The 134469-nt window shown below is 40.1% G+C and overlaps 2 protein-coding genes across 2 annotated transcripts; both read right to left on the bottom strand.

The window, feature by feature from the left end:
- Window positions 1-30273: 30273 nt before the first annotated feature.
- Window positions 30274-48544, bottom strand: ELAC1 (elaC ribonuclease Z 1). The gene is made up of 4 exons (XM_082667111.1): window positions 48444-48544; window positions 42273-42437; window positions 36418-36885; window positions 30274-34930 (listed from the first exon to the last, which is right to left on the bottom strand). The coding sequence occupies exons 2-4, from the start codon at window positions 42427-42429 to the stop codon at window positions 34464-34466; spliced, it is 1092 nt and encodes a 363-aa protein (XP_082523237.1). The 5' UTR covers window positions 42430-42437; window positions 48444-48544; the 3' UTR covers window positions 30274-34463.
- An 11575-nt stretch (window positions 48545-60119) lies between these two features.
- On the bottom strand, window positions 60120-114296 carry ME2 (malic enzyme 2). The gene is made up of 16 exons (XM_082667532.1): window positions 114085-114296; window positions 100504-100623; window positions 92975-93108; window positions 90262-90411; window positions 87744-87819; window positions 86165-86326; window positions 85753-85856; window positions 83127-83236; window positions 82934-83031; window positions 82525-82638; window positions 79584-79698; window positions 76790-76932; window positions 70981-71083; window positions 64093-64163; window positions 63495-63593; window positions 60120-60938 (listed from the first exon to the last, which is right to left on the bottom strand). The coding sequence occupies exons 2-16, from the start codon at window positions 100609-100611 to the stop codon at window positions 60771-60773; spliced, it is 1755 nt and encodes a 584-aa protein (XP_082523658.1). The 5' UTR covers window positions 100612-100623; window positions 114085-114296; the 3' UTR covers window positions 60120-60770.
- Between the last annotated feature and the right edge of the window lie 20173 nt (window positions 114297-134469).

Raw genomic sequence — 134469 nt, 5'->3', positions numbered from 1 at the left:
TTAAAATTTCAGAAAACACATACTAATTACATATATATTTTTTCACCAACCAGGAAATATTTCTGTTGGGGTCCCACCAAGACTAATTACTGTCGGAAGGCTCTAAAGTCATGTCTTAAGTCTTGTCGCCCAGAAACTGTCTATTCCCCCACCTATGTTTTACACCCAGTTCCCTAATCCCATGCTGTCGTCTCTTTCACAGCTTGGGCTCTTTCTTCTTCTGCACGACAGCCTCTAAAACTGTGTCTTCAAACTGGTGTTCCCTGGGGTTTATGAAGACTTTCCAAGACTAGTTTTAAGGGAATTCATTTCCAGATGCCTCACTGCAATGTGTACTATAGTCTAAAATTGCTCAGCTTGGGACTTCCCTGGCGGTCCAGTGGTTAACACTCCATGCTCCCAATGCAGGGGGCACGGGTTCGATCCCTGGTGGGGGAACTGAGATCCCGCATGCTGCATGTGGGCAAAGATTTAGAAAAAAAAAAAAAATTGCTCAGCTTGAGAAAGCACCTGAAGACACAGCATCCCCCTTTCAAAACTGTTCTACTCCCGCTGTCCAACCAAAGTAAAAACTCTCACCCATTACTAAGGTGCATCGATCCAAGATGTAAAAAACCTCCAGGACAATGCAGAGGAACAAGTCAGAAATTGGTGACTGTGCTGAGAAAGTGAATGACTCAAAGCGAATGGTTATAAGTTATCTTGCAAGTCAGGTGGTTTTCAGTTATTTGCTATCAACAAAATTGAAGGAAAACCTAACTATGTGATTTGATTTTTCGCAGTATACCTTAGAAGGAGTTAAAAGAATTGATAACATTGCTATATCTGAACTTCCATTCCTATCTCTCGCAATTATCTATACACATGCATCTTGTCACCTTTGCCGTACTTTGTTGGCCAGAAGCAAATCACAAGTCCCACCCCCACTCAGGGGAAGGAGACCACACAGGACATGAACACCTAGAGGCAGGATCATATGGGGCCACATTAGAGTCTCTATTTATTTATTCAAAGGACAATTCCTATAAGCTCAACCTCCTCAGAATTTCTTCAGGTTCTGTTGCTTCCTTGTTTAAGGGAAACCTGACTTTCCCCTGGGGCACTGCTTCCCCTCCCCCTCTCAAGTCGTAGGTCCTGTATTTTCAACCATGAGCGTCATAGACTGGGCCTGGAGGTGAGGTAGGCCTCCTGCTTGCTCCTCCACAATACTTCCAGACCATCCCTCTCTCTCCTCCCCATTAACCTGCAGCTTTAAGTCTTGTCATTCAGTATCCCTCATCATTGCTCTCATTTCTCTTCATTTTTTCATCATTTGCTCTTGTCAGTCACTCCAGTACCATTTCAGTCTTAATCCTAAGCGTTTGTAATATATACCTGATAATCATCCCCATTCCCTGCCCTCTCAGTTCCATGACGTCTCCTCCAAGGATCTTGTCCTACCCTAACTCAGCCACTTATTCACTTGGCATAATCACAAGAGCCTCATCAAACTCAATAACTTCTTCACAGTTTCAAACCCCTCACACTCTGAACAGCCCCTCCTATTTCCATATTTCCCTGTAGTACTCGAACTCCAACAACTCTGCAATCTGCTTATCCTCTCTCCCATCCTTATCCAGCTTACACTCCTGGTCAGTCATTACAATCACTCCCTGGCACACCACACCTTCAACCCCCTTTCCTCTTCCCCCTTTGCCGTTACTGGGCAAAACCACAATCCTGATTCAAGCCAGCTCTCCATCTACTTCACATCAGCCCCCGTACATCTGAATGTGGCTAAAGAAAAACACAATCACGCTGGCTAGTTTCACTTTAATTTCATCACCTGGAACTTCAAGTGGGTCCTTAGTGCTGCCCAGGAATTCTACTTCCCTCCTCCATTCTTCTGGATGTCGTACCTCTCTGTCCTCCAACCTGTACCTCCTTCCCTCTCATCCTTGTTTTTGATTCATAACCTTGTTTCCTATTCCAGTGAGAAAGTTGAAGCAACGACACGAAAACTTACGCAGAATCTCGCCATCTCATCTACCCATACCCACATACCAGCATCTGTAACCTCTTCTCCACCTTCCCTTCCATTACGTAGGTGAATTTTCCATGCTGCCAGCTAAAGCCAGTCCCTCTGCTAAGGCAATAGACCCCAATATCATCTTGCTTAATCAAGGGTGTCACCATCACTCCACCAATTATCCTCCCTCCTCTATCTTATCAATGTTTCCCTCTCTACTGGGTGATTCCCATAAACTTTTATAAGCAGCTGTTATTTCTCCAGTCCTACGAAATCTTCTCTTTGACCCACTTCCACTGGCAGTAACTGCCCCATTTCTCTGCTTCCTTTGCAATGAAACTCCTAAAAGAGTTTTCTGTGCTGTCTCTAGTTCTTCTCCCATTCTAGAGCAACAAAATACATAACATATGATACATTTAATATAAAGTTGAAAAACATGCCAAATATGATGTATATGTTAAGACTACATACATAGGTAATAGGATCATAACAACACACATGAGATTACATATGTGGCATATTTTAGGTCTTCAGCTGAGAGGGTCTCCCGCCCTCTCTTAAACCCACTCCATTCATGCTTTCATCCTTATCACTTTGTCAAAACTGTTCTTGTCAAGGTCAACAATGAACTTCACATTGGCTAAGTCCAATGACCTATTCTCAATTATCATCTTAAATTGACCTCTTTGTAACAACTGATACAGCTAACCACTTGATTCACCTTTTTTTTAACTACACCCTCTTAGTTTTCTTCCTCATCACTTCATCAGATCCCTCATTCCCTTACTTCTTTCTTCTTTGTTGATTCCATCTCTTCTCCCAGACCTTGTAATGACTCAGGGCTCATTCCTTGGATTTCTTCTCTTTTCTATCTCTACTCACCTTTCACTGGTGATCTAATCAGGCCTCCTGACTTTCAGTACCATCTAAGATACATGAGATCATCATATATGATGACAACTCCCAAATTTATATCTTCAGCTCAGACCTCTCATTTAAATTCCAGATTATGATACCCAGCAGCCTACTGCACATCTCCTCCCTCAAATCTGTTCAGCCCAACAACCTCCCTGTCTCAGTTGATGAGAAGTCCACCCTTCAAGTTGCTCAGATCAAAAGCCCTGGAGTCATGCTGGACTTCCCTCTTTCTTATACATCCCATGTCTAGTCCAGAGTCAGAATATTCCTCACCACCTCCACTGCTTCCCCTGGTCTGTTCCACCATCATCTCATGCTTGGGTTAGTCTTCTAGAAGCTCTCCCTGCTTTCATGCTTGCCCCTTAGGGTCTATTCTCAACATAACGGCCAGAGTGATCCTCCTAAAATACAAGTCAGATCATATCATTCCTCTGCTTAAATCCCTGCAATGGCTCCTCATTTCACTCAGAGTAAAAGTCTGTATCCGTAACATAGTCTCCAGGGTTCTATGAGATCTACACCGTCACCACACTTCGGATCATTACCTCTCTAATTGCATCTCCTGTTACTCTTCTCTTGGACGACTCTGCTGTAGACTTACTGACCTCCTAGCTGACCCTAGAAGACACCAGCCAGGTTCCCAAGGTAGGACCTTTGCATTAGCTGTTTCCTCTGCCTGGAACACACGTTTCCCCAGATATCTGCATTGCTAATTCCTTCATTTACTTTAGTCAAATGTCATCTTCTCAGTGAGGCCCACCCTGACCTTTTTGAAATCACAACCTATTCTGAACCCTCATTCTACACCCCAGATCACCCTTACCCTGCTCTGTCTTTTCCCATAGCTCTTATCTTCTAACATACTGTCTTATTTACTTATGTGTTATGCTTAGTGCTTATTGTCTGTCATCTCCCCCTAGAATGAAAGCTCCACAAGAGCAGGGATTTATCTGTAGTGTTTACTAAGTTATCCCAAGTGCCTAGAGTTCCTATTGACATATAGGAGGTGCTCAATAAATATTTGTTGAATGAATGAACAAGGTGTTTCATGCTTCTATCCATACAAGTGGAAATGAGAAATAGAGTTGACTCTGAACCCTATTTTATTCTGGCAAAAATATTCTACACTTTAATGGTTGATCAAAATTCATAGTATGTAATTTAGATAAATTAGATATTCAAAATTGAACCAAAAGAATAACAAAATTATATTGGTAATACAATTGAGATAAATGTTTTAAACTTAGAGACTCAAAGTTATTTTTATTTTTATAGGGAAATAAAATAGGCTGATCAATAAAAGACTTTCCAGCCTAAAATATTACATTAAAATGTTCCGGGGCAAGTGGAATGGAAATATAAGGTAAAGAGATAAAGAATGATGTTAAACTTCTTTTAAAGAAATGCTTTTTATGTATTTTTTAAATGGATGATAGATGCATCGTGATATTTAGATTCCCTTGGATACACTTAAAGAATGATGTAACAATCTTATTTTTAAATGCCAGTACCTATAATATGCCAAAAATAACAAACTTTGCCATTATTTAAACTTAAGATGAAACATTTTACATATGACCTTTAAAAATACAAGAAGAAACATAGTTTGTCAAATTTCTTTTAGGAGGTAAGCAAGAAATTTTGAAGACCACAGCCCCCAAAGGATCTAAGCTACCACCTTTCTTGAGACCTCCCTGGGTGAAACGTCTCAATTCCCAGATCCATCTCAGTCCTGGGCAGGCAAAGGCTTGAAAGCTTTCTTTCCCTTTTGTTTTCTTTGATGGCTCCACCTCCTGTGAACTGGAGCTTCCCTAGGGTGAGGAGAATACAGAGTTTTAACCTTTTCATCCCAGAGATGGAGACCGAGAGCTCTCACCTCCTGTACTGCCCACCTAGGAAGGAATAGAATAATATGCAGTATTCTTGTGGAAATGACATAGCAATTAACAGCTCCAGGCAAGAGGTAGTACATGATCATTTTGGGGTTAACCCAGTGTTTTGGGTTTTTTTTTTACAATTATCCAAGTTGCCTTTGAAGATCACTTAACATTGATTAACCTGAACACTGTGTTTCCCACATTCCTAAAAGCACTATAGTAAACTCTGTCATCTCCTCTGGCTTAAAGTGTAGGAAGTTATGCTTGAGGCTGACTGTTGTGCATTTGACTATCAGGTGATTTGTTGTTTTAGCTTTAGAGGCGGCCAAAGCCAGGCTTGATGAGGAAGGGAGAAGATGGGTGGAGCCAAGGCTCCAGTTCCTTGCTTGCTTTTGCTCTTTCTTTCTTTTCCTTTCTTTTCTTTTCTTTTCTCTCTCTCTTTCTTTTCTTTCGCTTTCTTTTCTTTCTCCCCTTCCTTCCTTCTTTCCTTCCTTCCTTCTTTCCTTCCTTCCTTCCTTCCTTCCCTCCCCCTCCCCCTCCCCCTCCCCCTCCCCCTCCCCCTCCCTCCCCTCCCCTCCCCTCCCTCCCCTCCCCCCTCCCCCTCCCCTTCCCCCTCCCCTCCCCCCTCCCCCTCCCCCTCCCTCCCCCTCCCCTCCCTCCCCCTCCCCTCCCTCCTCCCTCCCCCCTCCCTCCCCCCTCCTCCCTCCCCCCTCCCTCCCCCTCCTCCCTCCCCCCTCCCTCCTCCCTCCCTCCCTCCCTCCCTCCCTTCCTTCCTTCCTTCCTTCCTTCCTTCCTTCTCCACCGTAATAGCTAGATCCAGCAAGGGCCACAAGGGCAGCTGTGGACAGATTCCTGAGGGGGGAAAGGGGTGAAAGCAGGAAGGAAGGAATCAGGTGGGAGGGGAAGGGAAATCCTGGCCCACCTTTGTCTGGTGGCAGTCCTCTAAGTATTAACAGAGGCTGGGAGGCAGCTGAAAGTGAGGGACAGGAGCAATGCGAGCCGTCTTTGTCAGTCCTAACCGTTCATGCGATGAACGTTTTATTCAATATCTACCAGGTACTGAGTTCTAAGGGCTTCTGAGATAAATCTACTATAGCACATGCCCTTGAGTACCTCCCAGTCAAGTGGGGGAAGAGTGAAGTGTTAGTAGACAATTCTGGTGATGTGGGGATGGAATATGTGAGAGAAAAGAGAAAGAGCAACCCCATCTTGCCTGCGGGAGTTCAGAAATCTTCACAAGACAGTGACATTTGAGCTAGATCTTGAGATAAAGCAGGAGTTTGCCAGTAGAAAGGGATTGAGCGGGGAATTTCAAGGCAGAGAAAACAGCCTAGAGATGTGGAAGTGGTTGGTGTGTTTGTAAATGATTTAAAGAAATTTCAATATGTAGCCACAGATATATTTGGCCATATACAAAACAAAACATAATATACTACTTATAAGAGGTTACTTACTGTGGCATTGTTTGCCGTAACAGGCTGTTGGGAATAACTCAAATGCTTACCAAAAGGAGGCTGGATAAATAAATTATGGTACATCCATACGAAGGAACACTATATAACTGTCAGAGTAAAGTTTTCTGCTGTACCTGTATGGAAAGATCTCCAAGGTTTACTGCCAAATGACAAAGCAAGGCCCAGGACAATGTGTATATTATGCTATCTTTTCTGTTAAAAAGGAGAAAAAGTAATGTGTATTTATGACAGCTGTGGTTGTGTGGAATGGAGTGGGAAGTGGGCAGATGGGGGATGGGTGGGAGGAAAGTTTTCACTGTACACTTTCTTTTGTTTTTGAACCATGTGAATGTATTCCCTATTCAAAAAATTAAATTGAAACTTGTTTGCAACTTGAAATTGAAAGCGACTGGAACATATCTTCTTCTTCCTCTCCTATAAGACTCAGTGATCCTCTAGGACCCCTGATGTTTTTCAAGGTTGAGCACCCTTCCTTTCTGCTCCCAGACTAGACTGTGAGTTCCCTGAGGACAGAGGTTCTCTTCTCTCACTCCCTCCAGAGTGCCTAACACTGGGCCTTGCATGGAATGTTAGAATATTTGTTGAGTGAATGCACGGAGGGGAGAGGTGGGAGATGAGGCTGGGAAGATAGATTCGGGGCCAGCCTATGAAGGAAGACATGTTGATGAGTTGAACAATGGAAGACAGGTATGTTTGGGGTTTTTTTTTTTACAGTTTTATTGAGGTATAATTTTACATTTACAAACTTTTTTAGGTAGAGAGATGAATTTGGGTAAATGCATACATCGTATAACCTCCACCACAATCCAGTTTTAGAACACTTTCATCACTCCAAAATGTTCCCTTCTGTCCCTCTGCAGTCAGTCCTCACCTCCGTACTCCAGACCCCAGGTAACCACTGACATGCCTCCTGTTGCTAAGGTTTTGGTTTTTCTAGAATCTCATATAAATGAAATCTTAGAGTATGCAGATTTTTGTATCTGGATTCTTTCACTCAGTTGTTTTGGAGATCCAAAATGTTACTGTGTGTATCAGTAGTTAGTTCCTTTTTACTGTTCAGTAGTATTATATTGTATGTATATGCAAATCCATAGAAACAGAAAGTAGATTAGTGGGTGTCTGCGGATAGGAGAGAGGGGAATTGGGAAATATATGGTTTCTTTTTGGGGTGATGGAAATGTTCTGGCATTAGATGGTGCTGATGGTTGTACAAAATTGTGACTGTACTAAAAGACACAGAATTGTACACTTTAAAATATTAAAACTCATAGAAACAGAGAGTAAAGTGGTGGTTGACAGGGGCTGGGGGGCAGGGGAAGTAGGGAGATGTTGGACAAAAGTACCAGTTTCTAATTATAAGATGAATAAGTTCTGGGGACCTAATAGTATATGCTGACTATTGTTAACAATACTGTATTGTATACTTAAAAGTTGCTAAGAGAGTAGATCTTACATGTTCTCACCACAGAAGAAAAAACAATGTAATTATGTGAGGTGATAGATTTATTAACCTTATAATGGTAATCATTTTGTGATATATACATGTATCAAATCATCACTTTGTACACTTGAAACTTAAATGATGTTATATATCAATTATATCTCAATAAATGGGGGGGAAAATAAAATGGTGAATTTTCTTTTTTTTTTGGCTTGTGGGATCTTAGTTCCCCCGCCAGGGATTGAACCCGGGGTCCCAGCAGTGGAAGCGCTGAATCCTAACCACTGGACAGCCAGGGAATTTCCAAAATGGTGAATTTTATGTTACATAAATTTAGGTAAGCATCACTGTCATGTTTACTAAGCAAATAGTCCTTGGAGGCAGACTGACTTGGTTCAGGTCCCCATTTCACTCCTTACATTGGACAAATTATTCCAAGCCTCAGTTTCTTCATCTGTGAAACGGGGGTAAAAAGACAGCCTTTGTCACAGAGCTGTAGGGAGGACTTAATGAGATAATGCATGTAAAGCACTTAGCATGGTACCAACAAGCTCCTAATCAGTAATAGCTACTTTTTAATCCACCCACACCTGTCCTGTCTCAAGTCTCAATCTACAGGTGGTTAAACTGAACCATCAGGAGATTTAAAAAACTTGTCCCCATGTTGAGGGACATTCTATAAGAGTGGGCCTCTCACTGTTGTGGCCTCTCCCGTTGCGGAGCACAGGCTCTGGACACGCAGGCTCAGCGGCCATGGCTCACGGGCCCAGCCGCTCCGCGGCATGTGGGATCTTCCGGGACCGGGGCATGAACCCGTGTCCCCTGCATCGGCAGGCGGGCTCTCAACCACTGCGCCACCAGGGAAGCCCGAGAACTGATCTTTATTTTTTCAAAAATGTCAATATCATGACAGACTAGAGAATGGTTCTAGATTGAAGGAGACTCAATAGACATGACAACTATACGCGTGATTCTGAATTGGGTGTGGGGAAAAAAATGCTATCGAGGACATTATTGGGACAATTGACAAAATTGTAATATGGGCAACAGAATCAATGTTAGATTTCCTGATTTTGATGACTGTAGTGTGTAGGGCCAGGACTAGGTGTGGCAAGCAAGACTCCTAGTGTGCAAAATTCAAGGAAGCCCCCCTTGGGATCACTCACTCCCAGGCCTTGCTCGCCTCCCCCTGGATCTGGCCCTGGTGTTGTGATGATGTAAGAGAATGTCCTTGTTCTTAGGAAGTACACACTGAAGTATTAAGGGGGAAGGCATACCAGTGTATGCAACTAACCCTCCAAGAGTTCAGAAACATTAATAATATTTATATAGGTAGAGAGAGAAAATATTAAAGCATATGTGGCAAAATGTTAACATTATAATTGGTGAATAGGGATAAAGGTATACAGAAGTTCTTTGTACTATTCTTGCAAGTTTTCTGTAAGTTGAATTTTTTAAGTCACTTGCCCATGTGATAAAGTTCCTTTAGCAGCAGAGCTGGAATTTGAACTCTGTAGGCTCCAGCCCACCACACACTGTACTGTATGGAGCTGCCCGGTGACCCTTATAGTTATAAGCTGAAGCCAGGGCCTTGGAGGGCCTCCTGATCAGGTGCCTTAGGAAGGAGGTGGACCAGGTGCTTTAGAGCAGTGTTTCTCCAACTTTTAACATGCCCACAAATCACTTGGGGATCTTGTTAAAGTGCAGATTCTGATTCAGTGGATCCCAGGTGGGGCTGGAGTGTCTACATTTCTAACAAGTTCACAAATGAGGCCGATACTGCTGCTCCCTGGATCAGAGTTCCAGAGGCAAGGTAGACTCTAGGGCCCAGAACTATAGGGGCTAAAATGCAAATTTTAGGGCTTCCTTGATGGCGCAGTGGTTGAGAGTCCCCCTGCTGATGCAGGGGACACAAGTTTGTGCCGCGGTCCGGGAAGATCCCACATGCCGCGGAGCGGCTGGGCCTGTGAGCCATGGCCGCTGAGCCTGCGCGTCCAGAGCCTGTGCTCCGCAATGGGAGAGGCCACAGCAGTGAGAGGCCTGCGTACCACAAAATAAATAAATAAATAAAATAATAATAAAATAAAATGCAAATTTTATTGGGGAGGGGAATAATGGTAAGGAACATTTAGGAGACAGTCCACAGTTTTGATTCTATGCACTTCAAATGGTTTTCAATCATAAGGTCAGCTTTCTTTTTTCAAACATCCTTTCATTCAATGTACATGCAGAGTGAGCCTACTGGATGCCACACTTTAGAGTAAGGAATTGAATGGTGATGAACATTAACTGAAAGGCTTATAATTTATCCAGTCTTTCCCCTTCCCTAGGAGACTCCAAATCAGCCTTAAATCTAGACAGTTTTTAGCCCAACAAGTGAACTTGGCATCTAACAGTCTCACAAAGCATCGAGCTGATCTCCCTGTGCTATGCAGCTGCTTCCCACTAGCTATCTGTTTTACATTCGGTAGTGTATATATGTCCATGCCACTCTCTCACTTCGTCCCAGCTTACCCTTCCCCCTCCCCATGTCCTCAAGTCACAGGCACAAGAGGGAACATTGCAGGCAGGGAGTGCTATAAATGATGATATCATCAAAAGCAAAAACAAACAAACAAAAAAGAGTTGGCATTTGTGCTATGGTATCATTTTAGGGATGTAAGAATTTTATAATGAATATTTGTACAAAGGGATTGTAGCTTTCAGCTCTAAGGGGGAAACTATTACACCTTAACATCACCAACATCTTTTATTTTTGAAGCATTTTTCCTGGGAGACAACCTTGAGGAAAATCATTAGCTTTACCTTGAACCAAAACTACAGTTACTATTTTCTTAGAGATTTGAGGATAATCAAGTGGCACCTTTTAGAGGGGAGGTACTTGAAGGAGAAGAAGGATGCTGTGAGCATCTCAGCAGCACACGCCCCACATCTAACCCTCAGGAAGGAGCCGTGTGAAGGGTAAAGACACCTGGTTCCAAGACTCAGCCCTTCAGTCCCCCTCTTCCAAGAAAAGGAGGCCGGCAGAGCCCTCACCTCTCTGAGGCTCCCAGAACACTTGCCACTGCTCTGAGCGTTTTCTTTCCCTTTTTCCCAGTGGCAGCTGCTGCCTCTCTGCTTTTGCTTCTTCCCCTTTCCTTTGCCTGGCTGACTTTCACTTCCCTGGCACTTCTGCTAAGCTGCACCCAGCTGCTGCCTTTTTTTTTAACATCTTTATTGGAGTATAATTGCTTTACAACGGTGTGTTAGTTTCTGCTGTATCACGAAGTGAATCAGCTATACATATACATATATCCCCGTTTCCCCGTGCTCTGGTGTCTTCCTCCCACCCTCCCTATCCCACCCCTCTAGGGGGTCACAAAGCACCAAGCTGATCTCCCTGTGCTATGCGGCTGCTTCCTACTAGCTATCTATTTTACATTTGGTAGTGTATGTATGTCCATGCCACTCTCTCACTTCATCCCAGCTTCCCCTTCCCCCTCCCATGTCCTCAAGTCCATTCTCTACGTCTGCATCTTTATTCCTGTCCTGCCCCTAGATTCTTCAGAACCTTTTTTTTTTTTTAGATTCCATATATATGTGTTAGCATATGGTATTGATTTTTCACTTTCTGACTTACTTCACTCTGTATGACAGTCTCTAGGCCCATCTACCTCATTACAAATAACTCAATTTTGTTTCCTTTTATGGCTGAGTAATATTGCATTGTATATATGTGCCACATCTTCTTTATCCATTCACCTGTCGATGGACACTTAGGTTGCTTCCATGTCCTGGCTATTGTAAGTAGAGCTACAATGAACATTGTGGTACATGACTCTTTTTGAATTATGGTTTTCTCCAAAATATACAAACAACTTATGCAGCTCAGCTGCTACCTTTTAACTGTCCCCACACTTCCTGCCCTCTGCTCCCTCCCTGCCTATGGCTACCCAGAGCTTGCCGGAGCCTGGCCTGCAAGGTGAACCTGGTGGAGAAGCACTGCAGGATCCAGGGTCTGCTCCTAAGTTGCGAGGGGGCCACAGCCCTTTCTGAGGTGGCGCGAGACTCCTCCATTGCTGGGTACCTGCATATCCATGTACGTATCTTTAATCGCCAAGGAAATGAGAAGGCCCTGGAGGCCACTGGTGATCAGAGCTGTTTCCTCTCTCTCCTTTTCAGGGATGCTGGTTATCAGGTCAGCTCCTACCTGGTTCAACAATAACACCGATCCTCTCTAAAAAAGATGGCCTGGCTCAGAAGCCCCCTCCAGCCTGGATGCCCATCTGCCCTCCCCAGCACATAGATAAATGGCTTTGCAGGGGAGGTTCTGGTCTGAACTTGCCTGAGGCTATGCTGGTTAGTTAGAATGCAGGTCCTAAATCCTATCCTAACCACAGTCCACAAAGTCCCCTGGGATAGGGTTCTTTGTTGGAGGGTTTGACCCAAAGGCCCTGGAAGGCAGGCTCATGCCCTCCTCCCCTACAGCCTGCCCTAACTGCTCCCCCAGGGAGCAAATCAGAACTGATTCTTCAGCAAAGGAAAAAGCCACAGTGGGCAATCACAGGCCAGGCCTAGGGTTTGCCTCCCTCCCTTCCCCACTTTTCCAACTCTCAGTCATCCGTAGGGCCCAACCCTCTGTCTACCAGTGACTCCGTCTCAGCTGATCTCATCCAAAAAACCACAAGCCCCCAACTGGCACCTGACTTCCTACCATCTTGTGTGTTTGCGTTCTCCTTCATTAGGAGACAATAAAATAGCGGTGGGCGTTATGGATGAGCTTTGGAGTCAAGGGACCTGTGTTCAAATCCTTCTCCATCACTGTGTTCCTAGGCAAGTTACTGAATCTTCTCGGCTTTAGTTACTTCATCTGTAAAAATAGGTATCATCATACTTCTTTAACGTTTTTTCCCTGAGAATTAACTGAAAATTCTCTCCAACAAAAATTTATTGTGTCTACTGTTTGCCAGGCACTGCTCTAGATGGGGATGAAGTGGTGTATGAGACAAATTCTTTGTCTTTAAAGCACTTACATTCTACAGACAATAAACGTAGCCAAACAAATAATATAATATTAAATAGTGATTTTTTTTTCAAAAAGATCATAGAGAATGACTAGATTTGGAGAGAGGGTGGAGTAGTATTTTAAATAGGGTGATTAGGGAAGGTTGTCTGAAGAGGTGACATCTGAGCAGACCTGAGGTGTAAAGGAGTGAGCTATGCAAAAATCTGGGGAGAGCAGGTATAAAGATCCTGAAGTAGAAATGAGCCTAGTGTGTTAATGTGACAACAGTAGGATCAGTGCAGATAGGACAGGGTAAGAGAGAGGAGCAAGGATGGAGATAAGATCAAAGAGGTAATACATGTGGGAAAGATTTAGCATGTAGTAAGTGCTCCATAAGTTATTCTTGAAGGGATCTCATTTTCCTAATAAGGCTGTATGCTCTTGAGGGCATTCATATTGAACAAATATTTACTGAGTGCCTACTAGGTGTCAGCTACAGTGCTCCAAGATAGGGATATAATATGAACAAGACAGTCGTGGGAGAGAAAAATAATAAGAAAAGGAGCAGGGTGCAGTGCAGGATTGCAACCGTAGGAGCTGAACTTGGACTCAGGGGCATCCTGATGCTTGCCATGCTCTTATACAGCACTGCTTAGGGAAGTGCCCAGTGAATCATTATTTGAATATTAAGAGATGGAAAAAGAGATACAGGGTAAATATGAACCAAAAGAACTCCATTTAATATTACTCAATATAGACCTTAAAGTAGAAAACATCCTAAGGGACAAAGAGGACTTCATATGCAGTATAGACTGAGAAGCTATAAAGATTATAAAATATATGCACTTAACAATATCACTTCAAAAAAATATAAAGCAACAACTGATAGAAGAATCAACAACCGTAATTGGACATTTAATATAGAGATCTTCCTTAACTTACTGTGGGGTTATATCCTGATAAAAAGTTGAAAACACGTTTAATACACCTAAACTATTGATCATAGCTTAGCCTAGCCTACCTTAAGCAAGCTCAGAACACTTAACATTAGCCAACAGTTGGGTAAAATTATCTAACACAAAGCCTATTTTATATAATAAAGTGTTGAATACTTCATGTAATTTACTGAATACCATACTGAAAGTGAAAAACAAAGTGGTTGTATGGGTACAGAATGGTTGTAAATGTATCAGTTGTTCACCCTGGTGATCTTGTGGCTGACTGGGAACTATGATTCACTGCCACTGCCCAGCATCAGGAGAGAGTATTGTACTGCATGTCGACAGCCCAGGAAAAGATCAAAGTTCAAGATTCAAAGTACAGTTTCTACTGAAATTGTATAGCTTTCCCATCATCGTATATTTGAAAAATCTTAAGCTGAACCATCATAGGTCAGGGACTGTGTGTATTACCTTAGAAACTGATGGATCAAATAGCTTTTTTTAAGAAAGTGAAATATATATATATTTTTTAAAAATAAATTTTATTTATTTATTTATTTTTGGCTGCATTGGGTCTTCGTTGTGGTGCATTGGCTTCTCATTGCGGTGGCTTCTCTTGTTGCGGAGCACTGGCTCTAGGCGCACGGGCTCAGTAGTTGTGGCTTGCGGGTTTTAGAGAGCAGGCTCAGTAGTTGTGGCGCACAGGCTTAGTTGCTCCACAGCATGTGTGATCTTCCCGGACCAGGGCTCGAAACTGTGTCCCCTGCATTGGCAGGTGGATTTTTAACTACTGCACCACCAGGGAAGCCCCTATAAAACATATTTTAATGACTCAATTAGTAAGCTCAGTCTGTTAGAGAGCTTTATACTCAACAAATAAAGAATATATATTCTTTCCAAGAATATATGGAATAGTCTCAAAGATCAGTCATGTACTAGTCGTGCACCTCAATAAATTCCAAAGAGTTAACATCATACAGCCCATGTTCTCTAATGAAGAATGCAATATATTTAGAAATCAATAACAAAAGGATAGCTTAAAATTCCTAAAGATCTGAAAATGCAAAAAATACTATTAAATACCAGAATAAAGATATTAAAATAAGGAAAATTACAAAAAAATGAAACACCACGTGTCAAAGTATATGTAAGGTAGTCCTTAAAAGGGATATATAGTGCCACATGCACTTATTTAACAAACAAGAAATATTGAAACCAAATGAGCTAAGCGTTCAATGCAAAAGCCCATAAAGATAAGGGCAAAAATCAATGATATTTGATGATGGTGGGGGAGAGGAAAGAAAAGCAATAAATATGAATAGCAAAATCAAAAAATAATTTGTTGAAAAGAAGGATAAAGGAAATGAGTATATTGGTGTCATTGAGAACTGAGATTTTGACATGGCAGAAAGGAGATATACATGTAAGATGGATGAGGTTACATACTTCTGAACTTGAATTGAATGTATATGGGGCTTCCCTGGTGGCACAGTGGTTAAGAATCCACCTGCCATTGCAGGGGACACGGGTTCGAGCCCTGGTCCGGGAAGATTCCACATGCTGCAGAGCAACTAAGCCTGTGCACCACAACTACTGAGCCTGCGCTCTAGAGCCTGTGAGCCACAACTACTGAGCCCCTGTGAGCCACAACTACTGAGCCCCCATGCCACAACTACTGAAGCCCGTGTGCCTAGAGTCCGTGCTCCGCAACAAGAGAAGCCACTGCAATGAGAAGCCTGTGCACCGCAATGAAAGAGTAGCCCCGGCTCGCCGCAGCTAGAGAAAGCCCACGCACGGTAACGAAGACCCAACACAGCCAAAAATAAATAAAATAAATTTTAAAAAGAGGCCAAATTCACAAATTTTAAGGGGAAAAAAAATCCATAGATTTGATGAAATCAAAATTAAATATTTCTGTCCTATGGAGGCCATCATAAATGGAACTAACAGACAAGTGGTCAGTTGGGAAAAGTTATTTGTAATGTTCAAAATCAACACAAAATAAATACTTACAATATTCAAAAAAAGTCCTTTAAGATAGCTTTAAGGAAAAGACAGGGAATCTGACAAAACTAAATGAGCATAGGATAGGAAGAGGCAATTCACAGGAGAAACCTGAATTACTAATAAGTCTACTAAGAGATGTTTAACCTCATTAGTAATCAGTGAAATGTAAATCAAAACTAAATACCATTTTACACCTCTCAGATTGGAGAAAAGAAAATCAGATGCCATTAACTGCTGGCAGTGGGTGGGGCAACAGGACGCTTAAGGTGCTCCCAATGGGAGTGTAAGTGACTCCTCCTGGCGTGGTCATTCAGGAGAGCCCTGGGCATTACTGCGTGAGGATAAGGCTGGGTAGCCCTAAACCCCAGCAGTTCCACTCCTGAGCTTATCCTCAAAAGAAACTTAAGGCTGTTGTGAGAATCAAATGAGCTACATTCAGGAATCAAAGATTAGTTTTGCCCCATCCCTTTTTGGCAAACTCTTATTTCCAAGTGGCTCTCAGACTTTTTCACCTGGATGTACGTAATGAAGTTGGCAAAAGGGATCTAGAAAGGGAATACCCTTTCACAAGATGACTGATTGCCAGCACTTGTCAGTCACTTCCTGGTTAACAATCATAGGAGCAACAACACTTTACACCCTTTGGGCACTTAAAAATTTGCTAAGCATTTTTGCACGTGTGATCTCATGTCAGCTATTCAATAATTCTGTGAGGAAGGTGCCATTAACATTTTAAATTAATTTATTAAATTAAAATAAATATTTTTAATTGAAATATAGTTGATTTACAATATTTTGTTAGTTGCAGGTGTACAGCAAAGTGATTCGGTTATGCTTATATATGTATATATCTGTATTCTTTTCCATTACAGTTTATTACAAGATACTGAATATAGGTCCCTGTGCTATACAGTAAATCTTTGTTGTTTACCTTTTTTTTTTTTTTGTGGTACGCAGGCCTCTCACTGTTGTGGCCTCTCCCGTGGCGGAGCACAGGCTCCGGACGCGCAGGCTCAGCGGCCATGGCTCACGGGCCCAGCCGCTCCACGGCACGTGGGATCTTCCCGGACCGGGGCACGAACCCGTGTTCCCTGCATCAGCAGGCGGACTCCCAACCACTGCGCCACCAGGGAAGCCCTGTTTATCTATTTTATATATGGTAGTGTGCATCTGTTAATCCCATACTCCCAATTTATCCCTGCCCCTTCCCCTTTGGTAACCATAAGTTTGTTTTCTATGTCTGTGAGTCTGTTTCTGTTTTATAAATAAGTTCATTTGTACTAATTTTTATATTCCACATATAAGTGATATCATATAATATTTGTCTTTGTCTGACTTCACTTAGTATGATCATCTCTACGTCCATTTGTGTTGCTGCAAATGGCATTATTTCATTATTTTCTATGGCTTAGTAATATTCCACTGTATATATATATATACCACATCTTCTTTATCCATTCATCTGTCAATGGACACTTAGACTGGCTTTTGTAAATAGTGCCTCTATGAACATTGGGGTGCGTGTATCTTTTCGAATTAGAGTTTTCTTCTTTTCCGGATATATGCCCAGGAGTGGGATTGCAGGATCACATGGTAGTTCTATCTTTAGTTTTTTAAGGAACCTTCGTACTGTTCTCCACAGTGGCTGCACCAATCTACATTCCCACCAACAGTGTAGGAGGGTCCCCTTTTCTCCACACCCTCTCCAGCATTTATTTGTAGACTTTTTGATGATGGCCATTAACTCTTTTTTTTTATAGATAAGGAAACAAAGGCTCAGAAGATAAAAATCCAAAGAAGTCTCATAGCTACTACTCAGGATTGTCAGGATTTATATTGGATCAGATGGCTAGGGAGCACAGTGACCTGTTAGGTTATATTAGTTACTACTCTTTTGGTTGCAAATAATAAAACTTTGACAGGAACAACTGAGGGAGGAGAGCCCTAAGGTGATGGGGAAGGCTTTCATTTCTGCCCAAACTACAGCTGCTCTTGTCCTAGCTTTTCCTGATCTGTAACCGCTCACAGCTCCTCCCTACTCTGCCCTCAGCATTGACCACACCAGACCCACCTCCTCAATCTCATCTACCATCATCACTTCCTTCCAAGGCCTCACTTAGCAGAAACCACCACGGATGAAGCCACCACTGCTACTTTAAGGGCATTTGCATTAGCAGGATCTTAAAAAAAAAAAAAAAATCAGGAAAGAGTGATGGGAGGGAAATAAGACAAAGAAAACAAAATGCCTAAAGAAAATATACAAATGGCAAAAATATACTATTGAAAAGAGGCTCAATAGTAATAGTCATCAGTGAAATGCAAATTAAAACTACAGTGAGACACCTCTTTATGCCTACTAGGATAGATAAAATTAAAATGACTTGCCATGCCAAGAGCTAACAAGGGTGTGGAGTGCCTGGAATGCTGGTAGGTGTGTAAAATGGGACAGTCACTTTGGAAAGCAGTTTGGCAGTATCTTAAAAAATTAAATATAGGGCTTCCCTGGTGGCGCAGTGGTTGAGAGTCCACCTGCCGATGCAGGGGACACGGGTTCGTGCCCCGGTCCGGGAGGATCCCACGAGCCCTGGAGCGGCTGGGCCCGTGAGCCATGGCCGCTGAGCCTGTGCGTCCGGGGCCTGTGCTCCGCAACGGGAGGGGCCACAACAGTGAGAGGCCCGCGTACCACAAAAAAAAAAAAAAAAAAAAAAAAAAAATTAAATATACATTTACCATACCCAGAAATTCCACTCTTAGATGTTTATCCCACTGCCCCAAGTTGAAAATATGTCTTCACAAGGACCTGTACACAAATGTTCATAGCATCTTTATTCAAAATAGCCAAAAACTGGAAATAACCCAATGTCCATCCACAGGTGAATGTACAAACAGATTGTGGTAAATTCATTCAATGATCCACTATACAACAATAAAATATCATGAATTATTGGTACATGCCAAAACATGGGGGTTGGGACGCCCAATTTGGGCATCTATATATTATATACAGTTAAATAATTAGTTATTCTACAGTATTTATAGTTTGGAATATTTATGTTGCAGTTCTTATGTTAACTAACCATTCCTTGTGGTGTTTCTCAGCCTTGCCTGATAATAAGAACCTATGAATATTACCTTATATGGCAAAAGGGACTTTTCGGATGTGATTAAATTAGGATATTGAGGTGGAGAGATTATCCTGGATTATCTGGGTGGGCCTTATGTAATCATAATAATCCTGACTAATGAGACACAGGAGGATTTGGAGTCAAAGGGAAAGCAATGTGACGTTGCAACCAGAAGTTGAAGTGGTGCACTTTGAAGATGGAAAATGGAGCCACAAGGCAAGGAATACCACTAGAAAGCCACTATGAGGGGCTTCCCTGGTGGCGCAGTGGTTAAGAATCTGCCTGCCAATGCAGGGCACACGGGTTTGATCCCTGGTCCAGGAAGATCCCACATGCCGCAGAGTAACTAAGCCTGTGTGCCACAACTACTGAGCCTGCGCTCTAGAGCCCGTGAGCCACAACTACTGAGCCCACATGCCACAACTACTGAAGCCCGTGCGCCTAGAGCCTGTGCTCCACAACAAGAGAAGCCACCACAATGAGAAGCCCACACACCGCAACGAAGAGTAGCCCCTGCTCGCCGCAGCTAGAGAAAGCCCACGTGCAGCAACAAAGACCCAACGCAGTCAAAGATAAAAAGGAAAAAAAAAAAAAAGCCTTGTTGTTAGAAAGCCACTAGGAGCTGAAAAAGGCAAGAAATTAATTTTCCCCTCAGAGTCTACTGAAGAAACCAGTCCTTTCCACACTCCGACATTCGTCCATTGAAACTGATTCTGGACTTCTCATCTCCAGAGCTGTAACATAATAAATTTATGTTGCTTTAAGTCACTAAGGATTTTGGTAATTAGTTACAGCAGCAGTAGTAAACTAATACACCTGGGTTATTTGTTAAATGTACAAATTACCATTCTTCTCCCCTGTAAATTCTGATTGCATTGGTCTGAGTGGGAAGCCCAGGAATCTGTTTTCTAACAAAGGTCCAGGTGATTTTTACCTTCAGACAAATTTTGGAACTACTACTATAGTGGATGGTGATAGCCCAGCCAAATTCCTCATCACCAGTTTTCTGGTAACAGACCCCATCTGCTTGCTTTGATTTGCATGTGGAGACATGACCAAGGATTGATGAATCCTGGAACTCACCTGAGTGTTTGAGACTGGTCCATGGGTGGACATATGGCTCACACTGGCCAATCACAATCCTTCTCTGTGAATTTATACATGGAAGCCATGCTTTTTCTTTGTGCTGGGATTGCTGTGCTAGGATGGATCATTGGCCTGCCTTTGCTGGCAACCATCTCTGACTACACGGAGGAAGCCCATCTGCAGTAGGAAAGGGGATAACAAACAGAGGAGAACAGAGTTAAAAGTTAGAAGGAGAGAGAGGGAAAACCCTGATTCCTCTGAGCTCTGGAACCAGTTGCATCTGATGCTGGTACCATCCCTGTTCTTTGGACTTGTAAGAAATCGATAAATTCTGTTATTGTTCAAGCTCATTGAATGGGTATTCAGTCCTCTAAAATATAAAGGCTCCTAACTATCATACTGGGGTGTTATGTGGAATAGATCCCTTACATTGTCTGGCTTTCTCTTCACCCCTTTCTATGTCCAACATCAAATGTTTCATACTTGTCTATGCCAGTTTACACTCATCTGATCAGAATATATATGCTAACCGCATGGAGATTTTAGTCATTCTGTCCCTACCACTCATGCTAACTCCTTTACATCATAAACCAAGTAGAGTCCATCCCCATCAGCTGTATGTTCAGGCTACTTCTCTTTCTACTTCTGATCCTGTTCCCTCCTAACTATTTAGTGACAAGAAATTCTGGGGTGGTGGCTCTCTTCCAGTGAAAACAGACTCTGCAAAACTATGATTGTTTTTATTCAAAGTTCTGTCTACAAAAATATCTTCTGCTGCCACATTATGTGGGGTTTCATAGGCATCTTTAGCTTGAAGTAAGGAGCAAAGAGGTTGAGTACTTGATTGGAAGATTCCCCACCACTATTCAAGTTATTTTTTCAATGATTGTTTTTGATCTTTCAATCCCAAAGTTTCTCGGTTCTAGCAGATGCAGTTAAACACAGTTATCTGCAACATTTTCCTGGTATAAATCTTCATTGCCAAGGGGATGGGCCTATAGCATTACAAACTGGGACTGACCAAAGGAGCCTTTACACACAGACCACCGTTGGTGAGTACCGTCAGGTCCTTCGTACAGTCTGGCTGTAAAACTTGGTGGAAGAATTCCTAACTTTTCCCTCTGCCCGGAGAGTGGAAAAGGACACTGGCTAATAGTCAGAAAACTGAATATAGTCTTGGCTCTGCCATTTATTACCACTTAGTAAACTTAGGCAAGTCAGTTAACACCTCTTGGTTCTAATTTCTTCATCTATAAAATGAGATTCATGATACTCCCCTACCTGCCTACCTTACTGGGTGATTGTAAACATTAAACAAGGTATACAGACATAAGGTATTATTATGCACTAAAACAAATGTAAAGTTTAATAATGGAACCCTACTCCTAGACATCTTTATTTAAACCTGGGATTGTAGAATTGTGACTGTTCTACTTCTAAGATTGAAAAAGTGGATTGCTTCTCATAAATCAATTGATTTAATATCCATACATTATAATGAGTTAGGAATTATGTGGGCTCATATACAGAGTAACATCAAATTTGGAATATCAGGATATTGCCATATGCAAATGGTTGAAGATTCAAAGTATGGATACACATAACAATGTAAATAGATGCTACAAATTTCTGCAACACATGCCTAAAAACAGTCTTCAGCAGATATTTCTAAATTCTGTCTAGATTACAGCTTTTGAACAAAACAAAAGCCCAATGGATTTGGACCAGAGATCTCTAAAATCTCCTCCACCCCACAACTGTCTTTATTTAGTACTAAATTTAGAGCAGATGGAGAAACCAGCAAGCAAGACAATGCCTGCATGTGCTAATAAATTAATACCGCTGAGCCAAACCGGTAGAAAAATCTTGAGTGGGCTCTACATGTTAGCTGAGCTACAAAGAATGCAGGGCTCCCGCTTTTGAGGAGTTTATAGTCTATATAATTTACATATGCTATTGTTTACCAACATTTTTTGAGAACTTACTATATGCCGGGCACTATTCTTAGTGTTTTACTCATATCAACCCATTTAATCCTCCCAACACCGCTGTGAGACAGATACTGTTATAGTATCCAGTTTACAGAGGAAGACACTGAATCTCATAGAAACTAAGTGACCTTGTGCAAGGTCACATGCTACTGACAGAGCTAGGATTTCAAACATCGCACTCTTAGCCACCATGCTAAACTGCTCTTCTAGAAAGACACAGATAGAAAGGAATAAAATGTCCTGTGACTTCACTTCCTATTTACCATGAGGATATGGGCTGGGGGTGCAGAGTGAATTATTTCCTTGAAGAAATGATTTCATATTGAAAAATGATAGGGGTCTCCCTGTCATTCAGTTTATATACATGCATTCATTCAACAGATTTTTTTGAGTGTCTATCTAGGTCAGGCTGCTCTGATGAGATGACATTTGAGCAGAGACCCGAAGGAAATGAGAGGGCGAGCTATGAATGTAGCTGGGGATGGAATGTTTCAAGCTCAGGAAACAGTAAGTAGAAAAGCCCTAAGGTGGGCACACGCTTGGTGTGAGGAACAGCGAGGTGACAGAAAGAGCAGAGGATGATAGGAGATGAGATTGGAGCAGAGTGAGATTTACCACGAAGCCAATGACACTTGCCTGGACCTCTGTTCCTGAGGGGAATTTTGGGAGTCGTGGAGAGTTCTAGATGGGGTGGTGGAGCCAGGCTGCAATCTGGAAGAATCTCTGTGTAAGCACGTCTGATAAATTGCCTAAAGAGATATCAGAAGAAAGGGATCTGAATTAAATTGTTGAGATTTATTTTCTAATTCTAAATTAACATCAATTCTGTAACTAATTTTATATTTGTAGTTTGCATTCTTTTCCTTAGCAAGGACCCACGTTCCTCTTTCCTTTCCCTCCTGTTCACCTATGGTGTAAGCCTCAGGTTTGGCAAAATCTTGGTCCCACCCTAGACCAGGGAGATTGGAGGTGGCAGTGGTTAGGGCTGATCACTTAGGACCTGGTAGAACTTGGTTGGGATTTTGACCTTTACTCTTGAGTGAGACGCAATATTATTGGGGAATTTTGAGCAGAGTAGCGATGTGACCTTAATTATCTTTCTAAGGGATCACTCTGACTGCTGACCTTGAGGTGGACTGTGTAAAGAACTGTACAGTTGAAATACAAGGAGAACCACATATGTCATTTTAAATTGTTTGGTAGGCACATTAAAAAAGTCAAGTGACAGGTGAAATTAATTTTAATAATACATTTTATTTAACCTAATATGTCCAAAATATCATTTCAACACATAATCAATGTAAAAAATGATTGAAATATTTTATATTCTTTTTCTCATATTGTGTGAAATCCAGGGAATATTTTCCACTTATAGTACATCTTGGTTTGGACTAGTCACATTTCAGATGCTTAGTAGCACATGTGGCTAGTGGCCTAAACAGATTCAAAGCAATGTGTCCTGGACCCAACCTTCCTAAACTGGGGGGTTGTAGGTACTCCCTACTCACCCTCTGGGTTGGTGGAGTACTCTAAGGGCAGTTTCCAAACTCCATGGGAGTTAAAGCTGAAGTGAATGATGAGGGAACACCCCGGGCTCAGATCTGAGGTTTGACAATGATAATGTCTAACTTGTATATAGTACTATCGGTTTTAATTGTTTATCTATGTTAAATCATTTAATCTTCATAACAGTTTATTCATGGCAATCCTATTACCATTCCAGATTCACAGATGAAGAAACTAAGGCAAAAGAGAGATGAAATAATTTATTCAAGACCACACTGCAGTTTTACTTCAGAGTCTATGCTCCCATCTACTACGCCAGTGGTCCTCCCGGTAAAATATTTCATCATTCCTGTTCTCCTTTTGATTGTTTTCCATTCTACTTACCTTAATTAATAGTATTCTTATGCTTTTTTTTTTTTTTTTGGCGGTACGCGGGCCTCTCACCGTTGTGGCCTCTGCCGTTGTGGAGCACAGGCTCCGGACGCGCAGGCTCAGTGGCCATGGCTCACGGGCCCAGCCGCTCCGCGGCACGTGGGATCCTCCCGGACCAGGGCACGAACCCGTATCCCCTGCATCGGCAGGCGGACTCTCAACCACTGCGCCACCAGGGAAGCCCTTTTATGCTTTTTTGCATACTTTTATTGATCACTCTATCATATTTTCCTGTAACAAAAATCTGAATATATTGAAACAATTTTTTTATATTTCTTGTGACCAAAAAATTTCTTATGGATTGACTTATTAAAATTATAAGTAGGTATAATTGATCGAAATAACCTAATTACAAGTTACTAATATGAAAAGTTAAATTTTATTGGAAATACATTTTTTTTTTTAATTTATTTTTGGCTGTGTTGGGTCTTCGGTGCTGTGTGTGGGCTTTCTTTTTAGTTGCGGTGAGCGGGGGCTACTCTTCATTGTCGTGCGCGGGCCTCTCGTTGGGGTGGCCTCTCTCGTCTTGGAGCCCCGCCTCTGGGTGCGCGGGCTCTAGAGCACAGGCTCAGTAGTTGTGGCGCATGGGCCTAGCTGCTCTGCAGCATGAACCAGGGCTCAAACCCGTGTCCCCTGCATTGGCAGGCGGATTCCTAACCACTGCACCACCAAGGAAGCCCCGGAAATACATTTCTTAAGTGAGATCAATGAGTCGGTTTTTTTCCTTTTTTTACAATCAGTTCTGTGTCCATTTTTATGGTCAGGCCACTTAAGATGGCTGTTGTACATCCTCTGCTAGATCAGTGCCTGCTTTACCAAAACCCTATGCACGTGACTGACCTTCCTATGTATTTGGTCCAGGCCCCAGCTGGTGATTGTTCTTGTCAAAGGGACAGTGAGGGGCGTGCCCCTCTACTGGTTTCCCTGGTAACTAATGAGTCCACCTGACATTAATTCCCCTATAACTGGTAATCTCCCCTTCCCCCAGAGACGAAGACAGCTACCATGTCCTGACTGCTGGCTGCCACACACGATGGGGTGTCGCTCCAGGACCTTGCTTCAGACGTGTAAGCTCCATCCATTAAACCATTGTCTCTGTTGCTGACTCCGGGCTCTTTTATTGGTCTTGAAGCTGGGCAAGCACAGGCCTTGTAGGCCTGTGGAGTGCAGCCCAAGACCATTGATAAATATTACTTAACACTAAAGCATGACCAGGTTCAGTACCCATACTATCTCTAGTTTTCATTTTTATAGATGTGAGCCCTGAGAATCTTGTTTTATAAGTGAGTAAATGGGGATGAAAATAACTTTGTAATAATAATGTTACTCAAGTTTTCGAACCATGTCCAAATTGTGTACCAAAAATTACGTAGCGATTGGTGATTGCCAGAGGCTGGGGGGACGGGGAAGCAGGGGGTTGTTGTTCAATGGGCATAAATATTCAGTCATGCAAGATGAAAAACTACTTGAGATCCATTGTACAACAATATGTATATAGTTAACAATACTGTAATATACACTTGAAAATTGTTAGGGTAAATTTATATTATTGCAGGTTTTTTGTGGTTTTTTTTAACCACAATTACAGAAAAAAAGAGTCAAGCCTGATCCATCAACTGATGGATAGCTAAACAAAATATGGTATATCCACACAACGGACTACTTATTATTCAGTCATGAAAAGGAATGAAGTTCTGATACATGGACATAAACTTGGATGAACCTTGAAACATTATGCTAAGTGAAAGAAACCAGAAGATCATGTACTGTATGATTCCATTTATATGAAATGTCCAGAATAGGCAAATCCACAGAGACAGAAAGTAAATTGGTGCTTGCCTAGGGCTAGGGGGACGGGAAGCTGAGGGGTGATAGTTAAAGAGTAAGGGGTTTCTTTTCTGGGTGATGAAAATGTTCTAAAATTAATGACAGTGATTGTACAACTCTGTGAATATACTGAAAGTCATTGAAGTGTACACTTGAATAAATTGTGACGTATGTAAATTATATCTCAATAAAACCGTGTTTGAAAATTACATAGTGACTATATTCGTTTTCTATTGTTGCATAACAAAATACCAACAAAATTAGCAGCTTAAAATACCATATATTTATTATCTCACAATTTTGTAGATGAGAAGTCCATTGTGAGGGAGGGGGTTTCTAGTTGTTGACTGAGTTTTCTGCTTAGGGTCTCACAATCCCAAAATTAAGGTGTTAACAGGGGCTGGGCTCTTATGTGGAGGCTCTGGGGAAGCATGTTTCATTCTTGCTTTTGGGAGAATTAAGCTCCTTGCAGCTGTAGGACTGAAGTCCTGTTTTCTAGATTCCACATATATGCATTAATATACAATATTTGTTTTTCTCTTTCTGACTTACTTCACTCTGTATGACAGTCTCTAGGTCCATCTACACCTCTACAAATGACCCAATTTCGTTCCTTTTTATGTCTGAGTAATATTCCATTGTATATATGCACCACATCTTCTTTATCCATTCCTGTCGATGGACATTTAGGTTGCTTCCACGTTATGGCTACTGTAAACAGTGCTGCAGTGAACATTGGGGTGCATGTGTCTTTTTGAATTATGGTTTTCTCTGGGTATATGCCCAGTAGTTTTTGCTAATGTGGTGAATAATATTGATTTTTAAATGTTAAACAAAACTGGCATTCTTCAATAAACTCCCTTTGTCAAATGTCTTATTCTTTTTACATGTCACTGGATTCAATTAGCTAATTATTTTCTTAAGAGTTTTTGTGAGAGAAATTAACCTGTAATTTTCCTGTCTTTTGATGTCCTTAAGTTGTGGCATCAAGGTTACTTAGAAAAAGTAACAGAAAAAGAGGGAACATTTCCTAACTCATTTTCTGTTTCCTGCGTCTGTGTCTGTGGAAGAAAGGTATATTTCTTCCTTAATTGTTTAGAATGATTCACTAGCAAAACCATCTGGGCCTGGAGTTTTGTTTTTTTATAAGAAGGGTTTAATCACAAATTCAGTTTCCTTAATAAATAGAAAAGTGAATAGTCCTATATTTTTTCTTGTGTCAGTTCTAGCAAATTGTGTTTTTTAAGGAAGCTGTTTTAGTAATTTACTTTAAAATTAAAGTTATTTATATCATCTTCTTTTAACTTATTAAAAGATCTGTAGCCATGTCTCATTTTGCATTCCTGATATAAGTATATTGTAAAAATTCCTTTTAATAATCTATCATTGGATCAACTGATGAATGGATAAATAAAATGTGGTATGTCTACACAATAAAATATTATTTGGCCATAAAAAGGATGAAGTAGTGATATAAGCTACAACATCAATTACATCTTGAGAACATTAAGCTAAGTGAAAAAAGCCAGTCACAAAGGACCACATATTATATAATTCAACTTGTATGAAATGTCCAGAATAGACAAATCTATTGAGACAGAAAGTAGATTAGTAGGTAAAAGTAGATTAGTGGTAGAAAGTAGCTTAGGGCCATGGGGTTTGGGAAGAAAGTGAGAGTGACTACCAAAGGGTACAGTTTCTTTTGGGGATAACTGAAAGTTTCTAAAATTGATAGTGGTGATAGTTGCACGACCCCATGAATATATGAAAACCCATTGAATTGTATGGTATGTGAATTATATCTCAATAAAGCAATTAAAATCTATCATTGGACAGATTAGCTACTCCTTGATCTAAACTTGGTTAGATCCTCCTTCAGTTTTATTCAAAGCAACACACTGGAAACTACCCAACTTGAAAAGAATTTGTTACCCAGTCATTCATGTTTTCACCCCAATACCAATAATTCAATTATCCCCTTCTTTGGTATCCTGGAGCATTGTACAATTGACCCAGTAAGACACTTTGCCTATGCTAGTTCTCAGAAAGATTGATTTTAGGAAATATTTCATATGAAAGCATGCCTGTATACCCTTAGAAAAGTTTTTGCATACCTCCAGGGGTACAGATACCCTAGTTTGAAGACCACTTGCAGTAGGCTATACTACCTTTCAGTGTAGGTGTATGGGGGAGAAAATCGATCGCATTCCAGTAGCTACTAGCTGTGTGAAGATGTGTTCCACGCAAGACCCTTTGCAAGCCAGTTAGGAGCAACACTTGGATTGCTGCCCCAGATGCCCCAGACATGGATATGTCTACAAGGTCAACTCCAGTCCAGGATGTTTGATGGAGATATGGTGTCATTCAGACAAGCCTATGATCTGGAAGCCACAACAATGAGGAGAACAACCTAGACAAAATAGCCTTGGTTACATTTCGTGACACTGAACTCAGTGTTGCTTAGCTCTACCTGAGTCTGCCTGAAGAGTTTCTGGCAGTTACAGGGGGATTTATATAGCTGGGAAACTTGATCCTTCGCCTTTCCCCTTTTACTTTTTTGTGGGCGAATTTAATCTTTGTACCTGCTGTGTCTGCTGAGTATGATTAGCATGCTGACATCAGAGCAACAGTGTTTCTCAGCTAGCTTTATTTAGGAGCAGAAATATTCTTTACTTTGGATAAACTTAGGCACCCCCTTCAACTTCCTTATCCTCGATGTGACAGCTTTTTAATCCTTAAAAATATGTCTGTCGGGCTTCCCTGGTGGCGCAGTGGTTGAGTGTCCGCCTGCCGATGCAGGGGACGCAGGTTCGTGCCCCGGTCCGGGAAGATCCCACATGCGACGGAGTGGCTGGGCCCATGAGCCATGGCCGCTGAGCCTGCGCGTCCGGAGCCTGTGCTCTGCAACGGGGAGAGGCCACGACAGTGAGAGGCCCGTGTACTGCAAAAAAAAAAAAAAAGAAAAAAAGTCTGTCGAGGGCACCTAAATATCTGCATCCAGGTGTCAGCTAGAGCCACCCTGTCCTTTAAGGTATACGTGAAATTGGCTCAACCCTCTATATTACCTCCCAATTCCATGGGTTATGTAAAGGTCAGTGCACTCCTTGCCATCTTCTGAAAATTCCTGGGAGAAGGTTCTCGTGGTCACACCTCTGACTCTGCTCCTTCTGAACCATATTAGTTTGGGATTGTCTCATTCTTTCACTCCTGCTGTCCTTTTCCCACCCACGTCAACCCAGTCATGGAATTCAGAACGTGTTCTAGTTTGGTGGTGTGAAGTGTTGAGATCCCCAAATCCTGTGTCCAGCAGACTTCAAAGAAAGTCTACTTTCAAGCAACACAGCCACCATAAAATTGAACATCAGACCTCTGTGTCCTTAAGGTTCTTCCACCGTTTCCCTACCCTGCATGGGGCTCCAGACTCCCACATGGGGCTTGGCCTTCTTCCCTCATTCTTTATACCTTTGTTCTGAGTTTCGTATGCATAGCGAAGGCCAACATCCCACTTTCTCAGGCAGAGAAACTCCTTTTTCCAGCCCTTTCCTGACTCTAGGTTATCTGTCTGCATATCTTAGGACACCAAGCTAAAGCTTTAGAATTAGTATTTATAAAGATTTGCCTCATAAGGGTAGGGATTTTTGCTTTTTTTGCTTTAATCAGGAAAAATCCCTAGGAGGACAAGGTATTGCATCTTATAGAATAACAGGATGGCAAGGAAAATTGAACCAGTCACCACTACTTATTGAATGCCTAATTTGTTCCAGGGGCTGAGCTAGGCACTAGGGCACAAAGGGAAACGAAGTCAGACACAGTTCTGCTCTTGTGAAGCTTACAGTGCTAGTGGGAAAGAGAAACATCAACTGAATATTCACAGGAACAAAATGAAAATACGAAGTGACAGGCAACAGGAATGTGGGGTGCCGGTACTGTTGAGAGTCACATGCGACCTAGTGGGGAAGTCTGGGAAGGCTTCCAGGAGCATGTGACTGCAGAGCTGTGAGCAGAAGGCCCAGCAAGGGTTAACTTGGGGAGAGGAGGAAGAGCGCTCCAGGCTGAGGGAGCAGGGTCCGGGCCCAGGGAGCAGTCCATGCCAAGACTGTGCAACAACAGGAGCCTCTGACAAAGGACTAAAGGCCCACGTGGCTAGGGCCGCACAAACGAGTGGCGCCGTTCAGTAAGGTTAGCTTGGAGGGGAGGGCAAGGCAAGAACGTTAAAATCTGCGCGCTAGGCTCAGATCTGCATTTGAAAAAAATCTCTCTGTGGTATGGAGAATGGATCGGAATGTTAAAAATTCTTGAAAGGAACTGTTAGCTGCCTGGGGCACCCATCTGGAGACACCAACTGACATAATTATTTGGAGCAGGGTCTTATCTATGTTTATGTGTTTTAATGTAACTTTTAAACTAAATGACACACACATACACACATAAGTAGTTCCAAATACCAAATAGTACTAGGGCTCTTAGGCTTATATAAAACCGTCCTCTGCCTGTCCCTCCCCACATCCCTTGCACGTTTCGCTAAGGATCCTCCACTCTTATTCACCCAGTATTTACTGCCGCCTGCCCCTTTTTAAAAAACATAATATGGTTAAAGTACTCTTTATTTTTTACTTCGTACTATGGAAGAAAACAATTTCTCAATCTTACCCCATGTCCCACCACACCCCACCTTAAACTCTATTCTTATCTTGCCAAAGAGTGAACATCACCAGCGTTTCCTTTTTATTCTCCCCATAAAAAAAAAATAACTCTTGACTCATTCAGTACCTAAAAAATCCATCGGTCAGTAAGGACAGAATCAGTACATTTCACCATAAATTTATATCTTTGTGAAGACAAAAGTTACCTTCACTGTTACATCTGTCATGAACATATTTGAAGCAGGAAGGATTTTTACCCCTTTAAGAAAGAACGGTCAGATTTTAAGGTGGCATAAGAATATTCAAGGAAATCACAGTTGAATTATATGTGGTGGTTGAAAGACATAATAAAGTTATTTTCACTAGAAGGCAAAAATAATCTTTATAAGACAAATGTCTTGGAAGAGAAGTGTTAGAAAAGTCATTAATTGATGATATTCAATATCATCTGTCAATGGAGTAGTGAAACAGGCCTCTCATGCTGCTGCGGTTTGAGTTGGAAAACAAGTGGGAGATTCTTACCCAGAGTCCAAAACAGTAAGTCAGATTTGACCTTCAGAGAAATCAATCCTAAGGAAATACGCAGAGATACAAAGATTTATGCCCAGGAATATTCATGATATTATTATTTATAATAATGGAAAACAATCTCAATGCCCCAAAAGTAGGAAAACAGATAAATTATATTACCTCTATAGAATGGAATAATATAAAATCATTAAATTCATGCTTTCAAAGAACAGTTAATACTCTGAGGAAATGTTCATGTTAAATGAGAAAAACAGTTGAGGTCAACCTACATGTAAAAATATGCATGTGTGTAATATACATAGATCTATAAGCATGTTTAAATATACATAAAATATTTATATACACCTCAATTTTTCAAAGTGCATAAATAAAGACAGCTTTTTCTCCTCATGTGTTCTACCACTCATATACTTCAGAATCACCTGGGGGTGGTTTTTTAAAAATGCAGATTCTTGGGTTCCACCCCAGAGCTACTGAATTAGAGTCTTTGGAATCAGAGCCCAAGGATCTCTGGCTACCTATGCACCCTGTCCACCTATGTACTATCTTGAGTTATACTGACTCACATCTCAGTTTGAGGATCACTGGACCAAGGCGGTAGCTCTCTAGATGGTGGAATTATGAGTAATCATCTTCTTTTCTTGAATCTTTAAAAAAAATTAACTACTAAGCATATGCTGCTTTTATGTTTAAAAGTTTATTAAAAGTATATTAATGAGGCATGGGTATTTGAAAACAAAGATGATTTGGGGTGTATTTGGGCAAGTCTAAATACCTTTAGAGAAACAGAAAGTGCATATTTATTTAAAGTAAGCAAGAACCTATGAATTCCTGACAATGGGAAAGTCAGTTTAAGACAAAGAAAATACTATACTCGGTGTAGATATGGAACTTATTACTTCAATAAATTGTCCAGGTAAAAATTATAAATATAATACTTTTCAGAAGTATTAAGAAACAGCATTTCTCAGTGTTCCAAGATGCTCCTTGGCAAAAGAGGATTCAGTGATCAAATACATTTGGGGAACACCACATATTCTAATCCCATCTGGAGTCACATAACCATGAACAAATTACAAGCTCTAGGAAATCCAATTTAAGATTCACTCTTAATTCTAGCTCCACAAATTCTTAGAATGTGTTCTACCATTAAGAACAAATTCTAGGCCAGAAGAGAGTCCAAGAAAGAACTCTCACCATGAACTGATACCCTACACTTAATCCAACATATCAATTCGTTCCACATCATGTTCTCTGAGGGCTTAGCCCACACATACTAATAGAGCCTGATTCTAAGGGCTTGAGCTCAAGTCAGCTCTCAAGGAACGCTCAGGAACAGCAAAATGGAGTGGTAGGCTATAAAATCAGAAACACTTGAAGGAACTGCATATTTACTGATATTTACCTATCAGTCTTCAGCACTTAAGACAGTGAGCTTGAAATTCTGTCTTATATTCATTTATGTACTCCCAACGCAGTGAATGGGGTACCACCAATCAGGCAGCTAAAAATTTTGGACAAATACAGTCATAAAATGGGCTAGGCACAGGTTCTAAACTTTAGGTCATAAATTTTGTGCATGCATGACATCAAGGCCTCATTTCATTCAATAAATATTTCTGAGTGCCTACTACGGGTGGGTATTTCCAAGAATGCAGAGGTGACTAAGATACAATCTTTACCCACAAGAGCTCCAGGCATTAGAGGTACTAGTACTAGCCATTCCCTCTTGTACAGGTTTTGGCACACCACTGGTATCTAATAAATGCTTGTTTGAATTGAGTTCAGAAGTCAAGATACACTTTAGGTCTGGTCACCTTTGGTACTTGGCAGGCCGGGAGCCTAGAGCAGGGCTGAGTCAGACCACTCTGGAGACTGCTTCAGAATGACTGAGATATTGAGTAACTAGACCCATCTTGATTATCATTACTCTAGGGATTCCAGACCCATCCAGGAGTCAATTTTTACTAGAAAAGCCCCAGGACCCAAAGGAGTTTAATAGTATACACCATGACAGTATTTCTGAATAAGTGTACAATAAACTCATAGGTTCTTGAGATGTTAATAGATAGTATACGGTGAAATATGACTCAGAAAGGGGTTCAATAGAGTTGACAGGCCTCTGTACTTTAGGACTTTATGCCCTGAAGCAATGTGCTATGCTCCTTTTATACACTGTCTTATTTAATTTTTTCCCTGTCTTATTTTTCAGTGACAATTTCTCACTGTCTTATTCTTATTTTTCCCATTTTTAGAGATGAGCAGCTCAGAGAGTAAGTCATCTGCTCCAGAGCACACAGGACCATCATGAGGTAAAGAATGGGACTCTGAAATCAGGGCCTTCTGGCACCAAAGACTGGCTGGTGATCCCTGAAGCAGTGCTGTTTTGAATGTACTGATGGGAACCAGAACTCTGCCAGAGGGACACACAGCACACAGGGTTTCCCAGACTGATTTGATGAGGGAAGCCTTTTGACTGAATCAGTACTTGAGACTACCTCTCCATTAACACATTTTGAGAAATACTGTGGGAAAATGAGTCCGAGATACCCCATGAAAGACAGAAGGGAGGTGGAAGGCAACTCATGAAGAAAAGCTATTCTAGAAAGAACATTTACTAAAATTGTGCTCAAAGAATTATTTATTGGAAAGTGTAAACGCAAGTTGGACAGGTATCATTTTTTAACCTCCAGATTCATAAGCTCCAGCTCATAGCTCATTTATGACCAATAATATTGGATAAGATGTTCCAATTCCAACATATTCCCTTAGCTAGCTTTTTAGGATTTGTTGTAGAATTTGACTTACCTCGTAGTTCAGTTCAGTATGTCACTAATTTTTATAAAGTATATTCACAGTGGGAGTATAAGTTTTAACTTGCTGTGTATCTCAACAGGCCTGCAATATGCATTTTGGGACGAGATAATTCTTCACTGTTTAGGACTGACCGAACTTTGTAGGATCTAGCATCCTGGCCCCTACTGACTAAATACCAGTAGTAACCCCTCCTAGTTTTGACAAGAGACATCCCCACAATTTCAAAACTCCATCTAAGGGAGAGTATCACCTCCAACTGAGAACCACAGGTTTAAAGCAAACTGGAAAGTTCAATAAAATAGTAATTGGAGGATAAACACCTAGCCTGACTCTGCACTCAGTATTCAAGCAAAGAATTCAAGACTTAACGTGCCAGCTTCAATCCTTCATATCCAATGTCTCATTACATTTCTCTCTATTCTGTTAATAACATGAACAGATTCAACACAAAATGCCAAAATACCATTTTTAGCCAGGAGGGCCAAGCCCTGCTACTGCTTTGCCAACAACAGCAATAAAGCCGGGCAGAAGCTAAGCCCAGGATTGCATGGCATATTGGCTACCCTCTGAGGCAGCAGCCACAAAACATGTACACCTGAACAGTCTATCATTTTGTCAAGTGTGGACTTGAAGAAGGATTCTGGCTTTATTCTTTTTAAAGTGATCTATTATCACAAAGCTTGCTCCCTTCTCAATGCTGAGTTAGTTCAGCAGTGCAGCTCCATCCTTGTTAGGATTGTTAGGACCCAAATAATTTTAGACCAAAACGACAACGACGACGACAACAACAAACTTGACTGTTCGTTCAGTAACATATTCACAGACACACCAGAATGCATTCAGGAACACTGGCTTCATTTCTTGATTGGAATGCCAATCACCATAAAATCTTCTGCTAGAGTCACTTCTTGGAGATCTAACACTGATTCAGCTTGCTTTTTAAGCTCTAAGATCCCATCTGTTTCTCCTTCTCTGGCCAAGGCAACTGGTTTGTACCTCTGACTGAAGTGAGTCAGAACGAGCCTCTTTGCTTGGCACAGCTTTGCAAATGCTGCTGCCATGTGTGGCGTGCTGTGGCCGTGTTCCTTTGCTTTGTCCATCTGGGTGTCATCCAGGGTTGCTTCATGGATCAACAGGTCTGCTTCAAAGCACAGCTTCACTCCTCCATCATCCACAACCCCAGAACAGTCACCCAAAATGCAGATTTTTCTTCCAGCAATAGGCTTTTTTAAGACATCTTGGGGAGAAATTGTAACTCCATTTTCCAGAACAACAGAAATTCCATTTTTCAGCTTCCCATAGGCAGGACCTGGCGGAACACCTAATGACAGAGGCAGATAACATCACGTCATGGGAATGGCATTTATGACTTGTTAAGAGAGTCTGTTTCAACAGCACAGCAAATAGCAAGTGGAAAAGGCATCCAATTCTTTTCATAATTGTTATAAATATTTTATTACTTGTGGAAAACTGGAATATTTATACATTTTTAAAAGTTCACTGTTGGCTATTGATATTAGCAATGCCCAAGTACTTAAAACATTTCCAAGCACACGTGTCAGATGAGTTTTAAGCTCTTAAGTCCCACTAAAACCTTATTACAGTCAAGATAACAGCCTTGATTCTCTGCTGTGCATGGGAATAACATTATTTGAGAGTGCTGTATTTAATAAGCTCATCTTTGGGTAAAATTAAAGAGCCCATTTAAATGACAAGGTACCAACAAACTAACATAATAAAAAAAAAACTGTTAGAGGGGATTGTCTGGATCACAACATCAAGCAGAATTTCAGGCAGTTATAAATAATCAATCTTCTTTGTAGATAGGGGCAGTTCCATGTTTACCAAACTGGGCTTAAGTCTCATATTAATCGAGAATAACACCTGATCATCACTCTGGGCAACACATACAAACAAACAGAATGTGTTCACTAATTCCAACATAGATCATGTTTAAAGTTTCCCAATACAACAGTATTTTCACAGGTTTTTAGATAATAAAAATACCTTTGGCCTAAGGCACTTTTCCTCATTACTTAGCATTTTGTTTTAGTTGGAAAAGAAAGAAGACATTGCGTAAGTAAAGAAAAGACACACAAAAAAACCATCACCATCACCGTGTTTTCACAGGCTCTGTTGTAGCCATGCCAAGGAAGGTGGTATGCTGGAGGAATGATGTACCCGGACACTGCTTCGGGAGAGGCGCTGAAGAACTCTCACACACGATGGCCTAGCATGGAGGAGGTATGAAGCCTTTGATGGGCCCCAAGCCAATCTTTGGATGCTTGCTTCCGAGCGTGATGAACCCAGGTATGTAAAACTGGTTAAGGCAGTGTTCTAAACACCAAATTAACTTAATCAAGGTTGATTGACTAGGCAAAGTCAATAAAGAAGGAAAACCCAGAAAGCAGTTGGTTGGAGTTGCAAGGTTAAGAACTATGGCAAAAAGTCTCTGGCCAAAGATGTCATTGAAAACATATTTCAAAAACATGACATGAAAAAATAAAAGCCTAGACCTGAGACAACAGGTCCACTCCACCAACCAAGATAGTAAAAGCTGAAGATAAGACAGATCAAGAATGTGCATCTAGGGAGCTGAAGAGAGAATTCAAATAGATACTTGGTTTTCGCTCTGTATAGCATATTTTGGCCTCAAGGATTTCTCTTAATAAACAAACTTTGAGCAAAGGAAGTAAGTAGAGAAAATGTCAGTTTTAGGCCTGGGAGACAAGAAAAGAAGGTTTCTATGACGCTTCTAACTGCTCTGGTTAACAACTCGATTGACGAGAAAGGAAAAAAAACACTTACCAAGATCTTTCAGTTTCTGTGCATTGAGTTTACCTGGGCGTTTCTTCTCCACAACTGAAAATCCAAAGGAGGGTATTCGATGAAAGAGGCGAAATGCTTTCACAACAAACTGTTCATCATCAACCAGGAGGTACGAGTTTTCTTCTGAGTCTAACACGATAGTTCTTCCCTGTCCGTCTTTGGGAGGGTTGTCTGCTTTATTCACGTGTACAGATTCTTTCAGTTCTTCTGTAGGACACTGATCCGCTGTAGGCACCAGCTCATGGACCACATAAGGGAAGACCAACTCCGTGTGAGAAAGTTCCATGGTTTGCCAGATAAAGTCCCGAAGCCCCGCAGGGCCATAGATTTCGATCGGCTGTTTGGTGACCATGGAGCCACTCTGCAGGCTGATTGTGCAGAGGAGGCCAGGAAGGCCAAAGAAATGGTCTCCATGAAGATGCGTGATGAAGATCTTAGTAATTCTCCCTTTTGATTGAGGCAGAGAAATAAATTTGGGAATTTTTCAGAAATAAAACTCATACAAAGCTACTTGAAACATGCATAACAACTTACATAGAAAGCAGTAAAATGAATTTAGAAGTTCTACTTATCACCATAAACTTATTTCTTTATATTCTTCTACATGATTCTAGAAGCAAGAAAGACAGGTATTATTTCACTAGATGGCTTTAATAAGATACAACTTTTTTTCATAAAACATCTTGAAATTACACAGTGTTACAGTTTTAAGAGTACTTTCCTACACATCCTCTTACTGGGGGAAAAAAAAAAAAAAGGATAAAGTGTACCAAAATGATTCACATAAGTTACCAGATAGGCCACAAGTGTTAAAAACATCTGGCAGTTACACTGCCCCCTACTGCTCCCTCTGAGAACAGCAAATATGAACAGTACTTCCAGCATAAAAATGTTCCCCTGGCTCCAACGGACTGGACCAGTGCCTGAATTCAAAATTGCCTTTTAAGGACTCCACACTGGACAGAGATTAACTAACCAAGCCAGAGCCTGCCTGTCTGGGTGAGGCCGAAGAAGGAGAAAAGGGAAGGGGGATGAGGGAGGGAGAGGAAAGGAAGGAGGGAGAAGGAGGGAGGTGGAAAGGGAGTGGGGTGAAGAACCGAGGGGGAGGAAGTGGGCAATAGATGCAGAGTGCAGTTTAGAGGGTAGATCCCCCATGGTGCTATGTAAAGGCATGTGGGCCCCTCCCTTTCTCTCAATCTGAACTAATACAACAGCTTTTCCAGTGCATACTGACTTAGGTTGTAACTTGATTTAGCCATTGGTAAACTGAATTTACTCCTGGTATGTGGCAGGATGCCACATCAACATTTTTCTCAGATGCACCACAAGGCCTTTTAAAAGCAACAATCACAATTAACACATTTTTAGTATAACAGTGGCTTCCAGTCCTAGCTCATGGCCCACCCATTTCAAACATTTGATACCATAAAAGAACAGGAACAGTTTATCGATGCCATAAAAGAACAGGAATAGTTTATTGTGATGGGATTTGTCCTGTGACATCTAGGTAACAGTGTTCTCCAAGCGAGTGTTCCCAGTGTTACTACACCAAGCCAGGCCCCTGTGGCAGAGAATAGACTGGGCAGAGGCTGATCTTGAACCTTGAAAATTGCCAGGAGGCACGCTAGAAGTTTCCTCAACATGCTCCTTTTTGTTTTCTCTTTTTAGTCCTCGTTTTTGCAGTTTTTTGACTTCTGGAACCCTTTCCTTGCCCCCTTCCTGCTGTCTGGGCTGCCAACACGCCCCCAAGTGTGACCTGAGGACTCAAGAGACAAAAGAACTACAACAGTTGTTGAGTCTCACGCTGACCTCAAAACTGCCAAATCAGACTTTCTGGGCCTCTCCCTATCTACTGCAAAACACAGCCAAAACTGAACACCAAAACAATCTGTGAACTCAAAGCAAGTGAGATAAATTAAGTAAGAAAAGGTACTTCCCACAGATATCACAGTTTCAGGGAAACCAAACATTTCATTTTTCAAGAAAGTTGATTTCAGAGGGAGAAGGAATGGCAACCACAATTATCAAAGGTAAGAGGAAGCTATCAAATGAAAAAAGAAAAATGCATGAGTTCCCTTTCACTTAAGATCACGAAAGTTACCAGGGAAAATGTCATCCATATAGGAGTAGAATACTAAGCATCCTCTAAGGGATAATGCAGTGATATTTAGTGCTGTAGGAAAATGTCTGCAATACATCGTTCATACGTAATATTCAGTTGAAAAAAAGCAGGTCACACCAAGTATAGTTTGATTCCATTTATGCAAAATTATACACACACACAAATACACCTACACCATTACCATATCTACATGTATAGAAAATTCACCAAAGAGAGGGGGATTTAGGCTTTTCTTATTTATATTTTTCTGCTTTGTTTGAACTTTTACAACGAGCATGTATACTTATTATAATCATTTTAAAAATTATACTTTTATAATACTTTTTGTAATCATTTTAGAGGAAAAAAAGGCTTAAGCTCACTCTTTAAAATTATGAAAAAAGTAGATATGGCAAACCTACACTTTTTAATCAGATGCTTGCATATTAGGACCAAGGAAACTTGCAAGAAGTATATCTAGAGAAACAGAAAATACTTCCTTATGAAACCCATTACCCCAGGAGGTAGTATAAGCTAAAAGGGCTTCAATGACTCCAATAGCGATAGGTCCATATTGGGTTATTGAGAGAAGCCAAGATGTTTTGAGGGTGATGCATTCCAGGTTGAGACAGGGGCTTTTGAAGTGCTAGAGTGTCTCAGCTAATGTTCTAGGATTACCATATCACTCTCCTCTCTGAAGCCAGAAAAGTTTTTCTTAAGTCAACAAAAATTTTGTAAACTAAAGGTTCCCTTAGATTTTATTTTATTATTATTATTTTTTGCCAAACTTTTATTTTAAAAAGCTCGAGCTTTGTGCATTGTTTAAAAATATATATAAAATAGCTGTAAAATATAAAACACTAGAGAAAGGTATTGTGGCAGATAGAGTTAAGGTGGTACATGGGTACCACCATGGCCCCTGCCTCCTGCTGTTCATATCCTTCTATAATTCCTTCCCCTTGAGTGTGGGTGGGACTGGGGACTTACTCCTAACCAGTAAAATATGGCCCAAGGATGCAATACGATTATGTCATTTACAAGACTCCATCTTGCTGGCAGACTTGCTCTGGAATCTCTCTCCCTTGCTGGCAGGAATCGAGCAAGCTACCCTGAAGCAGAAACCCCCATGACGAGGAACTATAGGAGGCCTCTAGTTGCTGCAGGCAGCCTCAGTCCTACAACCTCAAGGATTTGCTGACAACCTGAGTGAGCACTGAAAACAGATCCTTCCCCTAGTGGAGACTCTGATGAGACCGCAGCCCTGGCCAAGACCTGGATTGCAGCCTAGTGAGACCCTGAAGCAGAGAATCCAGCTAAGCCAGGCCCGAACTCCCTGACCCACAGAAACTATGAGATAATAAATGCAAATAACCCACTAAATTTATAATCTGCTATGCAGCATTACATAACTGATACAGGTACTAAATAAAAAGTGAAGACTTACCCTACACCCAAACCTCTTAACACAACAGTTACTTGTTTCTATTTTAATCACCCTGCCACCTTAACCCCTACTCTCTAAACTGTTAAATATTACAGCCTCCACTCTGGCATGTGGAGGCATGTTCTCGTGAAAGGAACCCCTGTGTGATCCAAGGGAAGTAAAGCATAATACCTGCTCTGACCTCAGGGTTTCAACATACGACAGTATATAATCAGGGTTGAACTGTGTACACCTCAAGGCCACGTGTCCCAAGTGCATTAGTTCCTTCTTCCAACAGCTCTTTTCCTAACTCCCAATCTTGGTCTGGGACATCATCACCTGTAACTTGTAATAATTCTTCACTTCTTCACAGACTAGGAATTTACTCAGTCACCACCTGCTGTTGGCTCTATAAGTATCTCTTTGAGTCTCTCATCTTCATCCTTATCCCTACTTCCTGCTTCAACATCTTCATCTTCTCTCTCTCTCTCAGGTGAATGCCACTGCCTTGGAACTGGTCTCCTGATGCCAATCTCTCTCTCCCAATATATGTGCCATTGGAAAACTGTCCTAAAACACAAATCAGACCATGTCATTGCTCGGCTTAATTTTTTTTTTTTTTCGGCTTAAAATGTTTTAATGATTCTTTGTTGCCAATAGAATAACGTGCAGATACCTTAGAATACCACAGGAGTCCTCATAGTCTGCCCTTACTTACTTCCTTAAGCATTCTTATCTCTCATCTATCCAGCCAAGTACTCAAAATTCTGGATAGCTTAATATTCCCCAAACATGTCATTTCTCTCCTAGAAACTCTTGCTCACTTTGTTGTCTGTTCCTTGAAGGGCCATCCCTACTTCTCTCCGCAGAGAAACTTCTATTCGTCTCTTACAACCCAGCTCAACTGTTACCATCTCTAGGTTGCTTTCCCTGAACACACAGATACAGTTAGTGCCCCCCTCCTTAGTGCTTCAAAAGTAGTTAGAAAACACCTCCATTATTCTTACTTAGCAAATTACACCATGACTGTTTGCATGTCAGTTTTCACCACTAGACCAAGGAATCCTTGGATGATAGAACTATACTTCCTTTAGTCATCAAATGCTAGGTACTGTGATGAGTAGTAGGAATTTCAATAACTACCATTTATCAAGACCTAACAAGTGAGAGGCACTGAACTAAGTGTTGAACATCTTATTCATGCATTAACTGAACAGATATCACTGGGCATCTACTAGGTATGTAAGTGATCACTGAGTTTACTTTATTGTACAGGGAAATAAACAGTGACCACAGAAACAACTATTTAAATAACATAATTTTAGATATTGATGATGCTAAGAAGTCAATAAAAATAGCACAAAATAGTAGAATGCCTGGGGTGAGGAGAAATTACTTAACCCCAGAGGTTCAGCCTTTGAGAAGACAGCATTTGAGCTAAGATTTAACTGATGAGAAGGAGACAACCACACAGAGAAGGGATTATTGTATACAATTCTCACAACACCCCTTCTAAGTCGAGTTTTTAAGCCCATTTGAAAGGTGAGCAAAGTAAAGCTTAATTGGCTGACCTGCTCAGGTAATAAGCCGAGACACCGCTGGGACTGGAACCCTGGTCTGCCTGACTCTGGGCCAAGGCTCTGGTGAACACGGTACTCTTCAGTCTGCCTGGTGCTAAGCTCACTCTGTTCCCTATGGCTGGAATGCCCTTCTTCTCCCCAGCCCAGGGAACCCTTCCTCCTCCTTTAACAACTCACAGGTCACCTTCTCTGAGAATGACCCCAAGTGGAAAAGAACATTTCACTCCCCAGAACATCTACCACCCTTTGTATTCTCTCATGATACTTATACCTATCTCCTGGTGGAAATAAGTATGTTCCTTTGCTTGGGCAGTGTCTATTTAATATGTCTGATGCAACCCACTCCATCCTCCATGCCCTAAGCCTATAGAAATCCTTGCTCTCAACATTTACAGGAAGAATGAAAAGTAAATACATAAATAAGGAAGGAAGGAAAGAAGGAAGGGAGGGAGGGAGGGAGGGAGGAGGGAAGGAAGGAAGGGAGGGAAGAAGGAAGGGAGGAAGGAAGGAAGGGAGGAAGGAAGGAAGGGAGGAAGGAAGGAAGGGAGGAAGAAAGATGGTTTAGTGGGTGTGGCCAGATACCCCAGCGCCTTCCAAGTATTGCCAGGGCTCCAGCACTGAAATGGAGTGCAACTGTCAGGGCTGTTTCTAAGCAAAAGGCCCAAGGAGAGCCAAGAAAGTGAAGCAGAACAAGGGACAGCCTTAATGAGAGAGCTGAATGCACACTGACCTGCTTTAAGTTGGCTTTTCATAAGCTGTGTCTGGGTTCCCTCCCCACAGTCAAAGAGCCAGCACTCGCCTTCACACCGAAGGACCAGAGCAGAGGCACCCCGGGTTGGGGATGGGTATGCTGCGCCTGTCCCCAGAAATGTCACATCCATAGACATCCTCCACCCTGGAACGAGAAGAGCCCTTAGGGATTATTACACATCGCTGCTCAAAATCACCAAAAACAGGTTCTTGTGAGTTTTACTATTACCTATGTTTTGGTTATTAAGAATAGCTTGGATTCCTGTTCTCTAATAGTTTTCCACAGAAATCCGAAGAAAGATTTTAGTAACTCTTAATCAGTTAAAACCACAAATTACCAAACCTTGTATGACTGCTCACACAAACAAAAATAAATGTTGAAAAAGCCAAACCCAGTCAATTAATAACTATAATTGAATTCCAACTATATGACATTCCGGAAAAGGCAAAACTACGGGAATGGTAAAAACACAGTGGTTTGACTCTACAAGGTGGGTACTATATCATCATCCCCATTTTATTTTATTTAATTAATTTATTTATTTTTGCGGTACGCGGGCCTCTCACTGTTGTGGCCTCTCCCGCTGCGGAGCACAGGCTCCCGATGCGCAGGCCCAGCGGCCGTGGCTCACGGGCCCAGCCGCTCCACGGCATGTGGGATCTTCCCAGACCAGGGCACGAACCCATGTCCTCTGCATCGGCAGGCGGACTCTCAACCACTGCACCACCAGGGAAGCCCCATCATCCCCATTTTAGAGATGGGGAGGCTGAGGCACAGAGAGGTAGTGACTTGCCTAGGGTCCCACGGCTAGTAAGTGGCAGAGCTAGGATTGAGACGCCAGGACACTAGCTCCAGGGCAACTCTATCATGTCACCTTCTGTCTTAAGCATTCCTTATGTTGTAGCTTTATTATCCATAACAAAGGTCCAGGTGACACCTTAGTTTCAGATGTCTAGCCTCTAGAATTGTGCAAGAATAAATTTCTGTTGTTAAAAAAAAAGGACAGTGGTTTGGGGGAAGGGAGGGAGGGATGAATAGGTGGAGCACACGGGATTTTTAGGACATGGGATTTAGCACATGGGATTTTTTAGCAAAACTATTCTGTATGATACAGTAAAGACAGACACACGTCATTGTACATTGGTCAAAACCCATAGAATATACAACACAAAGAGTGAATGAACCCTAATGTAAACTTTAGTTAATAATAATGTATCAGGGAACCGGATCCCACATGCATGCCACAACTAAGAGTTCATATGCCACAACTAAGGAGCCCACGAGCTGCAACTAAGGAGCCTGCCTGCCGCAACTTAGACCCAGTGCAACCAAATAAATAAATAAAGTAAATATTTAAAAAAATAATGTATCAATATTGGCTCATCACTACCACACTAATGTAAGATGTTAATATTAGTGGAAATTGGGGGAAGGAGTGGGTATATAAGAACTCTGTACTTTCTGCTTATTAATTTTTTAAAAAAGTCTTTCTAATAAATAAACAACTATAGTGAGATTCTGGGCAAGAGCTGGAATTTAATTATGCTCACTAAGTGATATCTCTGGTGCCCGTGGTGAGCAGCCCTTTCTCTGAAACATCATAAGCCACAGCAATGCTCTACAACACTCTACAGTAATGCTAATATCACACAGTAATGCTGAGTGAATGACTCACTCCCATAATAATAGAGTCCATGAGGGGTTAGCACCTGGGCTTCTGATCTTATAAGTGATCAGCAATAACCTGTTGAGTGTAGATTTCTGCCAACTCCTGAGATCTCTTTTTCCTTTTACTACTTTTGGGCACATCTATCTCTCATATACTTCTGTGATAGGAGATATGCATCAAATAAAATAAGCACAAACTCAAACTTATATATCAATATAACCAATTATAGAGCATCCACATTGATGGCAGGGAAGAAAACAAACATATTAAGTTTAAGAAAAACTACTAAAACAAGAAAATTTGGCAGCAAGCTGGATAAATATATCATCTATAGGGGAAAAAAAATCTATCAAAAACTTTTCTCAGTCCTAGCAATAACCAGATAAAAATAAAAATGAGGAATAAACCCCTCACTCACAAGAGAAAACTAAGTCTTATAAAATAACTAGAAAGTTAATAGGAAAGGAATAGACCCTAAAAGACCCCAAAAGAGATACACATTAGCTTCCCTGATAGGAAGATTTACTATCACAGAAATGTCTATCTTTTCATAATTAACGTATATATATTTAATGTAAATTCTATCAGATTTCCAGTGGGATTTATCTTGGAACAAAAGCAACCCGAAGATCACATGGAAGAAAAAATACATGTCTGAGAATGGGCAAGAAAAGTACACAAAGCATTGAGTAGTGACTTAACTTTTCTAGATATTAACACTTACTACATTAATCAGGCATAAAGCAAACAGAATAATATTGGCACAAAAATAGAGGTGACAGAGAAGGGACAGTCCAGAAATAAACCCAGGTACGTACAGAAATCAATATACAACAAAAGTATAAAAAGGGTGGCTTTTTTAATGAACAACACTGACATAATTGGCTACTTCTGCAGAAGAAAGTAAAGCAAGATTCTTATTTTGCATTGTATATAAAAATACATTCCATATGGTTTAGAAATATAAATGTGAAAGGTCCAAAAAAATATGTTCAAAAAATTAGGAAAATATGTATATAACTTTGGGGATGAGAAAACCCTTACTGACAAGACATGAAACCCAGAAATTTTTTAAAACGACATTTTTACTACATAAAAACTTTCATATATCAAGATTCTTAAAGTCAAAGGACCAAAAAAACACCTGGAGAAAACTGTACTGTATGATAAAGGGTTAATGCCCCTAAGAAATGGTCCAAGTAAATGTATTAACAGGAACAAAAAAACTGATAAAATAGAAAAATAAGCAATGAATATACACAGGAAGTTCATAGCAGAAATCCAAACGGCCAATAAGCATGAAAAGTGCTCAGTCACCCAGTAGTTAGAAGAAATGCAAATTAAAGGAAAAGAGACATTATTTTCCACACATCAGGTGGCAAATATTAATGCTATCCAGTGCTAACCAAGACAAGGGAAAATGGGTACCTGCATTTTACTAGTGGTGTTAGTATGAATTGCTATTATGTTCTGGGAGAGTAATCTGGCAATATATATTACCAATAATAATGATGCTGCTAATAGCAATATACTTTAACCCAGCAATCCCATTTTTGGAAATCGACCTTACAGAAATAAAGGATCTGTGTACAATGATGTTTATTGTGTTACTTTTAAGGTGGCTAAAATTTGGAAACCATCGGAATATATATATACATATATATATATGTATATATATATATATATCTCAATAGGGAAACAACTGAATATTTTATTGTATATTCATATTATGAACTATTTATTCTACAGTTCAGTGAGGTCTGTAACTCTTGTCCTGAAGGGATGACAGTGAGAAAAGTTACAGATGGCTATGGCATAATCTCATTTTTATAACAATGCCCAAACCCCTACATTATACAAGACAGTCTGGTGAGGAAGAATATACACCATATTGCTAATATTGGTTATCTCACAGGTGATTAAAATGATGGTGGTGATAGTGGAGATTATTAACTTTTCTTTTAAATCTTTGAATTGTTTTTGGTTGCAATAAGCAGCATTTCATTTATTTATTTGATTTGAATTTATTTTATATTTAATTTACTTAATATTGATGATTTTTAAGAAATGTGTCATAATGCTGAACATGCTCTTCTAACTACGTATCACCTGATCTCCCTTTCCATTTGGGGATACAGTCACCTCACACAGAGGGTGGGTGGTACATCTCTCCACCCCCCACACAAGCCTTGAGGTTATTGCTAGTGTCCTTTCCATGTGTCACTCCACATTTTCACTTCCAAGATCAAGACTTCCTCTGATAATATTTGCAGAGGCTTTCTTATTGGATTGCAGTTTGCAAGAGGCGGAAGAATATGCAGAATGTAGAAAGTTGAAAATTTAAAGTAATAAATGCAGAAAGTATAATAGAATATAATCACTTGGCATGTGTAACAAATAATAGATCTAAGCCAGTGGTACAGAACCCTGGAGAGTATGAGAGTATTAGAATCACCTAGAGAGCTTTTAAAACGTATCAATGATTGGGCTCCATCCCAGAACAATTAAACAGGAAATTCTGCAAAAGACGTGTGTTTTAGAATTAAAAAAAAAAAAATTCTTCCCCTGTGATTCTAACATGCAGTCAGTTTTGAGAACCACTTAGTGAAAGGCTAATGGAGAACTATAATGGATGGATCGGGCTGACGTGAGCTCACTAGTCAACTAGTCAATCTTTTTAAAAAAAAACTTTTGTTATGAAAAATTTCAAACACAGATTAATATAGTGCACTGTCACATACCCATCACCGAGCTTCAACAATCATCAACTCACGGTCAATCCTGTCATCTTTATCCCTCACCCATCGTCTAAGAATACTTGACAAGTGGTATTATTGGGTACTTCCATTAGGGAGCACATACTGTCTGGCTGTCTCTCTTTTTCTGACATTAACAGCCACTAATGATCATTTCCAGGACCAATTATTTCATTAGGGGTTGCCAAGCTGATATTCTCTCATTCCTTCCGTAGTTATTAGCTGTCATCCTTCAGTAATTCCCTGATCAATTAGTTAGTCACCCTGCAATACAATTTGTACGGAAAAGGTCCAGTGATCAATCTTGACACCACAAAGAGAGACAAGACCTAATCCAACTCCTGATGCGATGTAATATGAAGTACACAGTAATTTAGGAGGTTTTCTTGCCAAAAAGTATAACCTGCATCTGGAAAAGGCTGTTATCTAAATACCAGTTTATTAAAGGACACCACAGGGACAGAAAAAGCAAAATTCAGTATGTAAGAAACATTACAGGACAAACGACTTGGCTTCTTCAACAAATGAAATACAAGGAAAAACAATAATAAAGAGGGAGGAGATGAAGAGATATGAGCCGTCAACCAAGTGTAGCATGTGTAGCTTGTTTGACTCCTGATTTGGACAATGGGAGGAAAAAAAAGAGACAACAGGGGATATGTAAACTTTCACTGGATAGATGGTAACATGAAATTCTTATGAGATTGATGATGGTTTTATATTTAAGGAGTTACTGTGTTCTATAAACATAAACAAGTATTTAATGGATGAAACGGTACATTTAGATTTACTTTAAAATAATCCAGTGGGGGTGAAGGTACCAGATGAAACTGACTGTGAGTTGGTACATTCAGTACATGATTCTATTTTTGTATATACTTCAAAGTTTCCATAATAAAAAGTTGAAAAACAAGCCAAACAACTCTTCCACTAGGTCAGAAGTAATCAGAAGTTAATTTATTTAATCAGTGGTGCATGTTTTGTGACATGCACCATTCTAAGCACTAGGAAATAAGTGACCAAACCAGATTTTGATCCCTGTCTTTTTGGACAAAAAAAAAAAAAAACAAACAAAAAAACCCAGCCGCTTGCTTTTTCATGACTATGAACCACTTTGGAGGAAGTGCACATTCTGGGCGAGAACACAGCACACGATCGATCGCAGAACTGTCACTTGACACTCTGGGCCAGTGGTTCTCAGTCCCGGCTCCATATCACGAACACCTGGTGATTCTGGGGCCTCAGCACTTGGAAGGCTTCCCAGAAGATTCTAAAGTCTGCCGGGTTCAGAACGAGTTTCTAGGCAGGCAGTGCCAACCCTGCCATCACCCAGTGGTGCAGGTAGGGCAGATACTGCCAGCCTCCATTTTAGAGATGAAAAAAGCGTGACCCGCGAGATAGAGTGAGCGGCCAAGGCCGAGCCAGGGCCAGAGGCCAGGTCTCCAACCGTTGGCCAGCCAAGCCTCTCCTCCAATTCAGCATCAGTGTAGCAAAAGGAGGGGTGGGCGTCGGCAGGAGCGCCGGGCAACTGAGGCCCCCGTCTGGGGGTCGGGGTGGACAAGGCGCGTACGCGTCCCCGGCGCTCCCGGGCCTGGGTCCTCTGCTCCGGTCCCGGCCCGCGAGTCCGCAGGAAGCGCGCCCTCAGCCCGCTCGGCGGGCGCGTGGGGTGCCTCAGCGGCGCAGACCCTGGCCCGCCCCCCCTCCGGCGCGCCCTGCCCCACTCACCCACTCCCCGAGACCCGCGGCAAGAGCCGAGGGAGGCGCAGGCCCGCAGCGAGGCCCAGCCGTCCACGGGGACACGACGCGCGCGGGCGGAAGTGCGCCGCCGGCCGTGCCCACGTGAGGCTGCTCTAGGAAGCGCCGGAGGTCCGCGCTCGGTGGTTCCCGCCGGAGTTCAACCGCGCCTGGAGGCTGGGCAGCGGCCCCGGGCATCCGCTCTGTGCTGCAGTGGGACTCCCTCTCCTTCACTCGCCCGCACCAGCGCACTGGGTTCGATGGTGGCGGTAACCCGTGAGGACCAGAGCCCCCAAGGTGAAAAAGTATACGGTTCAGCCTTTTGTTTTCCGTGTAATGTTTTCAAACAAGAGTGTTCTCCCAGATGCTTTGCTCTGGCATATCTTTGTGTAAAGTCTGTTCTTTCGTGGGGATGAATCGTTCTATCTTAATCACTAAATCTGAAAGTGTAAGCTTGCGCTGCCTTAGAATCAGAGTTCATAGCAGCGTTACTATAGATCCTGAGTCTCCGCTCCATTTCACTTTGCTATTCCAGGGATACAGCGGAATGTTTGCTGAAAATCTGAGGCTGCCTATGCTGTGCACGCACGAGCGTCGCAGGTGTGTTCACTTAGTGAACGCACAGCATTGCCTGCTGGACGCGCGAGTGAAGAGCCGGGGCCTAAACTGCATGTAGTAACTACAAACCACGGGGAAAACAGTCATTGATTTAAATCCCAATTTTCAAAATTTCAGGCTTGGGACTTCCCTGGTGGCGCAGTGGTTAAGATTTCCCCTGCCAATGCAGGGGACACGGGTTCGAGACCTGGCCCGGGAGGATCCCACATGCTGAAGAGCAACTAAGCCCATGTGCCACAACTACTGAACCTGCACTCTAGAGCCTACGAGCCACAACTACTGAGCCCACATGCCACAACTACAGAAGCCCGTGCACCTAGAGCCTGTGCTCTGAAACAAGAGAAGCCACCGCAAGGAGAAGCCTGCACACCGCAACGAAGACCCAACGCAGGCAAAAAAAAAAAATAATAATTTTAAAATTTCATGCTCCTATGCAGTGCTAGATGCACTGGTATTTGCTCACATGCTCAAAGTGGTCAAAGTATCCAACAGCTTCATAACAGGAATAGAAGTGCTGTGGATGTGAGGTTTTTAAAACTACCTGGATAGAGGGATCAAAATCCCATCCTCCCCCCACCCCAGCCCCCCGACCCCGACTGCTTTGCTCAATAAACCATTAGATCATTTACTTTTGGGCCTCTTCAAAGCTTTTATTTATTCAAGTATTAATTGAGCTCCGACTTTGTGGATAGTACTATTTTTGGTGCTGAGAGAGTTTTTTTTTTTTTTTTTTTTTTTGCGGTACGCGGGCCTCTCACTGTTGTGGCCTCTCCCGTTGCGGAGCACGGGCTCTGGATGCGCAGGCTCAGCGGCCATGGCTCACGGGCCCAGCCGCTCCGCGGCATGTGGGATCCTCCCGGACCGGGGCACGAACCCACATCCCCTGCATCGGCAGGCGGACTCTCAACCACTGCACCACCAGGGAAGACCGAGAGAGTTTTTTAAGTATGTCATGGCCCCTGGTTTTAGGAGCATACACTGAGGTTGGGAAAAGAGGTATCAGAAAGCCACTAACAATATGAGGGAACAAAAGAGAAGCCAAAAGGAGTGATAAGACGATAGAAATAGGGAGATCACTCAGTTAAGACAGGGTTAGGGAAAACCCTGGCAGTCCAGTGCTTAGGACCCTGCGCTTTCACTGCCAAGGGGTCCCACAAGCTGCGCTAGGTGCCCCCCACCCCCCCCAAAAAAGAAACAGACTTGAACTGGTTCTTGTAGGATGGTCGAGACTTGGATTAGTGTTCTGGAAATGGAAAAATAAGGTGGATTTGTTTGTGTGGGGACTGGTTTAGCAAAGTATTAAAAACTGGACCTTGAACGTTATTTATTCTGACACTTGCCTAGCTAAGAAGTGCTCAGGAAGACACATTCTACAGCTAGGTCTCGATCACAACTCAGCTAGGGCTTCCCCACAGTGGTACCCTCCATAGATCTGCCCACTCCAGAGGTTCCTGGCTGGTTCCTGCCACCCACCACCCATACCCCAATCAAGGTTTCTTACAACTCCTCAGAGGTTCTTATAGCTTTAGAGAACACCGGACAGTGCTTTTTGTTCATTTTTAAAACTTTACATTATGGGAAATTTTTAACATACACAAAAGTTGAGAAAATGTTTAATGAACCATTATGTGTAATCGTCACTCAACTTCAACAGTTAGTAACACCTGGTCCAATTTGTTTCACCTAGAACCCCTGCCCCTCCAAAGGCAACAAAAAACCCTGGATTATTTTCATTTCCAGGCACAGTATCATTTTTTCCATAAACACTTCTAAAAGCATTTAAGGATCTTTTCTTTTTTAAAAAAATTCATCTCTGTATAATGATGGTGGATAGTTCAGTATATAAATATAAAGATAAGGACTTTAAAAAATGCAACCATAATATTATCATACAAAGACAATAATTCCTTAACATCATCAAATATACAGTCACTGTTCAAATTTTCCTGATCATCTCGTAACTTTTTACAGCTCATTTGTTCTAGTCATAAAATCAAAATATAAAGTAAAAGAAATTCAAAGCTCTCTTAAAAAACTTAGCTACAGGGAGATTGGTTCAAGATGGCAGAGTAGAAGGACGGTGCTCTCATTCCCTCTTGAGAGAGCACCGAAATCACAACTAACTGTTGAACAATCATTGACAGGAAGACACTGGAACTCACCAAAAAAGATACCCCACATCCAAAGACAAAGGAGAAGCCACAATGAGATGGTAGGAGGGGCACAATCACAATAAAATCAAATCCCATAACTGCTGGCTGGGTGACTCACAAACTGGAGAACACTTATACCACAGAAGTCCACCCACTGGAGTGAAGGTTCTGAGCCCCACGTCAGGCTTCCCAGCCTGGGGGTCCAGCAATGGGAGGAGGAATTCCTAGAGAATCAGACTTTGAAGGCTCGTTGGATTTGATTGCAGGACTTCGACAGGACTGGGGGAAACAGAGATTCCTCTCCTGGAGGGCACACACAAAGTAGTGTGCACATCGGGACCCAGGGGGAAGGATCAGTGACCCCATAGGAGACTGAACCAGACCTACCTGGTAGTGTTGGAGGGTCTCCTGCAGAGGTGGAGGGGGTGGTGGCTGTGGCTCACCGTGGGGACAAGGACACTGGCAGCAGAAGTTCTGGGAAGTAATCCTTGGAGTGAGCCCTCCCAGAGTCTGTCATTAGCCCCACCAAAGAGCCCAGGTAGGCTCCAGTGTTGGGTTGCCTGAGGCCAAACAACCAACAGGGAGGGAACCCAGCCCCACCCATCAGCAGACAAGCGGATTAAAGTTTTACTGAGCTCTGTCCACCAGAGCAACAGCCAGCTCTACCCACCACCAGTCCCTCCCATCAGGAAACTTGCACAAGCCTCTTAGATAGCCTCATCCACCAGAGGGCAGATAGCAGAAGCAAGAAGAACTACAATCCTGCAGCCTGTGGAACAAAAACCACATTCACAGAAAGACAAGATGAAAAGGCAGAGGGCTAGGTACCAGATGAAGGAACAAGATAAAACCCCAGTAAAACAACTAAATGAAGTGGAGATAGGCAACCTTCCAGAAAAAGAATTCAGAATAATGATAGTGAAGATGATCCAGGACCTCGGAAATAGAATGGAGGCAAAGATCGAGAAGGTGTAACAAAGACCTAGAAGAATTAAAGAACAAACAAACAGAGATGAACAATACAATAACCGAAATGAAAAATACAGTAGAAGGAATCTATAGCAGAATAACTGAAGCAGAAGAATGGAGTAGAATAAAGAAAAAAGAATGAAAAGAAATGAAGACATCCTAAGAGACCTCTGGGACAATATTAAATGCAACAACATTTGCATTACAGGGGTCCCAGAAGGAGAAGAGAGAGAGAAAGGACCCAAGAAAATCTTTGAAGAGATTATAGTCGAAAACTTCCCTAACATGGGAAAGGAAATAGCCACCCAAGTCCAGGAAGCACAGGGATAAACCCACAGAAAACATCATTCTCAATGGTGAAAAACTGAAAGCATTTCCTCTAAGATCAGGAACAAGACAAGGATGTCCACTCTCACCACTATTATTCAACGTAGTTTGGAAGTCCTAGCCACAGCAATCAGAGAAGAAAAAGAAATAAAAGGAATACAAATTGGAAAAGAAGTAAAACTGTCACTGTTTGCAGATGACATGATACTATACATAAAGAATCCTATTCTGTGATTATGTGAGAGAATACCTTTGGTCTTAGGAAATGCACACAGAAGTACTTAGGAATAAAGGGGCATCATGTCTGCAATTTATTCTTAAATCATTCAGCAAATAAATATTTATATAGTGAGAGAGAAAGAGAGAATGACGAAACTAATAGAGCAAAATATAAACAATTGGTGAATCTTGGTAAAGGCGCTTGGGAGTTCTTTGCACTGATCTTGCAACATTTCTATAAGTTTGAAATTATATCTATATTAAAAAATAATAACAATGAAAAGGAGGGAGTGATCAACTGTGACAAATGCTTACGGATCCAGTAAAATTAAAGTAAAAGTGTGACCTTTGAATTTGGCAGTGTGTAGGTTTCTGTGGATGCTGGCTATGAAGGCCTGATTGGAGAGGTTCAAGAGCAAGTGGAAGGAGAAGAATGGAAGTCAGGAAGTATAGAGGAAGTATTGAAGGGTTTTGATTTAAAGAATAGTGACTTGGGGCAATAGCTGGAGGGGGAGAAGGGTCAGGAGTCCTCCGGCCCCAGTCAGCATGACAGTGATCCAATAGAGGGAAAATGGATGATGCAGAGAGAGGAGAATTGATGAGCAAGGCCCTTAAGCAGGTGAGAGGAGATGGTACCTCATGCCCAAGTGGGGGGCTGGTCCTGGCTGACAGGAGTGTGGCCCATTCCTAAGCATGTGGATGCAGATGCAGGTTGGCACTGCCCTCCAGCCAAAAAGCACCAGGAGCACAGCTGTAACTGTGACCAAGTTGGGTTTATCACTCACTGCAGCCGGGGAGAGCGCACACATGGGGAACTCTGGGGTGTCCGTATGAGTGTGTTAGGAAGCATCTATTACAGGATTCGGGGTTTCGTTGGGTAGTTTTGCAGAGGGCCCACGGAAGCCGGGGTTCGCTCTGGATTGGGTGCTGTCAGGAAGCAGGGACACACGTATGACTGATTATCTCGATAAACCTTTTCTATAGGGAATGCAGACTAGAGTGAGGCTAAAACTGTCATTGGTAAAGTATCGTAATCAAGCATATTAGCCAGGATGCGGGGCCGGGGGGAGGGCGCGAGGGAGGTTATTTCTGTGGTTTGGACAATGCTTAAGTTTGTCCGTGTGTAGACGTGATGGTGGAGTAGCCTTGTTTTGGCCTTGATCCATTGTGGTCAGAGCGGCCTTGTCTGATGTCGATGTTCTTGTCTGATGTGAGATGGTTTCCATTCAACAGGAGAGCACCGGCCGAGGCCTAGCTGTGAGTTCCTAGTATCAGGCCAGCTTCTGGAAGTTAGGAGCTGCTGCTTTTCACTTTCTCAAGGTTCCTGGGGAGATGGGGAGAAGGGGAGCTTGAGGACATTCTCTTCTGATCGTCTTATTTGTCTGCGAAATGGGAAGCAAAGCTGTCTTGAGAGCAAGGGTGTGGGAGGACATCAGGGAATCTGACAGCAGGGAAGATATCAGTCACTGGACAGGCAAGTGCCAGGAGCATTGAGGGTGTCTTGAAATTGGTGATTTTGACTGAGCACGACTGGGATGTTCTATAGTCGTGTTGTGCTGCTCAGCCTGTGCTCAGAGGATGTGGAGAATCTAGTTTAAACAGGATCGGAGTTTTGTCAAAACAGGACGCAAGAGCTCTGAATAGTGGCTTTGCCATTTTAAGTAGCTATGTGACCCTAAGAGTTCTGCGCCTCAGACCTTACATCTGTAAAATGGGAAAAATATCAGTACCTAACACCTCATAAGGTTGTTGTGAAGTTTAAATGAGGAAATGGGTATCAGGTACTTAGAACAGTGCCTGGCTTGAAGGAAGTACTCGGTAAGTATGAGCTATTATACCATTTCCCCCTTTATCACAAAATCAACATACAGTTTTCCTGTTTTAGTATTCTAACGTTAGGGTCTTAGAATCTGTATGCGGTAGGGGGAAGAGATGAGAACTCATTCCTTTACTCCTCTGATTAAACAAACTAAGGAGAGAAAGGGAGTAGGGAACCAAACAGAAGGAAATGAAAAAATGGGGAGCACGACTAGCTCCACAGTGAATTTCAGTCTAACAGCATAGTCCCAAGGGATCAAGTATTCTGCAGTGTGCATGTGTTTTAAGATTTAAAATAATACCAAGTTTTACGTAGTAAGGTAGATAGCTAGTGGCACAGGGATATTGGCTCGGTGCTTTGTGACAGCCTGGAGGGGTGGGATAGGGAGGGTGGGAGGGAGGGAGACGCAAGAGGGAAGACATATGGGAACATATGTATATGTATAACTGATTCACTTTGTTATAAAGCAGAAACTAACACACCATTGTAAAGCAATTATACCCCAATAAAGATGTTAAAAAAATAATAATAATACCAAGTTTTAGGAGTGCCCTATATACAGCAGCCTTTAAAAACAAGGTCATACATTTCTGATGCATATGAAAATTTTATTAAGAAAATACACACATCTCGAAGTTTGGGATGAACAGATACACACTACTATATTTAGAAGAGATAACCAACAAGGACCTACTGTATAGCACAGGGAACTATATTAAATACCTTGTAATATCCTATAAGGGCAAAGAATCTGAAAAAGAATATGTGTATATATAAAAACTGAATCATTGTGCTGTACACCTAACACAACATTGTAAATCAACTATACTTCAATTTAAAAAAAGAAAATACACACATCTCAGTAGAATTTATGAGAAGAAATTTATAACAAATGAGAAGAAAACAGTTCACACCATTAGGAAGTTTTTAGACTGACTCCTGGAACCATCTAGAGTAAGTCAATCTGGTAAAATACACTCTACACAAGGCGTTCCCCTTAAACCGGTATTCCCATAAGCTATTACCAGAAGACGGCTTATTCCATTTCTTTATCTTAAATACAAAGGTGAGAAAGGGTAAGCGATGACTTTTGCTACGTGTGGCTTCCTTCAAGTCAATAATGAATGCTTGGGACGTTATCAAAGGAAACACTATCAATTGCAAAATATGGTTTTAATTTCAGTTAAAGGTCATTAGGCAAAGTATAATAAAACATTAGGCAGAAATTTTACTTTGTCAAATATTTAGCTAAAATAGATCTCAGAAATTCCTTATTCCACACATACATTTTTATATTACTACTTTCTGTTATGACCTTTTAGTGGAAGAAGTTATAGATATGGATGTAATACAATAGACATAATTAAAAATATATCTTACAATTCCAATTCATATCGACATTGGTAGGTGTCAAGATACGAAGGGTATAAGCACTATTGAAACTGATTTGCACAGAGTGATAGCAGTTGGTGGTTTTGTGAAGATTAGCAAATCAAAAGATGTTAGTGAGCTGGAATTTTTGGTGTAATTTATCAAATTCAAAACCAAATCTTTTGTTTACATCTAGTACTTAAAATGCTTAAGACTAACAAATTAAATAGGTTTATGTTGTATTTGAATTATAAATGGGAAAAAGTAAAAATCACATGAACTGGTAAAACACGTTAAAAAGGACCTAAGACTAATATCATAATAGGTGAACAATTTTCATCTGAAATAACAATTCCTGAAGATAAGGTATTTAAGATCCAGATAAAATCGCCGGTCACAGAGGCCCTTCTTCCCTGAGAAGGGCTGAGGTGACACACAGCTCTGCCTCTCACCAGCAGAGAACTTGGGCAAATCTTTTAAACCTATCTGAGCATCTGTATCCTTCTCTGTAAAAGAGGCACAGTGACAGAAGGTGGTTGTGAGGATTAAATACGCTGAGGCATGTAAGCTGCTTAGGACAATGCCCGGCAGAGTAGGTGCTATCCATAAAATTTAGTTTATCATCATTTGCTAACTGAACATACCTAACGTGTTGGTGATAATTCAGTGACTATGTAGGAATCAATGATTTGCTAGAACGTACACTTAAAATTAGGAAAATAAAGGGGAACAGTTTTCCTAGAACAAAAAAGGACATACTGAAAATTGGGGAGTATATACCCATAAATTTCCCCTTCGTCTTAAAACTTTTAAAAGTGTGCTGAATGTAGGGGTAATTTCCCAAAGAGCAAAGTGGAAAATAAGTTTTTATTTGGGAAAAACAGGATTGATTAAATAGCCATAGCAAAGAGTCAGTTTACTGGCAAAAAGCTGCTACAGAAATATACAAAGCATCCCAGTCATTTGACTTAATTTGTGTTTTACGTCACTGAACTCTGTACACATTTCCAGACCCTGACTTTTTCTCTTTGAGAGGCACTATTTTCCATATCCAAGTAACGAAAATCATTATTATTTTAAAATCTAATCACTGGTTTATTTGAGAAACTGCTGGCAAGGATTAAGGGAATTATGCAATAAGAGTCCTGTCCTAATTAGGCCCAGATTAATTTATAAAATTTGGAACAAAGCATTGAGCTTTTTGTCCACTTATATTAAAACATCTTGACTTCAGATGAGAGGTAAGTTTTCTGTAGTAAAATTGTCTTGAATATTTTAAATATTAAGTATGTTACTTTATTTAGCTTGTCTGTGGAGGATTTATTTCATTTTAACATCTAGATGTACATGAAAGTACAAATCATAAATCAGTTGAGAGCCAAAGTAGATAATGAATCTCTCTGCCATTTTCTATAAAGTCAGCAATGTACCTGCACCTGTGGAGAGGAATTACGATACTGGTGTTACTTCATTCTTTAGGACAGTCCCTTTAAATGGAATCCCAGTAGAGAGCTTTGAGCTTTATATTAATGTTCTCAAGTATGTATGCGCAACAGAGCTGCTTCCATTTTGGTGAATTCAACCTTGGAGCTGTTCAAAGTTTGAAGAGGTTATTTTTGAGGGGTACTGAATGGGCTTGGGAAAAGCAACAGGAGCATTTGGATGAAGTATTTTTTCTAAGGCAAGACTTCTCCCACTCCTCTACTCTCCCCTTTGGGCTTTCTCAGTTATCTGAGAGTAAATAATGCTCCATACCCCTTGATAATTGTTATGCTTTGGTCTTAATTCATTAGCAACTCCTTATCAAAGGAGAATGCAGAATCTCATTTCTCCAGAGGCTGATAATTTAGAGAAAGAAAAGACAAAGGATAGGGTAAGTCATATCATAAGACAAATAATAACGGAGAACAAATGTCCACTTGATAATCTTTTATAAATGAAAACTAGTTGCTAGGTTTTCCTTAACAAATATATTTAAAATCTAATTTAGAATTGAACAATGTTCTATTTACATATTTTCAGAATAAGCTGTTTAAAAGTTCTGTATTTTTGTTCTTATGAACATCCTAGGTAAGTTATACATAACAAAAAATAGATGAAAGAACAGAATTTCAGTTTTCTTTTTCAGAGGAAGTATATACTATCTGAGCACTAAACTTAAACGCACACCACACTCAGTACTCTGGAGCAGTGCCACTCAGTGTGTTCTCTATACCAGCAGCACGGGCATCACCTGGGAGCTTGTCAGAAATGCAGGATCTCAGGCCCCACCCCAGACCCACCGCATCAGCAGGAGGAATTAGTTAGCTCTCCACATGATTTGGACATCCACTTTAAGACAGTGATTGGGAGGGGAGGGGAAGTGTGTGCACCAGAATCACCTGGGGACCTACTGAAAATACACCTGCCACAGCCCTGCTCCAGGTGGTCCAGGGGGCCTTAAAGGAGGAGGCAGAGGCATCTGCATTTTAAAGCTTCACAGTGACTTGGTGGCAACTTCCTGGTTAAGAATCCATCCCTTAAGGTTTTAACCAAAATCTTTAACACTTTTCCCATTATAGTCAATAAACCTTACCCTCATTAGTTATCCAATTTATTTCACAGTACAGGTGGGTGGTCTCAGATTAGAAAATTATGTATTCTCACTTTTCCCACTAAATAATGTGACAGACTAATCTACAGAATTTCTTCTTTTTTCAAAGGAATAAAAATGACTGTCCATTGCTATTTTTCAAATTAATTACCTTTTCGCTGGGTAAAAGCTTCCATAGAGGGTCCATTTCTTTTCCAGTTTGCTGCCATTATGCCACCTCCCTTCCCACCATGCTGTTAGCTCCTGCCTGTATTCTTAGCTTATATACTAAAACATTTTAATTTGTATCCAAAAAACTGTTACTTCTTAAAATACTGGTTGGTAAATAACACATAATAAGTAGCTTCTAAAGTATAAATATGATTTCTGTCTTATTTAAGCAAGCAGGCTATATGCCATTTGGCCTTGTTTTTTCCTTAAAATATTTTTAATTTCCATGTATACTGTATTAGGCATATTTAATAAGCAAACATCTTAGTAAAATTACTTTAATTCTACATTTTCCTGTCTTCAATAAGCATTAGGTGAAAAACAGGTCTGTAATTATTTTACTTGTAATGTTAAACTAAAATCAAGATTTCACAGAAAATATTTTTGTGGATGATTTTGTTTTGACAAAGGTAATATGAGAAACATAAACCTTTCATCCTTAATTGAAAAAAACAATTGTGACCTGATTGCTTTTTTTACAAAACAGATTGATGATATAACATACCTCTGACTTTACTCATCTATTAAGTGGATTTAACCAACTGCATTTTCCCATACTCCAAATGGCAATGCTATTTTGAGCATTCTTAAAAACACTGAATTATATTCAAAATTATTGTGAATCAATCTCTACCTATAGGTAAAAGGAGACAGGAACATAAAAATGAAGCCTTTTTATCTCCCTGCAGAATATCACATCTAACATATCAAGGACTGTGGGGGGAAATATCAAATAATGTGCACACTGATATGTAGCTATGAATAATTTTTCGTAGTTAATATTCTAGAATGGGCATTTAAGTTTTGTTTGTTCCCCCAAAGCAAACTATGTTAGGCTCATATATAGCAATACTACTTCTCAAAATGTTTGGGATTGTTCTGTAGGAACTCTCCAATGTGTAAGCCACATAAGAAAACTGGTCTCACTAGCCAGTTATTACCCATTTTACTGGGATTAAAAATGACATTTACTGGTCTGAACACCTGCTTTATTCATTCCCACTTAGCTCTAAATTAATTTTGGTGGTTTCAAACAATTAAATCCATCTTCAATGGAGAAAGAGTTGTCACTACTAATGACAGTTAAAGGAATGTATCATATGAACATTCCAAAATTATATCAAGTAATAAAGAGCATCACTACTGGAATAAGGGTATAGACTCATAGATGAGTCTAAATATGACTCATTTAGATGTGAAACATATGGCTAATCTGTTAGGTCACACGCTGTCAAAAATCATAATTTATGCATCAAGTATCCTATACCCCTTCTTTAGAATCATCTAGAAGAAAATAAAAATATGTGTTTTTCATAATAAGCAAAGGCAATAAAAGAGCAAAATTGAAGCAATTTAAGATATTTATTTTAAAAAGTTACACTGAGATTTTTATACACTGTTGAAAACAATGACTAGTTTATTTGTCTAAAGGCGGCAGTACTTCACATTTCTCCCACGTTATAGTTAAGCCTCAGTTTAGTCCCAGAAAATACATAATAGATTTTTCCTGATCTATCTAACTGAAAAGGAATTTCAGAGCATGAAGGTAAAATGAAGCAGAAATAAAAGGACATTTTTAGATACTGACAATTTGTCCTTAGAATTTGGTTAAATTTGGCTTCTTCCCAAAATTCTGTACTCATATCCACAGAAGTAAATTTCTATTTTAGTAGCCCTAGAAGAACTGGGTGAGAGAAGATGATTAGCTATAATAGTAAATAGCAAATACTTTGGCAAGAGTGAACAGGAGCACAAATGAAGACACTCGCAAGTATCTTTTTAATATCTCTGATGTGGTATGAGCTACAAATCAGAATGAAAGCATAATGGTTATCTGATTCAGGGTGCAGGTGGGCATTAACAATGTAGTCAACAGGTCCATCCTGTACAGACAGAAGTGGAGATTCATGGGAAAAAATAAGCAAAGTGGTAGGGGAGAATAAAACACAGAAAAAACCCATAAATTTGAGAACGTCCTCTCTTTTTGTCTGAAGAAAGGAGTCCCTGAAGCATGGAAAGTGTTTATCAGTGGTGTGCTTCTATTCCGTTGTTGGTGGAGGGCGTGACGCAGGCTCTGGCCAATCGTACACATCCGGCAGCAGGGAATCGTATTCACTTCGCCATATTCTTTCTCGAATGTATCTGGTCTTGTCCTCAGGTTCCGGGTATCGGAAAGCCATTTTATTAGCATATAGATATTCTGTAACCTGAAAAATAAAAAAGATTACTGTGTAGACTCCCCATTTAAGAGAAAAAGTATTATTAAAACACAAAGTAATGAATTTGGAAGAATGGCGTTTTTTTCATAATAAAAAATAACATTACTTTGACTCACTTCAAGACATTCACATACTATTAAAAGGTAAAAACATCTGCAGTCTCACCATAAGTTCAATGTGTTTTAAAGTGACTTTAAAGTCCCCCCCCGAATTATTATCAGCATTTCCTTAATACTTCAATAATTTTAAGCTCTACCGTGTGTTGGTCCAGCAGACCTGCTTGGTAGCCCGCCCCACCTGTGTCCCTCCCCACCGCCCTGCTGAGACCGTGTGTAGGAGACTCTACTTCCTAGTCATAGGTGACTGGGCTAGGGTGAAAATCTAACCCAAAGTGAGCCAGATGTTTTCCTCTAGAACTTGAATTAAAAGACATAGAAATTATTATAAATCAGGTGCTGGACACTAGAACTATAAGGTCAAGTAAAGTTAGGGCTAGAACCTATACATGGCAACTCACCACCACCATCACTGAGTGCCAGGCATGTTCTATGTGCTTTACGTGGGTATCTCATTTAATCCTCCCAAGAACCCTAGGACACAAGTACTATTATTATTCTCATTTTATACATGAGCACACAAAAGTTTGAGGAGTTTAAGTAACTTGCCCAAGCTATTTAAAGTGAGAACTGTTGTTTCAAACCCAAAGCATTCTGATTCTAGGTCCCAGACCCTGAACAGTTAAGCTAGGTTACTTCCCACCTAAACTGGCTTGAATGAATTTCTGATCTTTGTGGCAAGCCACACACAATGACTGGTGGTGAAGATAAAGCCCGTGACTCTCTGTTTTGATGTAAGATGGGGTAGTATGAAGAGCTTCCGCACAGGGTAGCATGGTGCCTGTCATCTAGTTAAGTTCTCAAGTTATGGTTTAATTTTAACTTTAAAACAATGCAGTGATACGTGGTAAAAAAAAAAACAAACAAACAATTATGTCTTTCTCCTCCTCTAATTCCCATTCCAAGGGAATTAGATAGTTCCCTTGGAACTAATTCCAAGGGAATTAGATAGACCAAGATAGTCCTTGGTCTTAGGAGTTCAACCTCACTCTCTTTTGAGACAGAATTCCCTTGAACAACACGGGTTTGAACTGTGCAGGTCCACTTATATGTGAATTTCTTTCACTAAATATGTACTACGTGATCCCCAGTTGGTTGAATCTGTGGATGCGGAACCTCGGAAAACTGAGGGCCAACAGTAAAGCTATATGTAGATTTTCGACTGCGCAGAGGGTCGGCCATTAACTTCCGCATTGTTCAAGGGTCAACTGTATTGCCCAGTCTGTTGTAGGAAACATATCTGTACCCACAGAGAAGGCTGGGGGCAAGGCCTGAGATGGGAGGGAGTCGTCCTTGATCAAGCAGGCATGTGGCAGGTGACCGGTGACTATATGGGGCTGCCCAGTGGCTGTGGGTGGTGCTGGGCGACAGATACACAGCACTGTCTGCTCACCTAATCCCGTGGCTCCTAAAAAGGAAAGCCTCAGGACACCAGAGGAGGAGGGGGAAGAGAGACGATCCTGGGGGCTCTGCTCCTATACCAACCCCAGCACAGATCTCCGTCTATTTCCCCATGTACTACCTTTCATGCGGACACACCAGTAATCTAACCAACTGATACATCCCAAAATCTGTCCCACCTGTAATATCCTGTAATTCTCAAGTTGAACTCTATTCATCCTAATTCTGGGCTCTAAATTCTTCAGTTGTTTTACAATAGTAAGGTATTCTGGGGCTTCCCTGGTGGCGCAGTGGTTGAGAGTCTGCCTGCCGATGCAGGGGATGCGGGTTCGTGCCCAGGTCCGGGAAGATCCCACATGCCGCGGAGCGGCTAGGCCCGTGAGCCATGGTCGCTGAGCCTGTGCGTCCGGAGCCTGTGCTCCGCGACGGGAGAGGCCACAACGGTGAGAGGCCCACGTACCGCAAAAAAAAAAAAAAAAAAAAAAAAGAATCATTTGGCAATGTGTATCAGAGGCCTTAGCATGTTAATCCTTTTGTTCTTAGGATTAGAAATTTATCTTAAGAAAACACGATCACAAATGCACATAAAGACTTATCTGAGGATGTTCACTACAGTATTATTTCTAACAAAACGAAAGATGCTTAAATGTCCCCCAAAATAGAGAAATGGTTAAGCAAACTATGATATAACAAAGAGAATTCCATGAAGCATTAGTGATCATGAGAATTATTATTGATTTACCTGGGGAAAGGCTTACAGTATATTAAGTGGAAAAAACCGCAGTGAGAAACCAATTTTAAAAACAGGCACAGGTGACTGCATGTGTGTGCGTTTTTATTATGTGTTTGGGAAGAAAAAACAATAGAAGGCAACAAATGTGAGTTATATTCTGTAGTAAGAATATGAGCAACCTAAAATTTCTTTGCACCCTCTAAATGTTTCTGATTTTTCTCTAATGAACTTGTGTTACTTGCATGAAGAAAACACCATTAAAATTTATGTGAAGAGGTATAAATTATTACTTACTTTAATAGCAATGTTAATAGAAACTTCCTGAATATTAGCAAGTGGCGGGTAAAGTCTCCCCTGAGCTAGCTCTTTATCCGTCAATTGATTTGTCAGAGCCTGAAGAGAAAAAAAAAGAATTTTACTTTTGTTTGCTTAAATAACAGAATAATAAGGACTAATAAAATGGGGAAAGGGTTGGGGGAGCAGAGAATAATACAGGTAACATGTTTTCCTTATTTCTAGCAGGAATACACTTAAACCACTGCAGAAATTAAAACCGTTTACCACTAAACAGTAAAGAAATAACCGGATTTAAAGACTTTTAAAAAAATCAGATTTAAAGACATTTTATCTACGCTGTCACAATTACATTACTTTCAGATATGTGTAATACAGGTACAGTATTTATGAAAAGATTCATAGCTTACAATCCAACACTGGAAAAATGATAAATTAATTTTATGCAAAATAGAAGGTAAATCAAAAAAGCAACGGATGAGTAACTTCCTTTCCACTCATAAGGCAGATTTAACCCATTCTCTCTCTGTTTTTAAGATCCATTCAGCTTTATAATTCATCCTTTATAAAATAACCAAACAATATTTAAAACATTTACCTTTGCAGCCTCTAGGAAAACATGGTCACTAATATGCCGGGTGTTACAGAGAATAACAGCTAAAGCCACACCTGGAATACATTTTAAATAGTTTACTTAGTAAGGTCACTTCCAATTATGAAAGTAGCCAAATAAATTCCTAGATTTAAAGCAAATTAATGGTAACCCACCCCTACCCCAAACAGCCCCTTCAAACAGTGAAGCAGGCAAGATAAATCTGAGCACTAAAATTAAGTGATCTTTAACTGTTATAATTCTTACTTATTAGAAGAAACAATTTTAGAAATATCAAATGGCTTTTCTCAATTTAGTTTTCACATTTATCAAAATTACAAATGCATACAATTCATCAACAGTTGTTACAAAAACATAAATTTCCGGGACTTCACTGGTGGTCCAGTGGTTAAGAATCCGCCTTCCAATGCAGGGGATGGGGGTTCGATCCCTGGTTGGGGAACTAAGATCCCACAATCTGTGGGGCAACTAGGCCCATGCACCGCAACTACTGAGCCCACGCGCCACAACTAGAGAAAGCCATGCGCCACAAGGAAGAGCCCGTGCGCTGCAACTAAGACCCAACGCAGCCAAAAATACATAAATATTAAAAAAAAAATGTGGATACTGAATTAAAAAAAATCAATTCCCAGTCCATCTCTAATCCTCCATTTCTTGCTCTGCAGAAGTAACTACTTTTAATTCTTTTAGCTGATTATTTTAGTATTTCTCTCTCTCACAGTTTGCTTCTATTTCTTCTGATTGACTTTGAGTTTTGGAGATCACCGACTCCTTCCTGTTGGAAATAAGTATTTAGCTTTCTTGCACATTTCCAGCCCTCTTACCAATATAGTTAGAGCATAATTTTGGTTGAATCAGTGTCTATATTATTATGACTTCATAAGTGCTCTTCACAGCTGAGCCGTGTATTAACATTATATCCTAACTTTTCCTCTTCTGCCTTTTTGTTTTCCCTAAGGTTATTGTCCTGCTTTTTCCTTTGATTTTTCGGTACTTAAAATTATTTCATGCTGAGACACTTATTCATTTAGTTGTCTAAATCATCTAGTAATTTCAGCTATTTCACATTTCTCTGATTTCATCCTCGAGAATAAATCTCTGCTGAAACTCCAGTCTGGCTTGGTTGCTCTCCATTCCAGATATGGAGCCGTCATCCTAGAAACTCTCTTCATCTTCATGGGGATTCCCTTTGCTTCTAAGTTGAGCCCATTTCCTAAATCTCACTTCTTCCTAGTATTTTTGTTACTCCCTTTTTTGGGTAGGATATATTCTCCAGTAGTTTTCTGAAAAACAGTGCATAGGAGATACATTTCTGGAAATCTTGCATTTTTGAAGAGCCCCCGCCAGCACCCCAACACACACACACACACACACACACACACACACACACACACACACTCATGGTTTTACTACCTTCCACTTTATTTGATAGTTTGTCTGGGTTTAAAATTCTAATTTGGAAATAATTTTCCTTCAGAATTGTAAGGCATTATTTCAATACCTCACAGCTTCCAGCATTGTTGGTGAGAAGTCTGGTGCCAATTTGACTCCAGATCCTTTTTCAACAATTATCTTTTTGTTGCATCTCTGGAAGTATGTAGGATCTTTTTTTGTACCTAATGTTCTGTAATTTCACAATGTGTGCCTTGAGGTGCATTACTCTCGCCCACCATATTTGGCACTTGGTAGGTGGGCCCTTCCTATCTGGAAATTGGGTCTTGCAATTTGGGGAAATGTTCATGAAGTCGTTGATAATTTCCTTCCCTCCACTTTTGTGTTCTCTCTCCCTGAAATTCCTACTTTCTGATATTGCACCTCCTGGACTAGTCCTCTAATTTTCTTTTCTTTATTTTCCATCCTCTGATCTTTGCTCTATTTCCAGATGACTTCTTCAACTTTTTCTTATAATCCTCCTACCAAACTTTTCATTTTCCAGAGCTCATTTTTGTTTTCGAATTTTTTTAAAAATAAAATTCTGTCTTGTGTCTGGAATATTTGTCTCCATAAGGATACTGTTTTTTTTTTTTTTTTTTAACATTCCATTTCCCCACATAATCTGTTTTTTCCTAAACTGCTTTTTTCTGTTTGTCTATTTAGTTTTTTTTATGAAATAAACTGTTCATATAAGGGATTTTCCTTAAAATCCCTTCCTTTGAGTGTTTCTCATATGTAAGAGTTAGGAACTTAAAAAATTGATTGCTATGAGCACGAATACGGCAAACCCTATTCAGGGTTTCACACTATTCAAAGAGTATCCCAGCAGTCTTTGGCCAGAGTGGGGAAGTATGGTAACTCAGTTACTCAGGGATGGGAAGAGGATCACGGTGGTTAATAGCTTCATTATTTTAACCCAGCCTCTAGATAATTTTTTTTTAAGTTGAATATTCGTTCCATCTACGTTTAATGTAGTTAATTAAATGTTTGGGGCAAAATCTATTGTCTTCTTACGTTTGTCTGTTCCATATTCCCTTTCCTATTCTTTCTTGCCTTTTGGATTAAAAAAAAAAATCATTTCATTTCCTCCCCTAATATTCTCTTATCATTGTTTGGAAGTTCTTCTAGTCTTCTAGTGGTTATCTTAAAATTTATAACATGCATTCTGATCAAAGTTTCATGTTAATTTTTAGTTTGCCCTCCTGCCAGACAATGGAAGTTAGGATTTCCTAACAGTTTAACTCTATGTAACCGATAAGCTATTATTATTGTGCCTTTTAATTTTGTCTCTATATCTTTCAAAATCCCACGTCATTATTGTTTTGCCCAACACATAAAACGTTCCTTTTGTTTAACTCAAACATTCACAACTTTCTTTGCTCTTCATTCTTTCCTACATCTCTGGACTTCTAGCTGGGATTACTTGTCTTTTGCCTAAGGAATACTCTTTAGAATTTACTTTCCTTTCTTACATGTCCGCAGATGGTGAATCCTCTTTTTTTCCTCTTCTGAAAATATCTTCATTTTGTTTTAATCCTTGAAGGGGCTTTTCACTGTGTAATGAGCTCTAGCTTCACAAGTATTTTGTAGAAACCACTCACACAGGTCACTCCATTGTCTTTTGGCCTCTTGTTGCTGTTGAGAAGTCAGTTGGCCTGACAATTATTCCTTTGAAGGAAATCTGTTTGCTCTGGCTGAATTCACAGTCTTCTCTTTGTTGTTGTTTTCTGAAGCCTCACAAGGATGTTACTGGATGTAGATTTCTTTTTACTTATCCCATGTGGATTTCACTGAGCTTCCTGAATATTGTGTAGTGATGTCATCTGTCAGTTCTCAGCCATGAGGCCTGTAACTATTGCCTCTGCTTTACTTACTCTCTTCTTTCTCTGGGACCTCAATTAGATGTATATCAATTAACGGTATATATCTGTTTTTCTATATTTCCCCCCTTTTTTGGTCTCTGGATCCTTTCTTCTGGCCTATCTTCCAGTTTATTAATTTCCTTTGGTCTAATCTGTTGTAAGCCTCATTCACTGAGTTCTTAATTTATTGTATTTTTCAATTGCAGAATTTAGTGTTACTTGGCTGAATTTCTCAAGCTTGGCTTTTATCCCATACACATAATAAGCGTATTTGTTTCATAGCACTTGTCTGATATTTAGAGTTCCCGAGTTTCTTTTTGTTGTATCTGCTACTTTTGGCTTGTGTTGGCTTGTCTCTTTATGTGCTTCATTATCTTTTATTTCTTAACTAGGGTTGTATTTGAAAATTTATTTGTAAAAGTAACTTGAGGAATAGGATAGTGTTATCTTGTACCAGAGAAGACTTCTGCTTGCTTCTGCCAGGCACTTGTGGGCGCTGGTAGGCCAAAACAAAGGCTTGAGGTTTTCCAGATCACCTCAAGTGCAAACTATACCCACACTCCAAGGTACAGTCCTTTAAGGTTGCAGCCCAAAGTGGGAGGTGGCTCACTAGCATCCCATCCTTTACAGGTGCCAGACTCCCAACTCTTGACCTCTCTCCATGAAAAGCACAGCTTTACCTCTAAGTCACTTCTTCCTGATTAGGAAGGCTCTGGCCCTTTTAGGTTTTAATTGTGTTGTTCATCCAGGTATAATTGCTGCAGTAGGTAATTCAAACATTTCCAAAGCCTTGAGTTTTTAACTGCTTTTTGATCGTTCTTTTGGCCAATCCTGTTTTTAAGCCCATTTTAACCTCTGCTACCAAGTCATTCTTTTGTCTATATTTATAGTCCTAATAACTGTTATTAATAAAGTTAGAACATTGAAATGTTATATAAAAGTAATCAACTGCCGAATTCTCCGTTAGTCAAATACGATATTAAAAGTGGCTTTGTTAAAATCAGCAGAGAAGTATTATTTTCATGGTCTTTATGCCAGAGAAATACTGTTGGATGGAACAGACTGATTTTGAACATTATCAAGTTCTACAAGGGGATCATCAGTGATGGCAGAGTTTCTGTTACAGATGCTAGGTTTCAAGAGACAAGCAGAGCAGAACTCTACACAACCACTCTGCTGGGGGGAAAAGGAGGAAAGTGCACTAGAAAAAGGACGAAAGTGCACTAGGATATTCACAGGCCCAAAATCTTTATTTTAACAACAGTTATAATAACGTGCTTCCTTGATGCCAGCCTATGTGTGCGATAAATCTGTCCTAAAATCTTAGAGCCTGCGGTCAGTTATTCAGGGAGAGGCCCACAAGGAGAAAGACACAAGTACAAAGGAAATTCATGCCAAATCACTATTTTGCTCAACATAATTCTTTCATTAAAATGAATAAACTAAGGATTACCAGAAACTTCTGGAAAATAAACAGCACAAAGGAAGAAATATTTAAAAGACTCTTAATAACTCTCAGGAGAGATCTGAAAGGATGCTGCAAGCTTAAAAAAAAGTGGCTATTAAAAAGTTATTCTATGACAAGAAAAGGTATTGAGAGTGAAAAATAATATTTGAACCTACTGAGTTGATGATATGATATTAAGCAATTATTATTTATTTCCTTTGGTGTGATACCACTATTACGGTTATGTTTAATTTTTTAAAAATTATTTTTTTAGTGACACATACTGAAGCACTTATTAATGAAATTATATGATATCTCTGATTTGCTTTAAAATAACCCAGTGAAGGTGGAGTGGGTGGGAGTATAGATTAAATAACACTGGTTACAAACTGATAACTGCCAAAAAGTGGGAGAATGGAACATGGGATTTCATTCTTCCCTCTACTTTTGTATATGTTTGAAATTTTCAATAAAAAAAGACTGTTGAAACAAAACATACACTAGAAGTGCTAAAAAAAAAAAAAGGAAAAAGGAAACCAAAACAGATACAGATAAATTAACAAACACCACAGAAATCCCCCATATTAAAGAACAAAAAAGGTAAGAGGTGAAAATATGAATAAAAGTTACAAGTCAGGGCAACAGAGGGATTTGACCATGGTCTAACACAAGTTCCATAAGGGAAAAACAGAAATAATGAAAGGAAAGAAATAAGGGGGGGGGGGAAAGACAGAACAAAAAATCCTTTGGAAAAGAAAATATAGTGAATTGGTCCACCTGCAGACATGCATGATGGAAATAAAGCCCAAACCTGGATGCATCCCACTAATATTTCAGAGATCTAAAGATAAAGAAAACACTGAAACATTTTTAGGGAGACAAAGCTAGTAGGTATAAAGGAATGAGAATCTCATTGACACCAGATTTCTCATCAGCAACCCTGGCCACTGGAAGTGATGGAGAAATGTTTCCAAAGGTCTGACAAAAATGACTTTGAATCTACAAATCTCTACCCAACCAAACCATCAAGTGAGAGAACAAAATAAAGACATTTTCAGATACATAAAAACTCAGTTTTCATCCATGCTTCATAAAAAAACTTATTCAAAGATGTATTCCAGAAAAATGAGACCAACACAAAGAGGAAGAGTGTACATGGGCAAGAGAGAAGCACCACAGAAATGATTTGCTGTGGGGCAGGATCAGGATGAAATGAAGGAAGCTGGCAAGAAATTAGAGGAGGATTCATTATACTTGACACTTAAAAGACTTTGAGTGTCAAAAGTTTTGTTGATCTAGAATTGCAGGTTCTACTGTATTTATCAAACCACACTCTTGTTTAGACATGAGTAACATATAATCATGTAATTTCAGAATCAATCCAGAGACAAAACATGGAAAACAACAGAACACAATGTAAGTTTCAAAAATTTCTCTGCAATGTAGAAATACCAACCATAGTTGAGAGATAAAATAAGAAGAGATAAGAAAGCTAAACACCAGATTTTTTTTTTCATTTTTACTATGGCAAGCTAATAAAAACTGTCTTAAATTGCTTACAAAAGCTCTTTATTATACAGAGATAAAGGTAACTACCAGGAAAACTAAAAGTAGTAATAGAAATTGACAGGTAAAGAGAGAAAGCAAGGTATTAGGAGGTATTAGGTATTACGTGTGGACTATTACTTAGATTTCACAGTTGGAAGTTCACACATACAGTCTAGAGTTGGAAGAATCAAGATAAGGGAGAAGTGTGCCAGTCATGATGGTAACCATCAGAAAAACTCAAAGGAAACCACAGTGGTTATAGCTGATAAGTATGATAAGGAGGTACCAAGGGGAGATAGGTTAAATAATTTTTTAACATTCTGTTCCTTTTGCATTTTTATGAACCATGTACTACTTTATTTCTATAATAAAAACAAATTTAATGAACGGTATGAATAAATAAATTTTTAGGGGAAATAGAGCAAGTTGGATTTGCTGAATTCCTTGAGTTTTCCTGTACATTCATAGCAAAATCCTGTAAATACCATTGTTTTTTAAATCTTAAATTCTAAAGAATTTCATAAGGAATTTTAATGTAATTATTAATGATTACTCTATAACATAAATAATGGTGGCATTTACCTGGAAAAATATATACATTGTTTCCTTGACCTGGTATAAAGACTTGCCCATCACTGAGTTTCACTGGCTCAAATGGACTGCCACTGGCAAACAAACACCTTCCCTGTTGAGAAATGAAATAACCTCAATTTTGTTACTTTATGTGGACTAGAAAATTGAGGTGAATTAAAACAAAATTAAACCCTGTAGTAGACCAATATACTACTTGCAAAATAGGCATAATTTACTATAAAACATAATCCTCTCATTCAAATCCTTATTAGAATAAGGTTTGTTTTATGCATAGCAAGCATTCAAAGTTGAAAAAGTCCATTAATAAATTCTTTAAAACCTGACACTTCTATTTGCTTTAAAACTTAACAAATGTAGACGGCAAAAAAATATCATCCCTAATAATAAAGACTGCTATAAACATCTGTGAATGAGGGGAAAACATCAAAAATTAAACTGCTACCATTTACTGTACATCTGCTGTTTCTGGCTCTGTACCAGGTGCTTTAAATGTGTTAACTCAGTTAATTTAGCCCACATAGAAGGCTTATGAGATTATCATCTCCATTTCACTAATATATATTTTTAAAAAATCTCAGAAATCAAAGGCTTAAATATTTCCAAGTACTTTGTAAAAAGTCACACATCATAACTATAGCAGTTAATCTTGAATCCAGATTTTTATAATTCTAAAACCCATGGTTTTCTATTATGCTACAATGCCCCCTAGATAGGAAGTTTATAGAACAGGCATATGGTATAACCACAGTCACTCCAGAAAAACATGGCATGTTGTCTTGTTAAAGAAAAGGAAGTCTCCAAATTTGTTGTATCCACCAATTTTAGTACTGTGCTCTATAACAGCATATAATACATTTTACTAGCACCTTCAGTATTTCTAAGAGAATTTGGTGCCCATGGAATTGAAAAGTACCTGAAGGTTAATTTATAAATCCTTTATATATAATTTTCCCCCACAAATTCCATCTGTCGCACCCCTACCTGACCAAAAAAAAAAAAAAGGCAAGAAAACAATAGTTTTCAAACAGGATAACTTATCTTGGAATACTTGAGGTATAACTAAAGGAAGTCATGTTTAAACAGCTACTTAGATGAAGTTAAAAGGTGATTCACAGAAAGCTGAACTATCTCCACACAGTAGGATGCACAAAATGACATGACACCTAAACATTTGACAGAGTTATTTTAAGTGTTTAGATAATACTTTATCTTTTCCCTACATCTACAGATGTGTATTATAGCAAGAGTGATTATTCTTTGAAATATAGTAGACCCTTGGCATTAGTGGATTTAGCACTCAAGAATTTGACCCTTTGGACAACCTGAAGATCTACCATGTGTAGTAATTATTACTTTTACAAGACATACTTTCAATTTCAAAATGATCTCAGGTTTATGTGTAGAAGCAAGTCAACTGTGCCAGTGGTGGGCCCAGGTGAGTGTCTTGGACCTACAACTCCAGAAAGCTATAGAATTTTCTACAGATAGTTACTACCATTCTCTACCTGTTCTAAGCCTAGCTTTATTTGTGACAAAAATTTTGTTTCTTTGAAGAGCATGGTTAATGCCATACGAGTTACCACAATGTATATAATAATATAGATTATTTTTGTGCCACCATTAATTTTAATAGATTTATAAAGTGGATTATACAATATAGCTCTTTATGGGGAAAATGTTATATCCTCATGTCAGTAAATTTGGAGATTTAGAAAGATCTTGGGCATCTTCTCTAGAATGGCAAGATTCAACAGCAGTTCACCTTCTCCAGGCCATTTTTTTTTAACATCTTTATTGGAGTATAATTGCTTTACAATGTTGTATTAGTTTCTGCTGTATAACAAAGTGAATCATCTATATGTATGTATACATATATCCCCATATCCTCCCCCTCTTGTGTCCCCCTCCCTAATCCACCCCTCTAGGTGGTCACAACAGGCCATCTTTTTTTCTTTTAATTCTTCTTCTTTCATAATCAACCTATAGCTTAAATGTGGCAAGACCTTAATGATAACAGTATTCTCATTCTGAAGTCCAGGTTAGCCTATTCTTTGTTCTTTGAGCAACTGGCCATTAAAATATAAAAACACTTTTTTTTAAACGCACTTTTCTCCCTAAGCAGCAGAGGGTGTTAGACTAGCACTGAGACATCCCTCCACCAAAAACAAAAGGACACTTAAAATTTTAGCAGTAACTACAAATACATACATTTATGCCATTATTTTATGTAACACTAAGAAAAAAATTATGTAAAATTAAACTATGACACAATGCTTTTTTACCATTTTTAAGAGATAACACAATTTCAAAGTTATAAAAATTGTGAGAAAATTTGCATCTCAGAACTGATACAGTGTGTCAAACTGGTTTCCTTGAGGAATTTTTATTCATTCAAACGGTGTACATCTATTACAATAACATTTATTCAAAAAATAAAATTCTTAAATGTTTGAAGTCTTCTACTGATATACTACTACTGCCCAAAACATTTAAATTTTTTATATTTTGGAAATGCCAAGACCCATAATACATGGAGTATATTTATCAACTAGTCTTTGTGTAAGACTAAGATTTAATTTGGGGGGCAATAACCATTAGTTTTAAGTAGTAAAGACAGGTGAAGAGGATGAGCAATCAAGCTAATAGTAATACAACTCTTTGGTAAAGAAGTAAGATAGTATACTAAAGAGACTGATTTTTTTTTTTAATATATCTGTATGCTGACTTTGTGGATGAGTTCAAAAGAAAAGATTTCAATAATTATTAGAAGTTTCAGTAATTATTATAACTGTTGGAAGCCACTAGTCAAGCAAATTTATTTTGACTAACACAAAGTGGCAATATAGAAACAAAAGGAATTTTGAGAGAATATATGTGTCAAAATAAAATTTGTAACAATGAGAAAAAAACAATGCTAAATATATCAAGAGCGTGAATATTAAGTTCAGAAAGTTCTGAGAGTTCTACTTTGGCAACAGTCTTCTAGGTTGTTTCACACCAATTCTCCCTCTGGTAACAATGAGAAAAACTGGATAAAATATATTAAAAATATGTTTTAAGGAAGTGGGAGTGCTACCAAGATAGGGAGAGCTTGGAGTGGAGACAGTCAATATCCAAAAAAAGAGGAAAGCAAGGTATTTGGGCCCAGCATTTGAAGCTTTCCTCCTTCAGGTGAGTGATTTCAAAAGGAAAATCTGTGGCTGAGTGCCTGAGCACTGAAGTTGTCAGGAGTCTCATGATGACAGAGAGAGAAAAAGTATACTTCAGAGACCACTACGGGTGAGGGGTGCTGATAAATATCCCAGGGTTGGGCTTCCCTGATGGTGCAGTGGTTGAGAGTCCACCTGCCGATGCAGGGGACACGGGTTCGTGCCCCGGTCCGGGAAGATCCCACATGCCGCGGAGCGGCTGGGCCCGTGGGCCATGGCCTCTGAGCCTGCGCGTCCGGAGCCTGTGCTCCGCAACGGGAGAGGCCACAACAGTGAGAGGGCCGCGTACCACAAAAAAAAAAAAAAAAAAATACCCCAAGGTTTTTGATTCATACCCAAGAGAAACCGTAAACTGTGGAAACAGATGAGGCCTCCCATGGACCACATCCTGCTGAATTACATGGAGCTGCCCCAGACTAACAGCCTCCAAAAGGAACGGCAAAGCTGCTATGGAGGAAGGTAACTTCATTCCGAGCCTCAAATTATTGCTACTATCCTTCATCCACACTACCTAGCACTCAATAAGGAAGTGAAAGACAGAAGTAAAACTAGGTTCACAAAAAGACAAGAACTGGATAACCAAGAAGAAAGACAGATAATAGAAATGGACTCACAGAGAGTGAGATATTTGTTACTATCAGACATTAACCTTAATTATGATTCATATATTCAAGAAATTAAATGACAAGACAAAATTTTAGCAGAGAACTGAAAGCTATACAAAAGAATCAAATAAGTAATTAAAAAATATTGTTAAAATTGTGAGGTGTGATAATACTGTGATTATATTTTTAAAAGAATCCTTAACTTTTGAGAGATATACTATAATATTTATAATAAAATGATATGTCTGAGACTGGCTTCAAACTCTAAGGTGAGTAAGATGTAGAAGAAACAAGATTGGCAATAAGCTGATCACTTTTGAAGCAGGGTATTGGTACATGGGAGTTAATTATACTGTTCTTTCTACTTTTGTATATGCTTGAAATTTTCCATAATAAAATACTTTTAATAGAGACAAAAACATTTATAAAATTTATTAATTTTTCTCAAGGGTATGACCTAACAATTACTACTCCTATATATCACTGTAAACAAGGCTTTAAAAATCACTTCCTAAACAACAAAGATTACTGTATAGCACAGGGAATTATATTCTACATCTTGTAATAACCTATAATGAAAACAAATACAAAAAAATGAAAAAGTATATAACCGAATCACTTTGCTATATACCTGAAACTAACACAACATTGTAACCAACTTAAAAGAAAAAAATCACTTCCTAGAGTCACTTAAAGATCACTTGCAAGAACAATACAGGAAGTGATTACATTGTGGAGATTACAAATATATCTCTATAGAACAGTAAGGGAAAAAGAACTGTCCTAACAGTATACAAGCAGATACTTTTACCTGGGATATAACCCAGTGGCAGTGTCAAAGAATTCAAAAGAGCTAAATTTTAAACAATTTAGATGAAAGTAAAAATTTGTTCCAGGGAGCTGTCACATGACTCAAAAGAATGGCCCTATGATGGTGAAGATACATGTGAAGAGGGTAAAAACAATTATTTCATGACATGTGAGGGCAAGAAAGTAGTATTTATAAATTGATTATTTCTATAATACGTGATTTTAAGTCTGTGACGCTAAATTAATGAATTATGGAAAGAATGAAATAAAATTCCACAAGTGAAAAATACAATAAAATTAAGAACCTAACAACGGATTTAGCACAGCTGAAAAGAGAATATGCAAACTGGAAGATAAGTCCAAAGAAAATCACAGGATTGAAACACAGAGAACAAACAGGATGGTATACATAGAAAATAGTGTAAGAGACATATTAGATATGGTGAAAAAGTCTTGACATTCACGTAACTGGAGTCCTACAAGAGAAGAGACAGAATGTGTCCAAAAAGACATTAAGCCACAGATTCAGGAGCTCTACAGTCCTCAGGTGGAATAAATACAAAGAAAACCACACCTAAGTCCATAGTAGAAAAACTGCTTAAAACCAAAGACAAAATGGTCTATCAAAAAGAAAACAGAAGTCAGAAAACAAAAGAACGATACATTCAAAGTTCTGAAATAAAGTATCTACCAACTCTGACTTACATGCAGAGTGAAACAATATCCTTCAAAATGAAGGCAAAATAAAGAAATTATCAAGAGAATTCATCAGACCCACACTTAAAGTAAGTTCTTCTGGTAGAAGAAATAATCCTAGATAGAAGCACAGGTATGCATGAAGGACACAATGGCAATAGAAAATATTAAAATGTAGGTAAATCTAAATGAATAATTTTTGTTTGAAACAAAAAGAATGTCTTTGGGGATTTAAAATATAGAGAGAATTAAAATGCACAACAATAGCACAAAAGGCCTGAGGGTATTAAAATGGATATATAAAGTAACTGCTTTCCAGAATTGATACAAGCAATAATTTACATCAGAATTTGACGATCCATGGATACATGCTGTAATCTCTAGAGCAACCATAAAAAGAATTATTCAAGAATGTATAACTAATAGGCTAATAGAGGGAAAATAATAGACATAACCAATTCATACTATTATTAATACCTCTGTAAGTGTATATGCTTCTTCAGCTGTGCACTCAGCTTGTGCTGTAGGATTACTTAATGCAAATATTACAGGCCTCTCATTGATATCAGCCATGGCTTTGATTACACCAGGAGTGAAAAGTCGGCCAGCTCCTGCAACTCCTGTAATAAAATAAGGGGAGATAAAAAAGGAACTTCATTACAAGTAAAACATAGCCTTCTCATCAACAGCATTTCTATAACAACACAACAAAAGCACAGGTAAAGATAAGACCTGTGCTTATCCCATTACAAAGATAAGATTTTGCATTGCTGAGATAATTCCAATCTTAAATCTGAAAAGAGAAACAATAAAATGTTAAAAATTTTCACTTAAATATTTATTGTCTACCCCAGATATAGTAAATTGTGGGCAATAAAAAGAGTATAAGACTACCTCCATCATGTAGTTGTTGTCTAACACAGGGGTCCCCAACCCCGGGGCCATGGACTGGTACCAGTCTGTGGCCTGTTAGGAACCAGGCCGCACATCAGGAGGTGAGCGGCGGGTGAGGGAGCGAAGCTTCATCTGCACTTACAGCCGTTCCCCACTGCTCGCATTACCACCTGAGCTTTGCCTCCTGTCAGCATTACGGTGAGCTGTATAATTATTTCATTATATATTACAATGTAATATAATAGAAATAAAGTGCACAATAAATGTAATATGCTTGAATCATCCCAAAACCATCCCCCTCCCTGGTCTGTGGAAAAATTATCTTCCACGAAACCGGTTCCTAGTGGTAAAAATGTTGGGGACCACTGGTCTAACAGGCACAGAGCTTCAGCTTTTTTTTTCCCTTTAACTTTTTATTTTATATTGGAGTATAGCTGATTAACAATGTTGTGATAGTTCCAGGTGCACAGAGAGCTTCAGTTTTACAAGGTAAAAGAGTTCTGGAGATTGATTGCACAACAATGTGAATGCACTTAACACTACCTCACTGTACACTTATAAATGGTTATGGCAAATTTTATGTTATGTGTATTTTACCACAATTAAAAAAATTGTTTTAATTAAAAACTTGCACCTCAAATGTTAACTTGTTAAACTCTGTGGTATTCATTATAAAATAATAGGAGTTCAGAAGTGATAAAAGATCTTCTTGACTAAAGCAATCTACTTTTTTTTTTTTTTTTTTTTGCGGTACGCGGGCCTCTCACTGTTGTGGCCTCTCCCGTTGCGGAGCACAGGCTCCGGACGCGCAGGCCCAGCGGCCATGGCTCATGGGCCCAGCCGCTCCGCGGCATGTGGGATCTTCCCGGACCGGGGCATGAACCCGTGTCCCCTGCATCAGCAGGCGGACTCTCAACTACTGCGCCACCAGGGAAGCCCCACAATCCACTTTCTTGATAGAGTTCAGTTTAATGACCTTTTAATAAGCCCCTACAATGTCTGAGACACTGTATTAGGCCATTAGGATATAAAAATGAGCATAATGCAGGCAGCTTATAGTTGAGAGAAAAAACAACAGAGTAAACAGAAAACCAGAAAACCTGTAACAGGTGCTCAGCATGCAGTGCACAGAAGCACGGCATGAAGGAAGAATACTTAGCCCATGGTGGGAATCTGGGGATGACCAAGCAATGCCTCGGCTGAGTGCTTACACAGTTCATCCAATAAGACTTACATTCAACAGTCAAAGAAATTTTAAATTCCATTTTATAAACTGATATGTAATAGAGAAAAATACTGATCTGGAGACCAAAGTTTTAGTGCTTGCTCGGTCACTACTGGCTATATGAAATATTCACAAATCTTGGGCAAGTTGCTTAACATCTCTGTGCTTGTTTTTCTCATGTAAAAAAGGAACTTCTACTCAGTGTTTCCCCATGTGGAGGTATGTGGACATAGTCTTAGGAATCCATGAGTTCTAAAAGAATTAAACATTTTTTTCTTTTTGTTTCCTTGACCCTCCAGGGACTGAGTCAATGGACAGATTCTTAGGTTTCCATACTGAGTTTTGAGACAGACACACTTGCAATCTTTAAGATTACTTCTCACTCTAAAAAATTATGAGTTCTAATCAGTGAAGAAGCTAATACAGACATCCTTTTCCTAATCATAAAGACTGTTTGAAACTTAAAACAGTAAGTTTACTATTTAACATTTCACAGAGCTCCTCCAAGAAATTGGCAAAATTACAAGAAAAATTATAGCTTCAAATCTTACAGCTATATAGGAAATGAAATAGTCCCTCTTTTAAAGACTTTTACATTTTCTGCTCTGAACTTAATGCCATGTTGCATAGTCTGATGTCAGCTATGCAACGCCTGACTCTTAAAACATACCAAAGGCTTACAGCTTTGTTGCCAGTGAAAATCTTTAACTCTGCATAGGATTTTCTTGGTCTGTCAAATAACCCTGGTCTTTTTCAGGTTTTGAGCCCACCAGTCATACCAACTCTAAAAGCAAAGCATGCTCAATCACACAGCTTCTAGAAGTTAAAAGTACAAGCAACATCCATTAACAAAACTTTACACACTGTATCTAAAAGCTACCACCTACAACACAGGGAACATAGCCAATATTTTATAATAACCATAAATAGAGTATAACCTTTAAAAATTGTGAATCACTACATTTACACCTGTCACTTATATGATATTGCACATCAGATATACTTCAATTTAAAAAAAGCTATCATAGAAAACATTATATATGCTGAAAGCTAGGTAAAATCTGTCATTTCATTTTGAGTAATCCTGCATGGAAGTTATGACTGGCATTACACAGGTAAGTAACAGAATGACTTGACAACAACTTTACTTACCAATTATAGCTGAAGGCTTAAGTATATTTACTGCATCTTCAAAAGTATCAGGTACGCTCTCTGGGGCTAAGTGAGCAAATGGTTCCTGATGACTGTCTATTGTAGCTTTCCGCCCCTGAATTTTTAGATAAAATACAGTTTTTTAGTAATTGCTTATTAAGGATTAATTGAAAAGACATCATTATAAGTCACATATTGTTTCTACAATAAGAATATCTTTTCATTTTCATGTACCTTTTTTTTTTTTTTTATTTGCGGTACACGGGCCTCTCACTGTTGTGGCCTCTCCTGTTGCAGAGCACAGGCTCCGGACGCGCAGGCTCAGCGGCCATGGCTCACGGGCCCAGCTGTTCCGCGGCATGTGGGACACGAACCTGTGTCCCCTGCATCGGCAGGCGGACTCTCAACCACTGCGCCACCAGGGAAGCCCAATGTACCTTTCTTTTTAACACATATCTTCCAATTCTATCTTCATATTGCTCATAAACCCAAATATAAAATACAAATCAAATTCCATTATAACCAGAAACTTACTAATCCCTCTCAGAAACTCATTTACTCTGTGAAGTCCTCCTAAATCCAATAGGGCACAAAGGCCCACAATCCCTTATCTGGGCTAGCTGTGTTTTAAAATTCAGAATTTCATATTTTAGAACTGTCTTATGATAATATATCACAAATACCCTCACAATGGGCTCTCCACAACTGAACAGAACTTATGAATAGTCACACCAAGTACAAAAGGTGAAGATTAGAAATACCCTCTTTGGGGCTTCCCTGGTGGCGCAGTGGTTGAGAGTCTGCCTGCCAATGCAGCGGACACGGGTTCGAGCCCTGGTCCGGGAAGATCCCACATGCCACAGAGCAACTGGGCCCGTGAGCCACAACTACTGAGCCTGTGCGTCTGGAGCCTGTGCTCCGCAGCAAGAGAGGCCACGACAGTGAGAAGCCCGCGCACTGCGATGAAGAGTGGCCCCCGCTTGCCACAACTAGAGAAAGCCCTCGCACAGAAACGAAGACCCAACACAGCCAAAAATGAATAAATAAATTTATTAAAAAAAAAAAAAAGAAATACCCTCTTTGGTCTTGCTACCAAAGTTAGTAGGTAAGTTCAGGTCTGTCAGATTTATAACCAAATGAATTTGAAGAAAAACTCAGGGATTTCAGAGTTTTTAGGATTTCAGAATTTCAGATAGACATCATGGACTTACACTACCAAAAGTTCAGAAACAAGAGGAAAGGGGAATTTTGGTTCAAGATAGCTGAATGAAGGAACATACTTTCCTCACCAAATCCCAGGTCAAAAACTGTAAAAATTAACTCCTTAGTAGTGTCACAAGGGCAGGAGATATACCACTGACACACTAGAACAATGAAGAATTTCTCAACAATGTAAAGCAGACAAAAACATGTGGAATGCAAAAACCAACGAGGCTGAGAAATCCTTATTTTGTTAAAAGAGAAGACCTCCCATGCAACGGTGACTTTTTCCATCAGAACTTCAGAATAACCCCAGGTAAGGACCAGCAGGGGCTGGGAAAAGTAGCACACCATCATCACTTGGTTGGGAAGTAATTAAATGAGTGAAATACAGCCTCAACAGATCCAAGTTCTCAGAACAGTGGTTTCACATGCCTGCTCCCAGGAAGACCACAGCTCTTCCATGAGGGCTTCAACAGGAAACTCTCAAAATCTCAGAAAGGAGGGCAGTGTTTTGGGTCCTCAGGAGAGATACGAAGCCTAAAACTCATCTTAAAAGAAAAATATACCCTGAACTTGCAGATGCACAGGGTTTCTTCTCACTTGTATTCATTCTAAACTCGACTCATTACAAATATGATAAAGAATCACAAAACATTTATAAAAACCAACATCCCAAAAAGAAACACCAACATAATTGTGTACTAGTAAAAACAGATACACCTCCCAATAGCCTTCCAAGTACAATGTCTTGTAATCCTTGTATCTTACATACAAGCAAATATGGCAGTTACAGCTTTGGGAGGCAGCACAGTTGAATGATTAAGAGCATAGGATTCACAGTCAGGCTACCTGGGTGTGAATCCTACCTCCATCACTTATAAGGTGATGATCTTGGAAAAGTGAGCTGATCTTTTTAAACTTCTTTCCCTCATTTGTAAAATTTCACTGAATTTTTGATAAGATCAAATGAGACTTTTTAAAAAAACTTTAAATGAGATAATACCTGTAAAGTCTTATCACAATGTCTGGTACATTTTTAAACACTTAAAAAAATTAGTTATAATTTAAGCATTCAAGATTTTTCATTCACATACTTTAATTTTTCATTTTATTTTTTGTACTAATAAAATACTGGTACTAATTAAGAAAAGATTTCAGAACTGGAGCAAAGTACACTAGCATAAGCTTGCCCAAAGGTGTAGATGACAAGTAACCTCTATATCAATATATATGGCAAAAATACAACAGCATTGTGTACTGGATAAGTTCAACTATGAGACAGTTTACCTACATTTCAATGTGTTACGCAGTATAAGATATAAGGCATTTCTTAAGCTACTAAAAATGGCAATCAATGATAGGAAGGCAGGTAGGTCCAAAGGATACCAAGTTGATCTGGGATAAAACTCTTTATTATCCATCATTTGACCTTAGGAATATGTGCCTTTTTTCTGGGGAAAAGGTCCTTAGATTTCCATGAGATTGCTACAAGAGATTATGATCTCCAAAGGGTTAAAGAATTTCTGCTCAAATATCAGATGTCCTGCTAATGATTTAATTAGAAACTTCTGAATTCCTATGAAAAACCACTAGGTTTTAGACGGGTCAAGAGTCAGAGAATAAAGCAAGAAAGAATAAGTCTGGTGCCAACACAGAGATTATGATTTGAATATGAAAAAAACCTAAACATATCACTATAACAACATTCTTTTGCCTCTCCAAATTTTAAGTACCTTACCTTAAATAATAAACCAAATTTGTCAACCATCCAGATTTTCTTTTGCGCCTCTTCTTCTGAGAGGCCATTTTCCACCATAGCCATAACTATAAGATTTGCAATTCCAAGAGCAGCCTGTGCAACAAAACATAAATTTTAAAAAACAAGGACTAGAGTATGACGCAATACTAAATTACTTTATTTATGAGAATTATGTTATGAGGAATACTGGGCCTATTCTTCCCTTACAAAGCACACAAAGCTTGATTCTTTGTGATATTCTTTCCAAACATTTTAAATTACCTATTCACAACACTGATCTTGAATTCACACCCTCTATCTCAACAAAATTATAAGTTCATTATACCCCATTTTCCAATTCTAAAGGAGAGTGTTGGTTTTCAATCCTAAAAGCTTATAGGAACTTTACCTCTCCTGCTCCAAGAAATAAGATTCTGTGTTCTGAGATCGGTTTACCAATGACTTTTTGGGCTGCAAGCAGACCGGCTAGAGCAACTGCAGCCGTCCCTGTAAGACAAGTAAAACATTGTAAAGTAAAAAGTAGGCACATTAAAAAAAATTTTAAGTAGGAATCAAAAACCTAAGGTTTTCTTTTGCTTTACCTTGAATATCATCATTGAAGGTACAGTATTTTTCTCGATATTTTCTCAAGAACCTGAATGCATTATGATTTCCAAAGTCTTCAAACTGAATAAGTGTGTTCTGTCCATATCTAAAAACAGCAAAGCCCATGATAGTTGTGTTGAAAATACCACTTTTAAACAGCTTTCCTGTCTAATAGTCCTTCTGATAACATTTTAAAATAATGTACAAAGTTAGTTCGTTTAAGGCCATCTGGCAATTTTCAGAGTCTGTGAAAGACTAGAACTCAAAATGTAGAAAAATCTATTACTCATTCAGAAAAATGTATGGGGGTCTTAAAATGAATGTAGCACTATGATGGACCTATGGGATATTAATCTGCATAAACTATTACCAAGTGCCTAGGAGGGTGTCCAGCACATGTAAGCACAAGTAACTTCCTAAAAAGCAAGAGATTTTGTCTCTGAGTCTCAAAAAGTATATATTTGATATGTGAATTTTCATTACATTCACAGTTAAACAGCAACACAGAAAAGTATATATTAAATAAGAGGTTAAAGAATAATTGCTGTATGAGTTGACTGGCATTCAGAAAAAGATATCAATCATCTTGGTGGGGTGGAGTAAGGGAAGGCTTGAAAAGGAGGTGGGACTTTATTTGGGTCCTGAAAGAACAACAAAAAGTAAAGCGGTGGAAAGAAAAACAAGGTGTATTTTGCTGACCCTGAATTTTCAACAGTCTGGCTATACATTTCAGGGTCTATATGAAAGTATAAGGGAGAAGTTGGTTAAGGTAGGTTGGAGCCAGATAACGGAGAACGATGAATGCAAAATTAGGGAATGGGGACTTTATTCCGTATCTGATCTAGAATCACTGAAGGCTAGAGAAGGGAAGAATTCATCTGAGACTCCCTTTAGGAAGGATAAACCTGCCAGCGATACACAGCATGTATCAACCTGGGGAGAGATAAGAAAGAAGGACAAATAGCTGGGCAGCTATTATGAGAGGACGACAAGAAGATCTGAAGCAGAAGCCACAGGAAGTGAAAGGGACAATTATGAGACATCAGAATGAACAAAAAGAAGTTGACGATGAGGACCACCTGGGAAGTGAGAGAGATGCTGTTAAAATGCCAAGGCAGCCTGGATGACTAAGAGATACTATCTGATTGTCCAAGGTAAGGAAATGAGGAGAAGGGGAGGAGATGGCAATTTTGGGGAAGATAAAAGGTTTAGTTTTAGATATGTCAACTTTGATTCTGAAAAGGAGTTAATTTTTTTTTTTTTTTTGCGGTACGCAGGCCTCTCACTGTGTGGCCTCTCCCGTTGCGGAGCACAGGCTCTGGACGCGCAGGCTCAGCGGCCATGGCTCACGGGCCCAGCCGCTTGGTGGCATGTGGGATCTTCCCGGACCGGGGCGCGAACCCGTGTCCCCTGCATCGGCAGGTGGACTCTCAACCACTGCGCCACCAGGGAAGCCCAGGAGTTAATTTTTTACTATCTTCCATGTACCAATAATCTACAAGGTAGGGCAGGGCTAGATCATAAAGAGTTTGGACTTTACCCTATGGCAACATGAAACCACTGATAGATTTCAAACAAAAGAATGATATAACAAAGTGCATGTTTTTAAAAGACTAATCTGGTGGTAAGGTGGAGAGGAAATGGAGAGAAGTTGGAGGAAGGTTTTAAAGAATCCAAAAGAGAGATGAAGATCTGCAGAAAGGCTGTGGCAATGGAAAAGAGGAGATATATTTCTGAGGCATTTAAGGGATAGTACCAACTGGATGTGAGGACTGAGTGACACTATACGGGGTTGATGGAGGAGGAGAAAGAGTCAAAGATTAGACCAAGATCAAAGGTCTGGCGACAACCCTGTCAACCATGTTAATGCCATTATTAGAGGCTGGATTTACAGAAGATAGGCAATTTAGAAAGGGAAGGAGTTGTTCTGGACATGAATATGAAGGAGCAACAAAATGTCTGGATGGAGGATTCCAACTGTTGGGAACGCAAGCCTCAGAGGGATGTGGGACTACAGAGATGGGTATTCATGGACTTAGGAGTCACGTGCATAAAGGTCATAGCTTACAAGACTATGAGAAGAGAAGAGAACTATGTAGTCACCCACATTTAATAAGAGAGGAAGAAAAACCAGTGGAGATGACAAAGGAAAGAAAAAAGGTGGGAGAAAGACCAAGTTAGGAAAGTCTTTTAGTGGTCAAGAGAAAACAATTTCAAGGATGTAGGAGTGGAAAACCTGGTCAGATGCTGCAAAGAGGAGGAGAGAGAAGAAGACCAAATGGTCAGAATTTAAAACACGAAAGCTGCACAAGGGTTTCACTGGAATGGTGGAGTCAGCCTGGATGCCAAGGGCTGAAAGAACCGCACAGTGAGGGGATTTTAGGAGCAGTGAGTGCAGACTTGAAGATTTCAGTGTGCTCAAGATGTCAGATAACTCAGGAAGGCAAGGCAGAGGGTATCACCACACATCAGCACATCGAATCAGGCAGGAAAGAACCTAAGTTCTCCAAAATTTAATCTCCTTCTACCTATCTTCACAAAAGATAAAGGAAAACAAAACTGTGGTTCCTTTTTTTTTTTTTTTAAGAGATGCTTTCATATACTCAAACTTTTAAAAAATACCTGTCAGTAATGGCCTTCATAAACTCATCAATCAGATCATCGTAACGTTGTGATCGATCTCTTTTCTGATATAAACCCATGTAAAATGGATCTTTTAAGAGTGCCTATAAAAGAGAACAAACATAAAAATAAAAGCATTCTGTTATACAACCAGTTTAAACACATTCTATAAAACGAAAATTGTAAAATAAAGAAGTTAATAATTTTTAAAACTTTATTGCCCTTCTTCAAAAAACTTAATAGTATTAATTTACTATTATTTGCATAAATATTAAAAGGCGTTTAAGACAAAGGCTAATATGTAATCACAGAATTTTATCTTCTTATATTTCTTCAAAAGAGGAATGTAATAAAGCATTTTTTTTTTTTTAATATGGGAGAAGGGTCAAAGGGGGAAAATGATTTTACTCACTGGATTATCAGTTCCTACATCAATACACACAGGCAGGCATCTATCAGGCCGTATTCCAGCACAAGCTGTATACAAACAAAGTTTTCCTACTGGGATTCCCATTCCGTAGACACCCAGATCTCCAAGACCCAGAATTCTCTCTCCATCAGTCACCACAACAGCCTTAATTACAAATAAGATAAAGTAAAATAAATTATAAGTTGTCCAAAATGGAGCACTTAAGAAACACATTCACAAAAAGATTCTCTTCATCACAAAATAGCATGTATTAGATTATTCCATTCACATGAACATGTAAAGCTACAGAGAGAGAAGTGCATTAGTGGTTGTCTAGGGCTGAGTGGGGAGTGACACTAACGGGTACAGGGCTTTTCTGGCAGGGTGGGGATGAGGGAGCTGTGATGAAAATGTTCTCAATGACGATGGCTGCACAACTCCGTGAATATACTACAAATTACTGAATTTACACTTTAAGTCAGTGAATTGCATTGTATGTGAATTTTATCTCAGAAAAGCTACTGTTAAAAACAAAACAGAAAACCTCAAAAAAAGATTCTCTTCACATAGTTTCACTCTCACTTTTAAAAATAAAATTGTTTCTTAACTAACTTTCAAAGTTAACCAACCAAGAATACTTAAAATTCTAGGGTTTCTAGAATATAGATGTAAAGAGGAGAATTAACTAGATTTGATTTCCCTGTGTCTTTGGTTTAGGAGTAGAATGCTTCTGACTAGAGGATCAACTTGAATATGTTCACAATGACTAAAACGGGGAGAGGGGAACTTCTGATAAAGATTAACCCTAAGAGAAAAAAAGAGTTTAGAAATAACATGTTACTCCAAATAATAACTGAAGCCAAACAAGAAAAACCTTAGCAATGGAGAAAAAAATCTAGAATAAAAAATACACCTACAAGGTTTTAAGAGGATACTATGAATTTAATTATCTGACCAAATTTTTTTTAGGTTATTAGAACAAATGATAATTCATCAAAGATTATTTTGGTGAGGAAAACACGCAATAAAGGCAACTGAGATTACTGCCTGTAATAAACACTAAAGCCTACCAAAAGATCTTAAAGAAGTCATTAGTTTTTGTTTTATGAAAGACAGCCAGATTGACAGCTGTTTATATTTGCTAAATTTGAAATGCTAAGAGTGGTATATTTGCTTAAGGATCTAAATCTATCTTAGAATTAGAAGAAAAAAGACATAATGAATCCTCCCCATTGCCCACCAGAATAAAAGTTTTTATGGCATTTTAATGTATTTTCTTTACCTAGAATAATATTAACTGAAAAAGTAAAGGAATATAGAGAAGGCAAGAGATACCAGTGGTACTGAAGTGAACAGGCTCACCTTACTAGGCCCAGTTGCTTTCCCAGGGCAAACTCTATACCAGTAACCCATTTCATAATTACCATCATGATTTCCTCAGAGCACTAAATCTACATGTATGCAAGTACAAAATAAATCAGAGCAACAATGAAAAAAAACTGTTTTTGAAAATTCTGCCTTGTAAGAGGTAACTTACATAGAAAGAAAAAACATTGTGAAAGGAAGGTTGTGCTATTAGTACCTTAACATGATTTTCTGGCCAGTTATCCACAATTGATCTAACATGACCTCTGTCTGAGATTGAAATAAATAATCCCCTGCAACAGAACAAAAACACTTTTGCATTTCACAACAGTTTTTGGTTTTTTCTAAGTTTTTGTTCATAATTGGAATATTTAGATATTTTAGTAAAACATCAAGACACTGTCATTTCCAAGCAGATTTACCTAAGTCACACAGGTTTATTTTCAACCACTTCAAACTGTAATTGCATTGTTCACATAGTAGCTGCAACAAAGGTTATTATTAAATGATGTGATCATTTTTACCCAAGAAGAAATGTATCCACATCTCCTATTCAAATAAACTCAATATACCTCCAGTAAAAAGCAATATAAAGACAACCCACCAATGCAGGAAAGCACGATAAAGCTAAGTAAACTACTGTCCAAAGTCACTGAAACTGAAAATTTGAAATCTGAAGGAGCAGGAAGGGAGAGAAGAAAACTATAGTAATTTCACATAAAAAATCCATCCTTGAAGCATTAGGAAAAAGTAAAAAGTTATTTTAAACATTGTATATTGTTATCCAATTGAGATAATCCAGATTTCAATAAAGGAAGAGAGGAAGGCAGGAAGAGAGACAGAAAAAAGAAACATAGGTTCTAGAAAACAGGCCAAGTAAAGACGAGGGCCAATGGGCTCCCAGTGCCTTCAAACTGATTCTTAACTTTCTCACTGATATCCTTTTTAAAAAATTTATTTTATTGAAGTATAGTTGATTTACAATGTTGTGCTAATTTCTACTGTACAGCACAGTGATTCAGTTATACATACATATATACATTCTCTATCATATTCTTTTCCGTTATGGTTTATCAAAGGCTATTGAATACAGTGCCCTGTGCTATACAGTAGGAACTTGATGCTTATCCATTCTTCTCAGCACAGGCTCCAGACGCGCAGGCTCAGCGGCCATGGCTCACGGGTCCAGCCGCTCTGTGGCATGTGGGATCTTCCCGGACCAGGGCACGAACCCCCGTCCCTTGCATGGACAGGCGGACTCTCAACTACTGCGCCACCAGGGGAGCCCAACTGATGAGCTTTTTAAAATGCCAGGGTTCTACCCCCAGAGATTCTGATTTAACTAGCTTGGACTTAAACAACCAAGACCTACTGACCATCTTCTATGTAAAAAACAAAACAAACAAAAAACCACTGCCACTGCACAAGTGATACACAGTATCTGCCCTCACCCAAAAGCTCTTTATGTTTCATGTGAGTTCTCAACTCTGGGTGCACATCAAAATCACACCAGGAGATTTTATGAAACAGCAACACCTGGGCCCAACTCTAGACTAACTGAATCAGAATCTCTGTGGTTGGGGCCCAGACATCAGTATCTTTTTGTTTTCCTTTGTCCTTTAATCTGGATTGGGAAGTACTATTATAAGTGAAAATGAAACTATAAAAGAGCTGAACAGCTGGGTTATACCACAGAAGTGCTTAGACATATTAATTGATGGCAGCACATAGGACAGAACAGACAGTGTTCTCAAAGTGTCTTCCGGGGAATACCTGCAACACCATCACCGACGGTGTTCATTACAATCCGGACCTCCAGACCTTTCTCTTTTTCATCAGAATCTTGGGAATAGGAAGGAGAGGAAAGTTGGCAAGGATGAACATTTTAAGTAAGCCCCACAGATGTTTCATATGCACATTAAAGTTTGAAAGCCACTACACTACATGAGAGGAGACTAAAGATAAATGCTATCACACAGTGTTTGCATTTCTACATTTGTACCAATATGTAAGCAGGACATGGGAAAAACATAAGGATTGTGGAAAATGATTACACGTTAGAGGAACAGAGAAGAAAACTCAAATTAAGTAAAAATAGCATTTATACAATGCTTATAAGTTTACAAAAAACTGTCACATCAGTTTCCTCATCTGACCTTCTCAGCAGCTCTTTGAAAGATACTGGTATTCCTACCTTATGATAAACAGATTCGGAGGAATAAAGTAACTTATTCAAAGACTTGAGCCAATGCTCATTCCAGTACCCTTTCCACTTAAAATATCTGGAGGTACTTGAACTATCTGAAAGTAAAATTTGTGTTAATTCATAAAAAAGGACAAACAATAGAAATAAAGCTGATAAAAAAATGAGAATCTATCTCTTAATTGGCCAGATTGTCAAAAACTTTTATGATTATTCTGCAGAATATGCCACCAAAATTAAGAATACTGTGGGTTTTTTTTTTTTTTTTTTTGGTACAAAAATGCACATTTCCTCTAACAATCATAAATACTTAAAGAAGGTTAGGAATAAATGATGGTATTTCCACAAAATAAAAGATATGACACGTTAGATTTTTATTAATCCCTTTTGGTCCAAATTAAGCTTTTGTGAGGTGGGAAATGTGGTTGGATAAGACTGCAATACATAAAATAGAAATGTAATAGGGGCTATGAAGTGATGTTTTTTCTACGCAATAGTCATTTGCAAATATATTTTTAAAAATAAGCCTTACCTAGGTCTTCTAAAGATGTGTCCATACTGGGAGCAGGCAAGACCAACTGTTGGTGTATATACAATTGGCATTAGACTTTCGATATCATCTTGCAGTATTCTGTAAAACAACTTCTCATTTCTTTCTTGTATTCCCATTATATAGATGTATCTGAAATTAAGCACAGCAAATAATGTCTACATCAGCCAGCATTAGGCTAAAGACTTTGGCCTTTGAAGTCAAATCTAAACATCTAAAATTGAGGACTCCCTCCCCCTGGAAAACAAAACCCTATATTATCATTACATAATACCCAGGACTAAAAATCAACAAAAATAAAAATGTGCTTAAATGGTAGATGGTGATGATGAAAAGAGTAATAACAGAACCAACAGGTAACATTTATTGAGCTCTAACTGTGAGTCAGGCTCTGTATCAGGCACTGGAAACACAAAAATTACCATGAGGCCCCACCTTCAAGGACCTAATCTTCAAGGTGACTGACACGTAAATAAGGAAATAAAGTGGCATTCATTCAAATATTTACAAAATACTACGTGCCAGGTACTATTCTGAACTCCAGGGATGTAAGAAGTGCCCCTGTCCTTGTGGAGTGAGTTTGTTTGTTTATTTATTTACCCATCCATCCATCCATCCATCCATCCATCTGTCTGCAGCACATGGCATGCAGGATCTTAGTTCCCTGACCAGGGATCAAACCCATGCTGCCCTGCAGTAGAAGCAAGGACTCCTAACCACTGGACCACCAGGGAATTTCCCTCATGGAGCTTATAATCCAGGAGGCTTATAGGCATTTTAAGTTCTATACAGGGCACACAGGTAGCACAAAAGGAGGCAATGGTCAATTCACATAAATATATAAATAACAGCTTTTAAAGAATAAAGGTTAGAAAACAGGGAGATGTTGGCCTGAAAAAACAGTAATCACACTGAATTAAATATGTCTAAAACAGACTCATTGTCTTTTCCCCACATTTGTTTCTCCCCTTGTTATCATCTGATCAAATGGGAATCCATCCAGGGTCCATTCTTGATTTCTTCCTCTCCCACCCTCCCCCACTCCAACCTAATAAATCAGTATGTCCCACAGAGACTACCTGTGAAATATCTTTCAAATATTTATTTCCTCCCTCCATCCCCACCCAGCCCAAGCCACCGTCACTTCTCACCTGGGCTACCTCAAGAACCTTTTTTTTTCAAACCTTATTAACACCACAGGCATCAAAGCAACAGCCTTTATTTTATTTTTTTATTTTAGGATTAAAGCTTCTATGTTTGTTTAGTAAACAAACCATTAAGCTAAAAACTAGAGAATAAGTAACCAAAGATTAAAAGAGCACAGAGGTATTGTTGAAAAAATTAAAAATAAATATAGTAAAGTTAATTTTTTTTTAAATTGGAGTATAGATGTTTTACAGTGTTGTAGTCTCTATTCTCACAATTTTGTTCCCCTGCTCCAATCCTATTCTTCTCTTAAAAACATACCTCTGATCATTTCTATTCTCCCTGAATGGCTTCCAAATGCCAGTTTAATAGGCTTAAGCTCCTAAAATAGTTAACTAGACCTCAATGACTACTTTGCAGCCTCATCTTCATACTGAATTACTTCACTTCCTCAAATGCACCACAACTCTGACCTTGGAGTTGCAGCATACGCCGACACACCCTTTGCCTGGAACACCCTCTGACCAGGCACAGTCCTCTACTCATGCTCTCCAAATGCAGCTCAGTTGGCACACTCTCTGGGGTCCTTTTCTGTCATTCGCTGCCCCCCACCACACATATATACACTTCAGATTTTCCTGTCTTCAGGTCCCGTTAACACTCTCCTCCCTCTTCTTTAACTCTCACGCCACTTCTTGACTTTGTCTTCCCTCCATGGTAACATGAGTTCGAGACCATATATATTTTCATGTATATATGTATGCCCCATAATGTAAAGAAACCACTCTCACTAGTCACCAATATCCAATAATCCCCTATATTTTATAAACCCAATAAATATTTTTAGTTCTACAGTCAGACTGATCCCTCTACCAGAATACCCTGCCCTTCTTTCTCATTTTGCCTGCTCCTTGTAACATATTGTTTCAAATTCAGCTCAGGCATCACTTCCTCCAGGAAGTGACTCCCCAAGCTCAGCTGGCATCCCTCTTCACATTTTCAGAATGTACTCTACAGGTCCCTTTTTCTCACTGTGCTATACAATGACAGTCATAGTATAGCCATCTATTAATGAGCTCCTAGAAGGCAGGCTAGGCTGTGAGTTACTGCGGTAGCCATACATTCTAATTTGCCCGGGACAGTTTCAGTTACTTCTTTTTTACTCCCCAAAGTGTCTGGGATTGGACGATATATTACATGGCCACCCTATCTATCACCCAGTTTATATCCTCAGTGGCTAGCAATGGCACACACAAAGTAGGGGATCAGTAAAAGTTATTGAATAGAATGGGTGCAAATTAGGTGATAGCCTCTGCTTCTAACATTCCATTCAAACCTGAAATGCTCTGTGATTTTAACCATAAAATATTGATTTCTGCTAAATTTTACAATAGTGAAAATAAGTGAAGGAAACAATCATTATAAACCAACTGACTAAAACAAAAGTTTCATTGAGACTGTATATTTCTCATGCGATAATAATCATAATACTCCCAATTTTTCTGATCAGAACACCAATAAAAAAACTAAACATCTAATCAACTCGTACTTTTCCAAAGGGCCATTCAACTTTTTCACATTTCTGTGGAATCGTAAGGCTTGAATATCTTGTGTCTCTATTTTGGGAGGTAGAAGTCCTTGAAGACCAAGCATTTGTCGTTCCTGTAATGTAAATGCCATCCCCTAAAAAGGAAAAAACAAAAGGATTAAAAATTATTACTTACAGGGGTAGCAATGGTGCCTCCTACCAAACACAATTTAAACATAAACTTAAAAAGATCAACAAGATATCATTTTTGCCCAGACTTTCATAAATTTATAAGATTGATCATATCTAGTACTGGGGAGGGTATGGTAAAAGAATTACTCTCACATACCATTGCTGGAATATAAACTGGTTTAGGCTTTGAAAGCCAATTTCAAAGTACTCTTAGATTTTTTTAAAATGCACATACTTTATTATTTTTTTAACTGAAGTATAGTTGACTTACAATATTAGTTTCAGGTGTACAACATAGTGATTCAATGTTTTTATAGATTAAACTCCATTTAAAATTATTATAAAATAATGACTATATTTCCCTGTGCCGTACAATATATCCTTGTAGCTTATTTATTTTATACAAAGTAGTTTGTACCTCTTAATCCTCTACCCCTATCTTGCCCCTCTCCCCTTGCCTCTCCTCTCCTCCTAACCACCAGTTTGTTCTCTATATCTGTGAGTCTGTTTCTGTTTTGTTATATCCATTCACTTGTTTTGTTTTTTAGATTCCACATATAAGTGACATCACACAGTATTTGCCTTTGGCTGACTTATTTCACTGAGCATAATACTCCAGGTCCACCCATATTGGTGCAAATGGCAGAATTTCATTCTTCTTTATGGCTGAATGATATTCCATTGTGTGTACATATATCTTCTTTACCCATTCATCTTTTGATGGACACTTAGGTCGCTTCCATATCTTGAATGCACACAAAGCAATTCTACTTCTAGTTAGTTATCCTAGAGATATATTCATATATAGAGACGCGTATATGAAGAGATTAGTTGTAGCACTGTTTCCAGTTCTCTTGCCTATTACAAACTAACTAAAAGTCCATCAATTATGGAAGAGTTAGCAACCTATGGTATTTCCATAAACACACTTAAACATGTATCTCTAAGTGTGCAGTAGAAAGATCTCCCAGATACACAGTTAGGAGAAAAAGTCAAGTTGAAAATCAAAACAAATTCACTGTTAATTATTATGTTTAGAAAACCCCCGTAAAGTACATATTATATACAGATATATGCATACGTTAAAAATGCAATCAACAGAATACAGTTTGAAAGAACACAAACCAAACTAAGAGGCTACCGTGACTGGAAAGGAGTGAGGCTGAACAGAGGGAGGGGGAAGGAAGAATGCTACTTAAGAAAAATTGACCTATGTAATAAATTCTTTTTCAGTTTCTGGTATTCAGCTATGGGTTAAATTTTTTTTTTTTTTAATCAATGATGTCAGTAAAAATGCCAGAGAAAGGACTTCTAAAAATCTTTTCCTCCATAAAAGCAACAAGAACCCTGGCCAAATGATCAGAATTCTGGAAATTAACCAAAGCTTTCAGCAGTTGGAGAGCATTTATTCAAGAAAAACTGCTGAATTTCAGTGAGAACAGCAAGCTTCATGGCATTTTAACTTGCCTTGTTCCTAGCTCCCCTCCCCAGCTCCACAGTAACCTTGAAAACGCAATCACTGTGAAACAATCGCTTTGAAAATCAGAGCCTGGCAGTCACTGGAGAAGGCAGGAGGGTTTGGAGATTCCTCTAAAGCCCCATATCCAGGAAACTGTTATTATCTGACCTGGAAGACCCTATCTGCAAGGCTGTCTTTATTTGACCTGACTTGGAGCTCAGGCAGTGTGAACAGCCTTTCCCGCCAGAAGGGTCTGTTGAAAACAATCAGAGGCAATTATTTAACATAGCAGCTCCCCAAGGCAGTAGGTAACAGTTGGGGCAAACAACAGGCTAATAACCAAAAAGCTGAAAAGGAAAAGCTGAGAAATGAGATGTCCATGGGGAACTCTGAAATGCTGAGACATATTCCTGAGAACCTAGAACGTCATATGCACAGCTGTACGCATGTCCAGGAAAGACCTGAGAAAGCCCTAAGCTCCCACCTCTGGCTAACCTTGAGGCTCTGTGCAAACAGGAAGTGAAGGCTGATGCGTAGCTGTAAACTGCCTGGCTGAGTCCTGAAGGCACACGCCAGCAGGTACACAAAGCCCCCTGGCAAAGAATGGGAGATTTAATGGCTCTAGGTATTTCAGTTTCTGTTTAATCACTGGCTGATCACTAAGTTAACAAAGCAGAGACTTCAGTAGGCATACATAACAAGAAGAAGGAATTAGTTCAGAAACGACTGGGAGGAATGAATATCTGGTTTCCAGGGCAGCCACATTATTTTAAAAGCCCAGTTTTCAACCAAAAATCACAAGGCAAGCAAAAAATAAACAAACAAACAACAACAGCAACAAAACACATAAAGTCTGACTCATATACAGGAAATAAGGGCAGTTAATTGAAATTGCCTGGGGAAGCCCAAACATTGTACTTACTAGACAAAGACTTTAGTTATTCTAGGGGACGGATAAATTGGGAATTTGGGATTAACACACTACTATATAAAAAACAGATAAACAATAAGGACCTACTGTACAGCACAGGGAACTATATTCAATATCTTGTAATAATCTATAACGGGAAAGAATCTGAAAAAGAATATACTTTGCCGTATACCTGAAACATTGTAAATCAACTATACTTCAATTTAAAAAAAGAAAAAAGTTAGTTATTTTAAATATATCAAAAAAACTAAAAAAAAACATTGTCTAATGAACTAAAAAGAAGTGTGAGAATGACATCCTACTAAATAGAGAATACTGATAAACAGAGAAGATAAAAAAGGAACTAAATAGAAATTCTGGAATTGAAACTACAACAACTGAAATAAAAAATTCACTAAAGGGGCTCAACAAGCAGACTTGAGTGGTGGAAGGAAAAAACCATCAGATTTAAAGATTGGTCAGCTGAGATAATCCAGTCTGAGAAATAGAAAGGAAAAATTAAAAACAACAACAAACAAACAAAAAGAAAAATAAGGAATAAATGTGAACAGACCTGAGAGACCAGCAAGAGTACCAACACGTACATAACAGGAGGCCCAGAGGCGAGGAGAGAAAAGGCTAAAGAATATTTGAAAAAATAATGGCTAAAAACCTCCCAAATTTGATGAGAAGCATTAATCCACACATCCAAGAAGCTCAATAGCGCCAATCAAGAAAAACTCAAAGAACTCTACCCCTACACACATCATATTCAAACTGTCAAAAGCCAGAGACAGCAGAAATCTGAAAGCAAAGAGAAGTGACTCATCACGTGCAGGGGATCCTCAAAAAGAGTAACAGCTGATTTCTTATCAGAAACCACGGAGGCCATAGAGAGTGCTGAAAGAAAAATAACCTGTCAACCACGAATTTCTAAATCCTACAAATCCATCCTTCAAAAATGGAGAAATTGGGCTTCCCTGGTGGCGCAGTGGTTGGGAATCTGCCTGCCAATGCAGGGGACACGGGTTTGAGCCCTTGTCTGGGAAGATCCCACATGCCGCGGAGCAACTAGCCCCGTGAGCCACAATTACTGAGCCTGTGCATCTGGAGCCTGTGCTCCGCAACAGGAGAGGCTGCGATAGTGAGAGGCCCGCGCACCGCGATGAAGAGTGGCCCCCACTCGCCACAACTACAGAAAGCCCTGGCACAGAAACGAAGACCCAGCACAGCCATAAATAAATAAATAAATAAATAAATAAATGGAGAAATTAAGACATTCCAGAGAAACAAAAACAGAGAATTCATTGCTAACAGACTTGTCTCACAAGAAATACTAAAGGGAGTCCTTCAGGCCTAAATTAAAGACATTAGACAATAATTCAAATCCACACAAAGAAACAAAGAACACGGATAAAATGACTACATAATATAAAAGACAGTATAAATGTACTTTTTGTTTGTAGGTCTTTTTTTCTCCTACCCAATTTAAAAGACAATTACATAAAGCAGTAATTATAAATCTGTGTTGACAGTCATGCAACGTATAAAATGTAATTTGTACTCTGTAATTTGTATGACGAAGCAGCACAAAAGAAGGAGATAGACCTCTACAGGAGCAAAATTTCGGTGTACTGTTTACATTAAATTGGTATCAAACTGAACTAGACTGTTTTAAAGATGGTAATTGTAATCCCCAGGGCAAACCACTAAGAAAATAACTCAGAAATAGGCAGGAAAAGAAAAGACAAGGGAATTTAAATGGCATCATAGAAAATTTAATACAAATGAAGGGAACAATAGAGTAAAGAGGAACAAAAGGCACATAAGACATTTTAAAACAAATAGCAAAATAGCAGACATAAATCATACCTTATTAGTTATTACACTAATGTAGATGGATTAAACTCTATAATTAAAAGGATTGGAAGAATGGATAAAAAAACATGATCCAATCATATGCTGACTACAACAGACACACTTTGATTCAAAGATACAAATAGGTGGAAAGTTTCAAAGATACAAATAGGTGGAAAGTAAAAGAATGGAAAAAGATACACCATGTCAATAGTAACCAAAGGAGAGCTGGAGTAGCTATGTTAGTAACAGACAAAATAGACTTTGAAACAAACATGTTACTAGAGGAGGACATTTTGCTGAAAGCATCAATCCATTAAGAAGATACAACAATTATAAACATATTTTGTTAGATAACAAAATACATGAAGCAAAAACTGACAGAATTAGGGAGTAAGACAATTCAACAAGCTGAAAATTTCAATATCTCATTTTCAATAATGGAGAAAACAACTAGACAGAAAATCAACACGGAAAAAGAAGACTTGAACAACACCATAAAGCAACTAGACCTAGCAGACACTCCCCTCAAAAGAAGCAGGATACACATTCTTTTCAAGTGCACAAGGAATATTCCCCAGGACAGACCATTCATCAGGCCATAAAACAAGTCTCAATAAATCTGAAAGGATTTAAGCCACCCAAAGTATGATCTTCAACCACAATGCAATGAGATTAGAAATTAATAATGGGGGACTTCCCTGGTGGCACAGTGGTTAAGAATCCGCCTGCCAACGCAGGGGACACTGGTTCGAGCCCTAGTCCAGGAAGATCCCACATGCCACGGAGCAACTAAGCCTGTGAGCCACAACTACTGAGCCTGCGCTCTAGAGCCTGCAAGCCACAACTACTGAGCCCGCGTGCCACAACTAATGAAGCCCATGCATCTAGAGCCTGTGCTCCACAACAAGAGAAGCCACCGCATTGAGAAGCCCACACACCATGATGAAGAGTAGCCCTCACTCACCGCAACTAGAGAAAGCCCGCGCATGGCGACGAAGACCCAATGCAGCCATAAATAAATAAATTAATTAAATAAATTTAAAAAATTAAAAATAAAAGAAATTAATAATGGACATTTGGGGAATTCACAAATACTTTGATCTTAAACAACACACTCCTAAAAACCAATTGGTCAGAGAAGAAAGCACAGGGAAATTAGAAGATACTTCCAGATGAATTAAAACACACATACCAAAACTTATAGGATACAGTGAAAATAATGCTAAGGGAAATTTGTAGCTGTAAATGTAACTTTAAAAGGCAGAACGATTTCAAATCAATTGCCTAACCTTCCATCTTAAGAAACTAGGGGGAAAAAGGAACAAACTAAACCTGAAGCAAGAAGGAAGGAAATAATAAAGATTACAGTGAAAATAAATAAATAAAATAGAAAAAAACAATCGGAAAAATTAAAAGATTAAACCAAAAGTTGGTTCTTTGTAAAGACCTACAAAATTGATGAACTTTTATAATGAAAAAAGGGGGAGAAGACTCAAATCACTAAATCCTTTGTGCCTCATGTTGCTCCTTACAAGATTTTATCTAAGGCTGGAAAATATAAAGGGGTTAAAACCCCTGTATTTTTATACAGTTTTAAATGAACTGTGTTCATTTAAAAGTGCTTTACCTATCCTATTGCCAAAGATAAATGAGTAGCTACACATGGTTTCACTGCCTATCTCCCATTTAGATTTAAGAGACACTCAAAAGTGTTTTATTTATAATGTATAGTAGAAATTAAAATGATTATTAAAGAAATAATTTTATGTATTAAGTATTTATGTTAATAGTTGATAAAATTCTTAAATTTGCTGGCCTGGTGTAAGTGAAGACAACATAGTTTAAAATAGATGTCTTGATTAGCTCTTTAACAGTCAGCAGAAACAACCTTCCTCTCACCTGCCCTTCTCCTACTCTTTTCTGTCTTCCAATGCCACTTGTTCCACCAAACCTCTTTTGCTCATCTACATAACCGCAATGCCCTCCCAATTTACACAGAAGTGTACCTCCCTCTGCAACAGAGCAGGACCCTATGGTCTTTGCCCACCCCCAGGTCCTCAGTCAAAGGAGACCACATAATAATAGTTTAGTCGTTAAGCATAGTCAAGGCCCTTTAGTCCCTCCTTAAGGGCTACAGATAACATTCTGAGCTGTATCCTGTGGGCTGTCTTATAGATACTGAAACACTCACCAGGTGGAAGAAGTTAACTATGTGATGACCAGGCTGTAGCCATGACATAAGCTGCCACAATTGCGAGAACTGGCCTCAAAGAAATGAGAACCGACCCTGGAACTGAAGATTAACTGTACCTAAAACAATCAAAGTGACACTGGTCGGACCACCAACGACCAATGTCAAGATGACTGTCAGAGCTGACTGTGCTGCTTCTGCACGTAGGCGCCTCCCTCGACCTATGAAAGCTCTTGCCCACTGGTTGTGGGGGGCGTGTATGCCTTTGGACGGGCATCTGCCCTCCCCCCTCATTGCTGGCATCCAAAATAAAGCAAACTTAACTTTCCATCAATCTTGCCTCTTTAATGGCTTTTGAGCAGCGAGCAGCTGGACCCTACTTTCAGTTACACTTCGGCTGATCTTGAGCTATTTTCCTTTAGATACATGCCATTTCTCCACATGAGTCAATATTGATAAAAATCCCTTAACTAGACTCTTCAGTGTGCAGGTAAGCATACTAGGGGGGGAAATAAAAGGCCCCTTCTATTTCTTTCCCTCCAAGGGCAGTTAGAATGATCCATCAGGGATTAGGAAATTACCAAACATTTATAAAAATGACAATATGACTAAACGGGATAAATCTAAATATACTGCATCTGGCCAACAGTTCTGGCCAATATGCTACTCTTGGGTTTTTGTTTTGTTTTGCTTTTGAGCTAGAACTAGGAAATAAACTCAATCTTTCTTGGGTGGTAGAAACTGTGAGGGTGAAATTTGGGAGGTATAAAGCAGCCATAATTGTCGCAGTGCGGAGAAAAGAGAAAAGTTCATGCACACTTCCGAACAGTTTCAGTATAAAGCTACAGAATACAAAAATTTCATACTTTATCAGTCTAAAATACATCAAACCTTTACCAGGAAGAGAGAAAATGTGTGTTAGAATTAATGTTACTAACCTTGTTTGTTCTTGGGTTCAACATAAGTGGCTTGCCTTTCTCTTTTATGTGCAAATGACGACATGCCAGAGTACAAGGAGTGGCAACTATTTTAAACCTGGACAACATCGTTTCTCTCACCTGGGAAAAACAAAGCAAATAAAGATGATGAGAAACATATTATAGAACTGCATGAATATCAGGGATCAGTTTTCAAAAGCATATTTAGAAAGCTTCACTTCCCACAACTGAAAAAATTTTTTCAAAATACATTTATGTTGGCAGAACCTTCAAGATAGCAGAGGAGTAAGACGTGGAAATCACCTTCCTCCCCACAAATACATCAAAAATACATCTACATGTGGAACAACTCCTACAGAACACCTACTGAACGCTGGCAGAAGACCTCAGACTTCCCCAAAGGCAAGAAACTCCCCACTTACCTGGCTAGGGCAAAAGAAAAAAGGAAAAACTGAGACAAAAGAATAGGGACTGGACCTGCACCTCCAGGAGGGAGCTGTGGAGCAGGAAAAGTTTCTACACACTAGGAAGCCCCTTCACTGGCGGAGATGGGCAGTGGGTGGGGGGGAAGCTTGGGAGCCACGGAGGAGAGCGCAGCAACAGGGGTGCAGAGGGCAAAGTGGAGAGATTCCTGCACAGAGGATCAGTGCCGACCGGCACTCACCAGCCTGAGAGGCTCCTTTGCTCACCCGCCGGGGCGGACGGGGGCTGGGAGCTGAGGCTCGGGCTTCAGAGATCAGATCCCAGGGAGAGGATTGGGGTTGGCTGCGTGAACACAGCCTGAAGGGGGCTAGTGAGCCACAGCCAGCAGGGAGGGAGTCCGGGAAAAGTCTGGAACTGCCTAAGAGGCAAGAGACCATTGTTTCCGGGTGCGTGAGGAGAGGGGATTCAGAGCACTGCCTAAATGAGCTCCAGAAGAGGGCACGAGCCGCAGCTATCAGCGCAGACACCAGAGATGGGCATGAAACGCTAAGGCTGCTACTGCAGCCACCAAGAAGCCTGTGTGCGAGCACAGGTCACTATCCACACCTCCCCTCCCGGGAACCTGTGCAGCCCACCACAACCAGGGTCCCGTGATCCAGGGACATCTTCCCTGGGAGAACACACAGCATGCCTCAGGCTGTTGCAATGTCACTCTGGCCTCTGCCGTTGCAGGCTCGCCCCGCATTCCGTACCCCTCCCTCCGCCCAGCCTGAGTGAGCCAGAGCCCCCTAATCAGCTGCTCCTTTAACCCCGTCCAGTCTGGGCGGGGAACAGACGCCCTCAGGCGACCTACACGCAGCGGCGGGTCCAAACCCAAAGCTGAACCCCGGGAGATGTGTGAACAAAGAAGAGAAAGGGAAGTTTCTCCCAGCAGCCTCAGAAGCAGCGGACCAAATCTCCACCATCAACTTGATGTACCCTGCATCTGTGGAATACCTGAATAGACAACAAACCATCCCAAAATTGAGGCAGTGGACTTTGGGAGCAACTGTAGACTTGCGTTTGCTTTCTGCATCTAATTTGTTTCTGGTTTTATGTTTATCTTAGTTTAGTATTTAGAGCTTATCATCATCGGTAGATTTGTTTTTTCCTTCCTTTTTTTTTTAAAAAAATATATTTTTTCCTTTTTCTCGTTTTGTGAGTGTGTATGTGTATGCTTTTTTGTGTGATTTTGTCTGTATAGCTTTGCTTTTACCATCTGTCCTAGGGTTCTGTCTGTCCTTTTTTTTTTTTTTTTTGTATAGCTTTTAGCGCTTGTTACCATTGGTGGATTTGTTTTTCAGTTTGGTTGTTCTTTTTTTCTTTTTTCTTTTTTTTTTTTTTTTTTGCGGTACGCGGGCCTCTCACTCTCACTGTTGTGGCCTCTCCCGTTGCAGAGCACAGGCTCCGGACGCGCAGGCTCAGTGGCCAAGGCTCATGGGCCCAGCCACTCCGCGGCATGTGGGATCCTCCCAGACAGGGGCACGAACCCGCGTCCCCTGCATCTGCAGGTGGACTCTCAACCACTGCACCACCAGGGAAGCCCTCTTTTTTTATTACTTTTTAATTTTAATAATTTTTTTTATTTTAATAACTTTATTTTACTTTATTCTTTCTTTTTTTTTCTCCCTTTTCTTCTGAGCCGAGTGGCTGACAGGCTCTTGGTGCTCCAGCAGGGTGTCAGGCCTGAGCCTCTGATGTGGGAGAGCCGAGTTCAGGACACTGTACCACCAGAGACTTCCCAGCTCCACATAATATCAAACGGCAAAAGCTATCCCAGAGATCTCCATCTCAACGCTAAGACCCAGCTTCACTCAACAACCAGCAAGCTACAGTGCTGGACATCCTATGCCAAACAGCTAGCAAGACAGGAACACAACCCCACCCATTGGCAGAGAGGCTGCCTAAAATCATAATAAGTTCACAGACACCCCAAAACACACTACCAGATGCAGTCCTGCCCACCAGAAAGACTAGGTCCAGTCTCATTCACCAGAACACAGGCACCAGTTCCCTCCACCAGGAAGCCTACATAACCCACTGAACCAACCCTACCCACTGGGGGCAGACACCAAAAACAATGGGAACTACAAACCGGCAGCCTGAGAAAAGGAGACCCCAAACACAGTAAGTTAAGCAAAATGAGAAGACAGAGAAAGACACAGCAGATGAAGGAGCAAGGTAAAAACCCACCAGACCAAACAAATGAAGAGGAAATAGGCAGCCTACCTGAAAAAGTATTCAGAGTAATGATAGTAAAGATGATCCACAATCTTGGAAATAGAAGGAGAAAATAAAAGACAGGTTTAACAAGGAACTAGAAGAACTAAAGAGCAAACAAACAATGATGAACAACACAATAAATGAAATAAAAAATTCTCTAGAAGGAATCAATAGCAGAATAACTGAGGCAGAAGAACGGATAAGTGACCTGGAAGATAAAAGAGTGGAAATAACTACTGCAGAGCAGAATAAAGAAAAAAGAACGAAAAAAATTGAGGACAGTCTCAGAGACCTCTGGGACAACATTAAACACACCAACATTCGAATTATAGGAGTCCCAGAAGAAGAAGAGAAAAAGAAAGGGACTGAGAAAATATTTGAAGAGATTATAGTTGTAAACGTCCCTAATATGGGAAAGGAAATAGTCAATCAAGTCCAGGAAGCACAGAGAGCCCCATACAGGACAAATCCAAGGAGAAACACGCCAAGACACATATTAATCATACTATCAAAAATTAAATACAAAGGAAAAATATTAAAAGCAGCAAAGGAAAAGCAACAAATAACATACAAGGGAATGCCCATAAGGTTAACAGCTGATCTTTCAGCAGAAACTCTGCAAGCCAGAGGGCAGTGGCAGGACATATTTAAAGTGATGAAAGGGAAAAACCTACATTAAGATTACTGTAGCCAGCAAGGATCTCATTCACATTCGATGGAGAAATTAAAACCTTTACAGACAAGCGAAAGTTAAGAGAATTCAGCACCACCAAACCAGCTTTACAACAAATGCTAAAGGAACTTCTCTAGGCAGGAAACACAAGAGAAGGAAAAGACCTACAATAACAAACCCAAAACAAATAAGAAAATGGTAACAGTAACATACATATCGATAACTACCTTAAATGTAAATGGATTAAATGCTCCAACCAAAAGACATAGACTGGCTGAATGGATACAAAAATAAGACCTGTGTACATACGCTGCCTACAAGAGACCCACGTCAGACCTAGGGACACATACAGACTGAAAGAGAGGGGATGGAAAAAGAGGCTAAACAATACATTACTAAATAACCAAGAGATCACTGAAGAAATCAAAGAGGAAATCAAAAAATACCTAGAAACAAATGACAGTCAAAACACGACGACCCAAAACCTATGGGATGTAGCAAAAGCAGTTCTAAGAGGGAAGTTTATAGCAATACAATCCTACCTCAAGACACAAGAAACATCTCAAATAAACAACCTAACCTTATACCTAAAGCAGTTAGAGAAAGAAGAACAAAAAAACCCCTAAAGTTAGCAAAAGGAAAGAAATCATAAAGATCAGATCAGAAATAAATAAAAAAGAAATGAAGGAAACAATAGCAAAGATCAATAAAACTAAAAGCTGGTTCTTTAAGAAGATAAACAAAATTGTTAAACCATTAGCCAGTAGCATCAAGAAAAAAAGGGAGAAGACTCAAATCAGTAGAATTAGAAATGAAAAAGGAGAAGTAAAGACTGACACTGCAGAAATACAAATGATCATGAGAGATTACTACAAGCAAATCTGTGTCAATAAAATGGACAACCTGGAAGAAATGGACAAATTCTTAAAAAAGCACAACCTTCCGGGACTGAACTAGGAAGAAATAGAAAATATAAACAGACCAATCACAAGCACTGAAATTGAAACTGTGATTAAAAATCTTCCAACAAACAAAAGCTCAGGACCAGATGGCTTCACAGGCGAATTCTATTAAACATTTAGAAAAGAGCTAACACGTATACTTCTCAAACTCTTCCAAAATATAGCAGAGGGAGGAACACTCCCAAACTCATTCTACGAGGCCACCATCACCCTGATACCAAAAGCAGACAAAGATGTCACAAGGAAAGAAAACTACAGGCCAATATTACTGATGAAGATAGATGCAAAAATTCTCAACAAAATACTAGCAAACAGAATCCAACAACACGTTAAAGGGATCATACACCGTGATCAAGTGGGGTTTATCCCAGGAATGCAAGGATTCTTCTGTACACAAATCAATCAGTGTGATACACTGTATTAACAAACTTAAGGATAAAACCCATATGATCATCTCAATAGATGCAGAAAAAGCTACTGACAAAATTCAACACCCACTTATGATAAAAAAAACTCCAGAAAGTAGGCATAGAGGGAACTTACCTCAACATAATAAAGGCCATATATGACAAACCTACAGCCAGCATTGTTCTCAACGGTGAAAAACTGAAACCACTTCCACTAAGATAAGGAACAAGACAAGGTTGCCCACTCTCACCACTATTATTCAACATAGTTTTGGAATTTTTAGCCAAAGCAATCAGAGAACAAAAAGAAATAAAAGGAACCCAAAACGTAAAAGAAGTAAAACTGTCACTGTTTGCAGATGACCTGATACCATACACAGAGAATCCTAAAGATGCTACCAGAAAACTACTAGAGCTAATCAATGAATTTGGTAAAGTTGCAGGATACAAAATTAATGCACAGAAATCTCTTGCATTCCTATACACTAATGATGAAAAATCTGAAAGAGGAATTAAGGAAACACTCTCATTTACCATTGCAACAAAAAGAATAAAATATCTAGGAATAAACCTACCTAAGGAGACAAAAGACCTATATGCAGAAAACTATAAGACACTGACGAAAGAAATTAAAGAAGATACAAACAGATGGAGAGATATACCATGATCTTGTATTGGAAGAATCAACATTGTGAAATGACTACACTACCCAAAGCAATCTACAGATTCAATGTAATCGCTATCAAACTACCAATGGCATTTTTCACAGAACTAGAACAAAAAATTTCACAATTTGTATGGAAAGACAAAAGACCCCGAACAGCCAAAGCAATCTTAAGAAAAACGGAGCTGGAGGAATCAAACTCCCTGACTTCAGACTATACTACAAAGCTACAGTACTGGCACAAAAACAGAAATATAGATCAAGGGAACAGGACATAAAGCCCAGAGATAAACCCACGCACATATGGTCACCTTATCTTTGATAAATGAAGCAAGAATATACAATGGAGAAAAGACAGCCTCTTCAATAAGCGGTGCTGGGAAAACTGGACAGCTACATGTAAAAGAATGAAATTAGAACACTTCCTAACACCATACACAAAAATAAACTCAAAATGGATTAAAGACCTAAATGTAAGGCCAGACACTATCAAACCTTAGAGAAAAACACAGGCAGAACACTCTGTGGCATAAATCACAGCATGATCCTTTGTGACCCACCTCCTAGAGAAATGGAAATAAAACCAAAAATAAACGAATAGGACCTAATGAAACTTAAAAGCTTTTGCACAGCAAAGGAAACTATAAACAAGATGAAAAGACAACCCTTAGAATAGGAGAAAATATTTGCAAACGAAGTAACTGACAAAGGATTAATCTCCAAAATATACAAGCAGCTCATGCAGCTCAATATCAAAAAAACAAACCCATTCCAAAAATGGGCAGAAGACCTAAATAGTCCTTTCTCCAAAGAAGATATAGAGATTGCCAACAAACACATGAAAGGATGGTCAACATCACTAATCATTAGAGAAATGCAAATCAAAACTACAGTGAGGTATCACCTCACACCAGTCAGAATGGCCATCATCAAAAAATCTACAATAAGTGCTGTACAGGGTGCAGTGAAAAGGGAACCCTCCTACACTGTTGGTGGAAATGTAAATTGATACAGCCACTGTGGAGAACAGTATGGAGGTTCCTTAAAAAACTAAAAGTAGAACTACCATATGACCCAGCAATCCAACTACTGGGCATATACCCTGAGAAAACCATAACTCAAAAAGAGTCATGCACCACAATGTTCATTGCAGCACTATTTACAATAGCCAGGACATGGAAGCAACCTAAGTGTCCACTGACAGATGAATGGATAAAGATGTGGCACATATGTAATGGAATATTACTCAGCCACAAAAAGAAACAAAATTGAGTTATATGTAGTAAGGTGGATGGACGTAGAATCTGTCATACAGAGTGCAGTAAGTCAGAAAGAGAAAAACAAATACTGTATGCTACATATATGTGGAATTAAAAAAAAAAAAAGAAAAGGTTCTGAAGAACCTATGGGCAGGACAGGAATAAAGACCCAGATGTAGAGAATGGACTTGAGGACACGGGGAGGGGGAAGGGTAAGCTGGGACGAAGTGAGAGAGTGGCATTGACATATATACACTATCAAATGTAAAACAGATAGCTAGTGGGAAGCAGCCGCACAGCACAGGGAGATCAGCTGGGTGCTTTGTGACGACCTAGAGGGGTGGGAGGGAGACGCAAGAGGGGGCGGATATGGGGATATATGTATACATATAGCTGATTCACTTTGTTATACAGCAGCAACTAACACAACAATGTAAAGCAATTATACTCCAATAAAGATGTTTAAAAAATACATTTATGTTTCTACAGGTTGTAAGGGATTATAAAATACATAAGGTGAAGGCAAAAATTCACTTTTCCTGACAACAGTCTAAGTCCTTGGATAATAATCATTGCTACTCTTTATGTATTACCTACTACAGTGTGCCAAATATTTACCCTTTTTCTAATCCACACAAGTGTGGCAAGGTATGAAACATCTAGTAAACAGCAAGTGTTTTCATGGAAGTGATTTCAATGTAAACAGGTGTGGGAGAGTTTAGGTTGAAGGTGGAAATGTAAATAATAGAAAAGCCTGGAGCACACACTTTCAGAGGAAGTGAAGCCATCCAGATTCTTAATCTAGACGTCATATTTTAAGGTATTAGTAATATTCAATATTTAAATTCAGTGTACTAAAATTTTTTTTGTTTTTAGAAAACCTGTTATGTAATATTTAAAAATCAGGCGAATTGTCTTGAAAACATGTTTTTGTCCTTTCACATCCATCGCAAACATTATGAGAATTTTTCAAAATGGAAAACTACATAATACATTAAACGTTAAATATTTACTGATGGGAATATAATAGATTCTTCTGCATATCAATTCTTCTACCAAATATCAATTTGCAACGCTCATTTATTTCTTTAATCATCATAAACCATTATAATTATCATGCAATAGTTTTTAAATGGAATTTCTATTTGCTGAGAAATCCATGGGCTGTATATGGGGGTGCAGCAAAATCATCTACATTAGGATTTTAAGTTAATTTTTATGGAGCTGAAATTCACATAACAAAATTAACTTTTAAAATAACCAATTCAGAGGGATTTAGAAAATCTATAATGTTGTACAACCACCTCTATCTAGTTCCAAAACATTTTCATCATCCCAGAAGGAAATACCACACCCAGTAAGCAGTTTTCCCCACTCCCCCAGTGATTGCAACCACCAGTCTGCTTTCTGTATTTTTGTATTTACCTATTCTGGATATTTCATATAAATATGGTACCTAAATATGGGCACAAAACAAGAAATCTAAATGATCATAAGCACATCAAGAATCATGAGAGACGGGAATTGGGGAAAGGGATAGGACAGATGTTGTTTAAAGGTACAAACTTTCAACAAGAGGCCTAAGAGATAAGTCCTAGAGCTCTAATGCATAGTGAACACAGACAACAATATTGTATTATCATCATCTAACTTGCAAAGAGACTAGAACTTAATTATTCCAACCACTAAAAAGAAATTATAATTAGGTAATTATACCTATAGGTATAGGTATATACCTATACCAATATATTGCAGAGGTGCTAATTATCAGTACAATGGCAATATTACAATGTATCAAATTAACCTGTTGTACACCTTAAATTTACACAATGTTTCATGTCAAATGTATTTCAATAATGATAATAAAAAAGAATCATGAGAGACACCATAAGATAACTGATTGGTTTTCTTCAAAAATGTAAATGCCATGAAAAACACTAAAGAACCAATGCAACTTAAAGAAGACCGAACAGATAGGACAACTAAATGCAAAACCTGATCCCCCAAAATGCCATCAAGGATATTACTGGGATAACTGGCAAAACTGGGAGATATACTGTAACTTACGTAAAAGTCTTGTATAATTTAAAATTTTCTGAGTTCGATAACCATATGTAAGAGGTATCCTTTTCTGAAAATACACAGTGAAGTATTAAGGGGCCAAGAAGTATGATGTATACAACCACGTCTTTCAAATTATTTCAAAATAAATGCTGAAAAGACAGAAATTGAAAGTGCAGCCCTGATCATGTTTGTGTGGTTCTTCCAGGAGAGAAAGCATTATTTATCACAATTAAAACTTTGGTACCAAAAGACTGGATTAGTATTGCAGCATATTGGTGAGGTAGGAAAATCTACAACAGTATGGAATACCTTTTACTTTATTTAAAATCAAAGACTATCTGAGAAAAATACACTTTGCAATTAGTACTTGTGGTGTAATAAGAAATACATTTGGGCTTGGTCCCCAGATCTTGTACAGAGTTCCTAAAAACTGCTGGAATTTCTTGAGTGACAGGAGTATCTTTTGCTATTCATAAGCAGCCCCTTTTGATCAGACCTGAGTTTATGCTAATGAGGTGACTTAGGGTGAGGCCACTACAGAACCTCGGTCACCAGAAAGACCAAGTGATTATTAGAGAGTGGGAACTTTCAGTACCACTCCAGTTCCCCTGGGAAAGGGGGTGGGAACCATGGCGATTAAGATCCATAAAAACTTTTGAACAAGGAGAGTTGATGAACTTTCAGGTTGGTGAACACATCTAGGTGCTGGGGGGTGGCAAGAGCAGAGGGCAAGGATGCGCCATGCCCTGCCCGACCCCACCCCCAATACCTAGTCCTATGTGTCTTTTCCATCTGTTCCTGAGTTGTATCCTTTTATAAGAAACCGGTAAATATAAGTAAAGTGTCTCCCTGAGTTCTGTGAGCAATTACAGCAAATGATCTAACCTGAGTAAGGGGTTGTGGGAAGCCCTGATTTACAGCTGGTTGGTAAGGATAGGTCAAAACCTGGGGCTTGCGATTGGCATCTGAAGTGGGGGCAGTCTTTCCGGGCTGAGTCCCTAACTTGTGGGATCCGAAGTTACCACCAGGTAGACAGTGTTAGAATTAAGTTGTAGCACACCCTGTCAGTGTCTGCCTAGAGCTGGAGAACTCCTGGGTGTGGGGAAAAAACACATTTGGTGGCCAGAAGAGTTGAGTCTGTGAGTAGGAAGAAAGTTTTTCCCTTCAGTAGTTAACTTAAGATCAGCATTCTGACATATAAAATCTTCTATTTTCAGCTCCTGGCTAAAATTTCGCTTCTATCAAATACTGAATTTAGTCTGTAAAATAAAGATTACCTGTTAAATCTACCTCATAGGTAACTATAATGATCAAATGAGAGAATAGATGCAGAAAAGTATTAAAGACTTAAAGAGTAAAGTGTTACAGCACTCAAATGATTACTTTATGACTAAGTGATAGAGAGTAAAATAAAATATAAAAGTAATTTTAATAGTGTCTTTAAAACAAGTAGGCATAAGTTAAAAAACTTAAGGAGAAAAACCAATCTCTGCCAAAAATAGAACCAAGGACTAAGGAGAGAGACAGACAGACAGACAGCAGGCTTAATAGCAGCTGGAGGCAACTGGACAAAATGGGGAAAACCCACACCTAACTCCTCATGTTATACAGACAGGATGGAGGAACTGTAAAAATGAGTGAAGTAAAAACAGGAAACAAAATAAGGTGGGGCTTCCCATTTTGAACAAATATGAAAACTCAAGCTGCTTACTTGAGCTTCCTGGCTATTGAGGTATGCCTGTGGTTTCTCCCTCTGGTGTGTCATTCATCCTGCCTTGCCCTGGGGGTTAGTGAATTTACTCTCTGGGTGGTGTTTATAAACTGGACTGGGCCTGAAACTGCTAGGCCACTGACTGCTGGAGAATACTCTCCCTGGCCCCCTAGCTGGGGGGTAGAAAGCAGAAGTTCAATGTAATAGAGACCAAAATTAGAGAGAGGTCATGACTAGGTACAGTGAGCACAAGCTCTGCAGTCAGTCTGAATCTGGACGCAGCTGATTACCAGCTTGGAATCAGTTATGTCACCCAGTCATTCCCAAATGGTCTCTGAATTGGTGTCTGTCTGAGACACGTTTTTCACTAGTCTATAACCAAATGAGAAAAACTAGGACAACGTAGTATTGAAATAGGAGGGAAGGGGGCAGGGCACAACCTTTGAAAGAATGACATAGCCCAAGGACGTGACATAAGCAGATTAGAACCAAATGGGTCCAAGATGGCAGACAGGACGACTTCCACTAGACCTTGAGCCCCAGTAAAAGTTCATTCTAACTTAGCATCAGCAAGCTAAATGACATTTAGCATCAGCAAGCTAAATGACAAACCCACAGGTGCCATGACAGTTCCAAGGCTACCATAAGGATCAAAAAGTGGGCGGTGGCCCAATTCCTGGAAATTCCCACCCCTTCCTGAAACAGCTGGAATACTCCTCCCACTCATTAGCCTATGAAATTACCCACCACTATAAAAACTGACAACCCCATACCCTGGTGCCTTTCTCACCTTCTGAGATGGCCCACACTCTGTTTGTTGAGTGCATTTCTCCCAAGGCGTCTCGCCTTCTGAGACGGCCCACACTCCCTCTGCAGAGTGTGTTTCTCTCTAAATAAATCCACTTCTTACCTATCACTTTGTCTCTCACTGAATTCTTTCTGCGATGAGACATCAGGAACCTGAGCTTCATTAAGTCCTGAAACGAGGTGTGTGATCTCAGTTGGAAGACTGTGGGTTTTCCCTGGGTTCGAGTCCTGGCCCCGTGGGTTCAAGTCCCAATCTGGGTTTTGGCCAGGTTTGAGTCCCGGCCATGTGGGTTCAAGTTCCAATCTGAGGTGCATGGTTTCAGTATAGTTTTTTTTTTTTTTTATAACTATATGACTTTTGCAATGAAATATTCAAGTAACGCATGCAGTTATTTTTATTTTATTTTATTTTATTTTTTTGCGGTACGCGGGCCTCTCACCGTTGTGGCCTCTCCCGTTGCGGAGCACTCTCAACCACTGCACCACCAGGGAAGCCCCAGTATAGTTTTTCATAATATTAAATTTATTGTCTTCGTTTTCATGTTGTAATTATCTTCTTCCCTTTTTGGTGGTAAAAAATTTTTTTTGTTGTTTTGAAAGGATGGGGATGGTAGATTGTAGTAGTTTTGTTGTTGTTGTTGTTTGTTTGTTTGTTTGCGGTACGCGAGCCTCTCACTGCTGTGGCCTCTCCCGTTGCGGAGCACAGGCTCCGGACGCGCAGGCTCAGTGGCCATGGCTCACGGGCCCAGCCGCTCTGCGGCATGTGGAATCTTCCCGGACTGGGGCACGAACCCATGTCCCCTGCATCGGCAGGCGGACTCTCAACCACTGCGTCACCAGGGAAGCCCTATGCCTAACTTTTAATTAAGTCTTTATAGCTACCATAAAAGAATCAGATAACAGATTATAAATCATTGCTCACAGTTGACTATTTAAAGGTCCACTATTAGAAGATAACGCTAAACATTTTTCCTTTATTTCTGCAAACCATGTAACATAACTCAAATAGTTATAGTGGTTACACAATATATATTTACCTATCATTTGTGTAACTACTATAGTGTGTGTATATATATGTGTATACACACACGCGCACACACACAGCTGTGTATGTGGGGGTGTTGTAAGGTAATGACTGTTTCTTCTCTAATTTCCAGAATGCTTGGCAACTAAAGATCAAAACTTAGGAGCACAACACTGCACTTAGCTTTACAGCATGAACAGTGCTTAAGGAGCATACAAGCTTAAGAGGAGGCTGGAGTTATTAAGTTAGATTGCCTGAGTTCGAATCCAGGCTTTGCCACGTAAAACCTGTGATTTTGGGTAAGTTACTTAGCCTTTCTAATTTTCATTTGTAACCTGGAGATAATAAAGAGTACCAACTTCAGGGCATTACTTTGAGATAATTCTTGCAGAAAACAGCACTCGGCTCCTGATTAACAATTAATACGTGCTTCCATGTTATCAGTTGCAACACTAAAAGAAATAACAGTGCTATCAACTGTTTTGTTTTGAAGTGACTGCCACAAACATTAAGAAGGTAAATCAAACAGATATGCGATAACACGTTTTGTAAGGAAGCACTTCTGTTGAGGTCTGTTATTTTGATTAAGCTTCTTCTTACCAAACGGCAACGGAAATTTTCTAGAATTATCTTCGGGACCAAGAAAGTCAAATCCGGGACCTCAGTGTAACACCACAAGCAGAAATGGGTATCACCAGCGTCAAAGAAACACCTGCCAATCCTGGTCCACAGATGTCATTTCACATGAATGGACAGAACCGTTCCAATCTTAGAACTTTCTAGCCTGCAACAAACGTCCTTTAAAGCAAGGAACAATCACAACACACAAACAAAATGCCTAAGTCCTGCCATTAATTCACCCCTGCAGAAAAAGAGAACTATTAGATAAAAGGATTTGGAGCGACAAAATCGGTCTTTAAGGGGCGCGGGAGTAAACGGTATAAGAGATGCTCCTGTTAAGGAAGCCGCAGGGCCTTACTCCAGGTTGGGAAGGGGGGGCGCCCTGGGACGAGCGAGTCTCGACCGGGAAGTCGCGTCCCCAAACCGTGCGCCAGGGAAGAGCCGCCCACGGTCAAACAGGGGGTGGCGAGACCCCACCGTTCCCCACGGTCTCAGCCGGGACTCGACGAACCCCTTCCCTTCACCCCGCCCTCCCATCCGCCAAGCTGGGACCCTGAGGGCCGCACGCGCGGAGGCCGGCGGCGGGTCCGCGCTCGGCTCCCCGGGCCGGGGTGAGGAGGCCGGCGCCCGGTCCCATCCCGGAACTCCCGCCCGGGCCCCGCCGCGGCAGGCCGCCCGCAGCTGCGAGCCGTGCGGAGCCTTACCCGACGTCTAGCCAGGCGACAGGTGGTGCTGCCTGCGGAGAGGCCGCGGTCCCGCAGCCCACCCAGACGATGCTCAGCTCCGGCCGAGTTCGGCCCTCCCCTTCTCGAGGCTTTCCGGAGCCGGCTCCAGGTCAGGATCGGAATGGCTGGGTCGGATGGATAATAGCCGAGGCAGCCAGTAAATCCGCGTACTGAGAAGAGGGAACAGGGAGTACAGCCGGCGCGGCCCCATGGGGGGAGACTGACGGGCGCGCAGACCAATACGGAGGCAGGAAGCCAGCCTTGAGGGGCGGGGCTCCGCTTTGAGGTTTCGCGACTGGCGCACCCGCGTTCCAGCCTCGCAGTACCTTCCTCTGTTTGGTGGCTAGAGGTTATCATTTAGGGCCAGGTGCATGCCCTTAAGGGCCCGACCCCAAGGAGTGAGAGAGGGGTCGTGTAGGGTGGGGGGAGTCCGGATATAAGACGAATACCGCCGCCCCACGAAAAGACCTGGGGCTGGCTACCGCAGACTTCGCCTTCCCGCGGCTGGCGGTATGGTTGGGGGTGATGGCTGCGTTTTCGCGCGAGAAGAGGCTCTGCGCAGGCGCGGGCGAGGCCGGGAATGGGGTGGGGTGGGGCGGGGCGTGTCGACGGGTACCAGTCTCCGATCCCGAGAAGAGAGGAAGGCTGGGACTTTGGGTCGGTTCTGGACAGCCAGTGGAGGCAGGGAGAGGATTGCAGAGATTTAAGAGCGGGATACACGCCAGGAGAATGGAGAAGAAGAGGGAGGACCCAGGAAATGCGAAGCCTCCGCACTTGAGGAACGCTTTATGTTTCTGAGCAGTTTTTGTCTAAGAGTTGCTCTTCTGCCGAATTCTTTGCTACTCTTCACGGTTGCTGACACACTTTGGCCTGCAGGGAATTTACTAATGATCCCTACAATCACAGTCACCATAAATAGATATTCAATGTTCCCTCTCAGAAAAGCACTGGAACCCTAAATTGTCATCTTGAAAGCTGCAGGACCATACCTTAATACATCTATACTCACCCACGGTTATGATATTGGAGGATATTTCTTCATTCTTATTTCAGAAAATGTTATTACCCAAAATTCTTTACTGTAGTCGGGTTCGTGTGCTTTTAAAGTATAATAATAATAGTTTTTAACTAAAGATGTAAAGGGTAAAAAAGAGGCAAGGCAGGGCTTCCCTGGTGGCGCAGTGGTTGGGAGTCCACCTGCCGATGCAGGAGACACGGGTTTGTGCCCCGGTCCGGGAAGATTCCACATGCCGCGGAGCGGCTGGGCTCGTGAGCCAGGGCCGCTGAGCCTACGCGTCCGGAGCCAGTGCTCCGCCGCAAGAGAGGCCGCGATAGTGAGAGGCCCGCGCACCGCGATGAAGAGTGGCCCCCCACTTGCCGCAGCTAGAGAAAGCCCTTGCACAGTAAACGAAGACCCAACACAGCCAAAAAATAAATTAATTAATTTAAAAAAAGTTTTAAATAAAATCAAAATGGGATAACTGTGGTTCAGACATTCAAAATGGAGCCTAGTGGCCCTTGTGGATATGGTTTCAGACACATGCCTGCATTACTGAGAACTTGAATTTTCTTTTATATTTTTTTGCGGTTCGCGGGCCTCTCACTGTTGTGGCCTCTCCCGTTGCGGAGCACAGGCTCCGGACGCGCAGGCTCAGCGGCCATGGCTCACGGGCCCAGCCGCTCCGCGGCATGTGGGATCTTCCCGGACCGGGGCACGAACCCGCGTTCCCTGCATTGGCAGGTGGACCCTCAACCACTGTACCACCAGGGAAGCCCTTGAATTTTCTCAACTATAATCAGACTCAAGGACACCACCAGCCCTTCTCAAAACGATGTCTGCTAGCAGCTGCCAGCTGCAACATTATGGTCTCAACGTCTCTCCTGTAACTCTGCCACCATTTCAAACCCCAACCAATCCTTGCTTAACAAGCCCCCTAACTTCTTGCCAGCTCCGATCCTAATTATTGACAAACAACTTATCAACTTTGTGGGTTTTGCCTTTATAAGCGTCCCCCATTTTGTAGCCTGGCAGAACACAATTCAAGTCCTTCTCGAATCTGTGGCTCCAGGCTATAGTCCTCAGCTTGGCGCGAATAAAACTCTTTTCTATTCCTATTATGGATTGTTTATTGATTATTTTCATTGCCGTTACCATTATATCACCTGAAATAGACTAGATTTGAATTTTGTAATAGAGCTCTAGAGCAGGCATGAGATCTCCTCTTGCATGTCTATTCCGTCCCGTGTCCATGTGATTGGACAGAGGTCATGGGTGCAGGGCTAACTTTGTGTGATGGTGGGAGAGATAGGCAGGTTGCTAGGGTGAGAAGCTTCTGAGGATAACCATTGCACTCCTGCACTCAGCCTCTCTCCCAACTGCTGACCGGTTTCCTCTATACCAGGAAATAAGTTTTCATTCAACAACCCTCAGAAATGATGAGAAAGAAAGACAATGAACTCAAAGAGTTCTTGGGTGCCATACCTGTGTTTCTCATTGTCCCCAAATGTCGGAAATTCACTTTGGAGCCCATCACTGTCTCCAATCTGTTAAAAAACAAAATTTAACTGAGTAAATTTGAAGATTTAATTGGCTTTATTCATGAATCAGGCAGCATCTCATCTGGCAAACAGAGACATACTCCCAGAAGCGATTATCTCTTAAACTTGGGTTACCTAGAAAGCTCTGTGGAAGAGCACAAGAGCAAATCTTGACTTAAGTAGAAAAGTTCCTTAAATAATGTATTACCTACAAGTTCACTAACTCTTATCCATAATTCCGGAATCCAGAAGGTTTTTTTTCCCCATGATTTTGTAATTTTGGTGGAGCCAGAATTTATTTGGTGACAAATAAGAATTTGTCACAAGGCTGTCTAAAGTCTTCATTTCTCCAACATAATGTAAATATTCACATGTTTCTCTTCAGTAACAAGAATGTTTTGTGGCACTACCCCAGATCCCACTGAGGATATTATAAAACATACAGTATATGCTCCTTATAATGTTTTCCCAAATCCCAAATTTTCTAAATTCTGAAGCCCAACTGGCTCCAAGAACTTCTTCTCATTTTTATGAGCCAATCCTTCTTATGGAAAAATAAATTAGGGAAAAACTACATATAGTTCTTAATTTCAATTTTGCTGGGATTAAGCAGAAAACTTTTTATGTAAACACTGTTTATTACAATACTTAAAAAGCTAAATTTATTGTGAGTGAGAAATGATCATGACATTTTACTTGGTCCTGTGAGCACAGAAATGACTGATTGGATGAGTTATGAGAACTTAGCTTTTTTTTTTTTTTTTTTTTTTTGGTACGCGGGCCTCTTACTGTTGTGGCCTTTCCCGTTGCGGAGCACAGGCTCCGGACGCGCAGGCTCAGCGGCCATGGCTCACGGGCCTAGCCGCTCCGCGGCACATGGGATCTTCCCGGACCGGGGCATGAACCCCTATCCCCTGCATCGGCAGGCGGACTCTCAACCACTGCGCCACCAGGGAAGCCCAGGAGAAATTTTTGCTGATAGAAGTCAGTAAAGGTTAGCTTTAAGGGGGTTGGCTGAAAAGAGACACATTCTATATCTCAATCTGGACACTAGCTCTACAAGTATATTCATGTGTAAAAATTCATCAAGTTTGAGTGACGTAATTTATACACACTACTGCATGAATTTTATATCCACCCCAGTAAATATATAAAATAAACCATTTGTATTGTGCACTGCTGTTTCTTTTGGAGCAAATGTTCTCCATGGAAACTGTTATGGATCTAATACTTTTCTTCTAGGCTTTCCTCTTTGGTGTCCTCCACTGGACCCTCTAAGAAAAAGGTGGGGACCGTTCTTGGCTGCTCAGAATGTAGCTCACCAGGCCTTCTGGAGTTGTCAAAATAGCCATGCAGAAAATACAAAAAAATGCTGAGCCTGGAAAGAAGGCACAAGCGTTTCCTGGAAGGATGATTACAAGGCCGGTGATCTGGTAAAACAAGGTGCCAAGGCCCAAATCAACAGGAAACTAGGAGGAAGAAATACGTATTGGGGTAGGTCACTGAACAAACAGAAGCATGTGTGTGTGGAGCAGGCTGTGTGCGTCCTGTGCTGTTGGGAGTTGAGGCCACCCACCATCTCTGGGTTTGCCTTTGGTTGGGGTGGTTCACCTGTGAAGTGGGAGGAGCTATAAAGGGGCAGGCTGATGCTGCACACTTGGCTACATGACTTCCCTGTAAAACTTCATTAGGCAAAGTTTAAAGAGGTGTGTAGCCAGTTGTCTCGAGATGGGTACACATTTGCCCACTTTCTCAAAATCAAAGAAGGATGCTTGGAAAAACTTTTGTATCAATTGCCATGAAAATAGAGCAGCTTGATTTCTTTCTCTTTTTTGTTGTTGTTTGTTTGTTTGTTTTTTTGCTTGCGGGATCTTAGTTCCCCAAACCAGGGATTGAACCCGGGCCCTGGCAGTGAAAGCACCAAGTCCTAACCACTGGACCGCCAGGTAATTCCCTAGAGCAGCTTGATTTAATCCAAACACCACAATGTGTTTTCTTAAGGGAAAACCATATTATTGATGTTTCAGAGAATTATGGAAGATCATTCTCTTTGTAATGAGAATATACGTGAGCAGGATCATTGGTTTTAGGTTGGCACATCATCTATCGCTAAAGCAGACTGTGCTAATCACATTTTTTTTAAAGTTAATTTATTTTTGGCTGCATCGAATCTTCGTTGCTGTGCGCGGGCTTTAGTTGCAGCGAGCGGGGGCTACTCTTCGTTGCGGTGCGTGAGCTTCTCATTGCAGTGGCTTCTCTTGTTGCGGAGCACGGGCTCTAGGTAAACAGGCTTCAGTAATTGTGGCACGCGGGCTCAGTAGTTGTGGCTCACTGTCTCTAGAGCGCAGGCTCAGTAGTTGTGGCTCACGGGCTTAGTTGCTCCGCGTCATGTGGGATCTTCCCAGACCAGGGCTCGAACACCTGTCCCCTGCATTGGCAGGCTGATTCTTAGCCACTGCACCACCAGGGAAGTCATAATCACATGTTTAGATTTACAAAACTCCATCTGCCTTAGAATAGGAAATATGAATAATGAATGCTGACTGCGCTGCTGGGAATTATCCCTCAGTAAATTAGGGTTATTAAAAATGTAAACTCTTTAAAAATACAAGAGAAAGTAAACAGTATATCTAAAGGCATTTGTGCTAGACACTCTGCAAAAACAAACTTGTCAGCCTAGTCTGGGGGTGAGACATAAAAACATTTGGTGAAGGTAAGTACTATCATTAAGAAACAACGTTTTCATTATTCCCAAAATACAATAATGTGCTAATGATGATAATTACCTCCATAAAAGTGCTAACAATTCTTTATATAATTAAAATAAATAGAACTTTGCAGGCTGTCTGAAAGAGTAAACTAATAGCATAATAAACAGTGTCTTCATTAACAAAATATTTTAAGGAAAGTTCTGGAAATTTTTGTGAAGAACAAAGAGGTTAATATCATAGGCTTGTTAATAATCGAAGAACCTTTACTCCTCAAGGAAAAATAGCATTTTGATGTTTATGGATAATATTGTATCACACTTGATTTTTCTCTAAGACTTTCAAGTCTGGAGAGAGTAAGGCAAAAATTTGCTATGTCATGTCATTGTGGAAATAACCTCTCTCTTTTAGTGATCCAAAGTGATTTGGTCTTGCTAAGGCTGCCCCTAAGATCTTCCTGAGTCAGAGGCTTCTTGGTGTTGCTTATTCTAAATCCTAGTCCGGGCTCCATCATTATCTATAAGCTCTTAAGGGAGGATGCCAGGATCAGCAACATTGGTATCACCTGTGAACTTGTTAGAAAAATGAAATCAGGAGCCCACTCCAGACCTACAGCATCAGAATCCAACAGGTTTAGGCGATTCCACACAAATTAGCACTTGAGAAGCATGGAGGGCTCCTGAAGTCCTAGATTCTGTGAATTCATGTTGCTGTGAATGGATTTTTATTTCTAGATACAGAATAAGAAGAAGCCCATGATACTTTCTATACCTTCAAAAGGTTCTTATGCCAGGGCAAACAGTTATTCTTTCCTTCTCACACTGAGAGTATGTAATGCTTAAATCTTGAGCAGTACAATTTTATTGTTAATTCACCAGATGTGTAATTACGAACTAGGCACCAGGTGGAATGTTTGCACCGAATAGGATGCATGTAAAGTCTCTGAATAATGTCTAGGAACAAAATCTCAGGAATGTTTGCCTTGACCATCCAAGTAGTGTTCCTGGTATCTTGAGCATAATTTTATATACAGGTCCTTAATAGACCCAGCAGGCTTCATGGCTCTCTGACTACGTGGGATGAAAAGCTACCTGAGATTCTATCTCTTGAGGGCAATACAGGGACATTTTTCTAAAAAGTGTTCAAGATTTCTCTGACCAAGAGAGTAGCTACAGAAGAACCTGAATTGATAACTTGAGTTTGATTATCCAATATATTTTCCTACTGAGCAATAAATGGTGGGTTCTTGGTGCATGGAATATCAGAACCCTAGAACAACTCTGACACTAAGTTGAATATTTCGTATTTTTTACATCAACATGATGTGGTCTAACCACAAAGGAAACCTGGTGTGCCTTTCCTCCCAGTGCTCTTTGACCTTAGATTGACTAGCACTCTGAAATGCTTCCCAAAATGAATCACCTCCTACACCAATCTGCATTCCTGGGCTGGGAATTCTAGATGTTATTTCCATGGCCATTGGTTATCTTAGGAATGTCTGGGGGACCCCGGGACCTCCCTGGAGGTTTGATTCAATTCTGATGGTTCATGTTGGGGTCTGCACCAGCTCCAGCAATTAATAGGGAGCATTCTGTTTTAACAGGCATCCAAAGGGAAGTAGAATATCTTTCCTTTCTTACACTTGAACCAAAATGAAGTTGCATAGAACAACATGGAATAAATGATTAGTCCTAAACAATGCAACCTCGAAAAAATTATATCTGGATTCTAACTTACTTAGGGCACCAAATGGTGCAAACAGAATCTGTTGTTCATATCTTTGTGCCTGCAATTAGAAATGATGAACCATAAGCTCTATTCATAAAATACCAGATCGGGGTATTTAATCTTTTGTGTGCAATGGACACCATTGACAGTCTGTTGAAGCCTACAGACTCCTCAGGATGTTTTCTTAAATGCATAAAATAAAATACATAGAATAACTGAAGAATCCAATTATAATGAAATAAAGTTATCAAAATATTTTAAACCTCAAATTTTGGGTATAATAATACATATGCTACTTTATATTGCATTAAATAAAAATCTAAAGATGGGTCTAATAACTAGTAAAGATGAGTATAAATGATATTACACAGTACCTGCAACAACTGGAAGGTGATACGAAAATTCATGGTTTCTATAATCGTAGCAGTTTGTTACCTACATCCGTAATTGAAGAAAATGCTAAATTCCAGGTAGAGATTAGTGAGAATAAATACATTTTTCTTAGTCCAAGTTCAGATACTACCTATGGTTAAGAACCCCCCTGTACTAGGCTGTTTTGGTCCAAGTTCAGCTAAGAACCTCATTCTACCTGTTGGCAATTTACGAGTTCAACTTTCAATACTGGAAAATAGCTTCCTGTAGCAATTTCTTTTGTCAGAGCTCCAATTTCAAGGTTATGTGGAAACATTCTCTGTCAAAAGGTCCTTTGTGACTTTCAGTAAATTTTACTCCATTTTAATTTGTTGAGCGTTGCTTGGGACAATATTACCTGGGCTTTCCTGTAGTCTGGTGACTCAGAATTATGACACGAATGCAGATTTACCTGGCTAGCATTGCAGAGGTTGCTTTCAAGTTAAAAGCTGGCCAAAGTTCCCAGTCTCCAAGGTCTGTAATTTAGGACACTTCTGTTAGTCATCATCTGTTCTTTGTTAAGAGGAATTTGTTCATGTCTCTCCCTGTGCCAGAGGCACGTATTGTTAGACGTATTAAGAAAGTAATTTATTCCTGACATTCTTACTCTTGGAGTAATTGCTCTGGAATATATTTTCGAAAGCTTCCATGAAGATTTTTTTAAAAAGCATTTTCAATTCTTTTTTCTTGGTAGAAAAATATATTTTAGCGCCTTTTGTGAAGAAAAATGATTTTTACATTTTTAGATTTCATTCACATTTTCTTAATAGACATGAAAAGCAGCAGTAGTCCTTATGTAAGTTTGGGGAAGGGATAGAATGTTATTTCATGCCAACTGTGAAAATAACATTCAATAAGCATTATTTGCCAACAGTGAGAAAACGGAAATTGAACTCTCTGTCATGAATTCAGCCCATTCTGTGCTTATTAGGGGAGAAAGGAGAAGCTAGAAGAAAATGTGACAAGGAACATTCTGGAGCTCATTTTTTTGTTTTTTTAACATCTTTATTGGAGTATAATTGCTTTACAATGGTGTGTTAGTTTCTGATTTATAACAAAGTGAATCAGTTATACATATACATATGTCCCCATATCTCTTCCCTCTTGTGTCTCCCTCCCTCCCACCCTCCCTATCCCACCCCTCTAGGTGGTCACAAACCACCGAGCTGATCTCCCTGTGCTATGCGGCTGCTTCCCACTAGCTATCTATTTTATGTTTGGTAGTGTATATATGTCCATGCCACTCTCTCACTTTGTCACAGCTTACCCTTCCCCCTCCCTATATCCTCAAGTCCATTCTCTAGTAGGTCTGTGTCTTTATTCCTGTCTTACTCCTAGGTTCTTCATGACATTTTTTTTCTTAAATTCCATATATATGTGTTAGCATACGGTATTTGTCTTTCTCTTTCACTCTAGGTCCATCCACCTCACTACAAATAAATCAATTTCGTTTCTTTTTAAGACTGAGTAATATTCCATTGTATATATGTGCCACATCTTCTTTATCCATTCATCCGATGATGGACACTTAGATTGCTTCCATGTCCTGGCTATTGTAAATAGAGCTGCAATGAACATTTTGGTACATGACTCTTTTTGAACTATGGTTTTCTCAGGGTATATGCCCAGTAGTGGGATTGCTGGGTCATATGGTAGTTCTATTTGTAGTTTTTTTAAGGAACCTCCATACTGTTCTCCATAGTGGCTGTACCAATTCACATTCCCACCAGCAGTGCAAGAATGTTCCCTTTTCTCCACACCCTCTCCAGCATTTATTGTTTGTAGATTTTTTGATGATGGCCATTCTGACTGGTGTGAGATGATATCTCATTGTAGTTTTGATTTGCATTTCCCTAATGATTAATGATGTTGAGCATTCTTTCATGTGTTTGTTGGCAGTCTGTATATCTTGGAGCTCATTTTACTCTGTCCAAATAGGGGAGCTGGACTCGCCTCCATGCTGCCAAGCCCTTTCAACAAACAGCCTACGTCTCTGCTCTCTTGTGAAAATGTTCTCTTCTTCATTTCATACAATCTGGCTTCCATCTCCACAAATCTTTTTTAAAACTGTGCAAAACTTCCTTTTTTTAAGTAGAATTCAACCATATATTTTTAGTCCTCAACTTCCTTATTCTTTTTGTTTGTTTGTTTTGCGGTACATGGGCCTCTCACTGTTGTGGCCTTTCCCACTGCGGAGCACAGCCTCTGGACGCGCAGGCTCAGCGGCCATGGCTCACGGGCGCACCGCTCTGCAGCATGTGGGATCTTCCCGGACTGGGGCACGAACCCGTGTCCCCTGCATCGGCAGGCGGACCCTCAACCACTGCGCCACCAGGGAAGCCCACTTCCTTATTCTTTCAGCAAAATTTGTCCCAATGGACTTGTCCTTCCTTCTTGAAACTCTCTTTGTTGTCCCTGGCACAATACTCCTCTGGATCTCTGGCCTCACCTTTGCCATCTCCTCTTCCTCCTGCTCTATAATGAAGGGTGACCCCCAAGGTTCAATCCTAAATGTAACCCATTGAGATGACTCACAAATCTGCGTCTTATGCTGAGTTTTCACCTTTGATCCTGTTCTTTTTCCCCCAAAAGGCTCCATCCATTCAGTAAACATTTTTTGAGTGCCTACTTGGTTTCAAACAAACATTTGGTTGTCCCCGCCCTCAAGGAGGGTTCAGGTGACGGAGGTGTCAGGGCAGGTGAAGGACTGCAGAGTGAAGAGAGGTGGGAAGCAGACACATCTCAGGTAATTATGTCAGTACAGTAATAGAAAGAGCATTACAATGTATAATGGGGATACAGAGAAGACACACCTAACCCATCTGGGATAGGGGTGAGGAAACTCATTAATTTAATTAATTGTATCATATTTTTTTCTTCCAGTTTTATTGAGATATAATTGACATACAGTACTGTACAAGTTTAAGGTATTCATCATAATGTCTGGACTTACATATATCATGAAATGATTACCACAATAAGTTTGATGAACATCCATCATCTCATATAGAGACAAAAGTAAAGGAAAGCTCATTAATTTTAATTCAAACATTAATTAACATTTATTCAACAAACTGTAGCAAGGACAAATCTGTAAGTTATCAAGCCAGGCACTAAGGCTGCAAGACAAGCCTAGTTCTTGCCTTCATGGAGCTTACAATCTACTAAGTGGGAGAAACAGGCATTAAACGAGTCATACAATTTTATAATTGAGATAAGTTCTCCAAAGAGATAAGCACAAGGTGCCAGAGAGTGTTTCATAGGGGGAGGTAATCTGGCTTAGGAATCAGTGAAGGCTTTCCTAGGGAAATGACATTAAAGCTGAGGCCTGAAGCTGAGCAGAAAATGGGCAAAGTGAAGAAAGAGTATTCAGGGTGTATGATGACTCCAAAGAAGGAGACTTTGACAGAGGACTGTTTGATTGATACCAAGATGATGAGGTGAGAGCGACAGGCACAAGATGATTTGCAGGACCTTGAAGTTAAATAATTTAGCCTTTAAATTATTTAACAAAAACAAATTATTATTTAAAAAACAAAGACCAGGGCTTCGCTGGTGGCGCAGTGGTTAAGAATCCACCTGGCGATGCAGGCGACACGGGTTTGAGCCCTGGTCTGGGAAGTTCCACATGCTGCGGAGCAACTAAACCCGTGCACCACAACTACTGAGCCTGCACGCTGGAGCCCGTGAGCCACAACTACTGAGCCCGCGCGCCTAGAGCCCGTGCTCCGCAACAAGAGAAGCCACCGCAACGAGAAGCCCACACACCGCAATGAAGGGTAGCCCCCGCTAGCACAACTAGAGAAAAGCCCATGCACAACAACGAAGACCCAATGCAGCCAAAAATAAATTAAAAAAAAAAAAAAGTGTCGTTGGTTAAAAAAAAATGTAAGGAAATGGAAAGTGATCATTCTTTGGTCAGATCTCAGGAACAGGAGAATGTTAGAAATGCAAACCAACTACTTGATAGCGGGCAGCTCAACTGTTCTGTGAGCATTTCCCAGTCTTGGGGTGAAGGTCCAGCCAGAGTAGGTGGAGTAGTGAGCTTTGATAGGCTTTGCCTCTGGAAACAGAGTCTGGAAGCCGCCTAAGGCTGTGACCTTTTGAACACTGTAAATGGTGCACTGTGTATTTATAGAGAACTACTGTTTCCTGTGCCATGGGAGTGGCTATAAAACCCCTCCTAGGAAAAGTGATTACGTTTGGTTTTTGTTTTTTTTTTTTGTGGTGTGACTAGTCCTCATTATCTTTTTTTAATTTTTTATTGTAATATAGTTGATTTATAATGTGTTAGTTTCAGATGTACAGTAAAGTGATTCAATTATATCTATCTATCTATATTCTTTTTTCAGATTCTTTTCCATTGTAAGTTATTACAGGATACTGAGTATAGTTCCCTGTGCTATACAATAGGTTTGATTAGGGGTTTTTTGACTTAATTTTGGCTTTGGTGGCCACTTTTGGATAAGGAGGGGAACTCTGGCTTCATTCCTGGACTTTGTAGCAAAGATGGATGGCATTTAATTAGGCTAAGAGAGAAAGAGTTAAGGGCTTTGTTTTTTTTTTTAATTCAGACGATTTTATGAGATACAGTCTAATGACAGTATGAAAAAAATCAAAGCCCACAGCAGTCTTAGTTAACAAGGAAACATTGTGATTTAGTTGCTACACATCAACTCCTCCGAATAGGAGGGTATTGTACTCTCAGTGGACCACAGTATCTACATATAAGAATCTAAGGAGTTTCTCAGAGTCCAAAGCACTGTGGTCAGGGTGACGATCCACACCTGTCCATAATAAGGATCTGTTTAGTGGAGTAAATGGGAAGCATTATTCAGTCATCCAAAATGTCTTCATCCAGGCTGATATCTGTTGTGTCAATATCTTCTAATTCCAAATTATCCAAATCTACTTCCAGTTCAAGTAAACTCTTTTCTTCTTTGTTGGCCATAGGGGGACCCACAATAACAGGAGTAAGAGAAGCACGTTGCCCATCAAGTTCCTGCTGAGCTGCAAGTCTTGAGGGCTGAAAGCCTTTTGCCTCTTCCATAACATTTCCTTCCTCATTTGGCATGAGAAGTGGGTATTGTTTGGCCGGCCACAGGTCAGCCTAAGCCTAAGCAACCCCAAGGGCTGCTTAGTAGAAAGGTCTGGAGGCTTCCTGACCTGGGAGAGAGATGTTTATCAAGGGTTGAGGAATCAGAAAGAAAAGCAAGCTTGATGTGTGGAAAGGCAAACTGTTCTATTTTGAACCCTCGAGTCTGAGGTGCTGGCTCTATGAAGATAGTCTAGTCGTGGGGAGCCAGACATGGACTGACGGGGCTCAATGGTTGGAACAAAGCTAGCATCAAATGAAAATAAGCTCTGAGTTGGGAAGGATGGTCAGACAGGCAGTATATGGGTGATATGCCTCTTATCTAAGACAGAGGGTTCTGCCCCATGACCCTGCTGACTCAGGCTAAGTTGCTTTATCAAGACAATGTCCTGGGTGAGGGAGGAGCAGCCTGGCACTGTGAGAGCTGGCATAGCTTTGTCGAAGAGGAAATGATTTGGCTGAATAAGATGTTCCAGCGATTTCGCTGTAGGAACGAATCTGCTCATTTGCAGTGGAGAAAAGTTCCTGACTAAGTCAGTCAGCTGACTGCCTTCAGAGGGATAGAGCTTATATCCCAGAGAAGGAATTAACGTGCCTTCTTAGAATGCAAGCCTGTCTGCAATTATTGCATATGCACGGCTAGCTCTGACTTCTTTCCGGTAGCAGGTAAACACATTCAACAAGTGGACTTGAAATGCAACAGGAGAGAGAAGAAGGAAAGGCTATGAAGCAAAGCATCTTCCATAAAGAAAACGTTCTCCTATGCATCCCTCTCCCTCCTCTATCTGCCCCTTGTTTGTTTAGACATAATCTCTTTCATTCATCAGCCGGCTTTTTAACCCAGCTCTCTTTTCTTTTCTGCTTCTTCACTTTCTCCTGAATACTCCCTTAAAGGACTTCTCCTCTAAGTCCTCTCCTTTAAGTAACACACGTCTTCCTTTTTTTTTTTTTCTTCCCTTGCTTCATTCTTCCCTCAATTTACTGAGAATCCATCTCCTGTAGGATCCTCTGCTAAAAGTGCCTGGCTACACATGAAGTCCAAAGACTTCATTCTTGACACCAAGGACTTTACAACTGAGTAGAGAAATAAGATTTTTTACATCCTTGACCATAATATTGGTGCTGGAAGGTGGAAGAAACTGGAAAGTGCAATAAAATAGGGTGAAACAAAACTGAGGAAGTTCAAAAGAGGGCAGATTGCTTCTGGCTGGAAGGGGTGGGGAAGACTTCCTGGAGGGGGGGACATTTGCATTAAGCCTTGAAAACTGGAGACAATTTAAACACGTAGAAATGGGGCATTCTATCTGTATTATACCAAATGCATACACTTAACCACGTTCACGTACACTGGCCTGTGTACTCTTAAAACTAAATGCTCAAACTAATAAACTTGCTAATTTAAGGAGCAGAGGATGGTTTTCTAGAATACGGAATAAAATAATATCAGAATTTGAAGGGAACACAGAGATCATCTGTTGTGCAACCTCCTCATTTTACAGATAAGGAATCTGAGGTCCAGAAATGTCAAGTGACTGCCCCAGTTATGTGTCCTTTTATTTTTATATTTTCAAGTGGCTCTATTTATAGTGTATCTGACTTGCGTGTGAGTGTATGTGATCAAACAAAACAATGTGCTTTTGTCAGACAGGGTATTTATCATAACCTCAAATTATGTACAGTAAGTGAAAAGGGTTCCTGGACCCAATTCCAACCTGTGTCCATGGAAGCTTCCCCACATCCAATTCTCAGATGCCAGCAGGTTGTCCTACAATTCAACTCAGTCTGACACTCTCTACCTGGAGATAGAATCAGATTCCACAGGTTAAGTGCTCAGTTCCACAAGACCACCCTCCACTTCAGAGGCCAAGAGCAAGTCCAGGTTGTTACCTGTGCTTCTGACTGACCCCCTCCTTGGGTTCAATTAATTTGCTAGAACGGCTTTCAAAACTCAGAGAAACATTTTACTTGCTAGATTACCAGTTTATTATAAAAGGATATTAAAGGGCATGAATCAACAGCCAGATGAAGAGATACATAGGGAGAGGTCCCCCACAAAGGAGCTTCTGTCCTTGATGTGCTTGGGGCCTGACTCAAGGGCACACAGAAGCCTTCTTCTTCCCCAACATGAAAGCTCTCCAAAAAGGACCAAGAAGCTGTCCTTTTTGGGTGCTTATGGAGGTTTCATTACATAGTCATGATGGACTAAATCATTGGCTAAAGGCAATGGATTCAACCTCAAGCCCCTCCGTGCTCCCCAGAAATGAGGAATGTGAGGTGGGGGGTAGGACTGAAAGTTCCAACCCTCTAAACATGGGGTCAGTTCTCCTAGCAACCAGTCCACCCTTGGGTGGGATCCAAAGGTCACTTTCCCTGAAGTATTTTCAGGAACAGAGGACAAGAAGCCAAACATCCCATTGCTCTTATCGTTCAGGAAATTCCGAGGGTTTTGGGAGCTGTGAGCCAGGAACTGTGGATACAGACCAAATATAGATTTTTCCTATAAATCACAATATTGCAGTCTACTTTAAGAAATGTGTGACGTCAATTCCTCTGAGTCTATACTACTGTTTATAAGTAGTCATGAAATAATTGTGTTTTATTGTTCTGCACTCAAGAAGGATCTCAAGAGCTTACGTGACCAGGCAAAACATTACCTGTCAACATGCCCTTCCTGTGCTTCCTCACCTGTACAAAAGCAAAACATCCACACCACGCATTAACTTCTCTGTCCCAGTAAATGTAATCAAATGAGTGACATGACCTGCTCCGTGGGCTTCAGGGGTAGTTGTTGGTTCATTTGGTGAATTTACTCCCTGCCTGTTCTGTGTTACAATGGGGGATCATCAAGACCAGCCTTGCCATCTAGGAGTTGAAAGTCTAGTGGAGGAATCTCATTTACAAGGGACTTCAAAAACCTGGTAGGGGATTACAGACTGATGTTGGAGGTGCCAGGGGGCTGCCATTCGATGTGTTTGTGCTGAGGAATGACTCAATGAAGATGGCATTTCAGGGATATCCGGCACGGATGTATCAAGCAGATGGGATGGAGAGGAGCTTAGAGTCAGATGTGATGATCAGCGTGTGGTTACTGAGGACCTGCCCTGGCTGAGGACAGAAGTAGGGAGGATGTGAGACTTTTCAAGGAAATAATGCCTAGAAATGTAAAAAAGAAGAGTGAGTCAAAGGTGCTTCTTTTGGAATTTTAAGTGATTGAGAAATTGCTGATGTCATTAGACAAAGCTAGGGAAGTTGGGAAAGAAGACTTTTCCCTAAACTGAGAGGGAGAAACCATGGGTCCTAGTACTTCTTGCTCCTTGTTGACCTGAATCTGTCTGTATTTTCAGGATTCCTATTTCAATGAGTTCATCTGAAAGCCAATTAATGCTGTTGATGGTAGCTTCCTATTTTATTCTTAATAGATAATTACATCATAGAGAATCAAGAACATAATCTGTATGTAAATTCCGGATTATCCTTTTTTGACTACCTCTCAAAAATGGACAATCTCTGTCTTTTTTTCGGCTGAGAGAGAGGTATCTGACTGGGCAGAGGCGAGTACATTTGCAGCACCCCTGTCTTTTTCTCCGTTGAGGATGGTGCACATTTCTGGTTTTATTCTTGGACCTGAAGAGCTGGAAATATGGGTGTGGACTGGCTTGTCAAGCCAGAAGGGGCATGAACTGAAACAGGAGTATAATAGCAACTTTGACCATGCTCTGACTTTTGATCCTCAAGAAGTGCTGTTGGGCCAGTTCCCGGATTTTAAGACTGGAATATCTTTGCACTGCAAAGCAAAGTCCAAGCAAGTGGCTATAAGCCTCTCCCTGATAGGAATTTGGCCCTAGCAGGAGGCTGTAGTCAGCCATTAAACCATAGGCGATTCTAGGTTTATTATGCTATTTTGCAACCCAGTATCTACCCCACCCCACCATGCTGTGGACAGTGTTTTTGAACTCTTGTAACTTGTCTCCTACCATGCTTTCTTTTATAGAAACCCCAGCACCCCAGAATAATTTTACTTATTTGTTTTATAAAACAGTAGTGTACTGGGTGGGCATCTTCAAATTGCACAGTGATAATGCTTGAAATTTATGGTGGCTGCTAAGTGCTGTGCTTAAAGTCACTTTAGTCAGTAAAAGTAACAAAAAGTCTAAAGAAACCAGCATCCTAGGGACGTATATAATTAGAAGGGAAATTCCCCTCCCTTGTGCTTTATTTTTCAACCAGAAAACTGTATAACCCATGACATAACTTATCGTGGCATTTCCCAACGTCCTTTCTAAAGAATGTAAATAAAACTAAGTGGTTTGTCTTTTCTGAATGGGGATACTGTGGAAGCACTTCTGAACCATTAATATCATGTTTTTTTGCTGACATTCATGTTATGAGCTAAACCCTTGGTGTGTGGGAAAGCAAGTGCTTTTGACTTGGATAGCCCTTCACTCCCTAAGAAGGGCACTTTGTACCTACTTCCAAGGGGGAATAAACAGGATGCATAAGTAGAAGGCTGTAACATGCTGATGAACCGGAGTACAGGAAGCAAATGTCTAGCAGCGCAATCATACAGTTGGGATAGCCATAGGATTTATTGACAGATGGAAAAATTCTTGGGATATTAATTCTTATTTTGACACAAAAAAATTAGTAGAACTGAACAAGTTATACTGTCTATCAGTATCTCAAATGCCTCCCTGGAGGAAGCCCTGTGGTTTTTCTCAGCTGGATTCTGGCCCGGGACTAATCTCCAGACCTCAGTTTCCTCAAACAGGGGGTGGCAAATGCAAAGTGACTGGTAATGGGTGTGGGAAATCTTTTGGGGGTGATAAAAATGTTCTATATTTCATTGTGGTGTTGGTTGTGAAGCCAAGCAAGACCCTGTGGGGCCTTCCCAGGTACAAAAACCCGTCTGTTTCTTGTTTGTAGCAAAAAGGCTTTAGTCTCCTAGGCCTTCTCCTAATTCCAAAGACACATCAGTTACTAATTAGGAAAGTGAGGGAATGCAGAAACAAAGGAAAAGCAGTTAAGCAAAAAAAGTATTTTTTAAAATTTATTTATTTATTTACTTTTGGCTGCCTTGGGTCTTAGTTGTGGCAGGCAGGCTTCAGTCTAGTTGTGGCTTGTGGGCTCCAGAGCACGTGGGCTCTGTAGTTGTGACACACAGGCTCTCTAGTTGTGGCATGCAGGCTCAGTAGTCGCGGCGCACAGGCTTAGTTGCCCCATGGCATGTGGGATCTTAGTTCCCCGACCAGGGATTAAACCCGCGTCCTCTGCATTGGAAGGCAGATTCTTAACCACTGGATCACCAGGGAAATCCCCAAGAAAGCTATTTCTGCACAGCTGTTAAAATTTTCTACTATGTTTCTGGGTATGATTATTGTCTTTTTAATTTTCTTCTGTTTTTTGAATATTATATAATGAGCATTTATTGCTAACTAAAACTATTTAATAAAAGAAAAGAAACAGGGGACACAGAAGGCTTTTGTACTGGGAGGACCCCACTCCTGCTCAGTTTCAGAGTGGTACTGTTATGGACTGAATTATGTTCCCCTCAAAATCCATTTGTTGAGGTCTTAACTTCCAGTACTTCAGAAAGTGACTATATTTGGAGAGAGGGTCTTTAAAGAGGCAATTCAGTTAAAATGAAGGTCATTAGGATGAACCCTAGTCGAATATGACTGGTGTCTTTTCAAGAAGAGGAGATTAAGACACAGACACACAGAGGAAAGACCATGTGGAGACACAGGGAGAAGACGGTCATCTATAAGCCAAGGAGAGAGGCCTCAGAAGAAACCAACCCTGCCAACACCTTGATCTTGGACTTGTACCTTCCAGAATTGTGAGAAAGTAATTCCTATTGTTTAAGCCACCCACTCTGTGGTATTTTGTCATGGCCACCTGCAAAGGTTACTTTTAAGTGTCAACTTGGCTGGACAACCAGTGCCCATATATTTGGTCAAACATTATTTTGGACTTTCTGAGAAGGTGTTTTTGAATGAGATTAATATTTCAATCATGGACTTTGAGTAAAGCTGTTTACCCTCCCTAATGTGGGTGAGTCTCATCCAATCAATCAAGGCCTTAATAGAACAAAGACTGACCTCCCCTGAGCAAGAAGGAATTCTGCCGGAATCCTGCATTTGGGCTGCAATTCTTCCCTGGGTTTCCAGCCTGCTGGCCTACCCTGCAGATTTCAGACTTGCATCTCCACAATCGTGTGAGACAATTCCTTAAAATTAATCAATAAATCTCTCTCTCTCTGTCTCTTTTTTTCTCTCTCTCTCACATACACACACGTGCACACACACACATCCCATTCTGTTTCTCCGGAGAACCCTGACTCATATCTTGCTCTAGCAAACTAATACAATATGAGAATTAGTTACAAGAAAGCTGTGTAAAAAAAATTTCGGAAGGCTTTATCCAAAATGTTAACAATAATTATTTGGTGGTAGAATTTGGAGTGTTTTAGGTTTCTTTTTAGTTTAACTTATCCAGACTTGTGATTTTTTTGTGACCATGTGTTATTTGCGTAATGAAATTTAAGAAAAGATTTCCATTCGGAGGAATGTTTAGAAGCAAGGTCAGATAACAAAGAACCCAGAGGACACAGGGATATGGTGGCATGCATTATAATACCACTTATCATGAAGATTTGGATGAAACATAAATCAAAGTACATCTACTACAGTGAGAAAATCTCAGCATACAACACAGTTAGCTTATGATATAGCTACTAAGGTTGTTCCTGGAATATGGGTAATAAACATGGGTCATTTTTCCTATCAACTCTATTTTTCTGCCATTTTCAGTAATTCATTCAGTCAGCTGGCAAGCTTTTGCTGGGCACCAGCTATGTCCAAGGACCTCACTAAATACCAGAGATTGAAAGACAAACAAAATAGACTCACTCCAATCGAGACGTTTACATTATAGTGGGGGAGATCATACGGTACAATGTGATATGGGCTCCCACAGGGTAAGAATTGTTTGTGCCCATGGGAGGGGCTGCCAGCCTGGGAGAGCTGGGGATGAGAGGAGGCTTTTTAAATCACCAGCACAATCCTTCAAGTTAATTATTATTACTCCATTTTGTAGATGTGTAAACTGAGACTTAGATAGTTTAGATAATTTGCCCAAATCTCTCAGGTGGTAGAAGAAAGGGATGTGAGCACAGTCTGACTCCGAAGTCCATGTTCTTTCCACTGTACTACGTGCTGTGTCTCTAATGCATTGTCATGTGGACAAGCAAACAAGTAGGTTACATTGAAATATAATCAATTTTATTTCTACCTTGACGTAAGGACCCTGGTCTATAAACTCTCTATCATTTGTCTTAGTCTTAATTACCTTATCCTACTCTTTTACCAGTTCTCTTAATTGCTAATAATTGTAACAACAATAATTAACATTTATTGTTTCCTGTGTGCCAGATACTATACTCTATACTTAAGATAGTTTCTCTCGGGTATTCCCTGGCAGGCCAGTGGTTAGAACTCTGTGCTTCCACTGCAGGGGGCACAGGTTCGATTCCTGGTCCAGGAACTAAGATCCCGTGTGCTGTGAGGCCAAAAAAAAAAAAAAAAAAGATAGGTTCTCTCAGTCAATCCTCATAACAACCTAATGTGGTAAGCTGTAGAATTATCCCTATTTTATAGACAGAGAAACTGAGGCTTAGAGGGTTAAGTGATTTTAAGTGTCAAAGCTGGGATTTGATCCCAGATCTAGATTTTTTTTTTTAAAGTAGTATAGTATTTATTTTTTTAATTTAAAAAAAACTTTTATTGGGGTATAATTGATTCAGATCTAGATTTAGCCGTTTTGCTGCAGTGCCAAAAACTAGACAACTGACAGCCTAAAAACTCTTTGCTGGTTGCTGGCTTTTTT

This window comes from Grampus griseus (genome assembly GCF_964374135.1).
Source record: "Grampus griseus genome assembly, chromosome: 12".
Classification (NCBI taxonomy): Eukaryota; Metazoa; Chordata; class Mammalia; order Artiodactyla; family Delphinidae; genus Grampus; species Grampus griseus.
Note: the sequence above shows the minus strand (reverse complement) of the source record. Positions and strands in the feature narration are given on the sequence as shown.

What these genes read in the sequence shown, in the direction of transcription:
- ELAC1 (XM_082667111.1), bottom strand. Translation starts at nt 42,429, where the DNA reads ATGTCTATGGATGTGACATTTCTGGGGACAGGCGCAGCATACCCATCC. An exon ending in GAAAAGCCAACTTAAAGCAG is followed by an intron (nt 36,886 to 42,272) that starts GTCAGTGTGCAT and finishes CTCAATCAAAAG; the next exon opens with GGAGAATTACTAAGATCTTC. An exon ending in ACAGAAACTGAAAGATCTTG is followed by an intron (nt 34,931 to 36,417) that starts GTAAGTGTTTTT and finishes CTCTGTCATTAG; the next exon opens with GTGTTCCGCCAGGTCCTGCC.
- ME2 (XM_082667532.1), bottom strand. Translation starts at nt 100,611, where the DNA reads ATGTTGTCCAGGTTTAAAATAGTTGCCACTCCTTGTACTCTGGCATGT. An exon ending in CACATCTTTAGAAGACCTAG is followed by an intron (nt 87,820 to 90,261) that starts GTAAGGCTTATT and finishes GTTCTGTTGCAG; the next exon opens with GGGATTATTTATTTCAATCT. An exon ending in TAAGCCTTCAGCTATAATTG is followed by an intron (nt 76,933 to 79,583) that starts GTAAGTAAAGTT and finishes ATTTTATTACAG; the next exon opens with GAGTTGCAGGAGCTGGCCGA.